Source organism: Haemaphysalis longicornis, unplaced genomic scaffold (assembly GCF_048455015.1).
Source record: "Haemaphysalis longicornis isolate Haplotype H1 unplaced genomic scaffold, Haemaphysalis longicornis Haplotype H1 scaffold_9, whole genome shotgun sequence".
Classification (NCBI taxonomy): domain Eukaryota; kingdom Metazoa; phylum Arthropoda; class Arachnida; order Ixodida; family Ixodidae; genus Haemaphysalis; species Haemaphysalis longicornis.
This window is the reverse complement of record NW_027526460.1, coordinates 147,434,725-147,578,903: the sequence shown is the minus strand read 5'-3', so window position 1 is coordinate 147,578,903 and position 144,179 is coordinate 147,434,725. Positions and strand designations below refer to the sequence as shown.

Sequence of the window (144,179 nt, the reverse complement as noted above, 5' to 3'; positions counted from 1 at the left end):
CGCGGTTGTCTTCGAGGAAAACACGTTTATTGGAGCGAACTTGTGATCCCCTAACAACTCAAAGAATACAGAGGCGGCGAAGCAGCAGTCAACAAAGTGACGTACGCATGCGAGCTACGGCGAGTCGAATACTGCGGCGTCTGCTCTGCAGGCTTTTAAATGCAGAGCATTTCTTTAACTCACGATGTAACCCGGCGTTCTCGGCGTGCCTCGGCGTCCGCAACAGCCGTTCTAGGTGCGCCCTCTCCCCCACTCCTCCTCTCCCGCCTCACACTACCCTCCTCCCTCTCAACAACAGGTCCGCATCCCTCCCCCTACACTAAATAAAAAAATAATAATTACCGGCGCCTGGTTTCGATCCCACGACCCTGCGGGCGGAACGCAAGGTACATGGTGCTCTACCCACTGCGCCACAGAGCCGACACATAATGGAAGGCTACGAACGCGCCTTATATCCTTGACTCATTCAAAGTACGTCAAGAAGCTGCTGATACAACGCATTCACTACCACCAACTCCCCAAACACTAAACGTTAACGCAATACACCCAACCCCTATGCGACGCATTTACTCGAGTCCCCCTCGCGGGGAGATGGGCCCTTTTTATCTTTCGGCGCGCGTGGTTCTCGAACCGTCGATTCACATCTAGAACATTGTAGATCCAAAGATTATTCTGGGCGGTTGATGTTAGATCGGAATGCTCTCCCTATCAGAACAGATAACACATGCGGCACAGAAAGAAAGAATGGAACACGCGCTTCCCTTGGCACAGAGATAACACAGACCGGCGCAGGCCGGCGGTAAAAGCAAAACACAAATAAACATAATGCATGGTTCGCGGCAATATTAGGTACGACAACGTTGGGCCCCACAATAAGTTGGTGGGTTCACTGGTAAAGACTGTAAAAGCAGGGTTACAGCATACAAAGACAGGAAACAGCGCTGCGGCCTGTCTTCCTCCTTTGTGTCTCTATTAATCTCACTTTTCGAAAAGTTGCGCCACTGAGTGATAGACTGTACGGCAGGGAGATCGGTTCTCAATGGTGGGGGCTCCCATTCCGAATAACTGGGTGGACTGTCACTTTAGGTAGCTGTTAGCAATTACAAACTAACCGCAATCCTGACTTCTGTACTATTCCTCACTGAGTGTAAGAAAGATACCTAGGACATTAACCATAGGAAGGAATACATAATTGAGAATAGTTAACTAGCAACTTGCAAGTTGTCTGCATAGGTACATTGTTGGAATCCTGTTACTAAATTCGTAAATTGAGGTTCCCCGCCGAGCAATTACGGAGCTGAAATACGGCGGCTGTTTTATATTCTGGCCTTTCCAACCATTCGCGCATGTTTCATGGCGATGTTTCTTTCCGGGGCTACACATTATTAGATTTGCGAAGCGTCACTGGTGCAGAAATAAATGGTCGTAATGTACAAAGCAAACGAAAAATTCCTGCAGCCAGGTACGATATTGCAGAGAAGCGCACTGAAGAGGTGTTTGTACCTTTTGTCCGTACCGGTGCCCCATATTATCTCACTTAAATAGCAATACAAGAGAACAGCCCAACGAGGGAAACAGGAACACAATGTCAACACTTACTTTTAAGAAAAAAAGTCTGTTTACTGTGATAACAGCTCAACCATTGAGGTGAAAGAAAGGTGTGTATGGCGATACAAGTCCGAGATTATGAGTGGTAATGTTGGTAATGTAACCTCAGTAAACTTACGCAAGATAAGGCAAGCAAAATCCGCCCCTGACGATCCGAGTACGATTATGCCTAAAAAATCTGTCGTTGAGAAAATTCCTTGGCGAATCAAAGCTCGGCAATCTCCTGGAATGAAGTCAATTCGCGAGCATCAGTCGATGTATATTCGGTGCTAATAGATCAAGGCTCTCTTTAAGACATCGACACCTTCATTTCAGCCTTCTTTAGCAAAAGTATTCTCTACTTGAAACATTGCTTAGTGAAAACCCTTGTTCATTATCAGTTCCAACTTTGCTTTAAATATCACTCCTGAAGCTGGTGTTCCGTGCCCCTGCCATGTTGACGTTGACAAAGCGCTTGGGGGCATGCAACCACGACCACACTCAAGCCTTGGAGAATGCCCATATTTTGAGTCGGTAGACCTCGTATTGATTCGGCAGGGCTTGGCTTTAACGAACTCCTTCTAGACAAGAGAGAGAGAGAGAGAAAGAGAGAGAGCCTCTGCACTCTCCCGCCTATAATTTCTTTTGATTGGGTGAGAAGGAATTTTGGTGGTTCGCTAGCGACTATTGTGTTGGCCAGTAGCGATCTCCGAAAGCAAGCCCTGAGTATTACTGTGGTGGCCCCTTGAACGGGCTTTCTTAGATTTAAGATGTTTCATGAGACGCCTTCTCCATGCTTGAACCTGCTAACCGTCGTGATGCGTCTTGTAGCAAGCTGTCATCGCACGCGACCTCACTCCTCGCATATTTTTGCACACATACATCTCAGAGTGGCGCCAGGGGAGCTTGTTGTACTAAAGCGACAGACCTAAACGCTATTTCTGGTCGGGCAGGCGTGCGGAAGAAAGGCGCTGCCAGTTCTTTTCGCCACGCCTTAGGAGCCTCTAATAAATAGTTTTCCGCTTAAGTCTCTTTTTAGAATTCTAAGCAAATAGCAAAAACAGAAGCAGGTTTTCCTAAAAACAAATACGGCTTATTTAAAGGGGTCGTGAAGAGAAAATGCATTTGTCTTTGATTAATTTTGTCTGCTTGAACGACCTTTTAAGAACATAAATCCCAAATATTTTCACAATTCATTGCTTCTGGAATTTAGGAGGCGCCGTTGAAATTCTCGTTTTGGGACGCATCGCAAGCGACTATGCGCGCACGGGCGGTCGGCAGCGCAACTAGAATGACGTCATGTGAAGTACATTCCAGAGTTCAACGCAGTTCAATGTTCTTTGTGTATAATATTCTGCAAATCTGCAAACCCAATATTTTAAAAATAATGCCTCCTTTATTCGTTGCCAAAAAACAGTTTTCTATCCACGTGAGCGGTGTCGTGACCGCTTCAGTTGTCTGGCAACCATTGCAGCAGAACTCAGACCTACTGGGTGTTTGTAGCCAGTTTACCTGCCGAATTTCACGTTCTTTTGCCGAATTCTCTTCGGAATTTTATCTTTTTGTATAAAATGGCCCAAGACCGCTCAAGGAAAAAAAAAAGTGCCCCGTGTGCGATTCGAACTTGCGGCCTCCAGGCCAGCCCAACGTTACGGCCAGCCTAGTCGGACACTTTATCCACTACACTATCACCGCGGGAAGCGCGCGCGCCGAAAAACTGCTGCATAAAAGCCTCTTCGCATTTGTAACCCAGAAGTCTGTCGTGTTTTCATAAATTCTAATCTACCCAGAGCTTTAACCGCCAACTTACTGTTGAGCGCTTCTGCAGTAAGCCAAAGCGGAGCGTATACAGTCAACAAAACAGCGTTAACAGCATTGTTTATTGCAGGAAACAGGAAAGCAATCCTCGAACTGCGTGATGTTGGGACTCGGCGACTCGGCGCTGTATCGTTCTCGCTAGTTATTTTTGCGCTTGATGAGTGAATAATGAGTGGGTTTTAAGTTCCGACAACTCGAAGTTCCTTCGATAAACGTGTTTATGTAATAAACTCTCATTTTAAGCGTTCGGTCATGTATCTCGTCAGGTCAGAAGTTTCACGTTCGCGCAACTCACATTACAGGCTACGTGAGACAGACGTCGGCAAACTTGTGCAAGAATATCGGCTAGCAAAACGACAGTTTAGACTCGTGGAAAGCAGCGTAAACAGTTTACGAATGCCCAGTTTAGATTAAACGTGGTTACTTCTGCCTGCGCCACTCGCCCGCATTGTTGACTGAAAGTTCGACCATGTTGATCAGTCGTATCAGAGATCAGACGTCTCCCGTTCAGTTGCAGGGCGAGTTTCATCATGGCGCCGATAGCTTTATCTGACCCTTTGCAAGCCCGCCCTATGCCGACATATTGTGCAGACTCTCTCTCTCTCTAAGTGGTTCGATGAAAAAGGAAAAGAAAATGGACTGGGGATATTATTGAGCCCATCTGGGGGCTCACCGGCATACAACCCAGTCCGGGGGGGTAGGGAATATAGAAGGGGATGAATAGAATAGGGTAGAGAAAAGGAGATAGGTAAAGAGAAAAGTTGAGGCGCCGCGAGGAAAAGAAGCGTTGCCACAGTCACTGGGGGCCACCGAGCGCAGTACACATCACAAACACAGGTCCTGGCGTCATGCTGCGTCCGGGAGAAGTTCTCGACGGGAGCGGTGGAGCGTAGAGGCGAGGCTGTGCTGCGAAGAGTCGTGCGCGGAGGTCCGAAGTGTGGGGAGCTTGCTGGGTGAAGTCCGAGGCAGACGAGCGGTTACTGGCGAGCGGGAGCAGGCGCTCGACGGCCCCACGCAGCAGAGCGCGCGCCGCCCAAACAAAACACCCATGGCTCGCGACGCGTGGCCGGCATAATCGCGATACCGCCCCGGCCGCGCAGGAGCGAACGAAAAACACGTCCGCACCCCACGACGACCGAGGCCAAACTCCATTGTGCAGACGAGGGAGAACTGTGATTGGCTGCTTACTGACTTACTGAAACGTCACTTCACGAGTTGAGGAGGAAAGCCTCGGTGAAACCGTAACTGCATTTATTTACCTATTTCCCGATATCGGACGACGAAACGGGTATGCATTGTTTGTTTATCAAGGTTCCACGGTTATAAGCGCACACACAACACAGTTTTTTTGAAAATCTCTTCACGACCCCTTTAACCATTTGTTACATGGGAACAGGGAAAGAGCTGCAGAAAGCCGCTTGACAGGTCCACCAGCCCGTTAGATACATGGCAACGGCCGTCAATAAAGCACGAACTGCAGTTTCACGCAAACGCTGCAACTTTGGTACATACGCTCCAAAGAAACAAATAGTTAGACTGCGGATACAGTTCAGGCATGAAGAAAAAATCCCCTCCCCCACTCAAGTGAGTAGCCTCTATAATAAACACTGCATAGGTTACTGATTTACCCCGGACACTTTTAAATCAACGGTTCTACGATCGATCATACTGTACTAATATTCTTGCGGTGGTCGCCATAAATTCACTGCAATTCCCCACTCACAATCTGCCGAAACTCGGTTATCAATAGCACACTATGGATAGTTTTGTGACTTTTGGTAGATCCAATGTGGTTCAACTACCCACAGTATCGAAGATAACATCGATTTGTTTGCACGGCTAGTCCGCAGCTACCTCGTTGCGTCACACGCCTGATGGCAGCAGGCGGCACTTGAATAACACTCGGCAAAACTCGTTTGCTGTCATCAGGCGAATGCGCGGACTACTTCCATTATTGTTTTCTAAATCCGTTAATTTCGCAATTATATATGGTTCGAATTCCGTGCTAGTGATAATCGTTCACTTTTGTCGCGCTAAGGCAGGACATCAAAATAGCGCCGCCAGTGGCGCATTCCGGCGATTATAAGATTGGTGCTGGAACGTCGGTAATCATTGGGCTGTCCGCATAATAAACCTGCAGCACTCTAACATTCTCGTCCTGATGACTCCTCGCGAGAATATTTTCCACTTCCAGCAGCGTACCCGGATGCGTAATTCGCCCGCCATTAGTTTCCAATCCCGCCCAGATAATTTAAGCCGTGCCACAACTTCACACATGGAACTAGCGCCACGACTTCTAAAATTCGAAAAAATGGGACGTGGTTTAGTGTACTCAACAAATCGAAGAAGCCTGCGCAATAATCAGGAACGGGGGCGAAGAAGCAGTTGACAGCTTGTACAAGTTAGTTAAGTCCTTAAAAGAAAACACCTCACCGTGCCTGACGAAACACATAAGAAGTTCCTTAATTCGACACTGGTGGGAGCGTCAAAAATTGTCGAATTATGCGATTGTCGAAATATCGAATGAACAACAAAAACACCAAACTCTCCCCATCATGACGTACCTTTTTTGCCAAAGGAGTTTGTAATCTTTTTCTGTTGTTTCGGGCGAATTTGAGCGGGGGCAATAATTCTAACAGCTGCCGATGCCGGACCATGCGTAATTTGCTCACAAAAGTCCTCAAGCACGAAAAACGCTTCTGTGGCTTTTTTTACGGTGCGTTTCGACGGTTGGACCAGTTGTTCACAATCCTCACCTTCCGAATAATCGTTGTTGTCGGCGCCTATCACATCCTGAAGTATTTCTTTCTCGGTAAGCTGCCCGGCAACTGCGACACTATCGTCAATGGATATGCAATCCTCGAGTCGCACGGCAGGAGGCAAGACGTCATCGAAACAGCGGTCATCTCTGTGGCTGCGGTTGCATCAGCTGTTTCTATTGGCAGTTCCTCTGAGCAGCAGTTCGGTCGCACAAACCCGCTATGCCGGAAGGAATTTGCGATAACAGCAGCGGGTGTTTCGGCCCATTGGGCCTCTGCGCATCGGCTTGGCGAGCTCGCAGGCTGCCATGCTAGGTCGAATTAACCGATGCGCTCTAAAATTTCGCACAATTAACGAGACTTCCGCTCCGTAGACTACTGTACATAATTGTATGGACCGTGGGTGCTGGTCGAATTAACCGGTCTTTTTATTTAACGGGGGTCCAATTAACGAGTTTTCACTTTAGTTTTCCCCACTAGTAGGGCTTCTAACATACAAAATCAAAGCTGGTTTCTTGAAGAAAAATTGTTGACCACGAAGCTTTCTCCAATGAAAATTGATCCAAGTTCAACGACCAAAGCCAGCGACCACGCAACGAAGTCGAGACATGCTGGGTGACACGATGCGATGTTTTGGTTCTGTTAGGGGTGATGGAAGTAAAATTGCTCTGAAAGGACAGGACGAACAGAGGAAGACTTACAATATGGCGCAGACTAACAGACTGAGTTGATTTCCACCCTGATATAAGTAGACACGTGGAAACAAGAAAATATTGAAATACAAAACTAAAAAAAAACAGACACATTCGCCATAACACACAAGCTGTCTCCAGCAGATTAGATCCCATAAAAAAAAGGATAGTGAAGCGACATAGATGCATACATCACCCGCACGCACAAATTCACGCGTTTGTGTTATTTCCCGGGTGTGGATTTCTAGGAGTGGATCCCTAGAGAAGGCAAGGGTTGCAGGGGGCGGCAGAAAGTTAAATGGGCAGATGAGATCAAGAAGTTTGCGGGGATAAATAGGTCGCAGTTAGCAAAGGACCAGAGTAATTGGAGAATAATGGGAGAGGCCTTTGCCCTTTAGTGGGCGTAGATAGGCTGGTGGTGGTGATGATGATTATTATTATTTCCCGCGTAAGGGAGGCACAACTCCTACCGTGTAGTTTTTTTTCATAAAATGGAGACAACTTACAATCACGGAAGTGGATGTCAATATGGCTGTTTATCGAGTTACTGGTGCTCACGAAGTCTATAAGCTATACATCTGCCAGTTTCGCCGGCTATTTTGCAGGGCAACGGAATCATGCAAACCACTCCTTTCGTACAGGTAACGAACTTATTTGGTGTTTCGCGCGGCACCCTTTCTTTTCTCTCCGTGCGAACTTGACCTGGTGACAAAGCTTTGGAGGCTTGTCGGGCACAGAAAAAACAACATTCGCCCCTGCACGCCAAGCGATACGCTTGAAGTTGTGGCTCAGCTGGTGGATGTAAGGAATCACCGTGATTTTTTGTTTGCATCTCGGTTCACACCACCTGCTTGGTTCGTAGTGCCTTGCTTTGCCAGCTTAGCCGCTTTAGGCATCTTTTCGGCTGCCGACTCAAGCAGGTGTGTGGGGTAGCCGGAATACGATAATCGCTCAGCTTGCTGAGCCAAGCTAGCTGTCATCATGTGCGGGCAGGATTTTCACAAGGCATTCCTGACGCACACGAAAGCGATTACTCTCTTTACTAGCTTCCAGTGGTAAGACCTAAAGGGACGAAGTGGTTTGTTCGCCCTAGGAGCGTAAGACCAGCACACTTGGTTGCTGGTGCTCATGAAATGTAGGTTTAGTAGCCGCCGCGGTGGCTGAGTGGCTAAGGCGTTGTGCTGCTGAGCCCGAGGTCTGCGGGCTCGATTCCCAGCCGTGCGGCCCCTTTTCTGATGGAGGCTAAAAGCAAAAACGCCTGTGTGTGCGAGATTTCGGCGCACGTTAAAGATCCCCAGATGGTCAAAATTAATCCGGAACCCTCCACTCATGGCGCGCCTCACCTCCTGCGTTGCGTCGGCGCGTTAAACCCCCACAATAAATCAACTGTAGGTTAGGTTCTAAAAACCTTGTGTGGACCTCGTACGGTAACTCACTAGTAATAAGCAAAGGCTTCAGGTGCTCGCTAAAACAGCGAAATGGCACCCTCTGTAGGGTTTCCAGGTTCTGGTCCACACAGTCTACAACAAGGTAATCCTCGACGATTGGTGGGCACGTCAGCTGGCCTCCCGTCAGCATCATGCCGAGATCATTTCTGTTTCTTCTGCAGATACTTCTGTCCGGCGTGAAAGCAAAGGCCAGCATATTGTCACGAAGACAAGGACGAAGCAGTTGTCTTGAATGAGAAACACGTTTATTGGAGCGAACTTGTGCTCCCCTAACAACTCAAAAGAATACAGAGGCGGCGAAGCAGCGGTCAACAAAGTGACTTGCACAGGCGAGTGTCGTCGAATCGAATGCCCCGGCGTCCGCACTGCAGGCTTTTTATCTTTCGGCGCGCGTGGTTCTCGAAACGTCGATTCGCATCGACAACATAGTAGATCCAAGAAGATTATTCTGGGCTGTTCACGTTAGATCGGAATGCTCTCCCTATCACAACAGATAACACATGGGGCACAGAAAGAAAGAATGGAACACGCGCTTCCCTTGGCGCAGAGATAACGCAGACCGGCGCAGCCGGGCGGTAAAAGCAAAACACAAATAAACAAACCCAATGTATGGTTCGCGGCATTACCCCCCCTCTAAGAGTGCATCGACCCGATGCTAACATAAGCGACAGTCCGAACAAATGAAAATAAAAGTTCGTCATCGTCCGTAGAAAGGTTTTAGGCGAACCACGTGGACGACTTCAGGCCGCGTGCATTGTCGTGATGTGCCGGAGTCACCACCAGGGATCACTTCGTAGGTAAGTTGGCCAACACGTCGTAGAATCTGGTAGGGTCCGAAATAGCGTCGCAGGAGCTTCTCACTGAGTCCGCGTCGTCGGATGGGAGTCCAAACCCACACACGATCCCCTGGTTGGTACTCGGCGTCTCGGCGTCGGAGGTTGTAGCGGCCCTCATTCACCAGCTGCTGGTCCGTTATACGAACTCGAGCGAGCTGGCGGGCCTCCTCCGCACGTTGAAGATATCCGTGGACGTCGGCGTTGAGGTCGTCGTCTTCTACGTGCGGAAGCATGGCGTCGAGCATCGTAGTCGGCCTTCTACCGTAGACAAGCTCGAACGGCGTCAGCTGCGTCGTCTCCTGGATAGCCGTGTTGTACGCAAACGTGACATACGGGAGCACTTCGTCCCAAGTCTAATGTTCAACGTCAACGTACATTGACAGCATATCTGCGATTGTCTTGTTCAGACGTTCTGTTAGTCCGTTCGTTTGGGGGTGGTACGCCGTCGTTCTTCGGTGATCCGTGTTGCTGTAGCGTAATACTCCTTGCATCAGCTCCGCAGTAAATGCCGTTCCGCGGTCTGTGATTAGGACTTCCGGGGCTCCATGTCGCAGCACAACTTGGCTTATAAAGAACTTTGCCACTTCTTGTGCAGTCCCCCTCGGAAGAGCGGGGGTCTCTGCGTAGCGCGTCATGTAGTCTGTCGCTACGACAATCCACTTGTTCTGTGATCGTGACGTAGGGAATGGGCCTAAAAGGTCCATTCCAATCTGTTTAAATGGTCTCGATGGGACGGCGATCGGTTGCAGAAGTCCGGCGGGTCTTGTCGGCGGCGTTTTTCGTCGCTGGCAGTCACGGCAGCTCCGGACGTAGTGGGTGACGTCAGAGGTAAGGCCGGGCCAGTAGTACCTCGCCTTGATTTTTTCAATAGTGCGGGCTGTGCCGAGATGTCCGGAAGATGGGTCGTCGTGGCACGCTTCCAAAATTTCGTCACGAAGGTCCGCGGGGATGACGAGAAGGTAATTCGCTCTTGTTCCGGGGCTGAAATTCTTCTTCACGAGGACGGAGTTTCTCAGGCTGAATGCTGGTAAGCTGCGTTTGAAGGTCCTAGGAACGGCAACGTTGCATCCCTCGAGGTACTCGATTATGACGCGTAAGTCGGGGTCGGCACGCTGCTGGGCGGCTAGGTCGCTCTCCGTCACGATCCCGAAGAACGCGCTGTCTCCATCAGAGTCTTGTGGTGGTGGGTCGACGGGGGCGCGGGACAGGCAGTCGGCGTCGGAGTGTTTCCTGCCGGATTTATAAACGACTGTAACGTCGAACTCCTGCAGGCGCAAGCTCCACCGCCCAAGACGGCCAGAGGGGTCCTTCAAATTGGCGAGCCAACACAGCGCATGGTGGTCTGTTACAACCTTGAATGGCCTTTTTTTTTTTATTGCGGAAATTTGCTAATCAGCATAAGGGGAAACTAAATGTACATATACACTCCGGATTCCCGAAGGAATCGGAGCAGGGGGCCATGATGTGGTCCTTGTATCCACGCCATGAAGTCTGGCGGACGTCCGGGGCGCGGGCCGCAGGTGGCGATGTGCACAGCGCGTAGGCTTCGCAGAGCAGGGCAACTCCACACCAGGTGCTCTGCTGTAGCCTGGTCAACTGGAGCGGGGCAAAAGGGGCAGGTGGAGTCGAACGGGGCATGGTATTGAGGAGGCCAGGACCTCGTCACAGCTGGCGTGAGGGCGACTCCCAGGCGAAGACGTTGAGCAGGACCTCATCTTGGCGAGACAACCCGCCAGGAAGATCTGTACCGCACGGGGGTATGAGAGCGCGCGCGGTGCGCCGTAGACGTTCTTTTGCACTGGCAAGGCGAACACCGTTTGACGAAGGTGCAAGAGGAGCTGGATAGTGCACACGCACGGGGTGTGTTCCGGCATCTGCAGCCTGCATTGCGGGGTGGCTATTCCGTTGGCGCCATGACACGCGCACACGACACGGATAAGTGTCCATTATGTCCTGGATTTCTAGAAGAAGTTCGTTTGACGTGAGAGTTTTACGAAGCTCTCGAACAGCTGCCGACGAATCAGTGTAAATTGTACACTGTGGTGAAGCGTGGTTGATTAGCAACGATGTGTGTAGCAGAGCATCCCGCACTGCAAGGAGTTCTGCCTGCGTTGACGGCCACTTCTCCGTTGTTATGTAAGTGCAGGTCATTGGATCGGGAGCCACAGTGGGGCAGAGTAGAGCCGTATGAAGTAAGGTATCGGAAGCACTGGCGTCGACAAACATCAGCGTAGACGAGGGGCTACCAATCTCCATAGAAGGCGGAATCGAAGCACCAACTGTCCGGGGATGAATACGGGCAACAGGTCGTGTATCCGTTAATTGGTGAAACTTCCATGGGGGCCGTATATTGGTGTTCGATAGTGGTGGGGCTGGTGTATGGCCTTCCATACACGTGTGGCCGAAATTTTGAAATCGCCCATATAATAGCCAGGCACTATTTCTCAGAGGCAGAATAGTTTTTCTCCTCCTTCGACAGACCACGGCTGGCATAGGCGATTACCCTTTCGCAGCCGCTTTGCTTTTGGACAAGGACGGCACCCAAGCCTATATCACTGGCGTCCGTGTGCATTTCCGTTTCGACATTTTCGTCGAAATGAGCGAGCACGGGCGGGCTTTGCAGGCGTTTTTGCAGCTCGCAGAATGCTTTTTCTTGGTCATTTTCCCAGCTGAAAGGGGTGCTATCTTTCGTCAAGCGCGTGAGTGGCTCTGCAATGCGTGCGAAGTTTGCAACGAAGCGCCGGTAGTATGCGCACAGCCCGAGAAATCTTCGCACGCCCTTCTTGTCTTTCGGCCTAGGGAAGTTCGCGATAGCTGAAGTTTTTGCCGGGTCAGGTAGGACTCCCGCGGCGTTGACGACGTGGCCCAAGAACTTGAGTTCCTCGTATGCGAAACGGCACTTTTCAGGCTTCAGCGTTAACCCCGACGTACGAATGGCCTCGAGTACAGACTCCAACCTTGCAAGGTGTTCATCGAAAGTCCGGGCGAATACCACTACGTCGTCGAGGTATACGAGGCAGGTGTGCCACTTAAGGCCAGCTAGCACAGTGTCCATGACTCTTTGAAACGTCGCTGGTGCTGTGCACAGCCCAAACGGCATCACCTTGAATTCGTATAGGCCGTCTGGGGTTATAAATGCAGTCTTCTCTCGGTCTCTCTCGTCCACTTCAATTTTCCAGTAGCCGGTCTTCAGGTCCATCGATAAGTACTTCGCGTGGCAGAGGTGGTCGTCGGGATGAGGGCATGTCGTGAATCCCTGTCTTTGGCGCGTCCTTGCGTCGTTGGAGGGTTTCCAGTATTTCGCCGTAGAGCAACTTCACCTCCAGAAGTTGCTGCTTTTAGTTTCCCCCGCGTGGGCTGGGGGACCTTCCACGTGCGAAATCAGCATTGCTACGGCGGTTAGGCGACTGGTATGGGTAGGGCGATGGCGATCGGTGTGAGCGGGCTGGTCCTCGGTGGGTGTTGGACAGGTATTCGTCGATCTCAGTAGGGCGCTGGCCGGGTCGGGGGCGTGGGGCGTCGACGGAGAAACCACGCAGTCCGAGTCTCCTGTACGGGCAGCGACGATAGATGTGATCGGCTTCGCCGCAATGGTAGCACAGCGGACGATGATCTGGCGTTCGCCAAACGTCAGTCTTCCTCGGCGTCTGGGTTTGGGCTGTGTACGGTGGTACGGTCGATGGCGGCGAGAGTGGGGACGGCGGCGAGAGTGGACGGCGGTACGGTGGAGCTTCTTGTAGACGGGTTGGAGCAGGGCGGGGTCGACGAACAGCCGCGGAATAGGTCATCGCCTGTGGCTCGCGGGGTGCCTCGGATGGCATAGAAGTGCCCAAAGCGTGTTGAACCTCTTCGCGGATGACGTCAGTCAGGGAAGCCACTTGAGGTTGCGGCGTCGTCGGAAAAAGCTTCCGAAGCTCCTCCCTGACCACTGCTCGGATGGTCTCACGCAGTGTGTCGGAGCTTGTAGCCCCGGCACCGATCGTCTCCGAAACCATCACGTTGACCGGGCGATCGTACTGCCTCGTTCGAACTTCCAGCGTCTTCTCCATCGCGGCCGCCTCAGACGCAAATTCGCCCACCGTCTTGGGAGGATTGCGGACAAGGCAAGCAAAAAGCTCCTGCTTTACCCCTCGCATGAGAAACCTTAGTTTCTTTTCTTCTGTCATCTCCGGATCCGCACGTCGAAACAACCTCTTCATCTCCTCAACAAAGATTACTACCCCTTCGTTGGGGTGCTGCGTTCTAGTTTCGAGTAAAAGCGCTGCGCGTTCTTTTCTGACCATGGTAGTGAAGGTCTTAGTGAACGCGCTTTTGAACTGAGCCCAGTTTGTCAAGGAGCTCTCGTGGTTCTCGAACCAAGTGCGAGCCGAATCTTCCAAGTAAAAGAAAACGTGCCGGAACGTTTCTGCGTCGTCCCACCTGTTGAATTTCCGGACGCGCTCCAGTTTTTCCAACCATTCTTCTGGGTCTTCTGCGGGGGCTCCTCAGAATGATGGCGGTTCCCGTGGCTGCTGCAGAACGACAGGAGGATTGGCTTGGTTGAGCATGGTGCTGGTTGCGACGTCTTTCTTCTTCGTCTTCTCCGGTAGTAGACCGAACTCGGGTGGTAAATCTTGCACGCGGAGGCTGGCTCTTGTTGGACTGGCTTGGCGGCTTCCAGAGGTTGTAGTGGGCATGAAGGGTGCGTACCCCGCACCTCCACCAGATGTCACGAAGACAAGGACGAAGCAGTTGTCTTGAATGAGAAACACGTTTATTGGAGCGAACTTGTGCTCCCCTAAAAACTCAAAAGAATACAGAGGCGGCGAAGCAGCGGTCAACAAAGTGACTTGCACAGGCGAGTGTCGTCGAATCGAATGCCCCGGCGTCCGCACTGCAGGCTTTTTATCTTTCGGCGCGCGTGGTTCTCGAAACGTCGATTCGCATCGAGAACATAGTAGATCCAAGAAGATTATTCTGGGCTGTTCACGTTAGATCGGAATGCTCTCCCTATCACAACAGATAACACATGGGGCACAGAAAGAAAGAATGGAACACGCGCTTCCCTTGGCGCAGAGATAACGCAGGCCGGCGCAGCCGGGCGGTAAAAGCAAAACACAAATAAACAAACCCAATGTATGGTTCGCGGCAATATCGCATCCAACAGCGTGCTTTATCGTTCCCGCGCTTGGTTCCTACGGCACCTGCGCGGACGAGCCACTACGACATGGCGATGACTGGGACTCGTGTTGCCCGGTCGGAGCAACATCGACAGCACCGCCTATAAAAGAACTGCAACCGGACCATCTCTTCAGTGGGCACGTCAGCTGGCCTCCCATTAGCATCATGCCGAGACCATTTCTGTTTCATCTGCAGGTCAGTAACTATACTTCAACCACTAAAACGAGCAATCCCTTCCTTATCCAGCTGACGTGCCCACATTCGATTTGTTCCTTCGTCGAAGATTTTGTATTGTCCTTGCTGATGATGTGTGGGCATGTTGAACCCAACCCAGGCCGTGAAATAGAAAAAATGTTGGAGGACCTTCTCAACGGTCAAAAAGAAATTCACAAAAGCCTAGGTAAAATTGAACTGAAACTGCTAACTGTCGAGGCGCTTGCATTAACGTTAAAAAGCTAAACTCCAAAGTGTCTAGTCTCGAAAAAAATGTCCGGAGCTTCGAAAGCAATTTGGTTGATTTAGGGGATCGCAGCCTACGTAACAACGTACTAGTGTTTGGAATTGCCGAGGAGCCTGGGGAAACACCTGATGATCTCATGCGAAGTGTAGTTGAAGGGGTGTTGAAAAACGTGCTGGGTGTTCAAGCATCGTCTAGTGAGCGCATACACAGGATTTGCAAGAAGCAAAACGGCAGATCACGACCTGTAGTGTTAAAACTTATACACTACCGCGAGAAAGACCTGATTTTCAAAAACTGTCCTAAACTTAAAGGCAGGACTATTTCGGTATCGGAAGACTTTTCAGCAGCTACCAGGCAAAAAAGAAAGAAATTATGGGACAGTGCAGCCGAGGAAAAGAAAGCGGGTGGAAAAGTAAGGCTTGCTTACGATAAGATCATGATTAATGACGTGCTATATCGGTGGGATGACGCTCGGAAGTGCAGTACAGTTGTGGGTGATCGCGACCACAACGAAAGCTCTAATCAATGAACTGAACTATCCTTCGTCGCGGCTGCAGTGAGCTCTCGCCGACATGCGCACACGCCGAATACTGATACGTCCATCTTGTTCACGAATATATGAAGTGTTGTTCGCAATCGGGATGACTTGCTAAGCGCCATCGATGCAACTTCCCCAGATATTGTTATTTTGACGGAGACGTGGTTGAACGATTCCGTTCGGGACAGCGAAATTTTCTACTCTCAAAAGGGCTATTCAGTGTTCAGATGTGACCGTGCTAGACGCCGTGGGGTGGGCTCTTGGTAGCTGTAGCGGACAACCATCAATGTTTTAGGTTAGATATAGCAGGAACCCTCCAGTTTATTTGTGTACATATGACAATTGCATTCCAGAACTTTTTGTTCTGCGTCTGTTATAGACCACCCTTGGCTCGCACTGGTTTCTGCACGGATCTGAGGGATGCTCTTAACACCGCGAATAACATGTTTCCTAATCTTCCAGTTTTTTTCTTTTTGGAGAATTTAATTTTCCTGAAATCGACTGGTCCAACCCGTCCTATGTCATAAATGACAAGCCGAGTGAGTCATGCGATTTTTTAGCAGTGTGTTCTGAATTTTCGTTAACAGAGCTCATAAGCGAACCAACTCGTGTAACACCATCCGCGTCCAGAATATTACATTTAGTGCTAACCCCATCACCCAATCTTGTTTCAAGTATAACCTACCTACCCGGAATTAGCGACCATTGCTTACTTAGCGTCACGGTTAGCTTACCTGCACGCACATCACCTAATTCAATAAAGACAATTCGTAATTATGCGAAAGCCAACTTTGATGCCATTGACAACCCACTGGAAAAATTTATTGGCCCATATCTGGCCCATTTTAATGAACGTTCGGTCGAACCGAACTGGTCTATTTACAAAAGGAAGCTCCATAGCTTAATTGACACACACATACCACGAAAAACCATCACCCCAAATCGACATTACCCGTGGTATAACCAAACGCTAAAAAGAATTGCAAGCGAGAAACGCCGGTTGTTTCAAAGAGCACGATCATCACGAAATCCTGAATCTTGGTCGAGGCTCCACGAGCACACCAGGTTGTTTAAACAAACTCTTAAATTAACCAAACGCAAGTTTCATGCCGTCAGTTTGCCGTCGATGCTAACAAATAATCCAAAAAATTTTGGAGCATAGTAAACAAGACCGACAAATCGACAATATCTTTACATGATTCTGGATTAACTACTGTGCCGCCCAGTCAGTGTGCCGACTTGCTTAACGAAACATTCAGGCAAGCTTTTTCTCCCATCAGTAATGAATGCTTACCAGAATACCCTTGCTAAACTATGCTTCCAATGGATCCGATCACTTTTGACTTTGATGGGATGGTTAAAATAATTGATTGCCTCACAATCTGTTCTTCTGCTGGACCGAATGATATTAACAGTAAAATACTAAAAAATACTAAAATTTACTCTGCTCTTATTTTGTACAAAATATTTCAACAATCCCTGGAGACTGGAATTGTACCCGACGACTGGTTGATAGGTAAGGTTGTTCCACTTCACAAATCTGGCGATAAGCTCGTAGCCATTAATTATCGACCAATATCTCTCACCAGTATTCCTTGCAAGATCATGGCGGACATCACAGTTTCACACTCAACGCGTTTTCTGGAATCATCGTATTTTTTCACACCAGCACAAAATGGATTTAGAAAGTTCTTTTCCTGTGAAACGCAGCTATTGACATTTACTCATGATGTATTATCCATTTTAGACAAAGGTTCCGAAGTAGACTGCGTTTATTTAGACTTTAGTAAAGCTTTTGATAAAGTGCCGCATAACGTGCTTCTAACCAAATTGAAAGCCTTGAATATTGACGCTAACATACTAACATGGATAGAATACTTCCTTACTAATCACTCCCATTATGTCTTTGCTAACGATCACTGTTCTTCTTGTTCTTCTTTCATATCTGTTACATCAGAAGTTCCCCAAGGATCGGTATTAGGACCTCTTCTGTTCCTAGTTTATATTAATGATTTACCTAATTCTATTCCCTCATCAATTAAACTTTTTGCTGATGGCTGCGTAATTTACCGAGAAGCCAAAACTACTAATCATGCCGTCTTACTACAGGCTGATCTCGACCAAATCTTGGATTGGTGCATTAAATGGAAAATGAGTCTTAACCCAATTAAATGCAAAGTTATGCGGTTTTCGCAACGAGCTGCGTCAGTTGCTCCCGCCTATAACATTCACAGCACCACACTATCGGTTGTTACCTACTACAAATATCTTGGTGTACTCTTAACTTCTAATCTTACCTGGAGTAAGCATGTAACGTACATTATATCAAATGCTAACCGCGTGTTAGGTTATCTGAAACGAAATTTCAAAGCTGCAACGCCGTCCGTGTAGCTTCTTCTGTATAATTCATTAGTCAGGTCTAACCTTGAGTATGCCGCACAAATTTGGGACCCACACACCAAATTACTAACGGAAGCACTTGAAGCGGTTCAGAACCATGCAGCTCGCTTTATTTCTGGTAATTATAAACGTCTAGCTAGCATCACCGCAATGAAAAATGCATCATCACTACCCAATCATGCATTGCGCCACAAGGTAGCACGTATTTCCCTATTCTTTAAAATTTATCATCAGAACGCAGACCTAAAAAATACACTCCTAAACGCTCCCACTTACATTTCACGACGCATTGATCATTCTCGCAAGGTTGGCATTCCGCGTTGCCACACTGCTGCATATTCCAATTCATTTATTCCCAACACAGCATCAGAGGGGAACCACCTACCAGCATCAATTGCGCTTATCAATGATTTTGATGAATTCAAAAGACGTTTGAATGACCTGTATTCTATCAGCTGCGTGAAGTATTTCATTCCATGTACAATTTTTCATACATTCCGCTTCTGCACTTTGTCTTGTAATTCTTTTTCATGGGTCATCTGTTCACAGTAGCATTTACACTTTGTCATTGTCATGTCGTATTTGTTTTTGGTACTTGTTTCATTACGAGTATGAACGAGATTTTTGGCTGTATTACTATCTTTTTTCCTTTGCCTTGTACACGCGTTGCCAAGGTGTCTTATGTTTGTCATTTTTTGTATATTTTGTACTGCTCATGTACCACTCCCCTCAGTAATTCCCCTGGGGCCATGAGGGTATCTTGAATAAATAAATAAATAAATAAATAAATAAATAAATAAATAAATAAATAAATAAATAACGGAAAAATTTTAACTCTTTCAAATCGTCCAGATAGTCGTTAATATTCCTGTCGAGTTTAGCGAGGTACAAGTCGCAAAGTACTGGCGCTATGCCTGATCGAATGCATATGCCATTCCTCTGAATGAAAGTCGTTTCGTCAAAACACACACAAGTAGACCTAAGGTACACGTATAGGTGCTCCAAAAACCTACCGGCAGACGTGTCTACGTTGTTTAAGAACGCAACACCAAGTTTGTCAATACATTCTTGCACGCAAATAAGCAGTTCGACGTCGGGTGGGGAGCAGAAAATGTCCTTTATGTTTATTAGCAAGTGACAAAGCTCCGGTCAGAATTTTCTTATGATAATCAGTAAAGGGGTTAGAGTTTTGAACCCGAAACGGGTCGTCGACAATTAACATTGCCAGTTTGTCTTGTAGGTGTTTGGCAACCAGTTTTTGGCAAGTGCCGATTTCTGACACGATCGCTCTTAACGGCTGGTCCCCTTTGTGCGGTTTGACGCTAAAAAATATATCAAGGTTAAGCTTCAAGGTCTAGTAAATGGGCAAGTTTTTCAAGTCTAATTGCGTTGCATAACTTCCCACTTCCAGATTTGACATTGGACAGTACATCCTTGTCACGCCGCTCAACACCGAATCCAACGCTACTCCGGCTTTTGCAAGGTACAACACTTTTGGCAAAACCCAAAAACCACCTTTTTTTGTGAGCGGGCAACAAAGAACAACAATTATCTGTAAGGAAGGCCCTTGCCCTGCACAACGAAAGATTCTTGGCTGACGGTTCACAGTGCCTTGACCCGTCAACACCTTCTGATACACATCTGTCCTTCTCGGAGTCCGGGGTAACGTTTGCAACGTGCCTAACCAGTGAAAGAAGCCCAGGCTTGTACTTTCGTCCTGTCCTTTTAGCGCAATTTTATTGCATCATGCCAGACCAACTAGCACGTAAGATTGCTTTGATGAATCTATTAGGGGATTTGTTTCCGGTGTTTCAGCTTTTGTTGGATTTCATGCACTTTAGACGAATCAGAGAACTACAGAAATCTCCGCTTTAAAAAGCAGCCGTCATTTACATGCACGATCATGGTGGGGAACTCGTTTTCATGCACACTGATCGATTCTGAAATATTTAATATTATCCTGTGTTAATATCACTGGTTCTTCGCATGCCAGATCTACTCGTATAGTTACACAAGAGCTGCTCTCAATATTGTACAGCAAAAAGTAAAAAATTCAGGCCTAGCTAACTGCATTTCGTCTGTAGGCTCGCATCTGCTTTCTCGTCGCGATATTTTGCAGTTTTCACCAGATCCGCCTGGGGGGTCCAGTAGCTAACACGTCATACCACTGAGCGGGTTGCTTTCCGTCCGGTGCAGCTGTTTGTGCGGTGGAGGCGATAAAAGGAAGCGTACGCGTGTGTCAACTTCAAGATTGCGGCGGACGTTAACTATCGTCAGGAATTGATCCGGAGCATTCCCTACGGCACACCTCATAGCCCAGGGGTAGTGTAGATGCGCCAAACCCCAAATTTTCGAGATTTGCGATCTAAGTGGTGCGAGTTACTTTTAGAATTTCAAGATAGCCTGTCAGTTTGTAGACAGGAATAATTTGGACTATATTGCTGCTAATCACACTGCCGTGCTCGTTGTGTCTCGGTGTACGTGAGTACTGCGCCTCCGGGTGGTACCAGCGTAAGTGTGCTTGGTATACGGGCTGCTGCCAACGGACTACCACCGCACTCGCCACTTTCCACGCGGCTCTGGATATGCGCAGGTCATGCCTGACATCGTGGCTGTTTTTGTGTCTTCTATGCAGTATAAAATGTTCGGCAGCCACGTGAGGTTACCAGGCCTCTCGCTGGCTGTGATGTAGCCGACGCCGACGCTGGCTTTTCCACTCGATCGGAACTGAGAATTAAAGGAGCATCCCACTGACTTGGTTGCGTGCTTGAGCGCCTGCAGGATGATATCTCAGGTGATTTCCCTTTCGCGGGTAGCTTTCAGATGTGCAGTATTTCGGGGATAACGTAGACGAAGGCGACAACGAAATTGTCTTTCATTGTATGGCCCGTTGATATCTTGTATGGCCCGTTGATAGACCGTTGTAACGCCATCTCACCGTTAATGGGGATACTGCAGCGAAAGATAAATTTAAGCTTAAATGAAACAATATTTTTCTTTGCCTGTCTCCTTCCAGCAGGTCTCATCTGTTTTTCCCAAACCCTCTCCACGTGGAGTGATTGCGGTGAGCGACTCCACCCGCGACAACAAGTGATGTGTGAAGGGGTGCACGGGGTCCATGATAGTAGCCGGGCGACGAGATATTTGTTTTGGCCAGACAGAGTCACGTGTGCCACGAGCGTTAGCGACTGATTGCATAGACGAAAGGTTCAGCTTGTCGCTGTCGTCAGTCGTGTCTTGGTAAATGCTGGTAATTTATTGTGACCTACGGAGGAAGGCCTACTTCAGCCACAGCCAGAAAAAACCTTGAATTACGTCAGTCCTTTCATCTCCTTTGTTTTAGGGCGCAGCCCTTTGGCGGCCATCTTGTCGCGTTGTCGGCGTAACCGAGCGAACGATAGCAAGACCGACAAGTGAAAGAAAAAGTGAACGATGAAAGAAAGCAAAGGAGGAGACTCTCGCGGAACTGGGATGGGCGGGCAGTTCGCCTTTTCGGCGCGTGCCAGCGCTCTCCGAAATTGTGTGGTGTGGGAGGGGAAGGGGCAGCATGCTGTGCCCGTACGAGCCGCTCGACGGCGCGACGCTTGGCGTTCGCTTAAGACGCAGTTCGCGGTCTTTTCCTGAGACGCACTTCGCGCCGCCGACGCAGAGGCTCATCGAGAACCCACGAATGAGTGCTGCCTCAGCGCACTCCTGCTGCGCCCAAATATCGCAGTAGGGAGTGTCGTAATCACCAGCTAATTTTTCTCTTTCTTATTTGTAATTGTTCCCATTCTGTCTCGCCCTACAGCGGACCTAAATAGGCTGATGATGGTGATGAGGACGATGGTGATTGACGATGATTCTAAACAACACGTGCGTCAAGATTTCAGTGCACGCTAAAAACACCCAGGTGTCCAAATTAATCCGAAGCCCTGCCCTACCGCGTGCCTCAACCCAGGGTTACTTCGGCGCGTATATATAGAACTCCCCAAATTATTTTAATTGAAATGACGTTCTCAACACATCTTGTCTCAAATACGGCCCCTAACCCAGTTTAAATGCCCACAGTGATCGCCATGCCTAGCTTTCTTTCTTTCTTGTTTCCCCGCACGGGGCACCTTGAGCAATCTTGGTGACGGTACTGGCGATACCACGGACCCCGAGCCCCCAAACATAAGCTGGATCCAACCGTGGCGATGTGTTTATAGGTGGAGGGTTAGAAACCACGAACGGTGGCCGTCGGAGCCCAGGTCAAGCTCCGGCGGATGGGCTCCCTGTCAGTTCACCAGGCAGGGAGCTCCGGGACCTCTTTGGCTACCAGGGTAAGGTCAAAGAAGAAAGTACCCCCGTCTCCCTGCTTTTTCCTATGCCATATGGATAAATCAAAACCCTCCCCCAGACGTGATCGGCCCCCTAAAAGGGGCCGCACCGAAGTATCTTTTCCTTCTTTGCCTTCTATCTTGCTCCCAAAGCCAGATAACTACCCTCGTTTTTTGATCATTGAATCTGTGGACAAATCGAAGCCGGTTTCCTCTCAATCTGTATTTCTTGTTTCTAAATACCTTGAAGGTATCATCGGCAAAACATATGACGCCAAAAAGCTCAGAACTGGTGAAGTGCTAGTTGAAGTTAAAACCCAGCAGCAATCCACAATCCTCCTGAAACAAATCCGCATGGCAGATCTGGAGATCAGGGTCACACCCCACCGCAGCCTCAACAGTTGTCAAGGTGTGATCTCTGAGGCAGATCTCCTAACAGAGACAGAGACTGGTCTGCTCGAAGGCCTAAAAGAACAAGGCGTGACAGCAGTAAGGCGCATCGTCATCAGGAGAGAGAACAAAGAAATTGCCACCAAACATCTGATCCTGACTTTCGACCGCTGCACACTGCCCGAGCATGTCAACGCAGGTTTCATCCGTTGTTCTGTCCGGCCTTACATCCCGAACCCGAGGCGCTGTTTCAAGTGCCAGAGGTTTGGGCATGGTACCAATTCCTGTCGAGGCAGAACAACGTGTGCCAAATGCGCCCAACACGATCATCTATCCGACAACTGCAGTGCAACCAACTTCACCTGCCCGAATTGCCAGGGTCCACACGCAGCATACTCTCGCGCTTGTGAAAAGTTTCATCTTGAAAAAAAAATCATTAACCTTAAGATAACCGAAAATATCACCTTCCCAGAGGCGCGAAAGAGGTTCGCCTCCTTCCCTCTGGGCAGGTACGCCGACGCAGCTCGCCGGGGGGGCGGAGCGGCGTTTGGTTTCGGCGGGGACCCAGTACCGCGAGTCGGACTTGGTCCCGCCCCCGCCCCCCCTCCCCCCCTGTGTTGCCTATGGCAGCCCAACCCGCCTCCGCACCACTCGCTCACCCAGCAGCGGCTGTGGTCATGCCGCTGCATCCACTGCTTCCTCACCACCGGCCCAAAGCACACGCAAGGGCACGGAGATGGAGACGGAGGCAGTCGCAGCGACCCCCTCTCCCGCCTCACTGCCTGTGCCACCTGTGGTGCTCCCCACGCCGTCGGCACTGGCAGCGCAGGCGAAGTTCACCCGAAAGGGTAGCACGTCAAGGGGGCCCAGTCCGCTGGGCACCCCCTTGCCTTCAGATGACGACATGGACGTCGAGCCCTTCCGGCTTTCATCGCAACGGAAGGAACGGGCCGCGACGTCCAGGTCAGTAGAGAAGGCAAAAAAGCCCCTCCCAAGAGTGCAAGCCCCGAAAGACCCTACATAAATAATCACACTCCAGTAGCTCTAACACATCATAATGGGAAGAGAAAACATAGTTCAATGGAACTGCAGAGGCCTTCTGAATAATCTTGACGACGTGCATGAGATTCTGCATGCCAACCAGCCAAGTTTAATGTGTGTCCAGGAAACACATCTGAATTCCTAACACACAAATTTCTTGAATAGTTACCTGGTATACAGGAAAGACAGGGATGGCTGCACACACTCTTCTGGCGGTGTGGCCATAATTGCCCGCAAATCCTTAGCATGCCACCCTGTCACCCTGAACACCGTCCTTGAGGCTGCTGCCGTCCGCACAATATTATTTAATAGGTTGATAACGGTATGCTCCATATACATTCCTCCTGATGTAGCACTTACGAGCTCTGACTTCGAGGCGCTGGTGGAATGAGGACTGTAGGCGGGCGTGAGAGGCCCAGAACAAGGCGTGTGGTATCCTTCGCCGGTACCCCACGTCGAGTAACCTCCTCTTGTTCAAACGGGCCAAGGCGTTCGGAAAACGTGTGCGCCGTGAGGCGAAACGAGAGAGTTGGCGTACATTCATAACATCAATTAACTCCTACACAGACACACGGAAAGTATGGACACGAATACGCAAACTCAAGGGACATCAAACACACAGCCTGCCTCTGGTCAGTACAACAGGGGACACACTCGAAGACCAGGCTGACACACTCGCACAACACTTCCAACACGTTTCCAGTTCAGCACACTACACAAACACCTTCATGAAACACAAACTCGTGGCCGAAAAGAAGCCTTTACATGATAATGACAGGTCAGCCACCTCTTATAACTCCGAGTTCACGCTTCATGAGCTGAGGGGTGCTCTGAGCACGTGTAAACCCTCAGCTCCAGGCCCAGACAACATTACATATACAATGATACAGAAATTACACACAGACACTCTTCTAACACTCTTACACCTATATAACAAGATTTGGCTTTCGGGGCACATTCCAAAGTCTTGGAGGGATGCCATAGTTGTAGCATTCTTGAAAGAAGGGAAGGACCCTTCTTCTCCAGCTAGCTATCGACCCATCGCCCTGACCAGCTGCCTCTGCAAGCTTCTCGAGAAGATGATAAACCGGAGGCTCGTATACTTTTTGGAGTATAACGGCCTTCTCGAGAGCTGCCAGGCAGGCTTCAGGGCGGGGCGATCCACGAATGATCAACTTGTGGCACTAGAGTCGTATATTAAGGATGCCTTCGTGCATAAACAGTTCTGTTTAACTGTGTTTTTCGACCTAGAAAAGGCCTATGACACCGCTTGGCGTTATGGGATCCTTACTGACCTGAAGTCATTCGGTGTTTCTGGTAATATGTTTAACACCCATGCTAGATATTTGTCGGAGAGAACCTTTCGCGTCAGAGTTGGTTCTGCACTGTCAAAGGTACACGTGCAAGAAAATGGCGTGCCGCAAGGCGGAGTTCTAAGCTGCACTCTCTTCCTAGTAAAAATGAACTCCCTTGGGAAGGCACTGCCGCCTACAATTTCTTACTCCATGTATGTAGATGACGTGCAGATATCTTTTAAATCATGTAATATGTCCATCTGCGAACGTCAAGTCCAGCTCAGCGTCAAGAAGCTTGCTGGCTGGGCAGACAAGAATGGTTTTAAAATTAATCCCGGAAAGAGCTCTTGTGTTGTATTCTCCAGGAAGCGCGGGGTCCACCCGGACCCAGACATCACTCTTGCGAATGTGCCAATTCCTGTGAACAAGGAGCACAAGTTTTTAGGCATTTTATTCGGTGAAAAACTTACATTCATTCCTCATGTCAAACAGCTCAAATGTAAATGCCTAAAGGCAATGAATATTCTTAAGGTTCTCTCACATCAATCTTATGGGGCTGACAAACAACTCCTGCTGCGCCTGTACACAGCGTTGGTGGGGTCCCGGCTCGACTACGGCAGTGTCTTGTATGGGTCGGCGACAAAGACCGCACTGAGAATGCTCGACCCAGTGCTGCATCTTGGCCTTCGCCTCTCATGCGGCGCTTTCCGCACTAGCCCTGTCGAAAGCCTTTATGTAGAGTGCGACAAGTGGTGTCTAGGGCATCAGCGGGAGTATGTTGACCTGTTGTATGCATCTAAGATTGTGTCCCTTACCAACCATCCTTTTAATCCCATCATGAACAATACATCAAACTTGCAACTCTTTTTCAACAGGCCATCTATTTCGTTACCTTTTTCTCTCAGAGTTAGGGAGGAGGCTTCTGCACTCACGGTCCCTCTTTCAGACACGCACAAGACACCCATCCATAATTTAATTCCACCATGGCATCTACATCCTATATCATGCGACCTATCATTCACATTAGTAGAAAAAAATAGGGTACCCAGGAGTGCAATTCTGCAGCACTTCCTGTTCCTGCAGGACAAGTACAGGGGCGCAGAATTCTATAGCGACGCGTCGAAAACTGGTTTTACTGTATCTTGTGCAGCGCACGGACCAAATTTTACCGTAACTAAGACAATGAATTTTCATAGCAGTATTTACACGGCAGAAGCCTATGGCATTTTTTCGTTTCAAACCACATCCTCGAACATAAGATTCCAAAGTCCATCGTCTACACAGATTCTCTAAGCGTTGTGCAGGCATTGTCATCAGGAAGGTCGTCAAAAAACTATGTAATCAATGTTCTTTTAAAGGTCATAATGACTGCATATGCTTCAGATTTAGAAATAACCATATGCTGGGTACCAGGTCACTGTGGGATCCCTGGCAATGAGACCGCTGATCAAATGGCTAGTGCTGCTGCTCTCATGACCGCAGTTGACATAACAACAGTACCTTACACCGACCTAAAGACACACATCAGACGACAGCTTCGTAACACATGGCAACTACACTGGAGTCAACAAACAGACAACAAACTACACGTAACAAAACCACAACTGGGACGCTACATAACTGACTCACACAACAGATACACTGAAGTTGCCCTGGCTAGGCTGCGGATAGGTCACACACATGCGACGCACTCCCACCTGCTCACTGGAACTTCGGGACCCACGTGTAGCAGGTGTGGAAAGCGCGTATCCGTAGTCCACATACTAATCACATGCAGAGCACTTGACACAAAAAGACACAAACATTTCCCTGAATTATACAGACGACACATTCCTTTGCACCCATCATATTTTTTAGCCGACGAACCAATGTTTTCTAGTCAGCGTGTTTTTAAGTTTTTAGCTGAGGTGAACTTTCTGCAGCTGTTGTCATATCATGTGTAATCATCCTGGCACTATACACCAGCCATCTCCATTCTCTTGTTTTGCATCATTTTATTGTCTTTTAGTCACATGTTCTAGTATTTACGGTCTCATCACAATTCAGTAACTTCTTTTTGGCGCTCTTTGCCCATATTCGGCCTTGCGCCAATAAAACCGAACTATCATCATCATCATCTTTCTTGTTTGCTTTCCTCCTTTCTTTCTTTGTTCTCTACCTCCCTCTATTTCACTTTGTTTCTTTCTTCCTTTATTTGCTTCTTTCTTCAACATGACAATTCGGATATTACAAGGGGATCACCAAGCTTGCGTTTCTCCGACACCTGCGTAGGCGGTCGCAGTGAACTGAGAAGTGTTACTAATAGTCTCCGTATTCTCGAACAGGTTAACCAATTTATTGTTAATTTTTTAGAAGGTTGCATTCTTATTGCTCATGACTGAAATGACTTGGACGTATAATCACGTTGCCCTCTAAAAGAAGGCTCTAAAAGAAGGCCTCCGCCTCAATTCGTACCGGCCAGAAAGCTTCTTTCCCAATACAACTCAGCATTTCCCCTGACGCCCTCACGTCATAACGGAAGAAACGACCACTACAACAAAACTGCCCGAGAAACAAAACAAAAATATGAGACGTTTACAGCCTCCGAACTGCTCATTATGTTCGTAAGATGCATAACTTCAACCAAAAACAAAGTGATGTTCATAATCCGCTGTACAAGTGTACGTTCACAGCGTAATATTTGTGTGCAGCCTGCGCGTTCTTCTCAGATATCTGACAGGCGGAAATGGTGCGCAGTTGAACGTATTTTAAGTTGCTACACTCCTCGTTGAGTATTATTGGGTAAGGATAGCTGTACGCGTACTTCAAAAATTTGGAATTTAGGAGAGAAGGACTGGTGAAACGTGGAATTCCGATCAGCATGACGTAGACTCTGGACTTCACACTCACATTTCTGACAACTAAAAGGATAAATTCATACGTTGTTGTTGCAAGTGGATAATCGAGCGTTCATAATTCAGGCGAATGCCGACAAAACACAATACGGCAAGTTAATTTCTATTGTTGCTCCTGTGGCCTATTGAACCGAAGGTAAAGTTTTGCAAACAAGAGCAACCATAGCTTGGACTGAAAAGGACGAAGACTGTGCAAACGAACGCTTCTGCATTCAATGACTACACCCAACTGCGAAACGTCTAAACCGCTCAAGCGGGGCAGAAACTCCTGTCAGGGTCATCGTTCTGAACTCTTGATGGAAAACACATGTGCTCTCATCACGGAGTCCCAACCGTGCGAAACGTCCCCTTTTGGCACGCTCTCTCGCACTTTGAATGATTGGGAATGTTTCCTCCATAAAGAGTAGATTTGCCCCTTCCGGCCTACCCTCTGCACTATTTCTCAGCCTTTGGATTTCTGCACATTTCATACGAGCTCCTGGTATCATCTCCGTCGGGGGGGGATCTCGAGTTGGTCGTAAAAGCTGTCACGAAAATATAGGCGCGGAAAACGTTTTACGACCGGAACCAGCGACGCCCGTCACTGATGTCTTTCCCACAGGCCGCAAATACAGGCGCCCGATTCATATTTTCGGAACTTTTTCGTTTTAATGGTAGAAAAATGTCCACCAGTGACTTTCTTGGTGTGTCCGATCCACCCTTTAACGTCCCAAAACCACACTGCAGAGGGTTGGTTCAATAACATTTTAGCGCGATTTGCACAGAAAGGTTGGTGTTTGGCTCTCTCGTACTACGGGATTCATCTCCGTGCACAAACTTGTTTCAACACCGAGTTAACAAAAAAAAGGAAGGCGACATGGCGAGTTTTCTTTCTGAGGCGAGGGAGGGGTCAGCTGCTATCAGTGTTGATGATGATGGTGGTGATAAGGAGGAGGACGAAGAGGACAGTCACCGAAATTTCGGAAAACCAGAAATGCAAACATAGAAAAAATCATCGAGTACACTTTCTACGACCTGAGGGGTTATCTTGGGAGTATAAATTCCGAAATTAAGGGTGGATTCAAGATATCCGGAACCCTCCTCTGGATCCACCAACGCTCACAACTATTCGTTTAATCAAAGGACATAGAAATGTATACTGACTACACCACGTCGGATGCGTTCATCTTACGCAAGATAAAAATCATGAGACCAATTTTCAAAGGTAATATATAAACAATCAGAGGCAAAGATGGAAGGTAGAGGAGGAGTGCGTCGAAGAAGCAAAAGCTACAAGATATCAAAAATCGGTAATCCCACAACGAGTGGCACAGATAAGAGTATTCCTTGCCAGTTATGACAATAGAGGAGTGTTAAAACCCCGATCGCGGGATCTCCTTTTCTGAAACGCTGGTCGTTTTGTCCCGATGTCTCGCTAAAACGGACGTATCACAAAAGATGGGTGAGCACCCATGCGTGCTACAATATCCCGATAAGCTGGAGATCTAGTTTGATTTTACAGAGTTTTGATGTTCCTGCAGTCGTACGTTTAGATATCGCCCATTTGACCTATGAAGTTCACCGTCATGCATAACATTTCCAAATGGGGTATTCGGGAGTGCTCAGATTAAAACCAATGTATACAAGAGAAGTATACTCACCAGGAAAATTTCAGCCATTACTTGCCACAAGTGAGACCGGTACGAATAATAAGGAAGGATCCGGGCTACACTTGTGCTGATCGCACACGTTTTAATTGGAAGATTATCCGGCTCCCAACAGCTTCTTTAAAAATATCTTTCGGCGCGTCCGTCAAATATCCGGATCTCTCACACGCTTCCAAGCCCCACATTAGAATTATGAGCAGTTTTCATATCCGTTCCAGGAGGCATTGTTTCAAGGAGGAAAACGGAATGTCATCATGGTGAGAGGATTTAAGAAAAGTGGGCGAGTCGGTATAGGACGTATGAGTATACGCCCGCCTACTACCCTTGACGTATACCCTGGGTTCTGACCTAGTTTTTGAGACAAAATATAACATAGAAGTTTTACGTCTTGTTCTCCTATCGGAAGGAGTCTGCAGCCCTTCAATGGAACTTTTTTGGAGCAAGCGAGAGCGATAGACCCCCTTGACCCCAATGCCGTATGCTTCGACGTGGGAAGTTCGCTTCAGCGCCCTCGTTGTTATACCACTGCGCTTCTGCACGTTCGGGCTCTCATAGGTTCCGTCCGTAACCTACATGCCCTTCTTCTTTATCGTGTTAGTGACCTCCTCCCCCAATTTTCGCTTATGGATCGGATACGCCCTTGGCTATTCTCCCCCCTCTCCCCCTTACCGCTGTCTTTCGCGTCAATGCAAACGCAGCAGTCTTTGACGTGTGGGTTCATGCCAACTGGGTTTTTCTTCAAACAGCAAAACTGTCCAAAGTCAGTGGCAGGGGCGGGCTGTCAGTGTGTCCGCTCGTTTGATTGCGTGTGTGCGTATTTTTAGGGCGGTTTTTCTCAAGTATGCACCTGGCAAAAAGATCATCGTCGTGCGTGAAAATAATGCCGGATGGAACTAAAGCAACGCTTCCTCTCGTCGGACGGAAACGAAACAGCGGCGATTTCCAACTGAATATCTCTTGCCGCGAGAGGTGTGTCGCCGCGACCAAGGGTCCTCGTATACACGGCGTAAATTGCGCGCCTAGAACAGAGCACCGCGAATCATCCGTCGTGCAGGATTACGGGTCGTGTCGGAGCACGGAACTCGACGCAACGCGTGGCAAGCTCAGCGCCGACAGTTCGGATGCGCGCACGCGGAGTGCCTGCTCACTGAAATACACAGTCTAGCGTGCACGGATGCGCCGAGACAGACGAGTGTACAGCGAAACTGTTGGCGGGTGTGTTTATCGCGAATGTGCATGTGGCTTCTAAACTAGTGATGCAAGAATATTAGTAAATGAATTGTATAGTCTATTGATCTTTTTATTTAAAATAATGTTATTGCGTATACAAAAACTATCGATAGTACTACCGATAGCGTAACAACAGAGAGATAACATTCGCCGGTCATGGAGCTATCGATCCTTATGGCAATGCCTCTCCACAATGTTTGTATAGCTCACTACACAGCCGTGTGTCAATTTTTTGGGGAATAAATAAACTATTAGCCTCTATTGTTGGTCCCAAGTATGGTAATCACTATGTTTGCATTAAAAACTAACCAATATTATAGCATAGCAATGGTATTACCAGCAGAGCTTTAGTGTTTTCGAGGGCCCAAATTCAATAGAATAAGTTCGCAGGGAACTTATACGCGCCGGTGCCAGCTGTCCTTCCACTAAAATCGAACAGTATTGTGTGCCAATCAAGAATTCTGGCAGACAGATAGAAAGATAAAAAGATGCCTTGTAATCAAGAATGCTGCATTGAACGATAATTCTAAAAAAACATGGAAAGCCACCAGCAGTGGTTAGAGGTGTTTTTTTGTTGTTGTTTCCACGGAGCGTTGATACTGTGAGGCCAATGTGTACACTTACAGCCTTTGTTGCCATGTACCTAACTTGGGTGTACGTGTCAACGCCTTTGTTTGTCGTTTCGTTAATGCATAAAAATAGGTGCGGACTTACTATACGTATTGACTGAACGGGTGTGCTGCGCGAAAAACAATTTCCGCGCAGCACATTATGATGACCTAATTTTTTTTATCAGTGATATTCAAGAACGTATACCGATAGATATCATTTGTGCGTATATCTGTGTTCTCTCTTTTTTTTTTAATACTCAGCTGTTGGTCAGCGGGGTGTGCTGTTTTTCTTGTTTTCCGTTTTTTTCTGCAATGTTCAAGCTGCTATCCACCAAGAAGTGTACAGATTCATTGACTATTTCCTGTTCAGTTAACGCACGAGTTTAGCGTCAGCATTTCCAGCTTTAAATAAATTCTACATCAAAAATAAGGTACTGTACGTCAATATATGTTACAAAGAAGGCCCGTGTGACCAGAGTTTGATTCTACCCAACAACACAGAGAGCCAACACTAGGCCCAGGAAGCGCGCACAGCTAGTATACAGTCGGGCAGGGTCATTTGGACTCTTTTTGGAACCCTACGTCCGCGCTAGATCTTCTTCGATCGTGATCTCAATAATTGATTTTGCAACGAGGAATGCAATAACGAGCACGACGTCGCGCGTTCGTGCTGGGAAACCAGGAGAAAAAAAGTCAGGGCGCCAGTAAAAACCCCAGTTCGGACTTTCCATCCTCATCAGAGCAATGGACAATCGGGGTGAAAATTTTCGCGCCAACTGAGCGATCGTTATGAGCGCACGGGGATTCACGGGGTAATGATCTCTCAAATTAACATCGATTTCTCGGCAGGAGATCAATACTCCCTCCGGGCCTCCGCTGCCATCTTTAATTTAATGATCAGCTCGTTTAGACCTGAGGCCGATTCATCTCTCGGCGTCTCCGTGGTGATTCATCGGAAAACCGCCAGTCCACGTCTAAGCCTGGTCCAATGCAGCGAAGTTTTAGACCATTATCTTCTGTAAAAAGCCATGTATACAACGCCTGTTTTGGTCTAAAGCTATACTGAAGTAGCTTAGAACTGAAGCACCAAATCCCTCCACCTCATAAGCATCCTACCATAAGAGAGCGTTGGAACCAAGTGAGTTTGCTTGGCATGCCAGAAATGTTGCCCGAAGCACATACGGAAGCACCGTGCTATTTACTTATATTTTTCTCCTCGGCGCACTCGCTGGTGAACGCAGCATTACGGTATTTAGCCGCCGACAAGCTGCACATGTTTCTGCGTACAACTACAAAGCGGCCTTTCCGCCGCCAAGTTCCGTGCAAATGGATCCAGCGCGGTCGCTCAGCGGCTAGGGCTTTGCGCGGCATGCAGACACGGGCTCGCGGGTTCGGTTCCCGGCTGAGGCTGCTCCTCAGTTCTTTAGGGAAGCGAGATGCCAAAGCGGGAAGCTTCACTAGATCGTTATGGGCACTTGCATAATCTGTCAGTCCGATCTTGGAATTAAGCCGCCGCCCTCCAGCACACCTGGCGTCCGTTGTAGCTGTACACACGCAACTAAAGCATCACTGCAATAGTGCGTGTGTGCGTGCGTGCGTATGCGCGGGTGACCTAAAGGGAGGGGGGGGGGGGGTTGTCAACTCCAGCAGTTGATTAGGCCAAGCTAGTATGTGATATTTTAGATAGTGAATTAGAGCTGCGAGCGCTGTGACGAAGAAATGGCCGCAGGTAGCTCACCAGGTAGCTACCAGTTACTGCGTGCCGTCACGATGCCTTCTGCTTCAATTGTGTCCGAGCAGACTTGCGGGCTCATACCACAGCGAGCAGTGTGTCCTACCAACCGCAGCCTATAGAGCAACGCGCGAAGCGCAGCCCTCACTCAACCATTACCGTGTCTACATCAGCGGCCTGCCCCTAAGGGAGAGATTTCAAATCTTTTTCCCCAGCACTAGCAACCACATCATAACACTAAACCTGTGGCTGCAAGAACGCCTGGCGGTTGCTGCTACAGTGTTGTTAGAAAGCGTGCGCGGCGCTTGCCTATGTAAGTGGCGTCGCACACGCTCGCGCACATTGTCGCTTGACTCTCAGTTTGAATGTATTTCACTCTCCGCCCGAGGACAACTCCGCGCTTCCCCGGGCCCCGAAAGCACTGGGCGGGTATACCCTGAGGACGCGTCCCGTTAAAACCACGTGTTCCCGGGCTTTTTACTCCGTGCAACTGTAACCTATAATGCCAAACTTACCTTTTGTGTGAAAAAAGCTGGCACTAATATCCCCGTATTTATGCCATTAGATCAAGGTTGTGCTATCAGTACGCGGAGGTTAATTAAAGGTACGCATGGGGCGCGTGTGGTAATTTCGCGCGCCTTTAAATTGTTTCGACTCCCCCTCCCTGATGGTTCCTCAACCTTACACGTTTTTTCTGTAGGAGAAAAGAATGGGGCACAGAGGGCACATTACTCTTTGGTGAAGCGCTTTATAATCAAGGAGAGCCGGTGTCGAAGCTTCTGAGCCTCGCATCTTTCCTTGCCGCCTGCAAATGTGGCTCCAGGCTCCGGTGTAGTCCGCAATTTGCTGCAATGCTATCTGCGCTTCCTCCGCGAACTTTACCGGCACGCTGAAATCCACTCGAGGCCTTCCCGCCGAGAGCGTGTGGCGCTACTGCATGCGGACATTCTTGTATCTTTTATCCCTTATTCCCCACCTCTAGAGCTCATGCGCTGGCGAATATGACGGCTAACCTCCCCGCCTCTCCGTGCCCCGGCGTTTCTCCACCCGACGACGCTGGCACGTGCGGTGCTTTTATTAACGCGTCCCGCTCGCCTCACGAGCAGAAAGAATGGAACGCGGCGGCGACGATAATTACCATTAGCACCCCACCTTCGGTATACGCTGCTCTCGTTTTCATATGCGCTGACGCTGCCCGCTACGCGCGCACCCTCCCTCTCGGAACGGCCCAGAGGGACGGCAGTTTGGGCCCGAACGCACTGGGCGGACTTTATTACACGACGGAGAGGGTAGCGGCGCTCCATGTATTCATATGCATATATTTACACCCCGGCACATTGTACTTGGCGCCTTTGTTCAGCGAGCGGGCATGCGCACCGGACAAAGTGATGGGAGGCGCCACGGAGGATCATCATCGTCATAACTGGGAGAGAAGAAAAGGAATTCAGGGAGAAATAGCTCCGGAGGCACGCACGTGGGCTTCGTAACACTTTCTCTTTCGTTTCCTGGGAACTAATTCCGGCGGAAGCTTCCGACGGAAACACTTCTGATCCCGAAACGAAGGTGGCGCATGTATTACACTCAACATGTCGGGGCGAGCTTTCTGCGCTGCTGCGTATACGAGGACGAAGATGTTTTTTTTCGCCGCCACCCAACATTTAAGCTCATCAAGTTGATTCACTTTATCTTTCTTTTTTTTTTTTTAGTACCTTTGACAAGTTATGCTGGTCCAGGTGCTTATTCTGGGTGCAGGAAAAAAGTGCGAGCTCCCTTGCGGAAAACAGAGTGCGCATGCGTGTGCACAGTTGCGGATTGCAGTCATGCAATGTTTATGAGCGCAAGACGTTCCATTTCGCCCACCAAACGTCCTGTATTGGGAAAGCATCATTTAAGCATGCTGTATGAAGGCTGCCATGATAGTAAATTCTAATAAAGAGTTACAATGAAACGGTAGAAATATGACAGGGACAGTCACTGATGACATCCATCCTTCCTTGTTACAGAGGCCACGGTTCGCTTCCTTGAATCAGTGATCAACTATCTAAGCATCTAAATGAGAAAACATCATGCGCAGGATGTTTTGTGAATGCGGAAAAATTCCCTTCCGTATAAAGCAATCAAAAGCCTCATTACATTCCGCGAGTTTTCTACTTTGGGATTGAAACCTTCGCAGTTTTATTAATGCCGCGTCGGGTTTATTACTCATCTCTCCATATTTGATCTCCAAATGGTAGAAGCACAGTCGATAGAATAGACAATTCAAATAACATACCACTTACAATTTTTGTGAGGAGGAGGCGAAAAACGAAATTTAGAGACACTTTTCTGCCCGTTCCCCCTCACCTCACCTGCCCTCAATTCGCTCTGACGACCCATTACCATGCTAAATGGCGCAGGTGCAGAGTGCCCCACCTATTTTCATTCAGAGTTTACATTAACGATGTCCTATTCAACTGTATTTTTGTGTCCGGACTCTGCCAGCAGCCTTCCCTTGTTCCTCGTTTTTAGCGTTTCTTGTTGGTCTTCTCCCTGCTGTACCCCTGATGTCCAACATTCACCACTCATCATTGTAGTCATCTTCCACCTGGCGTAGCAAGCCTTGCCACTAGCAGGGCTGACCTCACCAGTTCCCGTTAAAGAGCTCTCTCTCTCTCTCTCTCTCTCTCTCTCTCTCTCTCTCTCTCTCTCTCTCTCTCTCTCTCTCTCTCTCTCTCTCTCTGTTCCGCAACACTTCTTATGCACGAAGAAGGGCTGGACCGGCCATAATTATGTACAAGGAGAGACGGATTCGAGCTGACCAGACTAGGGTATAGAAGGGGCAAAGTTGAGAAAGGTTGTGAATACCTTGGACGAAGGGCGGTATGGGACATAGGGACTCGGTGTATATAGGTTTGGCAGACCTAATGCCGAAGACAATCTGTGCGCCTCCGGAATAAACCTCCCACACTTTGTGGCAGACTGGGAGCAGGAATCGATTAGGGCCGCGAGTCTTTATATAGGTACGCCATGATGCCACACATTCAGGTAGAAAAAAGGCAGTACATCCAAGTAGCAGACTCGGTTCTCTAAGATTACAAGATAACTCTTTTGCACAGGTTCGTAATGTGTGCTCTGGCTGGCAAGTATCGTTGATAAAACGGAGCTAGTTTCTTTTTCACTTCGTTGCAGTCCAGAGGACCGACATATATGGCAAAACGAACACACTTCTCGGTTTTTCTGTGTTAAGCTTTGCTGTTCGGAGGCTCTTCCGTCCCCGCCCCCCCCCCCCCCCAAAAAAAAAACAAAAAAAAACAGCGATATTGCTTTTTAACCTGATAAGAGTGTCCCATATTGGTTACAGATAATCATTATCCAAAGTGTCACGCAAAATTTGCTATTGCACTACGTACTTGACAATATAAAAAGCCTCATTGGAAGCCATGGCATTCATCCATACCACGGGTAGGCATCATTGCGGAAGTGGGGTTATAATAACGAATAAAGGACTTTATTCCTCGTAAAGCTTATGAAAATAGTATGAATGATTACTTGAGAAAAATTCGCATACAGGCAACCTGACCAGCCCAAGAACACAGCGGGCCGAACATAGAAAAAATTTATAACAAGCGACAAAAGGCAAAAAAAAATTATCTACCCCTTTGTTGAAATGACGATAGAGGAACGCGAAGTTTTCCGAATACAAATATATAATCAAGTCAACACCAAACGAACCAACGAAGAAGCCAGCGGCACCTATTTATTTATGATTTTGACCGTCGTCGTTGGACGGAGGGGTGCATTTTACAATTTTGAATCCAAACTGCTTTGGCCGTGCCGAAAATTCAGAATTGGATGGACGTCAGCTTCATAATGCGAAGGACCCAGGTTCGATTCCGACGATGGGAAGCGTTTTATTTCTCTTCACTTTACCCACGGCCATTGCCATCGTAAGAGGAAGTTGACTTTCAGCAAGTACTTTTTGGCTGGACTAAGACGACATCAGTGCCAGGCTGAAAGCTTCATTTAAAAAGAAAAAAAAGAAACCCGGCATGGTGATCACACAGCTAGCTGTTGGTCTACTTCTAACCTCCAGAGACGACGTTTTGGTCTTGGCGTCCGTCCAGGAGTCATTCGTGTACGCTGCCCGCTTTTTAACGTTTGACGTCAAATAAATTAAGCGCCGGACGTCAAAGGTTTGATGTCCAACGTCAAACGATTTACGCCAAATGTCGGACGTTTGACGTCAATCAATAAATCAACATTGATTAAACTGGTATTTAAATCAATTTAGCCATTATATTGCTCAAGATGAAGTCGAAAGGTTGTCAGCGCACTTTGTAGATGCGTTTATTCGAAAGCTGTATTATTGGGCTGATTGAAACGCTTCTTGGTCAGTAGCGGTCCCAGAGATTGGTTTTAGGGGGGGGCGATTTTTTTTTGGGGGGGGGGGCGATTTTTTTTTTTTTTTTTTTTTGTGGGGCGAATAAGAACCGCTCCTCTCCTTGCGCCAGTTCTGCGGAGGAGGTGATAACCATGCCGGCGTGTGCGTGTATGTTGTGTAACCCGCTTGCGCACAAATCACTTAGCGACACAGTGGTTTTTGACTCCCCGTAGGCGGTGCTACGGCTGACTCGAGCCCGCATTTCTGACGGTCGCAACACGTTTGCGACCTCACACAAGTGGGATTTAACCTCGCGCAAGTGGAATGCTTCGAAAAAAACCAAAAATATGAAGCTGAGGACCTTTTTTGGGGGGGCGATCGCCCCCTTCGCCCCCCCCCCCCCCCCCCTTGGGACCGCCACTGTTCTTGGTCCGCATGAAAAGGAGGTGAAAAATGTATGCCATCTAACCCATCCGAAACGAAAGCCTGACTTTTACAGCGGGATAAATCGCGCCTAGTTTATGTAGAAGTCACTAAATGTTATGACAGCAATTTGGCAGGTAAATCGTAACTGACGCTTACTTCTACGTTACTTCTCCGTAAAAACACACAAGTTTGCGTCTGTCTGGAAATGCATTTATTACACATCCGCGAGCATCCTACACACGCTACAGTACTTTCGTTACGACCTTCGACTGATAATGTGGTTACGAAAACCGGATATACTTAATCCGAGTGAAAATGTCTCAACCGTTTTTTGACCCGCTTGCTACTGAATTTATGCAGTAATGGGGTCCTTGTTTGAGTAGTGTAGCAATAAGAGAAGGAGGAGGAGTGTGCTGGATAGGGAAATAAAATCACTCGCCATCATAATTTCTTTTTCGTGTGAATGGTGCTTTGAAGTGAGGAAACGCCCTCCCCCGAGCAGCAGCAACAACAATTACTTTTAAAAAGTCCCTGGCTCTACCACTCTATTCAAGCACGTTTAACATGGTTCGTGAAAGCAGTATCAACAATTTCAATTCTTCCAGTACTTGCGATGGAGCCTCCCAGGTATCCAACTATAACCGGCGTTCTTTTGAAGATACTATGGTTCCCATTTTAGTACACCATTCTAGATTTAAACACTAGTAGGCGCCTAAATCCAAGCTGTGTTAAGGTGCCGTACGACGTCACTACAAGCCATCCGCTAAAGCGACGTCTGGTCGCGTTGTCTGGCCTAACGCCGCGTCTGGCCCCACTTAGCCCTCCCAAACGTTTTTAGATTGGCTAACCCATAACGTCACGCATGCCTTAACGTAACCTAACCGAACGTAACCCGACCTGACCAGCCACACGTAACCGGATCTAGCGTAACCTGACCTAACGTAACCTAACGCAATCTAACCTAATGTAATCTTGTCTAACCAACAGAACCGAGTATTTAAAACGCTTAAAAACTAACTGCTAAACTACACCAATGAAATAATTATCCAACAACCGCAGCCAAATAAAAACGAGAATTACACAACCACTAAACTTCTGCCCGATAGGTCACAAAGACCATACGCAACCCTACATCACTATGCACGACATGCCACACCCCGCCAACCCAGCCTCGAATGCAGTGGCGGTCCCAAGGGGGGGGGCGAAGGGGGCGGTCGCCCCCCCCAAAGAGGTCCTCAGTTTCTTATTTTTAGTTTTTTTTAAGCATTACACTTGCGCGAAGTTAAATCCCAGCGGGTTGCACTGCATACGCGCACACGCCTCCATGGTTATCACCACCTCCGCAGAATTGGCGCAAGGAGAGGAGCGATTCTTTATTCGCCTCGCCCGCCCCCCCCCCCCCCCCCTTCAAAAAAAAATCGCCCCCCCCCAAAACCAATCTCTGGGACCGCTACTGCTCGAATGCCATTTAGCCATGGCTACAACGCTGAGCTCTTGCGCCGTTAGGCGGCACTGTAGACTCCGTGTTAAATCAAAGTCATCAAAACTTCAAACAAACCAAGTTGAGCAGAATTTTTAGGAATAGATCATTAAATGTTTCTGTACTCAAAATAGCAAATTTCTACTGCCGAGAACCAGTATTTTTTTTTCGTAACAAAAGCACAACAACAATATTCATTACCCAGAAAAAGAACCTTGAATACCAGGCAACCCGAAAGCAGTGCTATTTGGCGTTGTAAGGATTGATTGATAAACATTAAATGAAGAAGTACAGAAGTGGGCGACTTTCATAGTCCAGAAAATCGCCATGCAGCGCATCGTAGTGCGCTGCCTCGCATTCTTATGCAAATGATAAGGCAAGAAGAAATATGTTATTTTCAAGCATGCATTCCACTTTTTCACAAGTTCGGCGGAGACCGTTTTGTTCTACCAAATGTTTAGATTACTGGGGCCCTAAAGTTCTTGGTTGAGGCATTTCTTGAGGAGAGAAATTAGGACAATAAGGTGGTGACACCAGGAGATGAGGGAAAGGTGGGAGGGGTGGAGGGGTGTCGCTGGGTTTACGTATGCACGTGTGGCTACGGTATTAATTCTTGTGTGTGCGTGTTTTTTATAATTTTCTTACATTTCAGCACTTTGGCTAGCAAAACCTCTAGCAAAGGTAGCTTGGTATTTTGGACCTCGCAAAAAAAAAAAACAGTGATGATGACGTATATCACTTCGGTGATCGAAACCCTCCAGTTAAATGAATTTTTCATCCAGTAACTCGGTCCGAGTGAGTCAGGTTGCAGAAGATTTACCTGGCGTAATCAAATCGTATCGTTAAGATAGTATCCGAGCGCATGCGCAGTCTCTTACTCCCCAGCCGTTCTCTTACTCCCAATTCGTTGGACCCGCCGCGGTGGCTCAGTGGCTAAGGCGTTGCGCTGCTGAGCACGAGGTCGCGGGTTCGATTCCCGGCCGCGGCGGCCGCTTTTCTGATGGAGGCGAAAAGCAAAAACGCCCGTGTGTACGAGATTTCGGCGCACGTTAAAGATCCCCAGGTGGTCAAAATTAATCCGGAGCCCTCCACTACGGCGCGCCTCATCGCCTTCGTTGCGTCGGCGCGTTAAACCCCACAATCAATCAATCAAATCAATTATTCGTTGGGGCGCTGTGTGACGAAGAAGTATCATTCCGTCGCAATGATACTTCTTGCGTCACAAAACCATTGCGTCGCAAAACCATTTGCATACAAAAGCCAAATTATGGCAGGGATACGCGGGCAAGCCGTGTAAATGGCGTGCCGTGGCATTTGTCGACAAGTGCTTCAGGACCACCAGTAAATACACAGTAAAAGTAAATCTATTCTTAAAATTTTCTAGGCCAAACCCAAGCCTACTGGACCACCAAGAAATAAAAAATATAAGCTTTACATTTAAATGTGACAAAATTATTTTATGAGAGTAAGAAAGAATAGTGTTTTGCCTAGCTTTCCGGCATAAAACGTTTCAGCCTATCTAGGGACGTAGGCTTTTTCATTGAACGTTTTGCGGCACGCGCACTTCAGGCTTGGCCCAAAAAATCTTGACAAAGACTGTACCCTTGTTTGAATTAAAGTTTTTTTTGCAGGTAGGGGTAAGCGGCAAGCTGCGCCGGCAAGCTGTTTTCTCCGCAGAGCGTGCGTGCCGTACAGCGTATATCGCGCCTCCCTCCAAGCGGGCGTCCAGCACTTCTATCCTCAAGCGCCGCATCAGAGATGAACGCCCCAGCATCTTCCACCTCTCTCGATCGCACAGCCACCACCTCCTAAGCGCTTACTCTTTCCCCGCAGCCTCCTATGGGGTAACGGCACGGGAGCTGACGTCAGACGCGAGCCGCGTTCCCGCCCACGTTGGCTCCTCCTCCCTGAGTTGCGAGGGCTGCCCGCAGCGGAGGCGTTTCGCTGCGAGCACGGCACAGCGCCTCCGAAGTGCTCCCTGAATACGCGGCGGTGTTCTCGGCGAGGTGGCAGGGGCGCATGCGGTAGCACGCTCCGGGAGACGACCACGTCGCTGTAGTGTCGGGCTGTCACCGCGGAAATCAGCAAACAAGCAGTGTTCGGCTGTGTGTGCGTGCGTGTATGTGTGCGATTGTGTTTCGGCGTGTCCTCGCCCGCCGAAATATCTCCTCTCCCCTTCAAACGCGCTGCCCACACTGTGTTCTCTAAGGGCAACCGCTGGTCGCTGTGATCACATGGTTCCACGTGAGTGTCGTTGCCATATCACTCATTGTCACTGAGCGGCTCGATGAAGCGGAAAGAGGACCTTTACGGCGGTAGCTTCCGTTCTGTTTCGAGAAGGAAGAACTGAAGTACTCCGGACAACTTGATTGTCTCTTGTGGACACGGAAGCGGAGATTTAGTCTTATACTGAACCGTAGCGTGTTTGGAGCGGCTACATGCACGGAGGTGACCACGCAGTCTTCGTACTCCAGTCGCGCAAGGGCTCGCCTCGAGCAGCGCCGTGACACCGCCGAGGGTCGTCGAGGCCGTCGCAGCCTGAGGCGGAGGTGTTCGGCGCTCCATCGTCGCCCACGGGTCCGAGCAGCAGCGTGGGTTGGTGGGAGTCCGATGCGACGGCGGCGGCGGCGGCCAGGATGAGCTGCACCGAGGTCATGTACCAGCCCTACTCGCCGTACTTTCCCTACCACCAGCGGGCGGCTGCCGCGGCCGCCGCCTCGTGTCCGGCCGGCGCTGCCTCCGCCGGCATAGCGGCCGCCCAGGCTGCCTGCCTCGACTACAAGGTGAGAGGCCGCATGTGCAAACCTTCGGGCAGCGCATACGCCACCTTATTTCAACTGATATTGGCTTGCCTCGTATTTGCCACAGCCAGAAATGGAATACTTTTTTTTTTTTTTTACGCGAACATCCTTTCCAGAGCTTTGAAAGCACTGTTCCCACCGCCACGTCAGAGGGTGGCCGGACGCAGCGGCACTTCGGATTCGGAATTCTATTCAACTCACGAAGTTTCTATAATGACCTGAACTCGGGCTTTTCATGTGCTACACAACTCATCGCATGGCATGTTGCAGTAGACACCGTCAGGCGCTTCCAAATGTAGCTTTACCTCTAGCAGTCGTTCTGTTTTTCTTAACTCGGCAACAAAGTTTGTCCCTCGAGTTGGGCCAAAGCTCGATTCGTTGCTTATTGTCGATTGGCGGAAATGCCTGTAATCGGATAACAAAAAATGTTGCAGCTGGAAATTCTAATGCTACATTTCCGACCTTGGATTTAGTACGCGCAGCAAAAATATTCATATAATGCGATTAAAAGATTGACCAGTTTTGCTGAACCATTAGGTATACACTTTACAGGTGCAAGAGTGCAAGGTAACAAAAATGCATGCGAGAAGTAGTGTAACTTTCCTCACTTCTTACCTTCCGAAAATGCCCTGATCCACTTTTGCTTCTGAGATCGGTGCCACGCAATGGGCTTGCCCAATGTCACCGACGCTCGTTTCATTTTTACAGCAGGCGCACATGGTCACTTCACGGGATCATTCTCGAGCGCTGTGGCGAGGCCGACCTACGGGAACTCCTTAGCTAGAGGGTGGAAAACCAACAAATTGACTCTGAACAGAAAATAAATGCATACAATTGCGTAAATGGAGGAGTTAGCTGACACAAAAACTTTCGCAGCTTCTTAGATACCTCTGGCCAGATGAAAGAAGTGAGGGGGCGCGAACACATTAACACTAGCCGCAGGCCGTAGGAATGCTGCACAATGGACAGAAGTTTCAGGTGCCGTCATAAGTAATTGCAACAATGATTTGGGAATATTACAAAATATCTGTCTCACTGGCTTTATGACAGCCATTACTGGTTTACAGGAAGCGTTTCCTATTAGGGAGGACTGCTTTAAACGCACACCAATACAGCCAGGAAGTTTCCAGAAGACGAAATTCCTGTAAATTTACAAGACCGTGTTTCAATTACTTTTGACGGCACCTGTACATTTTGCCTCAACGGTGAAAAGATAAAAGACCTGGTCAGCGTAACTTACACGTCTTGTAGAGGTTGTTGTGACATTGAACCTTCAATGTGAACAAAATATAGACGAAAAAAAAAACCGCGTTGAGGAACCCAGGCGCGGTTATAATACAACAATGAAAACTGACTAATGTGCGGCGCTTCGCATGATCTATAGTGAAGACTATATTACAAAATATGTATGATGCATTGATCAACCTGAATAACTGAAAATTACTAGGTACGGCCTTAACCATTGCAGCCCTCAATTTTTTATTTCAAGCGAAAATTGTTTTTCTGCGTGTTTTCGTTCAGCTTTGGACCTCAGAAGCATAGAAATGAGAAATTACGCTAATAGTGCAAGTATTTATTAATCTACAGGTGCTACAATTAATTACGCCCTTAGGCAATTAACACTTTTTTTCTTGTAATTTTTTGTAATCGTAAAAGATATGACACCCTAATCTTACAGAAAACATATAAAGCTGGTAATCTAAGTATTTGCAGATTTATAGACATTTCGACAAACCGGCCTTTCCGTTTTCTTACCCGCCCTGTAGTCATACTCTGTGTCCACTAGAGCTGCTTGTGTTTCATATCGTCCAGCCCCACGAAAACTCAGCAATGGTGATGTCTATCGCAACAGGCACCCTTGTACAACCCTCGCCGCGAAAACTAGCAGATTTCGTTTTGTTCTTCATTCGCTAAAAGTTATGCGTTGTGTCGTCAAATGATGACACAACGCCAATGCCGAAAGGGGTAAGAATGCGTACAACCGTCAAGATCCCCATGCTAAAATACGATATAAATTAACTCGGTGAGGTCCTTCTGCTCGTCACATGGCTGGAAAGCTAACTTAAATTGTCCCGCGCTTAAACTGTACCGCGAATTTCACGGCTATACGTTGCTTATTGAGACCCATCACTATTCTCTTTTCAATGGGAAAACAACATTTAACTATGTCGGTCGAAAAGCCAGTGTCCAAGGCACCCAAAATGACCAACCGATGGTACGCAAAATGGTAAGCAGCGCCAAGGTTAAAACACAGGTTAGTGAGCGCTTGGAATAAGGCATCAGCAAGCTTCTGTAAGCAAAGTACCTGTCATTCTGATGAAAAAGAATCCCGCAAATTTGGCGCCGGATTGGATTCGAACTAGGCTCCTCCGGAATGCGAAACGAGCAGGGAAATCGCGGACCACGCCAACGCGATGCTTATGGCTGACTAAAGAATCTACAGGGAAAGAGTTGGGGTCTGCGACTTAGAAACGTGTGATGCAGATGTGTACTCACTAGTTTTCAACAAATTGGAGCGTGGTGCTATTTACACAAGTAGCACTCAGGCGATTAGCAAAGCTCGTCTCCGCAGGGGCTCCGGAAGGGGGAGGGAAAGAGGGGGGGGTTATGGAGGCTCAAGTCCTCTCCTCCCCACCCCATGTTGTAACTCCGCTCTCCACTCATCTTGGCCCGATTGGAAAAATTATGGCTCTAAAATGACAAAAAGAAACTGACTGGAGAGGTGCGAAGAGCGAGGCTGGCTATAAAGTACCGCACGCCTGCCAAGGCTGATTCGTTCTTAATGCTCAATTCGCTTTGTTTCTGTTCTTCTCATCGCTGGTTACTGACGGACAATATACTGTCCAGACAGCTTTGCTGTTCCTCTGAGGCGGCGTCCATGATTTCCCTCCCCCAGTTACACTCCCCACGTCGCTTGTATCACGACACCAAGTGCCTGCAAGCGCTGAGTGAGTGCCGAAACGCCGGATGCGCGCACCGGATCGCTTCTCCCTAAGTAAACAAATAGTAACCTTAAGATTTGATGTGTAGGTTGTTTGCAGCGGAAAGAGCAGTTACGTATGACAAATTGTGTTTGATTCAAGATGCAGCTGAGAAAGCCAGGGCCGGCCTCTATGAAGCAGACAATCCATTACAGACAATGAAAAAACGCAGTGTGGTATCTAGCACAACGAAATCATCATCATCCTCATCGATTTTCTTGCATTGCACCCCACCTTCACAGCTCTTCGGAATCCTTTTTTGGTGCCTGGGAGGGAACGGACCCTTTCGTTCCTACACATCAGATGCAGCATCCCCGGAACTGGCTCCAAAAAGAGCGTGCCTGAAAGTGTGCTCCTCCAATTAACACTTCACCATATCAGCCGGCTGTACTGTGACGCAGGTCACATCTTCACAGATGGCTCCTGCGCACCTGAGCGCAGTTCCTCCGGAATATGTATTTCCTCTACTGGCCAGACGTTCTCCTACCGCCTCGAGCGTGCGACATCATCTATGACCGCCGAGCTTCACGCCATCAAGGAAGTTATGGTCTACATTTTACGCCAGTGGTCAAAGCAATGCACTGTTTTCACGGACTCGAAGGCGGCTCTCCGAAGCCTGCAACGCAGCGACCGCTTCACCATTCATGAACATGCCTCTCGTGACATCACATACCTGTACCACCTTGCCAACGACGCTGGACACCATATAGCGTTTCAGTGGCTTCCCGGTAACTGTGGTGTTCTATAAATTAGAAGGCGGATGAAGCTGCTCGCAAGGGCCTGGAAATGAGCAATCAGGAAGATTTTCTTCACTAAGCGTGATGCCACAACTATGGCGAAGGCGATCGTTTTAATGGAACGGAACCGTCTCTGGTCCCTTCCAGAGCACCACCATGCCTCCCTGCGCTACATAGACCCTGAAGTCAAGATCAGGCTTCCAGAGATGCTTCCGCGCCGATTAGAGACGCTATACCAAGGACTTCGCCTAAACGCAGCGATTACGAGGTCATACCCTTTTCGGCTTGGTATCACCAAAAACCCTTACTGCGACAACTGCGGATCGGTGGAAACCGTGGAGGATCTGCTTTTGGAATGCTCTGCATATATCAACGCAAGGTGCACTCGTGTGCAGGAACTGGAGCGCCTCAGCCCAGGACCAATTACCTTGAAAACACTCCTTGGTACATGGTCATCCCCACCAGCTCAACGCAAAGCACTGGCGGCGTTGTTCGCCTATATGGACAGGATTGGCGTCATTACAGTGATTTAGAGTTAAAAAAAAACAGACTTTTCAATCACACTACTGACACGAACTGAAAGTCATCTTTTTGTTATTTTACTCCCTTTTATTTCCTCTCTTCCTTCCTCTTTCTTCTGGCCTGTAATCTATCAGGCATTTTCTTTCTCCCTTTCCCCCTTTCCCCGCCGGGTAGCATGTCGGTGTCGAAATTTCGGCAAACATCTAGGCTTTGTCCGATAATAAAGAGCCTTCTCTCTCTCTCTCTCTTGGGAATCCTCAGTTCCCTCCAATAACGTACATGCACGGGAGATTGGCCAAGATTCTGAGTCATGGTAACGGAGAGGTACAGAAAACGTAGCAAAGGGAAAATGATAATGATGATAATAGCCATAAGCACATGCGTATTACTGGACTCGGGGCACTAGGCACAACGTCATTACCGTGAGCAGAGGGAAGACGCTTCTTCCACGTGACACCTGTAATATAAGTTTAATCGGTGAAGTCAACGCTGCCATGGATGGGCTGTGACGTCATCGTACTCACTCGAAGAAGCACTCTGCGGCGTTCCGTTGGACATTAATGCTTCCGCATTAGCAGTTCATAAGAGGAGCTTAGACGTCGCTGGAGTTGGTTTTGTCTTGTTCCACATCAGACACACAGGGGCAGAGCTTGCACGAGTCTCACTGCTGAAACTTACTTGGGGACGTGTGGATACCATTTTACCCATCAGTCCAAGCCACCGGTAAACGTCCAGGAACACTTTGGCTTCAATAAGATTTTAAAAATTAAACAAGCTAGACGCTCCCGGCCAGCGTTGACATGGGACAAAAAGTCTCGGGCCATCTCCACTAACCTGAAGCCTGGTGAGGGGCGAAGCACGCAGTGTGTAAGTGTATTCTTGGCGCCTTGACGTTTTTGCCCTCGGAGATGAAATCGTTGGGGGGTAGAGGTGAACAAATGAACTGAGGCGGGCTAGTTGGTGCATGATGCTACTTAGAAGAACAGCGCTAAAAACGATGCGACAGGGAGGCACCAGGAAGAAGGACGAAAGACAAATAGAGGAATGCAGCTTCGCCGTAAAAGTCGCGTGTCTTCGAAGCACGGAGCGTTCTAGAACGAGGCGCTTTTAATACGCGTTTTTGCCCACGTAGATGAAACGTTCTAGCGGAAGGCGTTGAAAAACGAGTGTCCCGGTGTTTTGGTACCGTGAATACGTGAAATGGCGACGACGACAGGAGACGCCGACAGCGCTAGCCCCCGAGCAGCTTCGCCTCTCAAACACTTGGCTCCTTCGGTGATGGCGCTGCGGACCCGACAGTGACGAACGTATACCACATGCACGGGATTTTTCCGAAGTTGAATATACTTTTGCGAGTTAGACTACGATAACGTCAAATCACTGCTCAGTTTTACAAAATGCTTCAGCAGAATCGACGGTTGTGCTAGTTGGTCTAGTTGGTTTGTACATCGTTATGTCGCGCTTGAGACAGGACGAAAGATGAGGAGGCATAAGACGGCCATAACGCGCAACTATTTTTTATTAAGCATAAACGCAAAAATATACTCTGAAAAAACGCGTGTCCCGGGACACTCCTCGATAGTGCGGTTCGATAAACGCACGATGACGATATTCGCATTCATACAAACAACCCACAACAGCCTTAGGTTGTTGGGAGTTGTTTGTATGAATGGGAATATCGTAATTTTGTGTTTATCGAACGCCCTATCGAGGGGTTGCCCTAGGCATGCGTTTGCTCTGAGTATGCAATTTGTGTTTATGTGTAATAACAAACAGTTGGGAGTTAGCGTTTGATTGATTGATTGTAAGATTGAACGCGCCACGCGGGCGATAAGCACGGCGTAGTGTGGGGCTCCGGATTAATTTTGGTCAACTGGGGATCTCTAACGTGCGACGAAATCTCGAACAGACGGACGTTTTTGTTTTTGGCATGCATCAGAAAAGCCTCCGCCGCGGCCGGGAATCGAACCCGCGTTCTTGTGCTCAGCAGCACCACACCATAGCCACTCAGCCACCGCAACGAGTGGCGAGTTACCGTCGTGTGACTCCTCATCTTTCGCCCTGTGTCTTACAAGCTTTCTGCAACCCGCAATATCTATTTTTACCCCAATGGCCTTGCCAAATCTTATCTGCATTCCAGTCATGCCTCCGCTTCCCGCAAACTTGTACTGAGATTGCGCGCTGTTTGAGCGACATATCCCCAGTCACAGGGTAATCGCACAAAGTACACGAGTTTTCTATTGGGCATGGAGCGAGCGATCCGCTTCGTTTTTCAGGCATGTCCGCTATAATCTTGTCTAAAACTTGTTGCGAACTCCTGGATAGCTTCCCTGCTCAGAAAGTATACGATTTTGATGTTAGCACGGGCTCCGATTTTCCTGTGGCGATCATAAAAGGATAAACAACCTATTTTTATCGAGTACATTTTCTCTCGATAATCTCTCGAAAAAAATCTACCACCAGTGCAAGGGCATCACTTAAAATACCTTGGACCAAAACGGTTTTTGCTGATAGGGCCCTAGAACTTTTGAAATCTGAATTTTTAGATCTACCAGCCATAAAGCCTGCCAACAGGAATGCTGGCAACCACTACAGTGAGCCGGGTGGCAACATACAAGAGAAAACATAGAACGTGGTATGAAAAAAGGTAGATAAAACCTTGTCCGAAGCTAAAACAGTATGTGCAGTATTTCAATTCTTTTTTGCCGTTTTCAAATCACGCATTGAAACCGACGCAGTTGTTTGGATACGTACGGTAGTGTCATGTCATGCGTGGGGCCACCTTTGAAACTTCAGAATGTCTAGTGCCAAATTAAAATCATTTCCGCCTGTTTGTTTAGAAGCTCCCCGTGGTTACCCTACTATACATAACGCTGGCTTTCATATAAGCTAAAGGATATGTACTTTACAACAATCGTTTGTCTGTCGTTCATTGTCGTCTGTCGTGGTTCTCAGATAATCCCGGTCCAGAACTGATTCAATACTCACTGTACATCGAGTACCAAAAGATCACTCTTAATAAAAAAGGTCGTAAAAAGGTAGTAACAGCCGTATTTACTAAGTCCTCACGAACCTTACTACCCCGCGGTTTTGTGCGTAGGCTCTGGCACTAACAACGGCATGGTTAGTAAATTAACTGAGTGTAGGAAGTGGTAGCGCTAGATTAAGGTCGGGCTTATGACTAGGTTGTGCATGGCCAGTTAGTAAACGCATGTAGCTCAGAAGAGTGCTATGATCCGACCTTTTTTTTAAGAGTGATGCCTTCGTGTTAGAATCTCTATGAACCAGGTATTTTTTTGACGCAATAGTTATCATTCGATTGATTGATCATGAGGTTGAACTCGCCGACGCTTCACAGACGATGAGGCGCGGCGTGATGGAGGGCTCCGGATTAATTTGACCACCTGCAGGGGATCTTTAACGTGCGCCGAAATGTCGAACACACGAGCGTTTGTGCTTTTTGCCTCCATCAGAAAAACGGCTGCCGGGGCCTGGACTCGAACTTGCGTGCTTCGGCTCAGCAGCACAGCTATTATTCGAACACGACTAGATTGTCTGAAGAGTGCGGTAAGAGGCTTCAGGAGAAGATTGGTGGAGGGGAAAGCGGATACGGTCTGTTTTGGCTTCGCGGATCGCTTTCATGGTTGATGTGCGAGCTGGGAGGCAAGTCCTTGGCCTTAACGTCTTTAAAATAGAACCGAGTACATCCGCCCGCAGTCATCGTTCTTAATGAACAGCGAGTACGTCCGGAAAGTCCATTTTTCGCCTCACTGTCTGATTTCAGTAAAGGCGCCTGTGAGAACAGTCTTTTCTTCTATCAGGCTGTCAGAACACTGCATCGTTTCCCTCGGAGGCTCTGCACGCAGGGAATGCTGGGTTGCAGCCTTTTGAAAGCGCTTGTCCAATTCCCATTTTACTGCAAAAACAGCGGCCTTTGGCGCGTGAAAAAAAAAAAGCAGTTTATGAAGTGTATCCTGACGCGATAGACGTTTGTTTCTTGGTGCCAGCGCCTGCGTTAATTTAATTTTGCGTGGTACGAGCCGAAGCTGCACCTGGGTGCGCCGTTGTGGAGGGCTCCGGATTAATTTTGACCACCTGCAGGGTATCCTTAACGTGCCGCAAAATATCGACTGGGCGTTTCCGGTTTTCGCCTCCAGTAGCCACCGCTTGCGATCAAACCCACGTCCTTGGGCTCAGCAGCAGAACACCTCAGCCACTGACCCACCGCCGCGGGTCAGTGACTGCAAATTAGTAATCAGACTTTTTAGCAAGAAGTAAAGTACCCCAGACAGTTCAAGCAAGTTTAAGGCTGAAGGCATTTACAGGGATTATTAGGGCTGAATGAATAATTGGCAGCTATACGTACCATCACTATTTTTTGACACGGTCATCCGGCACGGCGCCAGCAGATATCAATTTTTTGGGGGATTTTTTGCACTTCGGCTGCAGCTGAATGCTAGCGGAATAGTTGCGAAAACATGCGAAAAGGCCTTCACGGTTTCTGTGAGGACGAAGAGAATGCAAGAAAATAAAAGTTCTCGCCGAACCGAACGGCGGTTAAGCCGTCAAAAGCAAATAAAGCAAAACCGGTGATAAAAATGAACATATAAATGCGAGTCTTGATAGCACACAATATGCACTGCAAATGTTGTTCAACATAGTTTAATGGACGACTATCTCGTAGAAAGGGACCATAAAGTTTATACTAATATATATTAGAGGGAAATCTGGCTCCAGTAGACGAACCGCGTTTCAGCGAGTGTGCTACCATGTATGCCGGCAGGAACGTTCCATATATCCGTGGCATGGGTCACCAACAAGCTCAAAAGTTGCCTGTGGCCGCAAAACAACAGAATGATATTATTGCAAATGATTATTTAAAGCTGATAAAATAACATAGAAAATGATCGCCAGTAGCTTTTTTAGCAGGAATTAATTGGGAGCTTCACCATTTTTCGTTGAGTTTGACCTCAAGAGCAAAAATAAGCCATGTGGGTACCCAATCCAAGTAGGAGAGGAACGTTGCGACCTTGTATGACAGCGGCCACGTCGGCACGCTATTGCAGCGACAGATTTATCTCTAGTATATTATATTATCATGCAACTCTAGGGGGAGGGGTCAAGGGAAGTTTGAATTCGTATGAATCGGCGACGGCAATGAAGTGATAAGTTCTTCGATGTAATACGGCGTGTGTTGCTCACATCGATATCGCGCCTCGTTGATGGCGAGCGCTTGGCGAGAGGTGGTGGAGATACTTTTTTTCCACATGGAAGGCATGCTGCTTGAGCTTCTTCTGCATGATCGCAGATTCCCTTTATCACAATTTACCGCACTATTACAAGGATCCTTAGTTTATATCCTCCGGGTGCGTGCATGAACTGTCACGTGGGAATTACGCGATAAATTGGGGCATAGATAAATAAAGGTACCCGTGAACTCACAAAAATCAGAGTATTGACCCGCTGCTGCCCTTTCAGCTATCGCATCACTTTCTCAGCTGCTGCATTGAATATCTGCTCTGCATGATTGGAGTAAAAATACTGTAAAGCTAAATATTGCGCTGAGCAAGCCTATAACGACCGCAGAGAGCAACTTAATGGTGCAAAGAGAGGTACTCATGCATTTTGGTGCAAAGAGCAGGATGATAGTCTTGCAGATGATGACTTATTAATAATGATACGAGAAGGATGATGCTCCTGCAATTTGGCATTGCTAGGAGCGGGTTTGTTCTGATCTGACTCGAGGGCGTTAATGCGAACCACGTGATCAGTCTCATGGTATTATACTGAAGCCCATGAGGAGGACCAGTAGTATATGAAAATGCATGAAACTTGGAGTCAGTATTAGCAAGATGTATGAGACGTTCGAGCAGCCGAATTATTTAGATGCTTTTGCCGCTCTTTCATTAATGTTAGGGCCCCAGCTTAAATGAGAAGTGGAATAAATACGGAGGTGTGTAATCGATGACACTGTCTGCAGAGGGTCATTTTAATGCCACAACTCACGAGGACAGAGGGTGATTACACGTTTCGTGTTTTCGTGTTCACTTCCATCTGCCATTTTTTTGCGTGCACCATTCTGTCAAGTTATTTAAGTGAGTTGGAGCCGAGTAACATCATTCTAGCAGCTTGCCACTCGCTATTTTCCTGGAATTCAGTCACTCATTCGCGAATAGAAAATGAAGAGAAGGAGTTAAATGGTGTTGGGGTGTCAGCCGAGACGTAGCGTTGAATGGATGAACATATTTGACGCTCTACGTCAGTAGTGGAACTAAGGTATAACAGCGCGGTTGGAAAAATCGCCTGAGGGCTCCGGATGATACGTATTTCGTTTTGAAATGTTATAATTTGTTGGACCGGCCTGAATTGGTTTCCATAAAATTTTGTCTCACGTGTTCTTTTTCTTTCAAGTTCAAGATTGCTAACATACAGCAATACGCGTTTATTAGGCCCATGGTCAGGCGACCTGGGAACTCCGTGAAGATGATGTCCAGTAAAAGGGTGAGGTCAGTAACCTGCTCAGAAATTTAGGCTTGAAATGACTTTTTTAACGAAAGCATGTAATTGTTTTTAATCAAACTGTTTCTCTACGACTGAAACTGTCACCGGATTTTAAAGTGGTAAGATGGAGTTTTTGGTAAGCACCCTGAATCAAGTGATTGAGGAGGTATTACAGAGTGGTAATGATTTAGGAGTTTTTTAATCATGACATCAGGTACCAAGTGATCAGCCGAGCTCTGTTGTGGGCTAAAATTTTGATGGACGCGACGCTGTAAGCGTAGTTGACTGCAAGAGCCCGAGGCAATTGTTTAGAACTGGCCCAGTCGTGAAAACTTAGCCGAAGTGCAAGAAAATTCTTAAGCGCATTATTCTGAGGGTAGGACGGGGAGTACCCATCTTCATTACTTTGAATACTTAAAATGTTCTGTTTAAGGTAAAAATAATAAACACTCGTACGAATTTGTTGTTGAAGAAACGACAGATCTTCACACATATTTCCGTGACCAATGGTTCAACTTTTATTTACTGGGAAGTACATTTCGCAAAAGGCCGATTTCACAGCTATTGTTGTGAATCGGAAGCGTCATTGCGGCGCACGCAGTCCTCCTAACTCACCCCAGATGATTCCACGACAGCTTCCAAAAAGGAAGTATACTCATCTAACAAATTTCCCCCCGCAGTCAGAGGACACGAAGGCGGCCATGACACGAAGGCACCTGGCCTGCTCATATAGAGCCCGCGAGTAATGCACTTCCTCGGCGAGCCTTTAAACGTATGGGCGGATATACGCTTGACAAGCTCATAATAACTGCCGGTAGTCACTTATACCTCACATTCGGAGAAGCCAATATGTTTGCCAGCGGCAGGGCCCGGTGACCGTCTGTAGATACTGCGTAGTGCTCGGCGCAGGTAATAAAAGGACGCAGAAAGGAACGCATAATAAAGTAGCCGGCCCGCTGACCAATTCTGAGCCGGGCCGCCCCGACACAATAAGCAGGGCCGGGATGGCCGGCTATCTGGGAGGGCGATCTATTGCGCTCGGGGACGGTGGCGAAATGGCGGCGCCGCGCCGTCATGAAAGGTCGCCTCGAAGAGGAATCGGCCGAAGGAGGGTAGGCCCTGCTATAGAGAAGCAGCAGCATCTTCCTTGCCGCGGAGGCGACGGGCACTTTATTGCTGCGCTTTAGTGCCCGCCGCCATTTCGTGACTTCGGCATAAAGAGAACGGACGGGAAGAAAAGAAAGTGGATGTATATACGACGGCCCAATTCCACGCGGGCCGACGCGTCATGTGAGAACTTTGATGGCGCCTTAAACTGAACCACCGCCAGTAAAACGTGTTGAACGCATCCGCCCGCCAGGTATATAATAAAGATTGTACCCAATTATTCCACGCCTAGTTTTCACGCGTGAAGTTTGAAAACTGTCAAAATAATGCGCAATATGTTCAAATACATACTTAGTATCATAATGTACCAATGTGTTAAAACCTGATACCAACGACAATATTAAACCCAGAAACACCAACTACAATGGCACACGGTTCACCTCAAATAATAACTTTATTACCAAAAGCAAGGCTTCTCATTTTGTGGCAGTTTCATACTAAAACTTCCTCCCTAATGAAATTATAACGTTACCATGTATAAATTATTTCAAAAATGCACTTTTTTCCCTCATGGCGCGTAGGATTGATAAACACTTCTGACTACTTTTTCTTATTTTAACTTCGCTTCTTTAGCTCTGTTCCACTTGCATTCCCTTTTTGGGAAAGCAGCTCCTGTGACCTTTCTCGCCACTTGTGCATATACAGACTTACTGGAGGTCATTTTGAAGCCAATGATCTCGGACATCCTGTATATTAATCTATGTAATACATATCTGAACACAAAACACTTTTTTTATTCTTCTTCTTTCTCCTATGCTGTTCCGGCTACGTTGTGCACAAATTGCACTATTTTAACAATTGTGAAGATTGGTAATTAAGAAATTTATTGGCTGTTTTTCATGGGGTGCATACTGAATGAAGGTTACTGCGAAAATACGTTGTCTTTGTTTTAACAAACCACTGCAGTTTCCTTTCCTCATTAGCCGCAAGGGTTCATTTGGTGCAAAAAACGTTAAAGGACCGAGCAAAAGAGATGAAATGAACAGACAATTTCTTGCCTTGATTTTGTGTTTCTTTCTGCATTTTCTTGATCTTTTTAGAGGAAATACTTCTTGTCCTTATCTCCGACCCTAGGTGCAACATTGCTTTTCTCGTAGACTCTCCTATTTGTCCTTTTACTGAAGATACACGATATCACACAGCTGAGGTGTACTCATATATGAAGGCGCTGTATTCGTGACCATGCGGTGTCTACCGATATGGCTGCAAGATATAGGTCTAACAGCTGTCGGCATGGTGATATTTCTAAACAGATTACGTCTATTACTCAATTGCGCATATATTCGTGTTCGGGACAACATTTCTATACACCGTCCAATAAATCATTGCAACTGCTGCGCTTCCACTTCTTGGCGCGCAAGTTTGTTGGGCAACAATATTAACACTACGAAATGATCTAAACATGTGTTTGTGTTCTGGTTCAGCAGTGTTTATACTTGATACCGCATGACTACTGAGCAGAGCTAAACCTACATTCTATAAATCTGCCATTCAATGCAGTACGAACTCAGGCTATACTTTCGCTTTCAAGTAGATCTGTGTATTGCGCCAAGGACGTACGAGTCTCCAGTGCCCTAAATACTGCCGTTTATTACTCAAAAATTTGGCACTAATCATCCGAGGTGCATGGCTAGAGACGTTTTATTGTGGACCCTTATTTAGGCTCAAGGCATTTGTTGTACGCAGAAGTACTATTCTTGCCACAAGGTTCGCATAGAAAAAAGTGTTGCAGAACACCTGCTATAGATGTCAATAGAATCTGGCACCTCCTGTATAACTAAAATACGTTGTGTTTTCGTATTGCCCGTAATAATTCATAAAAACCATTTCCGGTTGTTGAAAATTTTACCCTGAAAGCCGGGCGGCTATAAGGGAGATGGAGTGGGTGAAAGAGGTCGCCCCGGGAACACCCGCCTGGCTATCTATAGGAGAAGGGGACTACGTCCTGCAATCAGAAAGTAAAGGGGCAGAAAAGAGACAAGAGAAGAAGTCTAAGGTTAACGTTCTGTCCCGCCGAAAGCATTCACGCAAGCGCTGGGACTTCGCAGAAACAAAATGAACAAAGCTGAGACGCGACACCAGGTCTCTGAGATTGTTTACTCACAATATCGCCGTAAAACCGACGGCCGTAACTCTTAAATTAGTTGTGCATGCAGTCGCTTTTACGATTGTTCTGGTATACAACATGTAACTGAATTTTTTTTCTTATGGGATGACGAACCCACGTGCGCGCTTTTTGGCCAATATTTTTTTTTGTGCGAACAGAAATCTGTGTGCACGCTGTTGAGACAACTAACAGTCACTTGCTTGACGCGTGATTATGACACTGTGATTACGAGTCGCTTCAGGGCGTGGTCGTTTGTTTCCGGCCGTCTTGTCAGAGCGTTCCTTTCTTCCGAGACAAACGGTGACCGCTGCCGTTCTGTACTGTTGCTTTGTGCCGTCTTCGTCAAAATCGGCATAGAAACAGCGAAGCGGGGCTAGCAACAGTCCCCCATTTCACGGGGCAAAGATCAGTCTTCGCTGATTGGACTGTTCCGATAGCAAGCGCTGTTTCTCCTCTGTGTAGCCAGGTCACCGAAATTTTCGCGTCTGATTTCTCAACATCAGTACGACAACTGTGACTCGACAAAGAATCCCGCGGTTCAAAGAACCCCTCTCGCGATTAGGTTTGCCTTTCTGCGTCTTTTCAGAGAAGAATGACCGGGTTTCTGCCCAAAGCGAGTTTTGGCGTCCATTGATGTCCATCCTTCAGGCGGCGAGTGAAAGCTATAGTTACTCGGGTTCCTGCTGCGGATGCGGAGTAGAGTTGTCCGAAATTTCGTCAGCATCACTAGCGGCATTTGAACGCTGTAAATTGCACTGCTCGCGACAGACGTCATAGAGTATAGTCGAACCTCGTTAATTCGAACTTGCTTAACTGCGGTCCCGGTAAATTTATCTGTATTTAAATAGTTTTCGTTAATTCAAACATAATTGGAACAAATTTTCGGGCCCATCCGAGTTCGAATTATTGAGGTTTAACCGTATTGCATCGGCAGACAGGACGCAAAGCAAGAAGAAAAATAGTCCCAGCTATCGGCATGCTTTGGCTGAAATTTGCATTGGCCTTACTCCTAATAGCGGTAACGGCTCCAAGGGGGGGAAAAACCACCGAAACATTCAGTGGCCGGAAAGCGTAGTTGGCGTCAATGTCCTCCGTTCATAATGACAGACTGGCGGTAAGCATCCACAGCCTGAAGCTCACCGTTTCTGGGCACTGTGTCATGAGGACCTCACTTTTGTCTTCCCGCCGAAAGGACACCGAGATGGAGATCGAGGCCTATAATTCTTGCTTACCAACGCACACGCGAGTGGCACAGAGCTCCTCTTCGAATACGTATACTCCATCGCAGGCCACGGACCACTGCGTCGATCTCAGTAGCCGATATCTCAGCGGGAAGGCATATCTTGATCGTAGGAGAAACCGCGCGAGGCTCGTCTGAATCGCCTTTCCGGTGCAACCGGCCCGGTATCGGCTGAGTGTCAGTGCCTTATGATCTGTGCGCGACCCGAAACAACTGAACCGCTGGGCCCATCTGTGTACACCGGAGTTGGCGGTCAGCAAGGAGACATGGGAACGGCGGCAGCCTTTGAGCGAAAAGCCTGCAAGTTACTCGCGACCGCCAAACAAGGCCGTGACCTTGCGTCGAGCCGCACGTAGCTTGCGATGGTAGGGAAAAAAAACGCAAAGCCAAGAGTATTGAGCTTTTGGGGAGGCCACCACGCGCGAACAAACACCTGCGCATGCAAGCGTGTCTCGGCTGCAGAGGCCGGTCCGCTTAGTTCCTACGTAACGTGTGTACGGTCGCGACACAAGCAAAGCCCCTGTTGGTGCGGTATTGTGCCCCTTCGTGTGCACTAGATTGGAAGGAAGTTCGATGTCACCATTAAGAAGAAGAAGAATAACATGTTTATTGACTTTTGCAAAAGATTCAATAATCTTGGCTATAGACAATTTATTACTTTGGCTATAGCGCTGGTCCCTTGAGCAGAAAGCCGAGTATTCTAAGCGTTGTACGAAAATATTGGGTAAATGAAAGTTCTTGAAAATGTAATAAATTGTACATTCAATATACGAGTTAAAAAACCGGCTTTTACGACTTTTTGTGATTTTCCTTAATGCGTGTTAAATAAAAAAAGGATAAAAACATGGGTGCGAAAGTTAAATCGGCCATGACGACAGTTTACAACTTTGTTCACTTAGAAATAAATGCCCTTTTGTAATTCCCCCTACTCTAACCACCCACGGGAGACCTTTTTTCACTAAAACAAAATTCGCGAATCGAACACATTTCTAATTTCGCTCTATACGGCGTCAGCAGGGACGCTATAGCAGGAAAAACTGCACCATAGTTATGAGTGTGTTACCGTGCAAATAAGATTCTGTGACGTCATATGGACATCGGCATAAAGTGTCTAGGTAGTGTACACTGCTGCATCTGTTTTCTTCAATATTATTAAGGTACCTAGGCGAGCAATGCTCCTGACTGGCGCATACTTTACACGAGCTCTGTCACGGCCGCCATGTGCATGCTATAGGTGCTTCGATTTCGTCTCCTTGTCAGCTTTACCATAAATTATGGGTCGTCCCATCTGTTATGCCGCCACGTGCCAATATCTAGATTATTTCTGGGAAGTTTGTGGTAAAACTGTTACAGGGAAAACCAGCCCTCTCATTGAACTATACTCATGGTTTCTCTTCCTGGCCCCTCGAGGCCACCTCTTTTATGTCACCATGTGGCCTCACAGGTGGCTTCACGGCCCCTAAGAAGTCCGCGAGGAATCCTTATGCATTCCCCGTTGGACTGGCAGAAGTGAACACAATTTTTCGAACACAATTGCTCCTTTCAAAAACGAAGCGCAAAATTCGACAAGAAAACGCACCATAACACGTTTTCTTGGCGTTTCATTTTTCTGTAACAATACTGGCAACACAAAAAGTGCGTAGGCAGCATTATTGTCGCATGCACACAAGGACTTCACTGCTCCAACTTCAGTACGTTTAAGCACAAGCTGCGGAAAATGCTATTGTCGTAGGTGTTGAGTAAAACGTGCTGAACGCAAGTTCCTTCGTGACTAACTTAATCCTATGCGCCATGATTCTTCCTTAACGTGTAATGTCCTGCTGAAATTTGTGTGGCAATAACGAGTGCTATCGCCCACGGCTCCAGTGTGGTTGTGTGTGCATGATGCGACGGGCGTGAAAGTGGCACCTCGTTAATCCGCACGGACTCCGGAGCTAATAACCCATAGCGGTCGCAATGTACACGTTACTTTCATTTGAGCAGTTAGGATAGGCGCATGCATACTGGAACAAACACGAACACTTCACAAAGAACATCTACACGGTATACCGCGGCAGGTATTGTTAAGGTTTGTTAGGGGCGAAGCTCCTCTTGCTCGGGTCCTGTCCCGTCCCTCGTTGCTGCTGTATGCGGCACGGCACATTATTGATGATTGTGGCAGGATCCCCTAGGGATTGGCCAACCAAAGATTGGCCGAAGAGGACAAAACATTCAACGCGTTCGTTGCTACCCAACAATGAGAAGAGGAAGAAGAGGTTGTCGTTCGTCGCCTGCGAGCCCAAGACACGTACCGGGGGTACACGACACAAGACGCTCTGCAGAAGGCGACGGCCAAGGTGGCTAAAATGTCACACACCGAATTCGCCAACTTACACATGCAGATTCTCACCGTCCAAAACAACCCCTACATAACCACCACAAACATCGACGTCGTCGACGGGCTTGTCAACGGAGCGTAGCAGTGGAAAGCTTGACGTGTACAGTCATTATATGATGTGCGGGCGAATGTGTTACGGCTTCACCGATCAGCATTTTTGCTTCGCCCCTCTCATCATCATTCACTTCGTGTAGATGGCGGATTTTTTTTTTTTTTTTGCGTGGATAACAGCCCGTTTTGGACCCGCCTCTAGCAAGAAGAAAAAATAATAAAAAAAGAAAGCATGTTGAACACCTTCACAGTTCCTTTGAAATTAACCTAAATGATTTTATGATATTTTTACAAACGGTGTTACTCTTTACGGACCATGCTACTTAGCGCGCAGGGGCCAAGAGTTTCCAATTTCGTGGAAGAAACAGGCGCACATTGGCACACAGGCATGCAGCCAGTCACTATGCGAATGTCCTCGGCTCCCGACGTATGGCTTAGCGGGCCGTGAGGAAAGAAAAGAGCTGCTCTTCCGCGACAACCGGAGGATAGCTGGCCCGATAGCGTGGCGCCGTTACCGCGATAACGCACTCCGCCTGTTGCTACTGCGGGTTGACGGCTGACGTCGTCAATACTCCCTTAAAAAGGGGCTGTTTCGAATCTCTAACGCTCTAACGAGTCCAAACCTTGGCGCAGCGACACGCCTCGCCGTAAAAAAGGGGCCACCAGCCAGCTTCCCACGAGGGTTTTATTGCGAGTATGTTTGTTGCACAACGCTACTGGCCGTCTAGAGAGCATTGTGAGTGCGCGACAATTCAAAGCTTGACTCCTGTATCGTCTTCTCCCTCCATCTCTCTCGCGCAGCGGTTCGTGAGCCCCAAAATGCAGGACCTTCTGGCAGGCGGCGCCGGCATGGCTGCCTCTCCGGCCTCACTTCCAGGACCGCTGCAGTCCTTGGGCCCTCAGCGGACTTCGTCGGCGTCGCACCACTCCTCCAGAAACCACCACCACCACCATAGCAATACCGCCAGCAGCAGCAGCAACAACAACGGGAACGGTGCCCCTCCCGGCAGCAGCGGCCGCTCCTCGTCTTCCTCGTCCTCGTGCGCCGTAGCGTCGTCGCCATCGACGCCGCTGGCCAGAAGCCCTGATCGAGACGACTCGGGCCAGCCCAACAAGGCCAGGGCCTCCGGAACGCCCGGGTCCTCGACGTCCGTTGCTGGAGGCCATGGCGCCGCCTCGGTGAGCAGCACGGGAGCTCCTTCGCCGTCGGCGGCTGCGTCGGCCTCTTCGGCGGGTGCCCGAGACACTCAGTTCTTGTCAGCGAACTGCGTGGTGTTCACGTACTATAGCGGTGACATCTCGGCAGTGGTTGACGAACACTTCTCCAGGGCCCTCAGTGAACCCAGCGCCTACGACGGAACGTCATCCTGCAAGGCTGGCGGAGCACAACTCAAAGGTACGGGATGCGCAGCACGATATTTTTTTATTTTCGCAGGCAAACCATCTCCGCAGATTCCGGGTCGCAGTAAGTTCAGAAGCTTTGCTCGTTCTAGCGACGTGTCTTTTAAATAATAAGCCTAAAAACAGGCTGGAATGACTACGATATTCTGGGACGAAATTCAAAGCAAATAACCGGAAGCTTCCTTTATTATGTCAATCATTGTGAGCAATTTTGCGATGTACTAAAAGGTTTACGAGTTCTTGGCGGAAGCGAGGATTTTATTGTCTTTGATCGGCTGCACTAAATAACTAGGGTTTGGACACATACGACTTTAGAGATATTCGCGAATAACGGTAAGGCGGTGTAAGGGCCACTGGAGTGGTTTCTGTGACACAGGTTACAGTAACAAAGAATACGTTGATTCGACATCGGGGAATTTCGGGCATTTTGCGGCGTACACAAAATCGATCCCAATGGTATGAGCTGACTTACGTTCCCGCTAATGAATCACATTTCTGTTTTGGATCCATTCGCCCCCAAACAAAACAATTTTTACGGGGCGACTTGATATCCAGCTCCTCTTAACTCCAGCCCTATGCTGCGGCCAACTAAGTGAAATAGAACGCGTGCACTTCAGAGCTCATTATCGTTCTTTGTAAAACATTTAGGGGCTACATTAGGATGCGGGCCCTGTGTGACTATCGCTGAGCATGCAGTTTGTCAAGATAATATTGTCGCTGGGTTAAGATTATCCGTCCGCAAGCGGCCTCTCACGGTTCCCTGACATACAACCTATCAAAGAAGAGTGACCTGGCGTTATGCCCGATGGTTCACTTAAAATGCCCCTTGAATACCCACCGCCGATGTATGGACGTGCAGTCTTTGTCAAAATTTTCTTGCTCAAGCCGGAAACGTGCATGCCGCAAGAAATACAACTTTACGTCGCGGGCGATGCTGAAACGTTTTAAAGGCGGAAGGCTGGAGAAAACATCTTTCTTTCTTATTCTCATAAACTATTTTGTCACATTTAAAGGTAAAACTTATTCTTTGAATTCTTTGTGGTCAAAAATGCTTAGGATTGGCCTAGACAATTTTGACAAAGAGTGCACATATTGTAACGTAGTATTTTTGGTTACATACTGCCGCTACTGTAGCATGAAGATCGGAAGGAAAAAGTCGAGACGTCGAAGAGGTTTTAAAGTTAACTTGTTTACTTTACAGATGACATTGGTGACATTTAGCACATATGAATTAGAATGAATACACTTGTTACATAGATGAGAAAGACAGTCAAAGATTAAGGGTACTTAGCGGGACATAGTTGGCGGGCGAATGGCTCCCGGCGGGAGGGCACGAGCAAGCGGCTCTCCTGGTGTTGCTCTCTCTCTCCCCCCAGAGGGGCCGCGTTATATTTGCTTTGGGGGGACGCATTGGGGGAAAAAGCGCATCCTAGCGTGTGCGGACTATCGGGAGCAAGTCTTAGGCACACCCGCAGCCAATCAGGAAGACGCTTCTAAGCTCCAATCAGACATGTCCCCGCCAAAGTGAAAAGGACCAAAAAAACAAGGTTTGGACTCGTAAACGCGCCCTTGGAGAATTTACGGGCGTAGAGCAAGTAGTTAGACAAAACGCACTAAAGTAAACAGGGGAAAAGGGAAGGTCGTCGGAAGAACACAGCGGCCCGCGTAGGCGCGCAACGGGGGGTCGGAGACGCCAGTGTGTGCGGTAACAGAAGCCGAGGCGAGGGTTCGCTTCCCCCAACAGCCGTCGTCTCCCGGTCGGCCGACGGGCAGACACACGCGCCGGAGCCGTTTCTCAGAAAAAAGGGCCAGGGCCCAGCCGCGTCCGAAGCGCTTTTACACACAACACTTTGGAGGAAAAGCCCTGGCTGCGGGCACAGAACGCAAAAACCGAACGAACAACATCAAGAGACCTCGGCTTCGCGACAATATATCCAAATAAAGCATTGTATTAGTAGTCACCTCCTTCGAGAATTTCGTCAAATGGATGTGTACTAGCTGAAAAATTGGAAGTAAAAAACCGCACGTGGTCGCCGCGGAGCGTTTCCTCCTCTCTTCACGATTCTCTTCGCTGTTGACGGTCCGCGAGTATTTCCTCCCATAATGCTTCGCTCCTCAGAGGCGACGCCTCCAACCATTTCCGGTTTTGTGCTCCGCTGACTGCACGTTGTGGTGGTTGCTATCGGTGGCACGTCAAAAAGATAGTTTAAAGCGGTGGAGAACTCGTGGTCACAGATGTACTGGTTAGGAATGCTTTATCATCGGCACGTTTAGGATCGTACGCGTCTTGTTCTCTTTAGCCCCGTTTACATTGACCCGACGAGGGTGCGTTGAGTCGAAATAAACAGGTTTTTTGGACTCGACCCCCCCATGTATAAGCGGACGGGGTGGGTAAGAGAGCCGTCGCGGCGAGTCCAGTCAACTCGGAGGCAGGGGTGGGTTAGCTCTCTCGTCGGGCTGAGTCGGCGGGCCGCGGGGAGCAGAATACCGTATCTGCGCGGTTCTAACGCGCCCCCAATCGTAACGCGCGGGTAACTTCGCGCAGGAAAATTCGAAAAAAAAAATGTGACACTGACGGTACTGCGCAGATGGAAAAGACATGACACCACGTACCTGGAAGAGGGAGATTTTATTTGGCGTATTCCGCTCTGGAAGCCAATAATCAATTGTGCTTCACAAGGTCGCTTATCCAGCTGCTGCTGGAAATAAAGTTATAGTGCGCAACACTGAAGCTGCCTGCGATTTCAAGTGCCTTGACCTTCATAATTCTAAGCGTTAGGGGCTAAGCAGAAGCACAAAAAAATGTGCAACAGCTGACCAGGGTATTCGGCATGCCATTGAGGAATCAGTGCGCCGAAATTCACTCACGTGGTGTTGACGGATTGTTTTTATTGGACTGAGTTGGATTTTGCGGGTACTTAGTGTCCGTTGCGCATGGGAATGCTGCTGGCCGCTTTAAAGCCTATTTCGGTTTTGAGCCCGATTGTAACGAGCACACAAATATTAAGCTACCTTTTAGCAAGAGAGGGTGCGCGTTAGAATCGTGAAAATACGGTAGCCCCTTTTCCGGGAACCCCGCCGCTCCCCTCACCTCGATTCTTTGAACGGGGTTCATATAAACTCGGACGCGTCGAGGTAAGCTGAACCCGCCACTCAACTCACCCCGCCCCCGTCGCGTCCATGTACACGGGGCTTTTCACGCTGCTCGCGTACCCCCTTATCCAAAAAGCGCCGTCTCGCATATCGCCAGCCGGTGCGGGTCCGTGTTTTGTGATGTTGCGGTAATTTTTGTCGGCGTCATGTCAAAGGCGTGTTAAAGCGGCAGAGAACACGCGCACGAACCGCTCCCGAGCTGCACCGCGTTGTTGTAACGAGAAGCGTATTGATAGAGTAAAAATGATAAGTACCTAGACGAACACGATAGCGTGTAAGCTTGCTTCTGGAAGCTCTCATTAAACAATTGTTCCGCCGCAAACCTCCGACGCTGAGCCGACGACGCTTCTTTTCGCCGTGAGTGCGAGATAGAAGCCGTCCATTAGCAGGACCTCTGGTTCGTGCCGCACATGGGAGAATCGATTACGTACATGCGTTTTATGGCGGTGTCCTAAAATACGCAGGAAAGGGCGGAAAGGGGGCGACAAACTTTGCAACGAAAGTGTCAGCTTCCCGCAGCACGTAAAAAAGTTGTACTTGGCACAGATGACGGAAACCATCTTACCTAACTACTGAACTCATTCATGTAGCGTGCTCAAAACGCCTTTGAGAACCCTTAACCGCGTTCGCCGAACTGAAGGACGTGTTGTATGCACCAATATTCTAATAGATTGGTTTTGGGCATGTTGTAATCCTGTCAAGTGGATGGTTTGAAAGCAAAGTGGTAATGACAAAAACGCATAGCAAAAAAAAAAAAGAATCAAAGTCTCTTCTTCAGAAAAACATGGTTAAAACGGCAAACTTTCTCCCACACAGCCCGAGTGAAAGTCTAAGTGAAAATCTAAAAGCTTCGACTGTCCGAATAGCGGAATCGGATAGACATCGGCTTCATAACGACAGGGACGCGTATTTCCAAACGCTTCGCTGCACAAAGCACCCACGTGACATGTCTGTTCGCGCGATGGAGAACGGTAATTCAACGTGGTTATTGGCTGTGCCCCAAGCCTAAAGCGGCCTAAAACATACCAAATCACCATTATTAACAAAAACGACGCGTAGATTTCAGTTCAGAAAAAAATGAAATGTAGAAATAAAATAGGCAATAAAAAAAAAAACAAGAGATAGACGTGCTGGGGCTCGAACCCAAGCCGCCAGCGCCAATACTCAGTGCTCTACGTCAAGGCTACAGAGCCAGAACGGCGGTTTCGTTTTAGCAGGTGCTCAAAAGTATAGCGCGCGCAGTGACATCACACGTGTCACGTGGGTGCTCTGTACAGCGAAGCGTTTGGAAACCCGCGACAGGGACTTAGGTTAGATTTCGACAGCGGGAAGCGTTTTTTTTTTATTTTTTTCGTGAGGCGTTTGTTTTTTCTTTGTGGAAATGCATTGTGTAAGGTGGCTTTTCTGCATTGTGATTTGGCAGTAACTTTTGGCAGTAATGATTTGGCAGTGTGATTTTCGATATTCGACTTCGATATTCGACTTTGAAGACATTGTCTTTAGACCAGAGAAAGCTTCGCGTTTCAGACATGTATCTTTCGCTTCACCCACGATCACCATGAACGTCTGAGAAAGTTGGCTCTGCTGCAGTGCGTTCTGCAGCAACATCGTCATCGGTCAGGAATAGAAAGCTTCGCTTTATAAAATCCGCCCAGTTGCACCCGGTGTGAAATCAGCCGAAGCTGTGGAGCTGTCGTTCGCTTGTGTCGGCTCGAATGTCAACGGGCGCTTTCTCGAGAACGGCAGCGCCTTCGCCGCGCAAATTATACGAGTCGCGCGAAGGAATCGGCAGCTAGACGTCAGCTGCAGGAGGCTCCTTCCCTTATCCCTTTCCTAGCGGGAGGTGGAGGAACCCTCCCTCTCGAGAGCAGTGCGCCCTCTATCGGTGGGCTTGGGAAACGGTTTCTCCGAGGCCGCCTGCGTGACACACGGCCTGCATCAGTCTTACGAAAACTCTGGACCCACCGCAGCTCCGTTGTTAAAAATTTCCCCGCATTTCCCCGAGGGGAAGAATGTGAAAGTGCGAATGCAGGAGTTGAATTTGCGCGGTTCGGTAATGTTCGCGAAAGAGAGATCACACACACACACACACAACTAAAAAGAGAGAAAGATGCATTTATTCACAGACACTTATTTGTGTTGTCGTTGTACTTGATTGCTAGAGCGGATCTCAGCTTTGAAATTTCGTGTCAGTACTCCTTTTAACGGGTGCATTAGCCCTTCTCACGCCCGATTCCTGGCCAATCCCCCACGTGGGTATGTGCCATGCACAGACACGAAGGCCTGGAAGGAAATGAGAGAGCCGACTCCCTAGCGAGGCAAATCAACAGCCGCAGGGAAACGGACCACTCTTACACCCTTCCTCCCTTCATGTCGCTTAATGAAAGGCTTTACACTCAAAGGCAAGCGAGAAAGACCATGCCCGCACCGCATCACATGTTAGATGCCGAAGACGCACGAAACATAAGAAAACTTCAAACCAACGTTTTCCCACACAAATCCAGACTGTCTCTCATGTTTCCAGAGAGATATAACGAAGAATGCCACAAATGCAAATTACGAGCAGACTTATTTCACACAGTCTGGAACTGCCCTATAATTTGGCAACAGAACACCTACCAAACCTCCAGAGAGTCCTGGGATTTGGCACTGTCCAGCTCGGACCTTTCGACACAGCGTGAGCTGCTAGAGAGAGCCAAGCTGGGAGCCTTTGCTACTGGAGTCCTGGAAATAGGACTTCACCCATAACTCTTTCCACATTCCCGTCTTCCTATTTTCAAATAAAGTTTACTCTCTCTCTCTCTCTCTCTCTTGTGTTGTCGTTGTACTTGATTGCTAGAGCGGATCTCAGCTTTGAAATTTCGTGTCAGTACTCCTTTAAGCGGGTGCATTAGCCCTTCTCACGCCCGATTCCTGGCCAATCCCCCACGTGGGTATGTGCCATGTCAGCGGCCAGGCAGCGCGCGCCCATCTCCCCCCGTTGCCAAGGAAGACGAGGAGATTCCTGGCCAATCCCCCACGGGGGTATGTGATGCGGACATCGCCGGTGGACGCAGGTTCAGGGTCGCTTAAGAAGTGCATTGCACTTAAAACACGGGAGGCGAATTAAAACCGGCAGCTTGATTCTGTGAGTGAGCGCTTTGTCCTTATGTATATATGATGAGTACCTATAAAAATCAACTTACTTTAAGTGCATTGCTGAAATTGAAGTTAACCTTAACGCCTAAAAGCAACAGCCGCCAGAACCATCAATGGTTAGTGACTTGCAGAGTTTTGTCTTTCTAATTTCTGCTATATGGTGTTACCGTCTGGAACGGAAAATCTAGAACGTTGTTTTACGTGAGTTAGTATATCGACACTTCTGGTAAGACAAGAGCGAAAGAGCTGAAATTCAAGTATTACCCACCAGAAAGGGACAATGTTTTTTTTTAGTAAGGTATCTCAGAGCTGTCGCAGCAGGGCATCTACGGTTAAAATATTTTGTCGCATGGAAATCATAAGTTTAGGATATATTTGACCTATGTCTCCTCAGCATTCCCTCCCCTTGCATCCACTGTCATTAAAACATACATATCCTGTTCTAGCGCAGACATCCCAGAATAATAAGTTAGACTCCTCGAATAAACGTAAAAATACCTTTCAGTAATGTCGACGTTACCTCGTATAAACTTACCGGTCACCGAAGACCACCATCTCACCCGCCATGGTGACTCAGTGGCTGAGGCGCTGTGCTGCTGAGCACAAGGACGCGGGGTCCGATTATATATATCTGCGCCCCAATCGTCACACCGTATCTCTCACCCATTGGCTTTATTGCAAGATAAAGCAGATGTTTCACACTCAGGAGCCATGGAAACATGTCTACGCTTAAGGGTGACCGGAACAAGTGTCATCTTCTAATCAAAACAAACGACGTTTACACCCAATTTTTTTGCTCTGTCCCTTTTATCGTTTTTTTTTTTGGTTGTTCGTTAAACAACATTTGTGTTCGAGGAACAGAGTTACTATAGGAAAACAACAGTCTGGCCAGTGCGTTTCCCTTCCGAGCCAAAGGAGTCGCGGGGCCGAAACATTGTCACTTTCCAACAAGCAAGAGAACGTGGGCATCGCGGAAAGGAAGGGGCATGTTGAACCCGCATGACACCCGAGAAGCACGGGACGTGTCAGCAGCGGAACGGCCGCCTGTCAGCTGCCTCCACGCTTCGGGCCGTTGCGTGTGGAACGAGCAGGAGCCGGTATACACCGAACACGGACACGGAGGGGGCTCGGTCCCGCTGCTGCGACAGGATACTGGAGGCTAGTGGGAGCCCGACGAGTTGACACCTTCGTGCGCCGATCCTGTCGTCTGAGTCTCCCGGTTTTATATATAGCCGGGAACAGCGCATCACACGCCCACGTTTCACTAATTGGCTGTGGCGCAACGAAAGCACAATGTGGACTACGACGAAAGCTGATACGCATGCCCATACCCTAGAGAGAGAAATTGTTGATTTTGCATGCGGTACAAACTAAACGATCTGTGGAACGAAAAGTAATACTCTGTGAAAAGGGCTCACACGGAAACAGCTTGGTGCGAATACCAACGCAGAAGCATTCGTCTCGTCAGTTGCTACACAACTGATAACCCGTCGCCACAAAAAGAAGTGGCGGGTCGTTACATAAATCTCGCCATTGCAGCACTACAACGACTGAAGCATTATCCGGTACATTCATACACATGGTTACATCCTTTACCGTAAAGGAGAGAAAAATAACGGGAGATTCCTTGTTGGGTTTTTAAACATGCGTGAATATCTCATCCCTCTCCCTCGCAAACTTGACGATCCCTATTGGCCCCTTTTGCTCTGGTTTTACTAGCTCGCAACACGGCGTTCCTCCCAAGCCCACCGCAGACCATGCCAGCATGCCGTGCGTCTCAGTCGTTTGCTAATGTTAGAAATGGAGTACCAACTCGCCAAAAAGTTGGTTTTAATGAGTTCCATAAGTTCCATCAGTTCATGTTCGCGCTCTCTGGAAGCGGCATTCGCTGCCTGTCACTCCTTTTGTTGTCCACCATGGTGCAGTATTGGAATATCACCACCGGCAGTCCCATTCCGGTCTATTTTCCCGTCTACTGGGCCCTGCACCCGCGTCACACAATTTTTACTTGCTCCATCCATAGCTCCATCGTGAGCATCCATTGCTCACGCGGTAATAATTTAGCTTAGTCCCCCTCCCCTTGCCCAAGAAAGTGGTCGCGCACCACTGCAGCCTCCCGCACAGAAGTATTGTTCTGATATTACTCGTGGTTGGTTTCTGCGTTCGTATTGGACTAACTTGGCTTCTGACCCTGCGTTCCATAAAAAAAGAATGCGCAGCACGGCACTCGCTGACAGCGTGGAAGCCACGCCACCTACGACGCTACTCAAACAGCGCCCGCCTCGGCGTGGTGTCGCAGCACATAAGAACATCGGAACCCACGACTATAAGAGGGACGGTGTCGTTTTGGCGTGCCTGGCTTCCCGTTGACTTCTGGCAGCCAGCCGACGCAAGGCGTGTTCGCAATACCCACGTCTGTGTAGGAAAGTGGAAGGGGGCGTGTGGGGATACAGTTTCTCTTTGTTTATGTTGCCGAGGAGGACGCGGGGAGAAGAAGCGAGGCCGGGCTGCTAGAAGTGATCTGGGAATGTGCCGTGCCGACACGCCTGCCCCGGAGGCAGGGCGCACGGCCGTCACTCAACGTGCCATCCTGGGCGGATATCTTCGGACCGAATGTCTCGGCTACCGGAAGAAATATATAGGGAGGGCGCCGGGGGAACTGGCGCCACTCGAAGCTTTTCTGTTTTCCGCTGCTCCTGTCATAGTCAGATGTGGGTACGTTGTGTGAGAGATTACTTCTTGTATCTAGGCTACGATTTGTAACGACCCTCACCATTGAGTTCTAGTTACGTAATGGACGGAAAAGGAATATTTTTTTTAGATATTAGCTGCCAGAGAATTCGCCGTGATACGGGAAGCACACAGATTGCGTGGCGTTGGGCCGACGGGAGGAACATCAGCACACTAAACTGGTGAAGAAAGAAAAACATAACGGGCCATTTTAACAGTTACAATTTTTTCAAAGCCCTCAAATGAAGCAAAGCCCACCCCGTGCACATGGCACATTTGAGTGGTAGAAACGGGCAAGAAGGATAGCTTCATAATATAGCGAGATCGCAGGCAGGCAGAGAGAAAAAAACGAGAAAGAGAAAAGGTCGCTTTTAGTCAAACTGATATGGGATGAACAATACCCAAAAGAAAATAACCAAGCCTGAATTTAGTTTTCATTGCTGAATACCCATTTTTAAAAGTGTGTGAAGGTTCCTTTAGAAATAATCACAGATATCTCGGTGTTTCTTTAAAAATGCACGAGATTGCACGAAGAAGAGACACGGCATTCCTCGCACGTACATGCGAGATACGCCGTGTTGCCGTCTCGCGCACTGCCGCCCTAACCGTGCTTCGAGTGTTAACCTTCTCAATGGTCACATTTTCCACTTTGGCTGCGCATTGGCTGCCTGCCACTCCTTTTGTGTCCGCCAGTATCAACATTTTGCCGCCGTTATTTCCATTACATCTTTTTTCTTCCCTCTTCGGCTCTGCACTCGCCGCGGACTCCATGCTCCAACGTACACATACGGTGGCAGGAAGCGTCAAGATGCCCTGCCACGGGCGCGTCTACCACCTCTTCGACTTCACATAACCAACGAGGTCGGCAGCGACGCGAAGGCAGCTCCACTGCAGCCGACGTACGGCTGGCGTCACCTCCGCACGTGATCTAGGGTCGTTGTTCTTCTGTCGCTCCGTGTCTGCGGATCGACGGCGTACATTTTTGTGCACTTTTCGTACCCATTGTATGTGCAATAGAAAAAAAGTTCTTCAGAACAGCAGCGTTACTTCCACGTAAATTTTCTGGACAATTCTCACCCCATTCTCACCCCGATGCAGCTGATCTGCCCCGTGCCCTGACCCCAAATTTTCAACGTTCATTCATTATCTTCACTGCACATGGCTGGACGTCCCGTCTGCATTGCCACTATTACCAAAAATGTCAATTTCAAGAGCGCCATTGAAAATACTTATCTACATTTAACCTCCTTTTATCTTTATTGCTCCCAAGCTGCTGTTGTAGATACCTATCATTCATGTTATAACCCTCCGGAGGCCTTGGAGGTATAAAATAAATAAATAAATAAATAAATAAATAAATAAATAAATAAATAAATAAATAAATAAATAAATAAACTTTATTACAGAAGGTGGACGCATCGGTCAGGATGGGGAAGAAAGGAAGGTGGCGGGGGGAGAGTTTAGAGATTACATTCGGCGGTCGACGCCTGAGCAGCGCGCGAAATCCCGCAGAGAAAGCAGCGTCTGTCGTGCAGTAAATAAATAAATAAATAAATAAATACGCAAAACGTTTCTCTAAAAGTAGCAGAGACGGGGCTGCAGTAATCATTGTGGAACAGTACTGACTGGAGTTTGAAATATTTCTGCGGCGGCATGCGGCTTATGTTCGCATATGAGAAGCTGACCAGCGTATAAGGGTTCTACATCACTTTATCCCCCTTGTCCAGTATTTCACCGGATCTAATATCAATAAGGAGTGGACGAACGGGTGTATTTAACGTAATATTTATTTATTATACTGAGCCTGTGTTTTCATGGGGTTTGACAATTCTGGATAGATTTTTCAAATATTATGCGGAGGGGGGGGGGGGGGGGGTTGCCGACAATACAACCACCACAACAAATTTGTTTACGTGGTACATTTTGGTTTGCGTGATCTCGACGGTCTTAAATTATTCACGCCAAGACTGCACGCTGTAGAAAATCCCGTGCGAGAGATGCGGCGACGTAGCAGCACTTGGCTTCCGCGGAAAGACAGCGGCTTCCTTCCGCGTAGCGCTGTTGACACCACATCTGGTGCCCTCTGTGGCCCCATTCAAAACGGGAAGCAAAGAGCAAGGAAACAGCCGCAATATCGGCGGGAGGGGGAGCAGAAAGAAGGCGGCCCCACACCCCACAACCATGTGTACTGGTTCCGTGCAGCGCCGTGCGGGCTGCACATTTGGCAGGGCTGTGTAGGCACTGCATGGCCTAGTTTGTAACCTCCTCCACAGGTACACTTTTGCCCGCAAATTTCTTAACGACAGCTAAAACTCCATATTTGAAGTCGCAATACGGTACTAAAAGAAGGTTGGATTCTAATCAACCGGTGTTGTTATCGTTGTTGTCCCCTACAGAAAATTGCCGCCGCTGCAAAGAACAAACAGAAAATACAGTTGAATTGACCCCTGGTTTCCAGAGTAGGAGCGAAGAGCGTTACCATCAAGCTACATGAGCACGTTGCCATAGGCCGAACAAGACAGCCTGGTGTCAGGTCAGGCAGGTCACACCAATTGGCAGGTCACACCACTTACAAGGGAGCGTGACGGCATGAGAGTAAAACAGGTCCCGCCAAGAAGCCGTGGCGCCAAGTTCCGCCCGCCTGCCTGTAATAGTAATTCGCGTGGAAAGACCAAGAAACCAAAGTGGAGATAGAGGCGTGATCACGATGTAGCAATTTGCATCCTATATATGGCTATTGGCAGCCTTTTTTTATATGTAGGTTTTTTTACAACTAATTTCCCGTGGGATTTTCTGGGCTTAGTCAGTATCATATCTGTTAAAACTGTTGCTGTGTGATGATATATTGGGTCATGTTCACACCGTTGTGCAAGGTGCTGCGAGTGTTTCTAAATTTATGCCTTGTATAGTCGGTTACGAATTGTAATGAATTTTTCTTTTGGCATCTTGTAACTTTGGGCTTCTGCTGATGTCTGTACAGGGAACTGATTTTGAAAGGGAACTGGTACAGTGAGGTACTTATCTACCTTTTGACCATGTACCCTTAGTTTTTCTTTGTGAAGAACTTTAACGTCTGGTTAGCACGGCAACTGGCAGCCGTAATTCGTGCACCTCCGAACCACGTGAGCATACTTAGGTGGCCCGATGAATTTTCGTTTCTTTTCTTTACGCAAGTGCTAAAGGTATACATTTGCTCATGGTTCACGCGACCTCTTTTGCCGTTTTTTTACGAAAGGTTTTAACATTTCACGCAGTGAAGTTTTCGGCTTGGCCGTTGCCTCTCACGAACGCCAGCAGGGACAGTACTTAATTAAAAAATGTCCTGGGGTGGTCAGGCCTCACTATTGGTGCTACCACTATGTACTGTGACCGCTACCTCTGCTTCCGTTAGGACACTAAACCATCTCGTTTAACTTTACATCGTGCTGAAACATTGCTAGTAGACATTACTGAAGCCACAGGTTACAGTTATAAAGCAATAACTTCGACGCATCAAGGCAACATCCGTAAATTTTGTTGGAAGTGGTTAAGCATTGCTATTATTTTGACAACATTACTGCTAGTACTATACTTCTCCAGAACTGCAGCTTCGATAACGTAATAAAACGCACAGGAGGGGAGAAAATATGTCACTGTGATGTTATCGGCCGGATATATGGACCTTCATGGTCCCGAGATGTCCGGGTGAGACGGACCACGGTAGAAATGCGTCAAAATGGCTCGTGCCACACGAAATTCAAGAAAGGGTTAAAAAAAATGGCAGTCTCACAGTCTCTTCGATAAAACCAGCGCGAACTCACACAAACACGAAGGAAGTGCCACACAAGGACAACCGCTGTCGAAGAGCATAGACTTGGTGGGTGACGTCAGCGGCGACCGCGAGCAAGCAGCAAAACTGCGGCGGAACAGCAGCAGCCGGTGACAGCGACGGTGCCGCAGCCGCATACGACGTGCAGAGATGGGGGACTAAATTGTTGCTCCATTCCCGCAGGCTGTACTTTGTGAATGGCAGTGGCGTAACACTCGCAGTCCGGTCGACTGCCGCAGCGTTCTCGTCCCTCGAACCGGGCGTCCGACGAGGAGCGGAATTCCACGACCGATCTTTTCTTTCTCCTCTTCAGTGCCTCTTTTCCTACGGCGCAATGTGCCATCTCGCGCATTCACCCACGTGGGAGATTGTCCATGTTCGGTCATCCCATGGTAGTCACTGTCATTCCGCGTCACATCAGCAACGTCATCGGGTATACTAGGACGTCATTCGTTCAGCAATCATCGCCGGATGGCTGGAAGCCCATGGGATCGCACGCGATGTATACCCGACGCACGCGCGGTGCTTGTTCGGGCAGAACTGACGACAGCGCTTGCTTGTCTGCCTTGCACAGAACTTCGGACGGAAGGGATGGGGGCTGCGCGGTGCGGCGAGAAATAATGGCAAAACACAAACACCCAGGACTTCCAAGCACCACGTGTCTTCCCGCAGAAAGAGGAAGAGGGCTCTCTGTCTCACTCTTGCAGGGTCGACCCCACTCATTTCCGGGGTCTTCCGCGCAAACTGGCCGGAGCGTCGCAAGTGCGCGTGTGAAGGTTTGTGAAGGAACCTCTACATAAAAAAAAGAAGAAGGTAGCGCCATTTTGAGGTGCAGAAGTGCGGAAGTAGCTAGCGCAAGTTTTGTTTTGTTCAGAGTTTTGAATATCACTCCGAGCAAAACCTCTTGAGCCGAAGTTAGCTGCGTACATCAGCAGAAAGATCATTACTCAGCCTCGTCTCTGGCTTGGCTAACAAATGACTTTTCTCTTTTTGCAACACCCACTGAGCCTTGTCACGTGGCCCATGAAGTGTTGACATAAGTGTCTCTTAGATGCTTCAGTTACTTATTTCGTCTAGCTGCAAGGTGAACGTCTAAAGTTTTTTGTCGCGTCGAAATTTTTTTTAGGTGTTGGACACAGCAATGTCAGCCTAATGTCGATTTCTATTCTGCGAGTTTGGTAGGTCGGCGAAACATGGCTAATGAACTGCATCCGAGTTCTTTCCGCTCAGACTTCTCCGGTTGTCAATTAGGACTAAACAACCACATACGTATGCTGCGTACTGTCAAACGTTCACATTGGGCATTTTTGTTAGATTTTTTTTATCAGTCTAATGTGACTGTAGCCATCACGGTGTCATTCTCAGGCCATTCGTATTGAGACCGGCTGGCTTGACAAAACGCCAAATGATGCAAAATGCATATTAAAAACAAATATTTACACCGTCACAAGAATTACCCATAACTATATTGTAATAAATTTCCAAAACAGAAAATGCAAAGTTTAAAAAATATTATACCGATTTATCATATATGAACCTGCTTTGCGTGCTAGCATTCGGAATATTGTCGCTTACATGTTCGGTTGACCTAAGGTGTTAGATTTTTACTTCGGCCACAAAAGCCTCGCAGGTTTGGATGCCGTAGTTCGGATGAAGAAACAAACAAACATTTCACATTAATGATTTCAAATAGTCTTTACCTTCGACAGCATAAATGTAGCTCTCGTATTGGTAGCGAATATGAAATTGAAAGCTGCATCTTCGAGTGAAGCATGGCGCAACGGCACCCCCAAATGACGCACTTCAATTTTGCCAAGAAAAACTGACTAAGCAGTTTTATAAACCGATGGGTCATTGCGGTAAACCCGACAACTGTTTGGGAGGATATCGTAGAGGACCAAGGTGCACGATCTGCGCGGTGAGACATGGCGTGTGCCTGACTCCAGCGAAACATTTTCCCTCAAAATTAAAGTAACACCCTTAACTCCACCTGCATTATGTTGCTCGCTTTGGGTTCTCTGAAGGGCAGTCTTCCTTAAAATTCCTTATCAAAACAAAATTGACTGTTTATGCATTTATGTTTGTACGTGCTTTTACGTGTGCGTGCGTGCGCGTGCGCGCGTGTGTGTGTGTGTTTGCGCGTGCGCGTGTGCGTGTGCGTGCACTTGTGTGTGTGTGTGTGTGTGTGTGTGTGTGTGTGTGTGTGTGTGTGTGTGTGTGCGTGCGTGCGCGCGTCTGTGTGTGTGTGGGGGGGGGTGTGTAAGGGGGAAGCTTGGTACCTAATAACACAAGCTTGGTGGCAGCCGAGTTTAGCGGCAGCGTTTTGTAGCACCGTTAGTTAGTGACAGGGCATGCTACGTTGATAGCTGAGATGACACTTCATTTCCGGTTGGTTTACCAGAAGCCATGTGGCGAAGGCAGCATATGGAATCCCGCGAAGAGGGAGCCACTCTCATTCAGTCCGTTTTGCGGGTCATTTTCTGGGTTAAAAGATTTTCCTCCTCGTCCCCCGGGTGATGTTTTCATCTTAAGACTATTGCCAACAAACTGCGCTATGTCAGTGCATTCATAAAGGGATATTTATCGTTTCTGGTTATTGCCAATAAGTTTCAATTTGTCTAACAAATTCACAGTCTTGAAAGTACGGGCTCTATATTAAACCTTAAAGGTCTTTCGCGCATGTGCTTTCACAGTACAGCTTGGCTTGCATGCTACTTGCGAAATTGAGAGGTTGTATGTGTCTTATGGTTACCACAGCACATAATATGTTCCTGATGAAGATGATTCATGGCCGCGTGTCGAATATTTATTGATCTGGTTAAGTTACAGAAAGCTGGATTGCCAGATTGCTGTTACGGTAGGTTTGTGAACAGGGAATTCATTACTGGTGGCGGCAAACAGAACCTATTCTAATGTCGGAGCAACTGACGGCTTCTGATTGTCAAAGTAGCAGGAAAGAGTTGCTTGATGGAAATAGAAAAAAAAACGAAGTCCGTATTTAAGGTGTTCTTGCAAACAATAGAGAGCTTTGTCCCCCAAAATACGAGGGTTCGTACACGACAAAGCGGACACCAGCTTTTCTCATGAGCTCGGTTTTTATTCCTTCTACTTTAAACGTTCGTCCTCTTCGTGCAGAGTAAGCGGTAATGGCGCGCGCTGTAGCAGTTGCGCTGACTTCCTTTGTGGCGTTGCTCGAGTGGTCGACATTCCTAGCCAGCTCGTTAATCTCGGGAACTTCTTCGCTGCCGAGAGTGAGCGAGCGAGGCCGCTGAGCCTGCACCGTTAACGCCCTGCCCCTTTGCCTTCGCTTGCCACGTTGCGCTTTACTTGTTGAGAACACTTCTTCTTTCAGCCTTCGCGCCCTTCTTTTGTTCCTGCCACGTATGCTTTTTGTGACTGCACGTTTCCCCTCGGGGCTTGCAGTCGAGCCGCGGTTGACAAAAAGCGCGGGTAAAGAAAGGATGTAGCCTTAAGTATGCTGCGAGCTTTCTCCGCTGGGCGCTAAGTTCACATCCCGAAGTTAACCATCTCATCACCCTCGAGGAAAAGCAGCAAAACTTCTCGAGGCCGGATGGACGGTTAGAGCTCTATCACCCCGACTCCTAATTGCTCTCCCGTTGCGCTTTCTTCGCTGTGTTCTTTCTTTCTTTTTCTTTACGCTCATTCATCACTTTTTTTTCCTCACCTTTGCTTTTCAGAGCGAGAATGCGGACTGCCGACCGACAAAGCTCAAATTTATTTATTTTTTCAAGTGAGGAAAGTCGCTTGGATGCTTTGAAGCGCCAGCATTCACGAAGGCGTTAGCAAAAGAAGAGCCCAGCACCCGCCAAATGTTCCTTGTGATTCACTGCCCTCTTGAGTTCTTTTTTCGGTCTTATTTCCTTTACGGTTGCATTGAAAAGCTTCGCGCACTGTCTCTCTAGCAGACCACATGCTCGATCCTTGTTGGTTTTGGAAAAAAATATTCAGCGGTACGGGTCAACCTCAGTCTGGTTGTGGTGAAGAGAGTAATGTGCCGTACAAATGGTGTCGGTGACGGGCGCTCAGCGTTGTTAGCGAATTGCAGACGCACTTTGCCAAGCCATGCTTCGTGCCTTCTGGGCAAGGAATGTTAGTGGACATTCCTCGCGCACTGGTCCCAGTTTTCGTTGTCTTTCTGCGGCGCATACCATGTGACCGAATGCGCAACTTTCAGGTTATCTTCCCAGCTTGAGAGCGGAGAATTAGTTCATCTCGGTGCTTACTTTTTGTTATTTTATGTGTGCCATTATTTTTCCGCTGGAGAACGCTAGGGGTCAGATATTTAGGTTTTCGTGACTGCTGCGGGCCTCTAGCACAACTGTATTCCTAACTCGTAAAAATTAGGAGTTAGAATGATATCATTTAAAGAATTATCCTTAAAAACACTTTTTAATGTTGTCCATCAAACACAGTTGGCTTATTATTTTGAATTTCATCGCATTTTTTGTTTAAAAGTAAGTATTTTACGACGAAAAAAAAGCAAAATTCAGTGAGCATGGCTGGTAACTCTGTAACCAATAGCAAAGTCGCAGTTGTGCTTAAATACATCCGCTTCGTGTTTTAACACAGTTCTACATTACATATTCATTACGGGTTACGGCAAGGATGTTTGTGCAACCAAGTAAGCAGCAAGTTGCGGACGGTGGTCATTTCCTAATGCGTTGACACATTGTGAACAAATAACCAAATACAAAATTTGTTCCTCATGATGATATGGTGCAAAAATTTTAGAAAGCTTTAAAAGCTGGAAAAATCAAATGCCCTTTCTGAAGAGAATATGGTTAGTACGCGGAGCTTTCTCCCATACAACCATGAGTCAAAGTCAAAGTCCGGAACCTATCACGACTGGAACTGCGCACAAACAACTGGACCAGAGAAGAGAACACACACAGCGCACAACCCTGGTGCAGTTTTTTCTGCGCAGTTCCAGTCATGAACCATTTTCAATTAGCCCGGCTCTCCACTCTGCTCCAAAACCTAAACTTCTTCAACCGCGTCCGAATGACGCAATCGGGTAGACGTCACCTTCTAACTCGAGGGACCCCTGTTCAATTCCGACCACGGGAAGAGTTAAAGCGCTTGATGTGCGTTCGCTCATCATCTTTTTGCAAAACCCATTGTGTAGAGTTGGCTTTCCAGCAGTGTGTTTTGGCGACGGGACTGTCGCCATCAGTGACGCATAGAAAGCTTCCGCTTAATATATCTCATGAGGTTGTATAACTATTGCCGTTCGAGCTTTGTAACTAACTTTCCGACCTCCCGGGTGGTCACTATTGGTGGGGTCGGCAATCTGTGGCTCAGTTAATTTACCTGATTTCATTTGATTATGAAGTCTAACGCGCTTACGCTATACAGACGATGAGACGCGCAATAGTGAAGGGCTTCGGAGAAATTTGCACCACCTGGGGATCTTTAGCGTGCACTGAAATCTCGAATACTTAGGCGTTTTCCCTTTTCGCCTCCACCCGAAAAGCGCTCACCGCGGCTGGGAATCGAGCCCGCGTCCTTAGGCTCAGCGGCACAACGCCTTAGCCACAACTGAACCACCACGGCGGGTAATTCACCTGACAGCATCAAAAACCAACCTAAATGAAAAAAATACCCGAAAACTTTCGTGTCACTTCGAAATCATATAAATACATTGTAGTACACACCAATTAACAGTGAGATATATTATGTGTCAGTTGCTTAGGGATTCCCGGAAATGTTTACGAAAGCATGAGCTATCTAAACAGAAGAGGTCATGTGTTTTGGGGAATTCGCGAAACATTGGCTTCAGCTACACGCTTATAATGATATGGGCAGCAGTGTAAGACTCTAGAAAGAACGCTTTCATCCCGCCTTTATTACTAATCTCTTGCCTGTAATAAAGTATAAATATTAAGAATGGACGTTAGATTTGAATGTTTTGAATCCGTACTGCCTTTTTATGCTTCCATGATTCAACTACTCTTTAGCATGCGTTTAGGCAGGACACAGACCACTGGCGTTGCCACAGCGAGTGTCCATGGCACGTCCGTGATCTCTGGGATATACTAACACGCTGAACGCCGCAAGTCATCCCGAGGACCAACACAGGCCAACCCTACCAAAGAAGTCCCTTAAGCATGAAGGCAAGCACACCAATGCCATCCATCATTATGCTGGGAAACTTTAAACGCGCTGCGCCGTTATTTAATGACTTCGAGACAATTTGGAGTGAAGTTCCATCTGTTAGGCCCGGCAAATACAGGTGGAACCTGTAAACAGCATAACGTGGTTGGTCCTTCCGATCTGTTCTTTTGTGTGTGCATTTAATATTTACAAAGGCGAAAATGAAATTACATCTGTCCCAAACAAATGTTTATCTCCACAATGCTAGAACAAACTCACAGGGTAGGGCACGTGAAAGTGAGCAGAGCGATAAGAAGGTATTTAATGTGTATGAGGCGCATAGTTTATGGACGATGTAATCAGCATTTTCGCCCCGGCTAAGGCACTGAAACGGAGAGTAAAGGGCGGCGTACAAACAAAAAGCAGCTTCATTTAAAGTCACCACCACCTTAATAGTCAAGTTTCAATTCGTAAAAGCTGGAGATTCCACAGTTGAATACGTCGTCCAAATCGTAACTTCCCGCGGATATTGCGGGTTTCAAGCATAACACTTGACAACGTGTGGTTATACAGAGACTTGTCTGCACTGTGCGAGTTATTTTCAGAGCTGGCACCCTGCAGTTAACCACACACAACGGCTCCACTGCAGTGCCGTGTCGACATGCGGGTATTTGTAAATACGCCATCCCACTTGTCTAGAACACAGCTCGTAATTCCGACCTGCTGCTGCATTGGCCCAAAGTTGGTTAGATGGAACAATTGCACGACTCTTGAGTGTGAGCTGACAGCGTTTGTCACCGCAATTTGTTTTTGGGTTTGCCTAGTCGGTCGCAGATTCCATCCCGGCCACGGTGGGTCCTTTTTTTATCGAAGCAAAACGCGAAAACGCCGGTGTTCAGAGATTTATGTGCACGTTATTGATCTGCAGGTTGCCAAAATTAATCCGGAGCCCTCCCCTACGGCACGCCTCCCAGCGCAGAGGTAGCTTCGGCGCGTAAAACCTCCCAATTTTAGAGTCCAAAGATTCGCGTCTACACTTTCAATGTATGAATAGTTGAAGAAGAACTCCTTCATTTGAGTTGTGTGCGCAGAATTTCTAGTGGCTCACTAATAGAATTAATTAAAAGGACAGCGGCTGTATGAAATCCCACACTGTTCCTGTGCTCTAAATGTGTGGGGTGTGCACCTTTCTCTGCGTGCAGTGCCTGTCCTGGAAGTGCAACCTAACGCAGTTTTTATTCACACGACTTTGTTTAAAACTCTCAAAATTCTAAATCTTAAATTTTAAACAGGACCGCGGATGCCAAAACAGAAAATGCACGAATCTCATGTTGCCCCCTCCGAGGAACGTAACAAAAAACTCCGAAATCCGATCATCGGGCAACATTATTGCACTAATATCGACATATCAATGAACGGGTAAGGGGTTATTTTGTCAAAATCACAGTGAAGATGTTTTATAAGAACCGTTACAAGTCAAGCAAACACAGATTATAAGCCAAGTTATAACGCCGTAAAACGTGGTCAGCCAGCCGGGTTCTTTTCGTGTGCTGTTTTGGAAACAACGGCTTATCGCTACACGCGAGCAAGGCTCTGAGCGGGTGCTTCAACAGCACGAAGCCTCCGCGTCACTTGTCCAGCGACGTCTTATGTCGTACGGTGTTGTCGAAGCCATTTAGCGTTCAGCTTCCATGTGTGAGGCGCGTTGTATTCTGGTGTGACGCCTCATGTTCGCGCCAGCGATTATTTTCCCGAAATACCGAAACGCGGGCTGTTTTCAGGATTCAGAGTCTCCTGGGATGTGCGGGCAGCGAGACAGCATGATTTCACTCTTTCTAAACCATCGACCTGAACGTGGCCCGTGGCGTTGCTCCATTCGACGGGTGATCTCCCTCCCGTCCACATCCAGGAAGCTACAGATACAGGAACAGTCTCCTTGGCGGCGGCAAATAGTCCTTAAAGCGTGTGGGCCTTCTCTCTACGGCATGCCAAGGAATGAGGCACACTGCGGTTGCGTGAAAGAACTCTTTACTTACATCCTCCACGCTGTCGCCCGTCCGGGCATACACACACACACACCATCACCAGAAACACTGTGTCCCGAGTTCCGAGTCCCCGCGCGCGGCTCTTCAGCACCACCGCCCGTTCCTACCCGTCCACTCGCGCCATCTCTCCGGCGACCGGGCCGCACGGTAGGCGAGGAGGGCGAGGGGCTCCGGGCGACACCCCCTAGGCCAGAAGGTGTCGGGCCAAGGCGCTCCCCACATCTCTCCCCCCCTCAAACACGGGATACGGGTCCATCATTGAAGATCGCCCTCGGGGTTCTAGTGCACGAGGAACCGCTGGTCGGCGCCTGGGGCCGCCCTGTGCGGCTGTGGGTGGGCTGGCACCCGCCGAAGTGTGGCAGCATGCCGCTCTGTCGCCATCGCCACCATGTAGGAGTCCGCGGGAGCGCATTCTCGGCTGCCCGGCGCAGGATTCCAGCGAACGGCCAGGCTCCTCTCGACAGCGTCCCGCTGTCCCGATCTCCGCTGCTCGGCGCCAGAACCGGAGGCGCCGCGATGAGCCCGGGGCAAACCCGGTTGACGGGCGCTCGTAGAGGCTCGAAGCCCCCGAACGAGCTGCAGGCTCTGCGCCCACCGGCGCCTCCACGCCAGGGATACAGCTCCGCGGGGAGCTCAGCAGGCCTCCAATCCATGGACACAACTCCACTGTCGACCAGGAGGCGCACCGCAACCGCCTCGCATCTCCGAAGGGCAGCAGGACCCCCGGGCCGTGGTAACAACTCCCGGGTCGAACCAGGAAGGCCCTCTGCTCGGCAGGCCCGGGCCGGACTCGCAACGCCCAGGCACGAACGTATCGCCCCGCACCACCAGGCCGGTGGCGCGAAGCTCCCGGGTCGCACCGGAAGGGCCAGCTGTCGGCAGGCCCAGGCTGGCATCGTAACGGCCATTGATTGATTGTAGTGTTTAACACGCCGACGCAACGCAGGCGATGAGGCGCGCCGTAGTGGAGGGCTCCGGATTAATTTTGACCACCTGGGGATCTTTAACGTGCGCCGAAATCTCGTACACACGGGCGTTTTTGCTTTTCGCCTCCATCAGAAAAGCGGCCGCCGCGGCCGGGAATCGAACCCGCGACCTTGTGCTCAGCAGCGCAACGCCTTAGCCACTGAGCCACCGCGGCGGGTCATCGTAACGGCCAGGCACAAAACCACGCCCCGCACCACCGCACAGGTGGCGCGATGAAACTTGAAGCGGTGACTGTGCTGCGGGTTGCTCCGTGGTAGAACCACGTGAGACCCGGACCCGTGGGGGGTAGACACTACCGCACCCTCAGGTCGTATCGATGGGTGCGAGCCCTATCGCCGGCCGTTCTGTCATTAGAAGCGGGACTCCCACCTTCTGGTTCCGCTACCACCTGTTCGTCATCGCCAGTGCGAACATGATAGGCCTTGAGATCGCTCACGTGCACAGGACCCACCAGCTCGTCGCTTTCAAGCGACTGCATCTCATACGTGAGCAGAGTCGTCTGCGCCGTAATTCTGTATGGCCCTTGCCATTTGTGTGCGAGCGCTGCAGTGAAACCGCGTGCAGCGTTGCTGAGTGGGTGCGTTTTCCTTAGCACTAGGTCACCGATGTTGTACACAAGGTGACGACGGCCTTTGTTATACTGCTCGGCTTGCTCCATGCGCGCCACGTCGAGGTTCTCCCGAGCCGTGCGTTGCGCTGCCAAAAGGCGTTCCCGGAGCCTAGCCGCGTACTGCGACAGAGAAGGGGCGTTACCCGCCGCCGCGTACTGCAGTGCATTTTCCATTGGAAAAGCGATCTCTCTACCGAAGTTTAGGTAACCTGGTGTCAAACCCGTTGACCTATTTACGGTAGTCCTAGTCGCGAAAGCCAGCTCAGGCAAACGCGCGTCCCAGTCCTTATGCTCCTTGGTTGTCGCAACCAGCATGCACTTCAGGTTCCTGTTCACCCTCTCAGTGATGTTGCTCTGAGCATGATAAGGACTCGTTTTCCTGTGCCGAATGTGCAGCGCTCGACAACAGTCTGAAAAGACTTTGCTTGTGAAATACGAAGCATTGTCAGTGATCAGGTCGGAGGGGAAGCCGAAACGAGTGAATGTCTCCACCAGCTTCTCTACGATCCGCTCCGACGCTAGCTTTCTAAGGGGAAACAACTCCACCCACTTAGAAAAGTGGTCCGTTACAACCAGGATGAACTGGTTTCCTCGCGCGGATCTTGGGAGGGGTCCCATTACGTCACACGCTACGATCTGCCACGGGTAGCTGCTTTCCACCGGCTTCCTGAAACCCACAGGCTTCCCAGCGCGCGGCTTCGCTACCTGACAAAGAGGGCAAGCGCGGGAATAGCTCATTACGTCTCTCCTCATGCCTGGCCAGGTCGCGACACGGCATAACTTGTCGTAAGTCTTACTGCCGCTGCCATGTCCTGCCAGCGCTGAGTCATGAAAGTACCGCATGAACCGTTTCCGCAACTTCCTCGGGACCACGACTCGAAAGGGGGATGAAACCGCCTCTTCGTCGTCCAGTTGGGGAAAGTAGCGAAGTAATAAGCCATCGTCGCCCAGCAGATACGCGTCAAACCCCTCAGCGTTACCGGTGCAAGCTACGCCTCCCGCTAGCCTTTTCAGCACCCGCTGGCACAGACCGTCTGCTTTCTGGGCCTCAATGAGCTCTTCCTTACTCACTACCTCCCACCAAGACAGATTCCTTTCTGCCTCTGTTCTCGGGGGGCGAGAAAGCGCAGCTGCGAGATGCCGCTCCGCTTTCCCTTTGCGGCCGGCCTCAACTCCTCCGTCCGGCCCTTTCCTCCCCCTCTCGGGGTGGCCCGCGCCGCCCATGAAACCACCGCACTCGGCGCGCGCGCTTCCGCCACCCCCTTCCGATAAGGGGAGCGAACTTTCCGCCAACATTCGGCGCTGATCATCGGATCCTGAAAAAGATGCGACGATCGCTTCTACATCAGTGCTCATCTTTCCTGACGCCTCTCCCTGGCCTTCCGCAGCGCAGTAGAGTCTATTTGCCCCGTGCGGTTGTAAACCGTGCATCGGCGCGTTCGCGAAAGGAAAGAAAGGGGGTTGCGGCCCGTACTGGTAGCCGTTCCTCCCCATGTCGAGCACAAGGCCGCGGGTTCGATTCCCGGCCGCGGCGGCCGCTTTTCTGATGGAGGCGAAAAGCAAAAACGCCCGTGTGTACGAGATTTCGGCGCACGTTAAAGATCCCCAGGTGGTCAAAATTAATCCGGAGCCCTCCACTACGGCGCGCCTCATCGCCTGCGTTGCGTCGGCGTGTTAAACACTACAATCAATCAATGGCCGTTACGATGCCAGCCTGGGCCTGCCGACAGCTGGCCCTTCCGGTGCGACCCGGGAGCTTCGCGCCACCGGCCTGGTGGTGCGGGGCGATACGTTCGTGCCTGGGCGTTGCGAGTCCGGCCCGGGCCTGCCGAGCAGAGGGCCTTCCTGGTTCGACCCGGGAGTTGTTACCACGGCCCGGGGGTCCTGCTGCCCTTCGGAGATGCGAGGCGGTTGCGGTGCGCCTCCTGGTCGACAGTGGAGTTGTGTCCATGGATTGGAGGCCTGCTGAGCTCCCCGATGAGAGAAACCGTCGAGCCCGTGTCGACCAGTGCAAAAAGTTCTTGACCGACTAATTGCACTCGCATGAATGGGGCAGACGAAGAGGGGTCTTCCTGCGCCCTGCATGCGAAGGGGGCCAGTTGCCCGTCGACGCCAGCTTCTGGGTGCCCTGGGGGCTCCCTCGCGCCCCCCCTGTCTGGCCCCCTCTTCTCGCTTCCCGCCGGCGACGACGAGCCACCGTCCTTCACCGTCGCCGGCGATCCGAGTTTCCCTGCGTGCTACGCATTTTCTCGGGGCATTGACGGGAGAAGTGGCGAGGCTTGCGACAAAACCAGCACAAGCGGGCTGCTTCGTCCTGCCTCCCTCTTCCGTCGCCTGCGTTGCTTCCGACCGAGGAGTTATCGTCTCCCCCTCCCGACCAGGCGCAACCCGGTTCGAGCGATCCTCGGGTCTCGGTGGCAACCTGTAGTGAAGCTCGGCGAGTAAATCAGCCTGAATTACTCGCGCTTCTTGTGCGAGGGCCTCAAGTTGCGAAAACTCCGGCCCCGCAGGTACGGTCTGAAACGCGGGTGGCATTGCCTGCACACGCGCGCTACCTTGACCGCGTCGGCTGCCTCGGGGTCGGCCCGTTCGTACAGCTCCTGCATAGCCCGCACGTACTCGAGAGACTCTCCTCAGGGTGCTGCGTGCGAAGAGTAAGCTCGTCCCTCATACGGAGTTCGTAATCGGGTGGCAGGAATTCAGCGCGAAGCGGTCCTTAAAATCTGCCATCGACTCGAAAGCCGGTTGCAGCGCCTCCAACGCGCAGCGCTTCCTACCAGTGCCACGGGCAGGACCCGCCTCAGCACGTCATCATCCGATGCGCCTACCGCAGTCTGATACGAATCCAGTTGCTGCAGGTATTCGCAAACGGATTTCACGTCTCCGTAGCCGGAATAGGAGGGAGCCTCGATATTCAAACGCGGCTTCGAGACTGGCACTACACGACCCGCGGTGGGAGCCGCTGTCGCCGAACCGAGCATTCGGGTCATCTCCGCGAACATCCCGGTCATCTGCCTCATCATTGAGGCGAGATCTGCGGGCTGCAACTGACCAGCAGCCTCCTGCGCAGCGGCCGCTGAGTCTCCCCCCGAGCCCTGCGGCTCCTCCTTCTCTCCCTTCTCTCTCCTTGTGGTAGGAGCCATTTCCAGCGAACTACCCAACAAAAAGCTGCTCAACCACGCCAAACTGTAGACGCGAAATACAGAGAAGCCGCGCTAACTACATACGCAACGCGACAAACACACTCCACACACAAATCTATAATGGAAGCAAAAAACGAACGTCAAGACAATACATTCGACCAACGGGGCTGAACTACAGCCACATTAAAATACAAAAAAAAACCACAGTAGGGCCACGTCAAAATACACAAGCGACTAATATCCCTACAAACGCTAAATACACTCGCAATGTAACCACTCAGGCCGTTACCCGAACAACAGAGAAAAAAAACGCAAGAAAAACTTCAGGCATCTACACCCATCGTAAACCTAAGCAAACTAAAACACTGCCTCAAAACTAATTTACAAACATGCATCTACACGGCTCAAAGCCCTGGTCTCCCACTGCCAAAATGGCGCTTCCTTCCCGGAACAGGAATGCCGTCCCAAGCCGCAGTGGGCCCCTTCCCGGCAGCCGCAGAGAGCAAATGTCCACGGATGGGCTTGACATTAGCCCACGTTCGGGCGCCAGATGTGGGCCTTCTCTCTACGGCATGCCAAGGAATGAGGCACACTGCGGTTGCGTGAAAGAACTCTTTACTTACATCCTCCACGCTGTCGCCCGTCCGGGCATACACACACACACACCATCACCAGAAAACACTGTGTCCCGAGTTCCGAGTCCCCGCGCGCGGCTCTTCAGCACCACCGCCCGTTCCTACCCGTCCACTCGCGCCATCTCTCCGGCGACCGGGCCGCACGGTAGGCGAGGAGGGCGAGGGGCTCCGGGCGACACCCCTAGGCCAGAAGGTGTCGGGCCAAGGCGCTCCCCACAAGCGACAGACAACCGATTTTGTCGAGTATATATTCTCTATCCCAACTGAAAGGACATCACCTAAAGGAGTACTGACACGAAATTTCGAAGCTGAGATAACTATGCAAAACGCTTCCTTTTTATCAAGAGATATCTCCTAACAAGTTCAACAGCAACCGTTCAGCGAAACATATTTAAAATCCATTTTAATCTTCGCCCGCACGAGAAAGCCCAGAGCGGGCCGACGTGACATTATCTGCTACGTGCCCCAAACTGCCGACGTCGGGGCTCCCGTGACGAAGCCGACGCGCTGGCTGTGGTTGGCGCGCGCCGCTTGGGCGTGTGTACACGTCATGGTTTTGGGACTGACGTCATGCTGCCCGGGCCTGCGGGGACGGCGAAGACCTCGGCCGGTCTGGGCCGCGCGCGTCCGCTCGCTCGCGCGCGCTTCCAGAGAGGCAGCGATACGCAAGAATGGTGACGCCATGTGATACATGCTGTCATGGCGGCCGCTCGGCGTTTTTTTCTCGAAACCGAAACTGGCACGAATAAACGACGCCGTAAATGAATGTTTACGCTGCGCTCGACCGTCTAATCTGTCATTCTATGATTAGTGGGCTGGTAGGCACGCATAGCAGCGAAAAAAACGTACATAAAAATTTCGTGTCAGTACTCCTTAAAGCACCTTGACGAGAAACGGTTTTGCTGATAGCGCCCTAGAACTTTGAAAATCGAAATTTTAGATCTACGAGTCGTATGTGTCCTCCCAAAAATATGCTGGCAACCATGACATAGAGTAGCTCGGGCAACATACCTTTGCCTGTATGCGAATGGAAAGCGATATTTTTAAGAACTTTTCCCCGGCTAAAAAAGTGTGAATCGCAGGCTTTGTTGTGCTTTTTTTAATTCACCAGTCTATTTTCTCGAAGGCGCCATTGCTGGGATGGACGATAGGTAGAATCTGGCTTCACGTTGGGGGGGGGGGGGGGTAGGAAGTTGAATTCTCCGCGGGCGTGTCTGTTTTCTTTTTTTAAAAAGCTGCCGTTGGCGTATTTGAAAACTGAAATATAATACTTCGGCAGAAGAACGCCCCTTACTCAGGCAGAATCGGCAAAGCTCCTTCACTGGGTCTGTTTGCTGAACGCTGACGTCGATTCTGGGCAAGGAGGCTCCGTTAGCCACACTGAGAGCAACCCAGCGGCGACGGGCGGCGCGTCTTAAGACTTTTCAAAATGGTGTTTAAAAGTACATATACAATTTAAACTTATACAAATACTTGGGGTAAAAGATTTTCGATAAGTGAATAATGTCTCAGCAGTTACAGTAGAAGCAATGGTTGCAGGTCACGTGACGGGGTCACATACTGCAGTGTCAAGATTCGACAGTACGCACCACCAGCCTTCTGATTTAAGAAAAGTTTGCTGCCAAATTAAAATTATTTCGGTGAATATGTTTATAAATTGCTTGTGGTTAGCAGGCTATATAAAACGCTGCTTTACTATGAGCTAGAGAACATATACGCGACAAAGATCGGTTTTCCGTCCCTTTACTTTCGCCAATTAAAACTCGCACCCGTTGCAAGTACCGCGCAATTAGGGAAACTCCGAAAGCGGGGGTGTGGGCTGACAATGTTTCATGTTCATGAGGATTAGCTTTAATGGAGAGAGAGACAGAGAGAGAGAGAGAGAGAGAGAGAGAGAGAAAGAGAGAGAGAGAGAGAGAGAGAGAGAGAGAGAGAGAGAGAGAGAGAGAGAGAGGAGAGAGAGAGAGAGAGAGAGAGAGAGAGAGAGAGAGAGAGATCGGATACACTGCAAGCGGGCTTTCACTGAAGCCCCACACTTCGATTCAAGCCATGTTGACTTCAGCGCCCTACAAAAACAGGGTTCAACACATCCCGTCGCCCTTGGTCGGGACCTGGGACCTTGGGTCACGAGCCGGAAGACACAATCGAGTCTATCGCTCTAGACAGGCGTGATAAAATCTGCCAGTCTTTCACTTACGAACGTGGAGGCTTGACGGTATTGAAGCACATTTCTCTCGGGGCCGCCATTAGGGAATCAGTTTTACTGCCAACAACGCAGTGTAGAACAGTCTGCCTTAAATCGTACGCCTTAACTGTATAAAAACCACAAAGTCCTTTCAGTACGGCGAATCGAGTGGCATCAAAATTCAGAGCGAAATTAGGGATAAAGTCGCACACAGAACAGTCTTCAGGCGAGCTCGGCGATGTCGACCAGATTAGAGGCCGTTTAAGCATCCTCTGCCACCGTCTTTTCCTGTGCTGCAGCGCAATTACCGTTATCTCGGAGGGGGGCCACCCATCGTCGTCCCATTTAGACGCGAAATGAGATAAGCGTCTTCTGCCTTCGCTGATTTGGCGGGTACCCTCAGCTCGCTCTAATTAGACAGCTGCCCTGCCGGAGTTTTTAGGGCAGATCTCTATGCATTCATAATTACGAAGTGTGTGTGTGTGTGTGGGGGGGGGGGGGAGGGGGGCGGGGGCTTGTTTTTTTAGCGTGAAACGCAGTTTCTTCTGCTTTCAAGTTACTGCTGCATCAGGTTGGGTGTTTTGTGGGCTTGTGTTCTGGGCAGCCGCAGAAGGCGATGAAATTTTATTGAGCCAATAATCTTGATATAAAATTGAACTATATTGGCGGCGGGTTGCACCGCAGAATATTCTCGTGAATGAAACAGGGTTATGACACAGGGCACGCTAGTGCACAGAAAAAAATGAAAACAGTTACTGAACATTGTGGTTTGTGTAATGACAGACCTACAATTAAGGTATTTTTATTTTTGTTTCTTATTGATGGGCTTCTGTATCGTACGTAATTGGCTTTCCCTCCTTGTGTGTGTTCTCAATACATCTTTCGCGTCCAAGGGGATTACGCCTTTTTCTAAAGCTCCTTGGTAAACTGTTTCCTTTTTTTTACGTAGGAGGGTGTAAACACACAAAAGAAAGCAAGCATTTGATTCGCCCAAACTTTGCATAGAGTGAAAACATCGAACATGTACATGTGAAACCTTTAGTACGGAAGATCGAAAGCTACTTTCTAAAACGAAAGCTACTTTGTAAAGAAAAGACAGCCCTGAGACATTCGGCTCTATTTTAAACCTTTCACAAGTGATTCTCTGGACACTGCGTCTCTCGCAAACAGCTACTAAACGCGGCACAATCTCCGCAGACTGCGAGCACCTTCCTTCAAAGGGCTCACCGTCGCGAAGCGGTCTCGTCGCTCCGTCATTTGCCAGCAAAGCGAGCGCATCGGCTTTCCCGCTGCCGAGCTCCCTCTCTACTGCCGTCGTACTCTGGTAATAGATGCACCGCGGGGGGAAGAAGCAACGAGCGTCGCGAGACATTCGTCGGCGGCGCCTTTATTTCGAGCCAAATGCAGGGAACCAAGCGCGAGGCCAAGGAGCTGCAGTTGGTGCACGGCGTCGTTAAAGAGGAGCACCGGGACGTCCTTTGAGATAAGAGGCCGCGGGAGTTGTGCAGTCATTAAGGCGAGCCGAACAACACATGTGGGCTTCACTTCGCCTGTCGTGCGAGGCTGTGTAGCTTTCCTAGACGCTGTCAGCGATTCGCGACGCCACTGACAGCGACAACCGTACGGCGCTTTCGTTCTGGACTGCAACGTGCCGCAGGAAGAGGTCTACGGTTCAAAGTTTATTTGCGCCTGTTAGGCCTCCGATGTGCGTCATCTTAAACAATGGCAAAAAAAAATTGCGCAGCTGGCACTATATGGTGCAAGGCTGGAGATACAACAGAGCTGGCGGCCCCTCTCCTTCGTCGGAGACCCAGCTGTCACACCTCACATAGACTTCCGAGCTTCCCGCTGAAAGTTCTCCATGACTGGCAGGCCGCGATAGTTCGTAATCAGGCTTTCACATGGCTCCTAATGTGGACCACCTTAGCACGCGCTATAACCGCGCAAACCGGCTTCCGAACTCGGCGTCTGTAGCGCGAGGTGTCCTCCTCTGCTCCGCACGTCACGCGGGCCGCGCGTGAACTGCTTTCTTGATTTTTGTGCAGCTCTCACCTGCGCAGGTTCACGCCCACGCCTAGACGCGCCGAACGTTTCCTCATGAGGCGCACGGTCACGTGCGCTGGTATTTTTCTTGCATTTTTTTTCGAATGTGAGCGGACCAAGCTCAAGCGTAAACAGCTCCGCTGTTAAAATTATTGTCGCTGTTTTTATCGCGCGGTTTCGTTGCAGCCCACAGAATATCGCGGAAATAGCATACATTCATGCTATAAAGCATTGCCCCATACTCCATTGCGGGCATGCTCTCATTGTGTGCGCCTCAGAGTCCGCATGCAGGATTCAGTGTAGGCGAAATCACGTTTTAGAAGTCTAAAACGTTTTAGACTCTAGTTTTAGAGCTTTCGCTCGACCCTGATATGCAGCACCACCTGACTACTTGCATGCCGCGCTCTGACGTCACCCTACTGTGTCAGGAGTTACCTTCACAAAGGTTTGCTCCTTCACTATCGGCGTGGCAGTATCCATGTTTGGATGTGGGTGACAATGAAGAAACAATTGAGCACCTCTTGTGCCACTGGGGCTGGTTTCAACGCAAGGTAGCACCTTTCAACCGTATACACCAGAACCTGAAACCATCCGTTTACATCGCAGGCCTATTTTGTGTCATATATAGAGTTGCCGCTGAAAGAGAGAGAGAGAGAGAAAGAGAGATAACATTTATTCAGAAAAAAGCTCCCCATATGGGAAACTACAAAAGCCTTACTTCGGTTTTTAAAGGGGGCTTCACTGGACAACTGCACGGTCATTGCAAGCGTGCACTGTACGTCATTCACCCGTCTTGTAAGTTTGCCTGTTTTTGTATTTTTTTTTCATTTTTATTACCCTAAAGGCCCTTCCTGGCATTACATAGGGGGGGAATAACAAAAGCACACGGTACACTCATGTGCCAAGAAAAAATACAGATGGTAAATATCTGTTTAGATTGAATTTAAACAAAATGTTACAATGGAACAGAAAACTCCGCGTGCAAATACAGTGCAGTTAAAAATAGCAGACCCCCATATACAAGCAAACAACACAAAGTTAACCACAAAAATAAGATTACATAGGTTCTACCAATATACCGCAGGCGCATACTACCATCTTTTTGTTACACTCACAAAAACAATTTTGTAAGTTCTTCGGCAAATTTTTCAGGGTTTGAGATGACAGCAATATGTTTTGGGAGGGCATTCCAGTCACTGATTGTTGAAGGCAGAAAGGAAAAGCGGAGTAGGTCAGAACGGGAAAATCCGGCTGCACTTTGTTGGGGTGGTCGATACGCAGAGATATGTTTTGTGCGGGTTTTATTCTTGAGATAGTAAAATGAGTAGGATTGTGATAAAGTTTATGGAAGAATATAAGCCGGGAAATTTTGCGCCCTTGTTTCCAGAAGTTGTAGGCCGAGGTTACTTTTATCAGTGTAATGCTTGAATGAGGTGTGTACTGACCTGATGTGAACCGAGCGCTCTTGTTTTGCAATGATTCAAGCTTTTTGGTCAAGTACGATTGATAAGGGTCCCAAATTATTGCGGAATATTCAACTTTTGATCTTACAATGGACGTATATGCGATCAGTTTAGTGTCCTTACTGCGTGGCGTAAAGAACGACGGAGAATACCAAGCCTTCGTTTTGTCCATGATTTTGTCTCTCTACTTACTTTACTTCTTTTAGTGCACACTCTGGCGGCCGCTACTGGGGTTTGGCGGCGGCAATGGCGGCGCTACGGCCCACGGTTACGGCGACAGTGTCATAACCGAGCGAGCGAAGGCAGCAAGAAAATGGCGGAAGAAAATGTGGCGAAGGGTGCGGGGGAGGGCAGCACGCTGAGCCCGCACAAGACGCTCGTCGGAACTTCTGGCGAAATTGTCAGGGCGAGGGCGGCACGCGTGACTATGGCGCCATCTGTCTCACTGCCTCCCACTCACACTTTCGGCAGACGCTACTACTCCGTGCGTAGCTCATTGGGACACGTGACATTTGCGCGGAAGGTTCAAAACACGATTTTCAACATCGGAGCCGGCGTCGGTGACACGCTGCGATATAACGGCACAGTAGCGATCGCCGCCGTGCGTTCGCGATCACGCGTCACTTCCTGAGACGCAGCAGATATGCGCGTGACAGAGAAGACAGCAGCTATGCTGCGCCCAAATTTCGCATCAGGGAGTGTAGTAATCGTCACTGCAATTTTTTTTTGCTCCTTATCCTCCCCTTTTATTTATGTACCCTTTCTTCTCTTTGACCTCCTTTCTCCTTTCTCATGCATCTAGGATAGACAACCGGACTCTGCGGTGGTTTACCTCCTGTCTTTCCGGCACCGTCTTTCCCTTCCTTCATTCCGAGTACGCGCACAAGTTTCTGTGGTCAACACTCCGGGTGCTCGCGTGTCATGTATTTATTTATTCAATGATTGCATGGTGCGTGCCCCTATAGCGTGCATGGTAACGTGCACTTCAGCAGCATACATTCTCGTTTTTAAACCGCCTGCCTACAATACACCTCCGCGGGTAGGTGACATCTTGTGGGTGTGTCACTTGGTACAATAACAGCAGTGAAATATCGTATACGTGTCCATCTGAGCACAAGAGCTTCAGCCTTATGTTTCGGTTTAAGATCTTACGGCGTCGACCGGTACTAGGTGAATAAAGTACATTGAGTACAATGCCATGAACGTAGTATCTATTGTACTTTGAGTAGCGGTTGACGACGCTGGCTGGTGGTCGAAGGGGGCCAAACGATCTGTTGTCAAGAACCTGTCGTGTTCAAAAAGCGGGGAGGGCGCATCCACCGTTATTCTTTGTGGCGGCATTTTTTTAACCACTCGTGCTCAGTATTTGCGCCCAATGTCTCGAAGTTATGTTGTTTCGGCGTTTATTCGGGTTGCAAACAAGCCCTTCTCCAAGGTGTACCAAATATGGCTTACGTGGCGACACATGGGGGATCAAGCGCACAAGATCTTCGCACATCTGTGGATGCCAATTTCATGCATTTCAAGACATTTCCAATGCCTATTTTCGTTAATGATTGCTTGTGAACTTAAACCGCTTACCTATACGAATGGGGGATGCGTTGTGCGGTGAAAGCATAATATTGTACTCATAAGGATTCCAGAGGATTGGTGTCGCCACACGTTGGGAGCGCACGTCAGGTGGTCTGGCTTGACTCACTGCCCGATGAGTTCTGATCGTTAATGATAGAGAGTTTGGAAATCAGTGTTCTGATTCTACCCACAACGGTAGTGGCTAAATCTTCCTTTTTCTCTAGGAAAAGGGAAAAGGAGCTATACAAACTGGCTCACGATCGTGTAGTAAAAGCGCGACAGAGGAGGGAGAGAGAGAGAGAGAGAGAGAGAGAGAGAGAGAGAGAGAGATGAGAGAGAGAGAGAGAGAGAGAGAGAGAGAGAGAGAGAGAGAGAGATGGATGGATGGATGGATGGGTGGGTGGGTGGGTGGATGGATGGATGGATGGATGTATGGATGTATGGATGGATGGATGGATGGATGGATGGATGGATGGATGGATGGATGGATGGATGGCTGGACTGATTTATTTGATCAGTCAAAACTATTTAGCTGATCACAAGTAAGGTGGTAAGGTGGGGGCCTCCTTATTCCACGAAGCCCTGGGTCTCGGCAGACTTCTCGCCCGGTCTACCAGATATTGATCATCCGATCATTCGACTGGTCATTCGACCCTCCCACTGCTCAAGGGAGGGGTCGTGAGTTGGGGCAAGAGTTGGTGTGTGTCGGCACTGCCTCACCCCGCGGTAGGGAGTGCACGGCTCTTGACAGAAGTTAAAATTGTAAATAATTTTATTGGAGGGCGCTGTGCTCGTTGGTCCGTCATAGTGTGGGATGTCAGTCCAGGTGCCCTTGGGTTTTGGCTGCACCATTGACCCGGCTAACTAGAGATACCTATGAGCGTGGCCGGGGCTGACACACAACACGAAGAATAAGCGTAAAGACCCCTTAAGAGTGCGGCAACCTGCTGTGAAGAAACAGAATACTCTTGTTTTCAAGGTGCGGGCTACACGCAAACTCCACACAAGTGCCCGGATGCGTTTGCGGAGCAAACGCCTACTGGGCGGGAATCACGTCGTTAGAGCCACTTCTATTGTCGCTTTGAGCACAACGAATCAAGTCGCTTGTTTCATACAACAGCTAGTCCGGCAATTTTGTTACCAGCATTTAGCTCGTGCTCAGGTATTGAGGAAGAGGTTTCTACAGCGGTAGCTTCTCTGTGCATCTGCTCCGCTCTGCCAGCCCCACTGCTTGTTATCTCGCGTTCTAAATTTCAGTGTGTTTACGCGCATGTTTTGCAAACCTTGCGCACTCACTGCGCGTATTCATGGCTTCAGCATCATGCTCAGTATTATGGCCTCCCGTATTTCGGGCTCTAGCGGCGCTTTCAAAGCTGGGCCCACCGCACGCAGACACAGCCGAGTCCAACTTCGAGGCCATGCACAGAAAGGAATCCCACACGCCGGGAGACAGGCGAGACAGGCGGATGTGTTTCCCCGCGTTTTCCATCCTTCGTCTTCATTCTCCACACAGCTTCAAGGAGGCGACGCCTGTGTAAAACGTCGCGCACTGCCTGGGACAAGCGACGACCTCCGAGCAGCTATTTCGGGAACGCTCGAGGCATGACAGCCCTCAGAACCGGGCTCTGCTGTATTATAGCTCCGCTGATTGCCTTCGTGAGCCCGTTGAGCGGACGTGCAAGCCAAGGCGACCTTGACTACACTGCTGCTATCTCCGTGCTAAGAACAGGCACGCTGAATGAATTTTTTACAAGATGCGTCACCAACACAGTCTTAACAAATTTATATTCTACTTCTATATGCATAGTATACATATTGGTTAGTTTTTACTCAGTTAGCGCTTGCTCAAGCCCCAATGGGAATGAATATGTGCACTTCAAATGCTTCCCGTTACCGTCGAGCATTTGCTGCGAATAAGCATGTTATCAAGCGACGTCGTTCACCTTCTTTAATTCCCACTAAATAAAGCCCCATCCTTTTTGCCTACAAAAAGCAAATTGACGCAGCTTGCAGTAGTGGTGCAAGGCTGGGGGAACACCAGAGCTGGCGGCCAGTCTCCCTTCGTCGTCGCAGACGCGGCTGTTGCACGTCACACGAATTTCCGAACGTGCCGCAGAAAGTTATCCGTTCCTAGCAGGCCCGGATCTCTCCCAAAGTGGACCGCGCTCTAGAACCCGCGGCAACCGGCTTCACGAACTCGGCATCTGTAGCCCCAGCTCGGCGTCTGTGCTGCTTACTTCAGGCGCGAACGTAACTCAACTGGCAAGGAGAGCAGCGCGCAAGAGATCACACCACGAATGCTGCTCGGCAGAGTGTTCTCGAAGGACGAGCTGGCCGACGCCGGTCACTCCACACAAGGTGCACGCTCACGTGCGCTCGGTATTTTTTATTGGTACCTTTGCGAGCTCCCCACGTGGCACAAACCCACGCGCATGTCTGAAGAGTGCCGGGTGCTCCTCACGGTGCGCATGCTCGCGTACGCTCGGCTGGGCTGAGTTTCCTGGAAGCGCTCGACGGTGGAGCTAAAAGCTTAAAGAGCTCTGCTCTTAAAATGCGTTGAGATTGGTTAATTGAACAGCGGTTCTTTCAAACCAGTGAGGGAGTGATATTACGGGCTTACCCTGTGGAAGGCGTACTTATTCCGGGATACCCTGGATTCTGCTGCCCCCCCCCCCCCTTGTCTTCCGGTTGGACAGGATGTCGGGATCCGGACTCACCAGGGATGCCCTCCACTGCTCGACAGAGGGGTTGGGCATTAAAGTGAGGCGTCGGGTTTTGGGTTTTAGAGCACCCTCCCACCAAGGTACCATATAGGGTGCCGGGTTGAGGACGATGGTTGCTGAGCGATGAGTAATGGGTAGGGAAAATAAACTTAAGGCGACTTGTGTAATGGTAGGTGTAAGGTTGCATTCTTCTTAGACTCGCAGATTCTTCTTCGTGGGGCGCCAATGGGTACGTGCGGAGGTTACGCCCGTAATGTGCCAGGATCCCGGCGTATGTTCCCAGACGCTGCATCGAGTCTTGGAAGTCGTCTATGATGAACAGAATCCTATTTTAATCTGGCAGAATATACTCGGCATGTACACCCGGGAGCAAAATAAGCCGGGACACGCGAGGGCGTGGCAAAAGGCATCGCCGCGACATCTGACGTTGCACTTATGGTGTCAAGACATCCATGTGCTCGCGATCTCGGCTTATTTTGCCACCGGATGTATGCATATACGGGGGATTCTTTTGTTGTACAGCAGCATACCATGTGGGCCTATATTTCCTCCGCCATCTATAGAGGTAAGAACTGATTGAAAACTCACTTCTGCAAGTTTATGGCAGCTATTACACTTGATTTCCGTGCCATGTTGTGATGAGACGCATATATATGAATTAAATTCTAGACTGTACCAACGAGCCCCTAAAGAAGCCTTTGTGAAGAGGATATTTATTGACACGAAAATGAGCCCGTTTCCTGCAACGGTATTCACCTGGCCAAGTTGTGTCGCGCTGACTAGATAAAGAGCTGAGCAGTAATTACTAATGACGGCTGTCCGTGGCGGACCAGTAGCTAAGGCATTGTGTTACTGTCATGGAGACCGTGGAAGCAGGTTTGATCCGTTCCGCGGCGACCGTTGTTTGGGTTGAGGCGATAAATAATATAAACCGTGTTTCGACACTTCAATGCGGTTCGCCCCTTTGATTTAGATGGCGTAAAGTCATCTGCAGCCCTCCCCTACGGTGTGCCTTAGCCTTAAAGGGACACTGAAGTGAATTTGTCAAGCTCCCGTTTTTGCTTGCACTGCGTAGACTGGCTCAAATTAGCACACTTTTCATCGTTTATCCGGTTGACAAATCGGTAATTATTTTACAAAGCGCGAAAGAAGGAAAACTACCATGCGCAGTTTCCGGCGGCCGCACCAACTAAAGCTGTGACGTTAGGAGGAGCGGGCACCGTGATTGGACGATGCCCAAGGTGCGCAACCAAACAACTTTCGGTTTCGGTTCTGTAAAACACAACCGGTGGCGTTGTTGGATGGGCATTCTCAATAACTCAGTAATCATCGGACCGCGCTTCTGCCATGTTGTCAGCTGTAAAAATGCATAAAGATAAGCCTCCCAGGACGGCTTGGAATCGTAGCATTCACTAGCCGAGACCTACGCAGTACATGAACGCCCTCCGCGTACCCGCAGACGCCCAAATGTCATGCGCTTTTCCACCATATTTCGAGCTTGCCTCCCTCATGCCTGTATCGTAAAAAGCTTGTTCGCACCAGGCCAAGGGTCTGTTCATTCTGGCCTGTGCCCACTGCCTGCAAGCAGTCGGTGCTTATGGCAACAGCACGCCAACGAGAACTCGCTAGCGCGCCAGTGCCAGCCTGCGCGCGTTCTGTGAACTAGTTCGTGGAGCCATGAACGTTGCAGCCCAAAAAAAGGTGAACTCAATGTAGAAAACATCGGCGGAAAACGAAAAAGTTGACTTACAAAAAAAAAAAAGCACGTACCCGCGGGGATTCGAACTCGTGACTTGCAAAATACTTGCGGTGACATACCCAGCACCCAAGGCCACTCGCCCACGAACCGGGCTCTTCTGGCCTTGGTAATATAGGGTATATATTGTACAACCAGTTTACACTTTTATTTAGTTTTGGCATTTCAAGCAGCTTAGGTGACTATTTGTTGTATTGCGCTCGTGCAGTAAGCGTCGCCCGAGTTTCCACAATAGCTCACGTCTAGCAATTGCATTTCGTAGACGGAAAAGCTTTCGCAGATGCGTAGTCGTGCTGCTGACCGCTGTGCTTGTTCGCCCAGCGCAATAAAGTGCTTCCCGCACCCTAGTTTTACGCTGTACGGTAAAAATATCAATTGATTTTATTTCCTTAGTACCTATATTGACTTCGCTGACTCTTCTCCCGCCTTCAAGAGGCCTTATATTTTCCTACTGGCGTACCAGTCAGCGAAGCGTCGCATGTGCGCTTGTGCAGCGCTTGTGTGAAGCGACCTTGACTTGGAGCTAGATACAGTGTACAAACTAACGAAGTAAAGCAAGGCACATTCTTCCATTCACAAACGTGTCCTGGCTTCGTTTCACCTGAGCCAACGAATTGCGAGGACCCGTCGGCGGCCGGCGGACGAAACGCTGGGCCGACTGACTCTGTCTGAAGGCCGGGGAGCCGTGCAGTAGCGCAGCCAATTGCGAGCTCGGCTCCTCGCGACGTCACACGAAAACGCCGCAGAAAATGGGCGAGCGTAAAGAGAGGAGGACAGCATTTTCGAATTAATTTTTCTACTAAATAAAATCGCGTAAACGCGCCCAGGGTGGTCGAAACATGGCCTGGGGACTCCGGACTACAATTTGCGCAAGTAATCCCGCAATGTTTACATATCACTTCAGTGTCCCTTTAAGGCCACAAAACCACAAATACGGCATTCTTGGGGCTAAAAATAATGGTTTTTGTTTTGGGCTGGACCCGAAGCTTAAACATTTGCAGAGAATTTAAATTTGTGCATAATTTTTTTAACCATGCCCAGAATATGACCCAGATGTGGGTCACATTCTTCGTTGTTACACTGAACGAAGGAATCATACAGCTGATCACTAGAAAATCATCAACGTTCAGTGACTCTCGAGGCAGCAGCGTAATGCAGCTTGCCCTATCGATCACCCTCGATCGCTTGAGCAGCGCAGTGCTTCTGCAACTAATGTCCAGTGATGCCCTCGGCACCCTTCAGGGTCCTATTCGTCAGACAGCCATGGAGTGGCCGATCAAGCAAAAGGAAGGTGCAGGGGCGATCAGTGCCCGGATGGATGGATGAAGCGAGGCGAGTAAGGGAAAAGAGCTCAGACGGGAACGTGTGCACGCCCTCATAACAAGTAGAAAAGTTCAGAAGGCTGCAGGCAGCCGCGAAAAACCCTACACAAGCCTAAACAATGGTACGGATGGCGAAATTGCGAATGAAGACTCCCACTCGGGCTAGCGGAACAAGGGGAAAGATGCGGCACAACGCGTGAGCTAACCTAGATCGTTCCACAGACACACCAGCACACGCCGAACGAGGTTGGGCCTGGAGAAGGGGCGAGAAAGATGCCCCTGGATCGATGAAAAATCAATACAGCCGGCCGCCCCAGCACGCGTGGCGTACATGTGCTTACGGGCGCAGCTCTCGGCCTCCTCCTCCAGCGAAGGGCAGAGAGGGGAAGAGCACTGACCAATGAGGGAACGCGAAGGGAAGAAAGGGGCGCTCACTGCATTTTGTTGTATTCTCGAACCTTAACTGGAGGAAAGTGAGCAGGAGTAAAAAGAACGAACAAAATGGGTAGCGGGGACAGACCGGCAGGCGGTCGCGGACCGTATATGCGTCGGTGGCGGTTGGATCCTCCATCAGGCTTCTGCCTTCTTCCCTAGACGCCTCCCGCTCTCGGACGTCCCCATCGATCTGCTTCGAAGCGAACAACGTCATGACGTCGCTTCAACCAAGCGCCTAACGCCCCACAGACGCCATTCAGACGAGATGGCCCGCCAACGCCTTGCTTGCGGCGGTTGTTCGTTTCTCTACCGAGTTTTCGGCTACGTCGAACGGAGCCTCGTGAAATTGTCTTTTTGCGGATCCTCCGGAGAACTCTTTTCGACAACCGTTACTTTAACTGATACGCAACACTTGGGCCCTGTTGGGCAGGGCGATAGCGTCGACGCCGGCCTTTCCTGCTGCCATCACAAGTGCCCGTCCGGTCTCCACCTCCTCCCTCTCTCTCTCCCCTGATATGCCTTGCGCAACGGGACGCCACGTCCGCCGTCGAATCCGCCATCCAGGCGACTCGCTCTGCTGTTACACTCTATTGGTCTGTTTTATGTTTTCTTTCTTGCTGCTTGCACCACTCTTAGTTGTTGGTTTTCTTTCGCGCACACTCAATGCGCTGCAACGTCGATAATGAAGCAGCTATGCTGAACAAGCAAATGTGCGCTACGTGCACGCGATGCTACGAATTGTGGCCTAAATAAAATTCACCTCAGTACACCGCAGATGAAACAGACGGGTGCGTTTCCCGGCTTTTCAGATGGAGGCGAAAAGCGAAAATGTCCGTCTGTCCGGCATTTTCGCGCATGTAAAGATCCCCAGGGGGCTGAAATTAATCCGTATAGTCCTCCACTACGGCTCGCCTCGTCGCCTTTGTAGCGACCGCACGTTAAACGTCATAATCAATCAAATCAGATGGAACACATGAAAATCAGGGGCAGCACAAGTGACGCAGTTTCTTACTTCTTGTATGCGCAGGTTTATTGCACATAGCAGGCATATTCACTTGTCCGTACGACATCTGGCATGGATAGAAACGAAACCCCGAAATAACGCAAACATGCTACTGCAGGCAAAAAGGGGGCTGCATGGCAACAATTGCAACTATTTGAGTCACGGACAAAAGTCGCTTCTGCACCGCATAGAGACATTGTTCTCAAACTTTCGTTTGTTTACCCTTGGTTGTTAACATTTATCTCTGCAATTAATGTAGAAATAAGTAATTTATCTGTCTTAAATTCCCTCTTCTCTTCCTCCTCCATAATTATCCATAATGTCTATCCTACAGTACAGGGCTTGCAGTGCCCCTTCTCCTACTCCGTGGACTGTATTATCTGCGCAGTGCTCTGTGAAAGATAAATTGATAACAACACCTTCGTAGTTCCTCGTTGATGAGTCGTGGTATATTATGCGGCAGTAATACATATTTGGACGCTGTTAGCCGCGCATAAGCCTTAAGGGGTAGCCACAAGCAGCGTATTTTCGTTTTTTTTTTCTTTTTTTGATTCGACGACGTCGTCCCGATTTGCATGGAGACACGCATGGAGACAAATGCACGGAGGCGAAATGCATGGAGGCGCGCGCTAACGCTCGTTGTGACCGTAGACGAGCTGACGCGCGTCTACGGTCGCAAAATGTCGGTGTTGACACTGCGTCACAAAGCATCCGAAAGTGGGCGGCACCTCCCGGGTTTCCTGCGCATGTCGTGGTTTAAGGTAATACTATTCAGCAGAAAAAAATCTATTTTATCTTGAGGCAATTGACTCTTTTGAGACCAATTATAAGCACTTTTTGTTCGAGAGAGCGCACTTCATTCGTGGCTCTAGCTTGCCTTTCACAGGGAGAATGTGGATCTGCGATAGCTTTTAGTCACTTAAGTAAGTAACCTGTGGCTACATCGCTTGTGGTATTAGTATTATGGGGCTTGTCTGCAAGATCCGTACGTTACAAAAAAGCGTTATCAATGCCAGAATTCTCGCAGCGCGTTACATTCCCTTCGTGGTTACGATGGCGTGCGTATGGGGGATCGTGGGTTTGCGACAGATTTTATTGAGCAAATAGGGGAGCTTTGGGTATAAATCGCTTATAGTACTAGCACAATTGGCCTCGTCTGCAAGACCGCTGCGTGAGAAACTAGCGTTATCACTGCCATGATTCTTGGAGGGCTGCGACAACTAGACCACACCCGACGATATTCGTTGATGACCTAGCTTAGTATACGGAATTCTTGGATGCATGCAGCCTCTTTTGAAATGACCGAGAGGTCCTCTGCTCAGCTGCTATTGTAAAAGGTCTATAGTTCGAATATTGGCAAAACCTGTTTGTTTGCTGCGAGAGTTTACCCAGCTTTTTTTAAAAAATCAAGATGCGTGCCTATTTCTTGCCTTTCAATTTACAAGGGATGTTCGAGTCTAACCTCCGTAGCAAATAAGGCAGCGCTGAACTTTGCTTCAGGATTTAAAATCACGAAGCAGTCGGTACATAACTTCAAGTTATAGTAGTAAAAAAATGTAGTTGTTCAAAGTGCGTCCTTGTTTATCATTCTCTCTTATTTTGTTAAGATTTAGCGGTGGTGACTTCAAATACACTTCGCCGTATTTAAAAATTGGGCCGCAAACATCCTTAGCAATGAATGAAGAAGCGCAAGCATGTTGTTATGGCGAAGCTAGGGTCCTGATAACTGCAGTTAAACAATAGAAAATAGCCGCTCACAAACGACGGAAAATAACTTGAAGAGGATGGTAGAGTCCATACAAACATGTCCAGCAACGCCCGTCGACGCAGCAGCTGGCATTTGAGTTCGCCGGTGTCATGTGGTTACTCCCCCTTCCACCTCCTTCTCTTCCCCCTCCCCCCCCCCCCCCCCCGTGTCGGTACGGGGCCGCTGAACGACGCCGACGCTCGCGCGACGCGGGCTTTCGTGTCCATGTGGTTGGGCCATTGCGTGAATTTATAGCCTAAGCGCAAGACATCACTAAACTTTGGTCCAACTGCATGTAAAGAACAGTACTTGTGATCGATAATGACATCACAGCGTGGAACCATGGTACCCACCATGCGATTATCTGTTTCGTGTAGATACTGATGCTTATAAATAACACATGAAGTGCTGCTGTTAGCTATCATCTCTCTCCTTGATTTAAAGGCTCCTGCTGCTTTATTTTAGATTGACCTGGAAATGTAAGTTCCTGTGGGCTGAGACTTCGGCGTACGTTAAAAATCACCAGGTGGTCTAAATTATTCGGTATCACTCCATTACGGCGCGCGCCTTACAGCCAAGAGGTTCATTCCGTCTCTAAAGCGCCATTTGAGACTCTTTGATTCGGTTAGCTCTGAGCCTGCGGGCTGTGCTCTCTTCAAGTATTTAAAGCGGAGGTGTGATAGGGACAACATTTCATGGAGAACATGGCTGCCATGTCTTATGAGCTCGTGTTCACGCGCAGCGCATTGCAAGACGTCATGTAGGTGTAGGTCACTAGCAAAAACTTATACGCAAGTGCAGCAGGTCTAGAGATGTGATTCGCCTGGTAAGATGTAGTTTGTCTTGTCGTTAAAGCACAGGACGGGCGCAGGAAACGCTAGCACGCACACACACATTACCGCTTCAACACCGATGGACGTTCGTAAACGCGCAGAAACACTGAAGACACGACACGTGGTTTAAGTGTCTTCTTAATCCATCCTCCTCACTGTGTTGCTTGGTCGAAACAAACAGCGATACAGTTGTGGCTCCTTACGTGCGTTATACACGAAAGCCTTGTAAGTGTGTTCACGCTTGCGACATTTAGCTAGCTTTTGGTTCGCGTTGTCCTAAGTATGCCCCTTGCTATGTACTGGTGGTTGTGGGTATAGCTGTATACGAGTGCCTCCTACCTGGCTCCTCCTGTGCCATCCTGGTGTTCCCTTCCTTCTTCCGGGGCGCACTTCCGTGGCCGTCTACATTCCAGGGAACTCAAACAACTGGGAACTCAAACTCAGTGGATGGTTGCCAGATTGCTGCTACACCAGCTGCTTGTCAAAATTATACCAGGTTTCAGCAGCAGTAAAATACGGCCGTTATAACTTATTCCTTGCTCCTGCATCTCTTCTGCTTATGCAGTTTACCCCAGCATAGTCTTTAAGATGGTGGTTTTGTTGCTTTTATTGCGAAGACTTTGATTGCAGAAAAATAGATTCGAGTCTGAAAAATTCTCCATTTCCTATCGGAATGCTCGCCCAGAAAGTTGCTCCGTATCAAATACAAGCCCGCTGTAATTTTTTCCTATTTTGATTTTAACCATAATACCCGGCTATGTATACGTTTCTGTGAAAATGATTTAGTGATCATTTAACATTTTACTGGTTAATGTACAATCAACATGTCACGTAAAACAAGTTAATGAGCGATATGTTAGGGAGGAAAGGCTAGCGGTTCTCCTCCATAAACAATTTTGAACAATGTTATTCAGTGGGGCTTCTTTGCTCAAATGTCACACTCGAGTTTTCATTTCTTTTGGGATGTGCTGCAAACCAAAAGTATACTTATCGAGCCCATAAAAGCATGCATGCGGTCCAGTAACGCGAGTTACTATTTATGTTTAAGAGATAGAAAGAATACCCTTCTGGGAAAGAAAACTAAGGTTGAAAGCATTAAGATACTTTTTTCCACACTTTTCACCAGATATTGTCTGATGTAGCCGCACCAGCACCTCAACGCCAGTAGCCCCCCAAATTTACCAGATTTTCAGTATCTACTGCCGACCCGCCGCGGTGGCTCAGTGGCTAAGGCGTTGTGCTGCTGAGCACGAGGTCGCGGGTTCGATTGCCGGCCGCGGCGGCCGCTTTTCTGATGGAGGCGAAAAGCAGAAACGCCCGTGTGTAGGAGATTTCGGCGCACGTTAAAGATCCCCAGGTGGTCAAAATTAATCCGGAGCCCTCCACTACGGCGCGCCTCATCTCCTGCGTTGCGTCGGCGCGTTAAACGCCACAATCAATCAATCAATCGAGTATCTACTACCGAGTTTCACCGCCTGGCAACGCTGACTCCATGTCAGAGTTGTCGACGTTCCATCGCTGCTGCCACTCTAGCTGACCAGCACAGGATGGTGAAATTGTTCTCGTTTAGCTACACCACTACCTTCACTGCAAAGGCCACCATACAGCAGCGCCACTAAAAAAAAAAAAAATCGGGGCGGCACTGTATACTATATTAAGCACTGCACGTGCTTACACGCCTCTGCGTACTGCTATATATATTCTTGTGCACTCAGACTTAACTCGCATACTGATTATGAAACTACGAGTGCTGACTCACGCTCGCACCAGTTAACAATCTACAATGAGTGCAGCTATTTTATAGCCACACTTTCCTGCATTTAAAAACTACTATCATCGCATCCACCAAACGACATCGTAAGCTTGCTTTGACAGCCTTGCTTTCTTATCATAACAATGAGCGACGTAGTTATCAGTTGACGGGTTTATGCTGACTGTGGTCGACTTTGTTTTATTGACGAAGAAAGCCAATGAGGCTGTTGCCGCCGATGATTATTGTTTTTGCCTTAAGTTGCAGTTTTTTTTTCAACGCACAATATCGGGTTCGTTCGTGATAGACCTTCGACATGGTAAACACTAGTGCCCGTCCAGTGTAAGTGTTCTTGCCTGTATCCCCATTTTTTACCACTTTTTACAATGTTGCAGTATCTATTCAGCCCCTAACAATGAAAAACTTGGTTTTCCCCCGGACCCAAAAATGATGTCTAAATTTCCCGTGGCAATGGTTTAATTTCAAGTGTTTTAATGGTATTAAATTGGGTTGGAAGCTTTGCCTCATTGACACTTAAAAAAGGGGTAAGGGACTCGCATTGCACGTTTTGTAGGTTTCTCGCCAATTTGGCTGCGAAGAATGATAAAAACAACAAGTTTTTGTTTATTATCTAGGCAGTACAAAATTTCACCACAGCTGTCTGTGTTAACAGGTGTACATTGATAGCTCCAACCAGAAGGCACCTTAAGTACACAGTGCTCTGGGTGTTTTCATTTTCTCGGCCCATGTGGGGGGCTTCCCTCAATGTGCTACCTTCGTGCTTCCATAATATGGGCGGCGTGCACGAATACAGTAGACACGAGAGAGTTAAGTGCGCGCTTCTTTTAAATATCAAATGCTGAAATATCAAATGCTCGGTGTATTTGGTTAAATATCAAATAGTTGATGGATTTGACGCTTAACTTTTTCTGGCCACTACTGCAGTACCCTCTGCCTCCGCGGTGTTATTAGTCCACTCACTTCTCTTGTTTTGCACGTCCTTGTTCTATGTCATATGCGACAGGTCTTCTGTTTGGAGTTTGTCTCCAATTTCTCAATAGTTGTAACCACACCTAATTAATGGTTCAGTTAATATTAAAAAGCATCGCTGCTTTTTAATATTAATTAGTAATTTTAATTTAATAATGTGGGTTGCTTCTTTAATGTTTCGGGCCTTTTGAGGCATCGCCGTTAATGATAAATATTCACCCAACTCACGGTCCTTCCAACTTAAGTGTGATTATATTGCTTGATTGATTGATTGCTTGTAGGGTTTAACGCGCCGACGCAACGCAGGCGATGAGGCGCGCTGTAGTGGAGGGCTCCGGATTAATTTTGACCACCTGGGGATCTTTAACGTGCGCCGAAATCTCGTACACACGGGCGTTTTTGCTTTTCGCCTCCATCAGAAAAGCGGCCGCCGCGGCCGGCAATCGAACCCGCGACATCGTGCTCAGCAGCGCAACGCCTAAGTGTGATTATAGCTCGTATGCATGCGAGGCTGAGCGTTCTATAAATGGAGACAATAATGCGAAGCAACTACGTCGCATTACTCAGTTGGTGGGGATAAAACAGACTAAACAGCATGCGCGTTCACTAACAAATTAGTAGTACAGTTAAACCGGGATGTCAGAAACCTCTATGCAACGAATTCCTGGATTTAACGAAATTTTTCAATTCCCTATTGCTACCCCAATTGAAGCTCATCTGTTTTCTACCACTGTGTAACGAAACGTTGCGGCGAACGAAAACGTAACGAAAACGTTAACCTTGATGTAACAAAGTCGGCAAGCTGATCAGTCATTGTTTTTCGCACTTTTATTCAGAAATCGGCTGGAGAAATGGACTAATTTAGCGAATAGTAGCACTACTTCAAGGAGCCAGCAGCAACGAAAACCTCTGGAATCGCCTAAAAACGAAATTAGTAATGATTATAGTGGTGAACGGAGCGGCTAGTGCTATTCCGTGCCTAACGTAGGCTCCACTTTTGGTTTTGCTTGTGTAGTGTGGCACCACTCGAGGTAGCGAGTATATACGCCTCGAGCGCTGCCTGTAGGGGCGCCACTGAAATCCCCCTAGCGGCCCGTTTCGAAAGCAGTCGCGGGAGTTACCGGCCCGCTCACCACTGTCGCCGTTGCTTTTTAGTCACGTTCGCGACTGATATTTTCCGTTTGTATGCGTTGGAAATGCATATTTATGTAGAGCAGTCACTCTGTTCGCAAACGTGGTGCATTTACGAGAGTGTAAATGCTTGTGACGCGATCTTAATCTGGTACATTCGGTCCGCGTAAGCGCCAGGTGTGTGTCACAAGCTGGCGCCACGAAACCGGCATATATGCATGGATCTGATTGTAATTACACGGCCCTGAAATTTACTAACAGTAACTCCGTAAGCAGCGTTCGTTCAGATGCTCATTGTACGGCTTCACACTGCGATGTAAATCGGTTTCGTGTGGTTTCATAATATAGCGGAGCACTGATACCTGACAGCCCGCTAGTTGCGCTTCATATCTCGGATATTGATCCCTGGCCTGAACAAACCAATGCGGCATAAATATCACGGTCATGCCGCGCAATAAGTAATATTAATAATGCAAAATTACATGCGGTAGTCAGCACCAAGAATTTACGGCGGGGTCGTCTTGTCGCGAGGTGAGCGTCCCCAAGAAGTCATCGGTTACATATATCCTCCGCTTAAATCCGCGGCCGTGACTAAACACTTTTTCGAAACATCATCATATGAAACAGGGAGCCTGCGGAATTTAGCACAAAAGTGAAATCAGGGGACCTCACTCAATCCAACGACACCTTTTATCGCTTCTGAACTTCCTTACCGTACTTCAAAAAATGTGTCCGCCGAATGATCCCCTGTTCGTTAAAGTCGAAAAACAAAATAAAGGTGAACGCGCAGCTTGTGTGTGATATTCTAAAACGGTCTTTCCTTGATTTCGCGGCGCATTTGTACACAACGATAGTTAAACGCCCCTTTTCCTCCTCCTTCCTCCCCCCCCCCCCCACCCCCCACCCCCGTCTTGGAAAACATCAGTACATATCGCATCTAGTTGGTCTAGTGAGTTCAACCTTGCTTGAGGCAGGTAAGACGAACGTCTCTAGGATTTGCGAAGCTGCACTGTTTTTTTTTTCATTCTCACACGAGCTAGTACATTGCTTCCAGACTAGGCAGACCATTTATTTTCCCGTGGTTTCATCATCTCCCCTCGGTCCGTTCTATGAGGCGGGAGTGGGCATATATTTAACGACCCATAGACTTAGAATATACTTAACATGTTCGCGTGGCCTCTATTTTTATAAAACGCACAAGTTATTGCCAGGTATATTAGGTAATCACCTCCCCTAATGATATTTTTGGATGACGTATACATTCAAAACAAGGCCGCATTCGTTGTCCGCGCTGCAAAACGAAACCTACCTCTCACTGTGCCAATATCAGTTCTAATCGAGGCGTCAATAGAATTCACTTGCGCCTGATATATTCGGAGGTGACAGTGGTGATACGCCGCTGCCGTCGCCGACGCCCGTAAGAGCGGCGAAGAAGTGCGCAGTACCACGGGTTAGCTCTTGTCGGCGTTCGAGCACTCTAACAACTCTAATCAAGACGCAGCTGTTTCTTAAAGTGCCCTAAACGTACTATTTGCTTGCAGACATCAAAATACCATGATGTTTAGGGCGCGGAAAGGCAAAAAGAAGCGAAAGAGAACCAGTACACTGCATGGGCCGCTATCAGCTGCGCTGCAGACATCCCGTAAGCGCCGCGGAGAAGCGGCGGCAGGCGGCGCAGCGATCGCGAAGCTCGAGGCGTATACCGTGCGTCTACACGGGTGAGTGCGGTTTCGGTTGGAGACTGAGTTCACCTTCACTGATGTCTAGCATTTTGGCTCCGTTTTTGCTTCATTCCCGCAAACCGCAACTCGAAGGCTGCATGTAACGAAAACCTGCGTGTAACGAAAAATTGCGAACTTTTGTCAACCTCGTTACATTCAGGTTTAGCTGTAGAGCAGATGACGTCATGCAATAAATACAGAAAATTATGCTACGCAACTACGTCGCGCTACTCAGTTGACGAAGATAAGGCATACTACAAAGTATGCGACGTTCGCTAGGCACGAGCGTATTCGTTTTACCGCGTCATCTGAGCAGCGCACATCTCATATCAACCTCGGGGAACAGTATCCAGTCTGCACTTTCCCCGCTAGGACCGCGCCGCGGTGCCTGGAATCCGGGCGACGCCGTTGTGGTGGCGCCTCTTCGCTGTCGCTGTCGCCTCTTCTCCCGGGGCGCCGGCAAGAAAAAAGATGGCGCTGGTCGAGGGCGAGCATTTATCGCGCTTCTGCTCCCGGTCCATTTGTCAACGGCCGGGCGTCGCGGCAAGTGCTGCTGCGGCGGGCTTCTGGGGAGGCGTTTTTATTTTGGCTCGGCCGTGGCCCCGCCGCTGCTGGGCCGCGCACCTGATGACGATGATGGAACACTGCGCCCTGTCCCAGAGCGGCAGCCAGAGCCCGCCCCGGGACTTTCTCGCACGGCGGAGCGGAACGGCAGACGCCGCTCGCTGCGTTGTTGTTGCCCGGACGAGCCCCGTGTCTACTGCTGCTGCTGCTGCTGCTGCTGCTGCTGCTGCTGCCTGACCGCGTTTTGGGGCTCTGCGTACCGCCGTCTCCGCTCTATTTCTACTCCTGCGTGTGAACTGTGCGCTCCAGAATTGTGCAGTTGGGGTGCGTAAGAGGCAGTTTGGTGCAACGTTGCTGATCTTGCAGCGTAATATGCAAGCACTCTCTGTCTAGTAGAACGACTGACCGTTTGAACCTCCTTCATGGTAGTAGGTGACTTTAGAAGATAGGTAACAAAAGTATGACCAGGGATAGTTGGTTGAACATAGCGAATAATTTGAGGCGCTCGATAATGGTGACCCAAAAACATAAAAGCGTCAAAACATAAAAAACGTTTTTCTGGTCCTTATTGTTTAGCGCCTCAAATTAATCAGTAGAAGACAAGGTAATTTCTGTGTACGGTCTTTCTTCCGGCCGAAATAACCGAATCGCGCTCAAAGCGTGCGTTGGTGGTATCGCCGTAGCTAGCATTTCAACTACGTTTCTGTCGGATAAGAGTACACGGCGAAAGGCACACTCGTCAGGAACTGGCTTCGAAGGTTATACAAGCTAATTGCAATTTACGCCTTTTTCCCCTGTTTTTCTCGCCCATATCCTCTTATTTTGTGAGCAGACGTACCACCGAGAACCTCTGTTTTCAGCGTTTCCGTCTTCTTTCGCGACAGTGAGTGCGCGGTGTCGGCCGTCTCATGGAACTCGCGGAATTTGGAGCTCGTCGTGCGCCCGCGGTGCGCGTATACGCGGCACGGAAGACTCGCGTGCTGTCACTTCTCGCGGCGTGAGTTATTCAAGAATCCCGCCGAGCAGAGGAGCTGCGTGGTACAACTACTCAGGGTTCCCCCGAACATCCCGCTTATAGAACCCGGTGGTGCCTCACGGAGACCCGCGTCTTGAGGACGAGTGATCCTCTGGCGTGTCTGCCGTACTTTTCTCGTCAAGGCTCTCCTGCGCACCGTGGCGTTGTTTGTGCGCTTGCTTGAAGCCTAGCGAGCCGACGACAACTATACTGGCTCCCGTCCGGAGAAGGCACCGCATCGCTTTCCCACTTGGCGTCCTCCATCGTCGCGTTATTGATTGCTGCGCGCGTGCGCTGCCGTGTCCTCGCGAGACGCTCAAGTCTGGCCTGTTCCTTCATCTTCCAGGATGGGCGCAGATGTCACGTGAATTGACGATGGTTTGTGCCGAAGGAGCGTGTCACCAGCTGCAAAGTTATAACGGGGTTGGGGTTCTTATTTCAATCAAGTGTTTAGTCTCAGTCCCTCCTTTCGAAATGGAAAAATAAGAATGTCTTGACCTATTGCCGCGTTTTCACCAGGGTGAGGTTGTAATTAATACCGCGCAGCGATTCTGAAGAGATTCTTGTATTACAGCGCACTACAAACAGGACACAGGGAAGGACGTCTGCGTCCTTCCCTGTGTCCTGTTTGTAATGCGCTGTAATACAAGAATGTCGAAATACCAACTCGCCCATCAGTCCACACTCTGAAGAGATATATTATCTTTGAAGGAAGTCAACTTTGCCCGACGAGCTCTGAAGTGCCTGCTGGCGTGCATCGACATCAACGTCATTTTTACTTCCCTGGCATTTATGGTGTACTGTATACTTTTTTCGTCAATTTTGGAAGGGAAACAGAGTAAGTGCGGCCTATGTTTACACACTCATTAGCCGCCTTGTTAGATGAACTTAAACTAGCCGCCATGGTGGCTCACCACCTACGTACGGAGCACATTAGAGTGCACTGGAAACATCCGAGTATATTATAGCATGGCGCTAAAAGTTCGCGGAAAAACCCCGTGGTCGAGCCGCCCTCCTTTGTGTAATAAAATTTGCTTATTCGTTTTGTTGAAAAATTTTACGACATTCTAAAGCATAATTACGAGGCTTGTAATTCTGTAAACTGGAAAACACTCTGAGGTGATTTCAGTCACTGATTCATTCCATTAGATACAAACACGCACGCACACAACAAAAAGCTTGATGTCGAAGTTTACCCTATATCTCTTGATATGCTTGGCAATGCTGGCAATATGCTGATGGCCGTATGTCGAGGAAAATGGGATTTTGTTCCTGGAATGAATTTTGCTCACAATTTGCACTTCCACCCTCTCACTTCATACTGACGGAGAGATTGACATGTACACGCGTGCAGTTTGGAGAAGAACAACTGACAGTTGACAAGAAGGGGGGCTTGCGTTTGGAGGTTCTGGAGAAGGAAAAACTTTATTGTGAGCCTGGTGATGTTGGAGTGGTTCCTCAGTCCAGGAGACCATGGGACGACCTTGCTGTGTAAGCCCTGGACACCAGGAGTTGCTGTGCATCCGAGCCGGGGCTGGTCGTCAGGTTCTCCCACAGCTCAGGGAGGGGAAGGGAAGTGGGTAAAGGTGGGAGGGCTGGGTTAAGTGTGCACCCCAAGATCATGTGTATGAGGTTACATGGATTAGGGCAGAATTTACATGTGGTAGGGTATTGGGTGGGGTTCATCCGATGTAGCCAAGTTGGGTGAGAAAAGGTGTTTGTTTGAAGCCTCCTGAGTTTTAGAAGCTGCGGGTGAGCAGGTGGAAAATGTCGATGTGCGGTAATGTTGGCTGATGTCTTGAAATGTGAGCAGGGGACCCTGTGGGCAGCAGCAGGCGCAGGGTGCGCATTTGTTTCACCCAACAAAACTAATTGGCAACTTCTCATCCGTTCAAGCGGCGGAAAACGTATTCGGGAATGTTCGCTCACAGCGACACGCTCGTGTATCAAGGCTGTCGCTTCATCTGCTTCCCCTTCGCTACGCAATCCTCCCTGACCCACTTCGTAGAACCTCCATAGCTCTCTTCAACTGCAGTGCGCGTTCCCATCCCGCAGCAACCAGATGCTTACAAACTGCCCATTGTTTATTTCCTTCCCTTCAGTAGACGAGGCCACTGAAGTTGCCATCGCCGGGACAAAATAAAACTGCTCGAGGTACCGAGGCTCAGAGATGTAAAGACCAGCAGCGCCACTAAGGAGAAATGAAAAAAAAGGGGCCTTGCTCTAGCTAGGTCTCCTTACCGGCAAACTTGTTTCTCTATCTTTAGCACGCCCTCTTCCCTTCGTACCAAGTGCGGCATCGGACACGGCCCTGTGAGCAGTCGCGCTCGCTCGCGCTCACCGTGACGTCGCGGCGATGCTAAATGCGCCGCAGAAACAAGGAGCCGCCGCTCTTCACGTAGAAATCGACCGCGACCATCTCCGAGAAGCAGAAGGAGCCCTGCTCGCCGCCAGCCAAGAGATCGAGAGGGAGGAGGAGGAGGAGGCAGAGGAAAAGAAGCAGAGTACGGGAGAGGCTGGAGAAGGGCGAGGCGATGTGCGGACAAAGATGTGCCGCCCAGTACGCGCAACGGCGGGAAAGTCGGCTGGCGTAATGCCTGCTCACTTCTCTGCCCTCTCACGTTAATTCGCCCTTTGGAGATGGCGATCTGCCGAACGAGACGCACTGGAGAGCGGCTTTTTCTCTTTTCGCGAGGGATACTAATCCGTTACTCGTCGCCGGCCGCCGTTTGTCACGAAGCTCACGAGCCCGGTGTCGGAGGCATCGCGGTGTAATCAGCCGCGACGCACGGGAAGGTCGCGCAGCAGTGTTTTAGCAGCAGCGATAAGATTTTGTTGGATTATGGCAAGTTTTGGACAAGAGAGGGCAGTTAAGCGGGTGGATGCACGAATAACTTGGACGGGGTTCAGAACAACAGCGGCGTAACATTTTTTCAGATTGGTTAGTTTCGCATTAAAAGGTTTTGCTATGGTGCATCTTCGGCAGTGCATCTTGCTTACGAGAGAGAGAGAGAAAATCAAAGCCCGAAATGTTTGCAGGGGTAGACAAAAGCGGGTCAAAGTAGAGTCAGAAAGAAGCACCTTTTTTCCTTCTCTTCATAACTGTTTCCATACTTGCGGTCCTTCCTTTATTTCACTGACACTTGGCACAGCGTGAACTGAGGCTTACGCCATTGAACCGTCATCGAGACCCACCGGGCCAATTTTAAACCGGTCGTCATGGTGGCCGAACCCCTCGGCGCAGCACGCATGGCTGTATTGTACTTGGAATTTTCCAATACACTGTCACACGCTGCTAAAAACTACGCGAAAGGTGCCAATCTAGTGTATGGCTTTGTTTCAGTACATCTGCAGTGTTGCTGAACGGAATGTTTCCGCCCGACAACTAAAAACAAAAGAAAATTTGAGGGGTAGCTCTAACACTGGGATAGCGGAGTGAACGGGAGGTACACACCTTTCACCGGACTCGCTGAACCCCTACAAAGTGTCGCCGCTACTGTTCACGTCATGCGGCCACATAAAGGCGGCTTGTGGGCTGATGTGAAAACATACAATCGCATGTAACTGAATCCACAAGTTGGGTGCACTCCGAGGAGCTTACACGGGTCCTAAAACGGAGCATCAAACCGCACGCGCATATTGGCTCTGCCGCTGGCTCTTGCCACAGCTGACGGGCATGGTGGATTCTGCATGGTTCCACAAGAACCACTTTATTTGGCGAGCTTTCTTGGTGAGCACGCAGTGGTTCAACGGTTTCCTATCTGTCATGTGAGCGGTTTGACCAAAGTGAAACGGAAGACTCACTTCAGGGGCGCAATTGTGAGTTGTGGCCGTTCCGAAAATGTCCATTCAGCGTTCATGTCAGTCGTGACGTGGTTCCACTTGCTAGGCCTGGAACCAACGAAATGCACAGACACCAGCATGGGGTACGAACATCCGGGTTGTCTACTTTCAGCCAGTCAGGGCTCGCTCGAAACGGACAGGAACTCGGCAAAATTGAGGGTGCGTTCCAGTTAAATTAGTTTCCGTCTTCGTGGACAGCCCGCAATGTTAACGGCCGGTCCAGAGACGGCAACGAAGCAGTCTAAAGGAAAATGGGAACGCACCCTGAGAATCCAGCCCCGTGCAGACGCACTCTTCGTGAACGCCCACCATACGACGCGACGCTATACTGTACATGCGTTAACCGGAACATTTCCCTATCCTCAGTCTACTTCGACCATAGAGTTTCTCAATGAGTTAGTGAGAAACTCTATGACTTCGACAGCGTCACCCGATCTTCTAGACGTCGCGGGTTACCAGACGCTCAGGTTATTTCTTCTGCCTCAAAGTGATGACACCTCCCTTCCGCACTGTTCGGCTATCAGTTGCTGTCGTGCATACGCGCCTCGTTTACCCTACGCCTAATATCTCCGGCTTCTTTTCGTACGCGCGCGCGCCCGCGGAAGTGCGGCGTGGCCGTGATAGCACGCGGGAATTCCGGCGGCTTACTCATGGTGAAGCGGGAACGAGCATTCCGGAGCCGCGAAACGAAGCCGGGAAAGACAAAGCAAGCGCCGCGCTACGCATTGTTGGCGTGGCAGACGAGACGCGGCCGTCAGCGGCCGATTCCCGTTTTCCCTCACCACCCGTATTTCGTCGTCTTCTCAGCCTTGCTCTTCTAGCTCGCGCATGCGCAATCTGTCTTTGTCCTTTATTCCAGTCATGTGTCACTTGCCTGGCGCATGTCGACAGAGACAGCGGTGAAAAGTGCGGGGTTTCTGTATTTGCAGTGTCCTGCGCTTGTGAAAATGCGCGAACTGTTCATGACAGATATAAGAAAAGGTTAGCACTTTGAGGTGGAGGGTAATCAGTGAATAATGTCTTCGTATTCCAATCGACGTCGTTTAGGAAACACGCTTCCTTGGAGGAAACCGACTTGTGGAGTGCTATTGGAATTTTGTAATGACTGGGTCTCTACATAATATTTGTTGTTAGCTATCAGAGAAATAAAAACGCGTGGTTGAGTGAACCTTGAGGTGCTGTATTCTGGTCTTCCCATGATTTGTTGAAAAGTTTGTCGTAATTGCTGCAACAATGCATTTGTGAATATATAAAGTGCAGGGGATTAAAGCAATATTGCCCTTTAATAATTTTGCCTAAAAGGAACAGGTGTTGGCACTTAGTCTTTTCTTTCAGTCTCTTCTTTTTAGCGTATTTGAGTAAGTGTTCGGGGGAAAAAAGCTAAAAAAATGTAAAAAGCTGTTTTCGGCAGTGGACAATAGGAAGTTTTAGTTTTACATTTCTCGCGGTCGGCTCTGTAGCCGGCGGGCCACTCAGCGTGAACGGAGTGTCCACAGCAGAAGTGTTTTAAGCCAAGCGATTGCCGGGTTTACTTCCGAATGTCCTAATGTCGTTAACATCGGCTATGGTATCGTTTTACAAAGCTAGAAAGTGAATTTCCGTAGATTGCTACATCTTCGCTATTTGTAATCGGGAGTAAGTAAACCAGCATAGACTGAAAACTGGGCATGCAATATAAAGCTTGTGCACTAAATTTAAACTCGTCTCATATGGGGTCGAATTCGGGCACAGTCAAGGTGCTGTCGCCACAAATTATCGCTGGAGCTCTCTTTCCGACATTTAGAGTAATACAGGAAGATCAGGCATCACGCAGTCAGGGGCCATTACACGGTGGGAATGCATAAAAAGGTAATTACTGATAATTACAAAATAAAATGTATAATTACTTTTGGCTGATATATTACGTAATCACATTCCCACTCCTGCTTGGGCCTAATCCTGGCCTGCAGTATTGTCTAAATGAAATAAAAAATCAATAAATACGGGCTGGCCATCGTAACAAATACCCGGAGTTTGTTTACAATGGGTCTAGTTGTGCTATAGTTGGTACATTTCTGGCGAAAAGCAGCTCGAACTTCAAATAAAACCGAAGACAAAAAAAAAAAAAAAAAAGACGGGACACGCCGCTGGCTAACAGCTGAAGTTGAACAAAAAGAATATACAGAAATACATAAACAATCTCCGAGTGGCAAAATGTTACTGTATGCCTTTGAAGTAAAGTCAAACCCGATTATAACGAACCCGTATAGAGCGAATTATGCTATATGTCGAACAAAACCAAATCCGTTAATAAAATGCATGCTAAACATATTCCTTATGACGAAGTTCGCGTCGGATATATCGAAATCGGCGCGCCTACAACTGCCACCGAAACGCATGGGGTCTCGGAGCGGCGATTCAGATGTTGAGATTCGCATGGAGCGACGTGATGCCAGACGCCTTCCGTAACTGTTTCCGACGCACGGGATTCACGACGCAGCCCATACAGTCAGCCAATATTGCTTCGATATTGAAGGATATAGTCTTGAAGTGGTGCTAACGATGTCTCCGCCAAAAAGAAAGTGAAAACGAAAACCACCACTCTTTTGCGAAGTAGGCAGTTAAGGCGGAAAGCAGATTTATTGCATGCAATACATGGATTGTTTTGTGTAATGTAATGACATACTTTATGTGTTCGTTTCTCCATGTGAGATTGGAAGCGGGGGTCCGTGTATTGCGAACTCGTATAAAAAAAATTCGTTATAAACGGGTTCGGCTATATCGAACTATTGGATATATCGAACTAATCGCGGCGCATGTTCGCTATAACCGGGTTTGACTGTATCGAATGCTTTTGAAGTGTGAGCGCGTTTACGTGGGCAAAATCGGCAGATGCCTAAATGAGAGGGATCGTGAGCACGCGGCGTCTCTCCGAGCCGCCACTACCTCTGGCCACCTGCCTTTACACAGTGTCGTGATTGCACGTGCGAAGCTAGCATGTATGACATTGTTGGGATAGGTAAGACGAACAGCAAAATCGGGCCTGGTATTGCCGAAGCCTTCGCGATCGACGTTGCTGGGGCGCCACGCATCGGCGTTCCGTCCGTGGTTTTATCGGACTATGAAAAGCAGTTTCTGTGCAGAACAATGTTATGATGCTTATCAGTAACCTTCGGCCGCTGGGAGGTTATTTATGTATATATCTGTGTTCTCGTTTCGTAAAAATTCAGTTGTTAGTCAGCGGCGTGTCTATATTTTCTTGGCTTCCCTTTCATGCGAAGTTCGAGCTGATTTTCGCAAGATGCGGCAGTTCACCACGTTAAAAGCACCTGTTTTGAAAAGGCCGCGATCAGCTGGGTAGAAACCGAGATATTCTCCGCCCAGTGGCGTCTCGAGCATAAGACGTCAGCACACCCTTGCTTTGCCTACTTATAGAAGGCGCTCGGAATTTCGGCACACAGGCTTGAAAAATTCTCCGGGCCCTTAAGTGTGCCTAAGTGATTTTGAAGGCGAAAGCATATATAGCCATACTTATCAGTTGGTTGCTTACTGATAAGTCGTATATTTGCGTGTCTGTGTTCGCATTCGTCTCCTCGTCTTTTGGTGCTACTTACTTCGACAGGCCGACTGGCTATAGTTCAAGCGACATCCAGAATCGCAGCTTTGCGGCTGCACCGTGCACTTGTTCCACTAGCGTGCCATCACCATCACCTGTCCAGCTGCGCGCAGGAGGCTAACGGTAGTTGCTTCAGGTGCTACGTACAAGGTTATATGCACTCGGCGTCTAACCTCGGCGCGTTGGTTTAATTACCACACCAACCCAAACGTGTATTTTTATTTTAATTTCGGCGCTTGGAGCTTCGGGGCACAGACACGATATATCTTCGGGTGGTGTGGCCTAATGCAGCTCCGCTGTAAAATGCTGCTGGAATTACCTCGGGGCCACTGGCCTTCTTTTCACGTAAATTAAGCAGCAACTGAAGTAAGCCCTGTCGGTGAGAAGGAGTAAGGTCCGACGAACCGCACTCAGGGACGTGGCACCACATCGGTAACGTCTTTGGTTGTGTCCTCAGTAATCGCATGTAAAAAAAAAAAAACTTCTTTAATTGATATGAAAAATCAGAGGACGTGGTATACGTAGACGCCGCTGATTACATTGCTCGCGACGCCATGGCCCTCGCAGTGGTCAATTTCCGTGGGGATTCAATTGCCTCATGCTCGGTCCGCACGACGGACACAGAGGTGGGTGAAGAGGCGGCCATCGCCCTGGCTATGACAGCTTCTCCAAAAATTAAATTCATTGTTTGCGACTCCAAGTCGGCTATTTTAAATTATTCGAGAGGGCGAATTTCACCCGAGGCGTCCCAAATCCTAAAATCTCGATCCCATGACGAGCGGAACGGGAAGATATACTTGATATGGGCACCGGCCCACTCGGGCCTGGCCGGAAACGAGTGTGCGCACGATGCGGCTCGAGACTTTACCGACCGAGCTGGCGTCGACACTTCTGACCCAGACGCTCACTCGCTCCGCTGGACGGGCAGAGACAGGCTTGTGTCTTACAGGGAGCTGACTACTCATTACCGGCTTGAACGAGCCCGCTACCCACCCGCTCATCCATCCCTCAGTAAAAGGCAATCTGTGGTTTGGCGGCTTCTTCAGACGAACTCGTACCCGAACCCCGTCGCGTATAGTCATTGTTATCCTGGACAGTTTTCAGATAAATGTCGGAGATGCAAGGAACGGGCCGATCTTGCACATATATTATGGGCATGTCCTCAGGCGACTCCTCAGAGCCGCAAAATTAGCAGTAATGAGCAGTGGGAGACCGTACTGCTCAGCTCAGACCCGGCGAATCAAGTCTGGGCCGTCCAGTTAGCCGAAGACGCTGCTAGGACCCAAGAGCTCCTGGCCGACGTCTAGGATGGAGGTCTAGCTCTCGTCCACAAACTGGACAAATAAAAGTTATTTCTCTCTCTCTCTCTTTAATCTCTCTATTATCACATTCGCGTCTGCCGGAAGCTGATTGTGAATTGTCAGTTTTTCATTTTATGTGTATATTTCCGCGCCAGTTAAAATTCAGCCGTGTAGTAGGACGTTATAGAACAATGACACTGTGCGTGCTTTTAACGCGATAGCGTTGTTGGGCTCATTTTTCGAATTCCATGTAACTGCTAGCCACCCGCTATCAGCCGTGCTCATCATGCGCCCGCTGAAATACGTCACCGCTGTCACCCGATAGCTACGTCTGAGGCAGAAGGATTCGAGGGCTCCTCTGAACCCGGCTGTAATAGTCGGTGGTAGCATACTCCACAGACAGGGTCGTCAGCCGTGCCCTTAGTTGACGCCATAATACGAAAGCGTCTTTCTACTGGAAGATACTGATGTGTAAATTTCCGGCAATTGATGTAGTGCAAAGCCCCGGAATAATTCCGACCACTTTGGGGGTCTTTAACATGCGCCGAAATGTGGACACACGGGCGTTTCCGTTTTCTGCTTCTGCCAGGAAAACGGTGCCGCGGCCCAGAATAGAACCCACGCCCTTGTGCTCAGCAGCGTAAATCCTTACCCACTAAGCCACCCCGGTGTTTTTTCCAGCAGAACTGATGCCGGTATTAAGACTTGGTCAGATAAGTGAAACAGGGGGCAAAGGATTAACGCCAGCCTTTCAGAAATCAAGGAACGCGTTGATTATCCCCAGAACGAACTACAATAAAACCCTCTATATAGTGTCTAGTCACACAAATTTTCAAACTCCTTTTCTATATTCCCGTGGTTTTGTCTCCGCTGCAAGTTCGCGTTTGGCAAACGACGGAGGGCGCCACGCGGCCAAGTTAAAAATCGCCCTCAAGCAGCACGGATGTCCTCTGAGACAACATTCCTGTAAGAATACTTGGCGTGGCGCTAGAGTCCTGATAGCCAACAAAGAGAAAATCTGTAACCAATTGCCCACACACTTTATTTATTTATTTATTTATTTATTTATTTATTTATTTATTTACTGATTTATTTATTTATTTATTTATTTATTTATTTATTTATTATTTATTTATTTATTTAAATAGCTTAAGAGCCCAGAAGGATTACTTAAGGGGGTATACAAACAGGAGATTACTACAGCATCAGTAAAACAGCATGTAAGGGAGTAATACTAGCAATCAAAGTGGCCAATAGCACAAGCAACATTACTAATAACCCAGTACGTAATAAACCCAGTAAGCAGACCGGCATAACAGGAAGCACATTTCAAGAAATAGCAATAAACATGCTCTACGCGTACATTGCACATTATATGTCAATGGTGGTTACAAATTATTGTCGACTTCTAATTAAGTTAGTAATGAAGATAAGAAAAGGGAAGGTTCGGTAATGGCGACGATGTTTGAAGGTAGTGCGTTCCACTCGTTTATGGATAGAGGTGAAAATCGATATTTCTCAGTGCGTGAGTGTATTGGATCGACCTTATGCGCGTGATCGACGCGAGCAGAAACATAGGGAGCCGGGTTAAGGAATGGTTGAAAAAAGAAAGGCGGGACAACTTCTTGCATTTGGCAAGGAATGGAAGGTACAGAGAATGCTTATGAAATGTTACACTTCGGTTTCCAGAATGACAGGAGGTGATAAACTGAGCTGCTTGATTTTGCACCGATTCTAGCATATCAGATAATATTGCCGTATGTGGATGCCATATGATTGACGCATACTATAGTGACGGCCTGATTACAGCTTTATATGCGTGAAGTTTAGTTTCCGAGTTTGCACACCTCATGAGGCGTTTCAAAGGACCGCGTTTTTTTAATGACTTGTGGGTGATACATTCGAAGTGACTGTTCCAGGTTAAGTTGGAACTAAAGAGAATGCCGCGGTGTTTTGTCGACGAAACGGTATCACTTGCGGTCTTGGTAACTGTATATCTGTCGGAGGAGGGGTTGGCTACGGAAGTAAATCTAATGTGTTTGGTCTTTTCAGCGTTGATGTCCATCTACCACAAGCCGCACGACTTTGTTAGTTTTAACAAATCTGACTGTGGGATTCTAATGTCATTCGGTCCGGTAATCTGTTTATATATAACGCAATCATCTGCGTGTAGGCGCAGTGAAAAAAACTATATTAGATCCAATGTCATTATTGTAAACCAAAAATAATAATGGTGCGAGCACGGATACCTGGGGGCTCCGGACTTTACCATGCACTTTCCGGAACTTATGTGGTTACGTTTGACAGACTTCGACCAGTTACAGAGGAACTCGAATTCATTGGGTTGTTTTCTGATCAAGCTGGAGGTTGCGGACTTTGGTTAGTAATCGATTATGTTGAACACGATCAAAACCCTTTGAAAGTTCGATAAGAATAGCATCCGTAGAAGCAGAGCCATGCATTGATTTATGCAAGTTTTTCAACAATTCAAATAGTTGGGTCTTGCAAGATCGTTTTCCCCGAAAACCGTGTTGATTTTGGATGATAATGTTGTTTCTGCAAATGGGAAATAACGTTCCAGTTAATCATTATAAAATGCCTAACCAAGAGAAGAGCAGGAAAGAAAGGAAGAAACGCTAAGACTCATTCAGCCACAGATATCGCAGAGTCAACCGTACCACAAGTTCCCCCGCTGCAAAGAAAAGCATAGCAACGCCATCATCACGATAGCATATAAGGCAGTCCCCAACCTTCCAATTTTGACCGTGAGACGAACTGACAACCGGTCGACCACAACGGTAACACAATGGACAGCCAGAGACGGGTCTAGAAGAAGGGAAAGCCCATTAACTCGATGGAGTGAGGACATGACTGCCGGAAGCAAAGAATGGGCTAGGACAGGAAAAGGACACCACAGCAAAGGACAGCACAGGAAAAGAGAAGGTCAATGGGAGAGGCCCTCAAATTTTGTCTTCATAACTCTCTTGAATAAATCAGAGAAATCACTCTCCCAGCTCCAACATAGCAGCTGGGAAAACCAAATCGGGACAAGCATCGTACGGAGACAGGCAGCCCCTCTGAAAAGAAAAAAAAAAAAAAAAACGACTGCACGCCATGGTAGACATGTCGCCGATCCACCGACTCTGAATAAAAATCCTCCTCATCCGGAAACATGGGTAGAGACGTACACAAGAACAGGCGCGACAACCAATAGGAAACCAAACTCACGTGCTGTGCTCCTTGCGACCACGACTACAACACTCCCCTCCAGGAACAACGCTCAGAATGTCTCCTTTTCCCACGCCTAGGAACACGAATTTTCCCTTTGCTACAAGGGGGCCTCAATGCTGAAGAATCGAAAACTCTGTGGACGATAAACCAACACAAGTATGTACAAATATATGTAGGCTAAGATGTTTGGTGGGGACATCACACATTAACTTAAAACTCCACTAAACTCGGGGAAACATCCACCCTATTCCACGCAGCCTAGCCATGTCCAGGGCAGTAGCGGTGCCAGAGAATGTTTTTTTTTTTTTTTGGGGGGGGGGGGGGGGGGGGCGAATGGGGAGGTTGGGGGGAGGTTGGGGGGCGGGGGTGAATAAAGAACCATTCCCATCCTTTCGACAATTCTGCGGAGTAGGTGACAACCACGCAGGCGTGTGCACGTATGCGGTGTAACCCGCCTGCGCACGAATCACTTACCGACGCAGTGGTTTTTGGTGCCCCTTAGGCGGTGCAACGGGCGGCTCGAGCCCGGTTTTCTGACGGTCGCAACACGTTTGCGGCCTCGCACAAGTGGAATGCTAGAAAACATAAGCTGAGGACCTCTATGAAAGGGGGTGGGGGGCGATCGCTCTCTTCGCCCCCTCCAGTCCCCCTCCACCGCCACTGGTCCAGTCGGGGAGAACAAAGGAGAACAACTTCTCAAAGGAGAACATCTAAAAGGAGAACAACTCAAAGGAGAACAACTTCTTTTCAATCGCGACGTGGAAGGCAGCTTTAACCTCCTCGTTACCACAAGATCAGCGCGGGCTGATAAGAGGGCAAGGGAAGGAGCTTCTGGCGCCCTAGACTTCAGGTTCCACCATTGTGCTCGCAACCATCTATTTACACCCTTTTACTAAACCCCAGCTATTTCTTCCTTAACAAAGATCTTCACTTTTTTTCTCTCTCTCTCTCTCTCTCTCTCTCTCTCTCTCTCTCTCTCTCTCTCTCTCTCTCTCTCTCTCTTCGCAAAAAGCAAAAATGTTCACTCCGGCTTAGATATTACAGAAAAACCACTTTTCAACACTGACACTGACACCTTCTCGCTCAAACTGGCCAACACCACGCATCCGCAAGCTTTCATGAACACATCTTATGCCTCTCCTGTGCCACGACGATTAAAAATCCTCACAGATAATCTTTCTCTCTTCTCTGACCTTCAGTGCTCGTGATGCATATAGCGTAAATTCAGCAGCTGCGTTCGAAAACGCTCCCTGGGAGTCGAAGTAACGCCATCGCGTCTCCCATCTTAGGACCCAAACGTAGATGTCACCTGCTACATTTTATTCGGGTCCTTTTAAATGTGATTCTGCAATATGTAGTACGTCTGAGTTCGTACACCGCTCTAAGTATCGTTTTCTTCGCGAGAGGGCATATCGACACACCCCGTAAACAAAATGATGCGTTATTACCATTACTTTTATCCAGGGTAGCAAATGCCTTGATGTGATCTCTCTTCCTGTCTATGCGAAAAGAAAACGAATAAATCGTTCAGTGTTGCCAGCCCTTCCCGGCGTTGTAACGGGACTTGTTGCCGAGGCACCATCAGCTCCGTGGCTACATGTCTGCCGCTTTCGCACGGGCGGCCAGAACACTGGCTCGATGCCAGCGGCTCAGTCATGTTCCAGCTCCAGTGCGGGCTCGCGAGGCCTGATTTATAGCTTGCCATCATGCCTGCCTGACTGCCTGACTGCTTCGCGAGGACGAAACGTTCCGCGGGGAAGCCGCGAGTTTAACGAGAGCAGAGGAGCCAGGAAACACTCGCGCCGCCCGTGCTGCCCACGCAGCGCCTCTTTGCGGAGGCCAGTAAATTACATTTAGCATGCGCCACCGGCGGCGAGCTAACCTGAGGTGGCTCGTCGAGGCGCTAAGCGGCTGCGCGAGCGAGTCCAGATGAATTGCACGTCGTCACTGACGTTTTCGCGTAAAGAGATAAAGACGGCGGCATACAGGCACGATGCACATTCCGAGCGGCACGTACGGAAATTCTCTGGGCTAGAAAACGGCGAATGGCTTAGGAAAACGACGGAGAATGGAGGTTATAGAAGGCCAAGAACTAAAAATCGTCGACACGGGAAAAGGCTTGTCTGCTTTTATCAGCCGGACCTCCGCCTTTCTAGAGCGAAATAATGCGACACCAACTGGTTAGTTAACTACTGAGTAAAGGTACACTATCGGTGTCTGCCTCCGTCCCTGACGGCGACACGAGGCACTGCGGGATAGTTTCCGTCGTTACGTATGCTCAACTATGCGCCTTATGTGTGACTTTTTACGCCTGTAGCGAACACTCCCTTTCACCGTGATGGTCGTCCAGATATAGCTGGAGGCTTCGTGCAACGCAGTCGCGCGAGAAATCTCTGACCAGTGCACGGCGAGAAATGAGAGTTTCGGTCCTTTTGTTGCTTGAGCAATACAGGAGGCATGCCAGCAATAGTTTCGCGCTACTCTGTTAATTTTCGCGTCGCTCTGTAATAAGAAAGAGCGATAGAAAAGCGGACAGCGACAGAGGGAACGCAAAGCCCGTGCAGCCTGCGGAGCGCTGCTATGGAGGCAAGAAGAAGTGCGATGTGACAGCTGCCGCTGCCTCTCCCGCGACCGTTAGGCTTTCAAGTTGAGTGTGCAGCTATAAAGCGTGTTGCAGTGAAAATGACGGCGAGGAAAGGCCGATTCTCGTAGCGATAAAAGAAGCGATAGGCGGCCGACGGAGTGGGTAAAGCGTGCAAACGTGACCGCTGACACCGTGAGCCGTAAGCAGAATTGGCACTGTGTACGAGGGACGGACGAGAAAGTTCGCGTTGTGGACTTCTGATTCGGAGCGAGGTGTGCGCTAGGGTCAGTCACTCCTCAAATTCGAGAGGGATGAGATGATCATGCATTTTTAAAGATCCACCAGTGGATCATCTTTCAATTTGGTTATCTTTCACATCGAGTGCGGCCGCACGTATTATAGGTGTTGGTTATACCTCGTAGAAAGTTTTCATCAACCTTGCAGGTCTTTTCAGACGCGATTACAAGAAGGTATATGCGGGTATGCCGTATTCTGGGCCCAGGGGTTTTGTTAATACCAAGAGTTTCGTAAACAAGCTTCGTAAGCAATTTCGTAAACACTGGCTCAGCAAAGCTTCAAAAGACCACCAGTATTTATTTTTCTCTCAGAAGTAAAGCATTAACCTTTCGCAGCTTCGACGTCTCCTCTTCTCTTACTGCGGCGACCATTAATTGGGCAGTGTTGTAAAAGAAATGATTACGTGGTTATCTATGTACGCGTCCACTGCATCACAAGGCTTCAATTTTCTCATTTTCATTGTTTATTTCTTCAAATTTGTTTTGCCTCACATTTACGTTCAGAATTTTTTCTTCATAAACCTTCAAACCGAGACCTTCACCATACCATAAAGCTTCACTTTAAAGCTACATTAGGAGCGGATTCTTTCAGTATGCGTTCGTTACACAACAGGCGCTTATGGTAAGAATGGTGTCCCTTCAGCACCCGTTTCCTTTATAGGCAACGCAAAATGGTAGCAAAATAAGAGCCCAGACTTCACGTGACTGCGAAAGTGGTTGCGAAAGCCACTGGGAAACTTTTAAGCAATTTCTGCGCATTACGACCGCAGTACTTGCCATATCACGACCGCCTGGTTGCTCGAGTCACGGCCGCTCCATCTCCCCCTGTTAGGGAGACGGAGCGGCCGTACTCGAGTATTCGTGACTACTTCGGTGCTTCTACCCTGTCCTCGTGCCTAACAAAAACCGCTAGAAGGCCCATTAGGAGGGCAGAGCACCTGCACTTTTAAGTTGACCCTTTTCCCCTCGCATTCCGCAGACGCTCCGCCGATGTCCCAGCGCAACTTCCCGGCCTCCTTCTGGAACTGCCACCAGTCGCCGACGGGCACGTCTCCCGGCCATGGCATGGGCGGCGGCGCGAGCGTGTCCATGTCCGGACCCGTGGACCTGTACACGGGAGGGGAGGCGCACCACCCGTACCACTCGCACCACGCCCACCACCACGCGTCGGCAGCGAACGCGGCCGCCCTGCACGCCAGCCTGCAGAGCGACCCCTGGCACTACGCGCTCACGGCGCCCCAAGCTGGACCCTACAGGTGGGCAGCGCTCGTTTCGCTCTTCGGAAACATAGCACAGGTTAATTACTATCACTGCACGGAGTCGCAGCATGAAGACTGGACAATGGACGCTCAGAACTTCCACGTGCTGGTTTTATTGCTGCGACAGATAAATTCGCATAAGCCAGAGATAAACAAAAATAATCGCATGCTAACACGATACATATGTCTTCCCCTTAAATTTGGCAAGTGGAGTTTCGTTAGGTCCAGACCGCGTCGGTCTTAAAGTTAACATATTTATTAAACACGAGGGGTCTGGAATTTTGTGCATAGCTCTAGACAGCCAGCTTATAGTAATCGCTTAGGTGCGTTGAGGGGCTGTGAAAGAAAACTTTCGCATCCGTTTGCAATGCAGCTAGACGGTAGAAAGAGAAGCTGCACAGCCTCTTAATAAAGGAGCAGCTGCAGAGGATTTCGTATCGGACCAGTACTAATATTTTTAAACTGGGAGGTGCGTGAGAAAGCCGCATTTTTCCTTACCGTTGCATTCTAGGGGGACGTGTAGCTGTATAGCTTTATTTACGACGCCTATACATGCGCAAAGAAAAGTGCTGAAAATTGCGTTGCGACTGCAAGCATTGTTCAGCATTGTTAAATAATCCCCCGAACATGAGCTTGCGCAACTACAGTGCGAACTTTCTGGGCAGCCGTAAATAAACACGGTTTTCCACACAGCAGCTATGTTAGGTCTAGCGCTAGTTTTATGTATTTTTGGCCAGAGTAGAAAGATGTCAGCGCAGATGAGACAACACAGATTAAGATTTCCATCGGCATGGTTGTTTCGAGGGCGGCGTTGGGGTGTATACAAGAACCCTCATGACTCGTTATTCTGTTGGTTTTTCGTTGTTGCGCTTCCATGAGAAAAAAGCGCCATTATGGACAGTAAGCGAACGGGCCACTTAGTGATTATCCATTTCTGGCCCTGACTGACTGCGGCAACTAGTCCGGGAGGGAAAACTAATTACGTAGCTGACCGATTTTTCGGACCTGGAGGGAAACAAAAATAGTCCGATAAAAGGGCAGTGAGAAAAATCTGCGAGTCTCAAAAATAAGACCGCAGAAGTCGCGAACGGTTAAGGACAAACTGATGAGGAGGTTACTTAGCGTCACCTGGTGCGTAAAGAAAGCGGTTTCTAAAAGACTTGCCACATATGACCCGTTTTCGGCTTTCGTGATTGCTTCCGCCGGAGACTACATGCAAAATTATGGCCTCCAAGATCAACGTCTGTTACTCCGGCACGAGTCAAGCCAATAGCCATGCAATCCGAAGCTAGCCAGCTGGCGTAGGATTCAGAATGGCGTCGTCCTGAGGTCGCACCATGGCTCTGTCGCACAAACGTTTCTGGAAAAAAAAAGAACTTTTGGCTTTATTTTTTCCAAAACATCCGTTGTTTCGGACATTACTCATATAGGGAAACTGGCGGTTCCTCCGGAAAGTCCGGAATATCCAGCAAGTCCGAATTTTTGGAGTCCGAAGAAGCAGTCAGCTACTGTATTCTCATCTCTAAAGTACTGCACACGTCAATTAGCCTGAAGAACTTACGACGTCACGGATTGCTTTTCATTGCGTTGAAGTGTCGTTGGCGCCATTTGGAATGCCCTGCTACAAGGTACTTCGCTGCGTTGCCAGGTCCACTGCGATGCACGAGCTGGCGTACTCGGCCGCCGGCGGGGCCGCGCACCGCTTCGGAGCTGCCGCGGCGGCGCAGCAGTACGGCTCGCTGCTCCTGCAGCCGCGCTCCTCCCGCCTCGGCTCCGTGAGCGCCACGTGCACGGCGCTCGACAAGAGCGACGCGTGGGCCGCGGCCTCGCCCGCGGCCCGCTACCACCACGACCAGCTGGCCGCCGCAGCTGGACACCACGTGGTGGACGCCTCCAGCTACCAGGCGGCCGCGCACCACTACGGGCCCATGGGCGCAGCCGCCGCCGCCGCCATGACAGGTACGGGCCAAGACTGATGCCTCTTTCGTCTGCGACATACTTGCGCATGCAACCTGTACCGTCAACACTATCTGGACAGGAGGCCAGGGCGACATGAAACGCTTTTGTTACTACCTGTTGTGTTGCTTGTTGACGTGGAATGTGCAGCAATTCGGAAGTTCAAAAGAGACCGAAGCGCAATATGCGTTCAAAACAATAGGCTGTATCGATTGTAGCACATAATCCGAAAAAAAAAATATAGCCAACGATTCGTACATGCGAATAAGCGACCATCTTCACAAATATTCCATCGCCACAAATGCTAAGGTGAGCCCAGAGTTGATGTTCTCTACGTGTTGGAAATATTTCGTTGCCCTCGTAATGTTTCAGGCGAATGCTGTACAAGTAAGTGTCCCGAACTTATCAAGAATTTTGGCTGTCAGCCGTGCCTGTACCTGAACAAAATTTACGGAAGCGTTTAAGGTCGAGTGTGAAATTCTGAACTGTCGGTAAATATCGACTCAAAAACTGTTGATGCCGTTCTATGTCTTTGTAGTTATGGAGGAAGTGGGACTTTTTAAGCTGACGGTGTCCCATAACGTGATACTTAAAAATGAAAGGATGTTAACGAGTTGCTCTTTGTCACAATTTTAATTTCAAGAGTTACCGCGGGTTCTGAGTGTCTTAAATTAGTGCGTTTGGTAGGGACTCTTTGAAGAACTTTCACAGAAGAAAAATTATGCGAGGATGCTGAAGGACATCTTTTATAGTCGCTGAAGGGCAATAGCCACAAGAAAAGCCTGGATGGGGGAATTACCAGCTTGAAGGGTTCTTTATGTGGAAATTTCAAAATAATTTCTTCAGCAACTCTGCGAAATCATTTGCCAAAGCGAAGAAAAGTTCTTTAACCCCGAAGCAGGATAATCGGGAATACTGTATTTGTTGTCCAATTTACCACGTTCTTTTCAAAATACCGCAGCAGATCTTTATATGTTTTTAATTTTTATAAGACTATTTCTGTGTACATACCGCAAGCACATTAACCCTTTGGTTAACCGGTAGTCTGTCTCTTCGTACGATTCGCGCTTTGCAAAAGCAGCCCGTGTGACACTGAAACCCTACCCGTGGCGTGATACTCAAAAACGTTGAACTTGACAACAGTCGTTGCAGGCAGATGTGTTGGTCTTACGTAATTTTTGAGATAAACCTTCATTTTGGCACGGAACCAGGCATTACAACTACGTTGAAGAGCGGTCGCTCTCCGATGACTTAACAGGCCTTCATTGGACCGACTCCAAAAGAGAAGCGATTTCTGCCATGCAAAAATATTCTTTTTCAAAACAAATGCAAGGATACTAAAGAAAGAAACAATGCTTTCTGGCGGATGAAAGTTTGCGTAAAAAAAGTTTATTCTATTAATGGGCAGAAACTTCTTTGGAGGATGAGGCGTTTCCGCATGCGTTTTCCGTATCCAGAAACCGGTCTGGCAGTGCCCAGAAACAGGCACGAAAGGACCGGTTTTGGAGAAAAAAAAAAGAAAAATAAAAACACGCGTGCGGTAACGTGTCACTCTCCATACATGTATTTGGCCCTTGATGTTCGTTCAAAAATCTTTGGGTATTTTGGCGCGGCCACATGGTGAACGAGTTGCGCAGAAAGTCGAGCAGAAGGTATACGCGCAAAGACAAACAGGGCCGCGGCAGGCTAGTTTCATGGCGAAGAAAGCTGCCAAGTTTTGCTGCATCGTCGTCGTCTGCTCACCACTGTCTCCAGATCCCAACAGCGGCGGCTACATGCTGGAGTTGTACAAGTTCCAGGCGATGCATGCGTACCGGTGAAAACGAAACGAGATCGAAAAACGAAACCACTGGCTGGTCAGCAGCCCGGGTCACGCCAAGTCGACAACAAGAGTACGTTCCTTCGATCGCTTTCGCTGGAGTCCCCCTGGACACCTTGGGCCGCCTGAGCCTCTCCCTGACTAAGAACAGACACGCCTTGCACGATGGCTTCTCGTTTTCCCTGCCGCAGGCGGGACTCCATTAACCCACGCTTTGGTTCGCTTCTTCATCGGTCTTGGTGGCGGGCAGCACCGTGGCGGCTTCACTGCTTGCTAACTCCCTTTCCTCTAGGCTGATGTTTCTCTGGGTGTCCTGATGGTTGCGAGAATGTGGACTTACCGGCTGGAGCCACCTAAAGCTGTTTTTAACGGTTCTGTGCTTAACCGCAATACAACAGCCCACAGCAACTCGTGTAAAATGTTGCTGATGGCATGCATCTTTAGTTGTTCTCTATTTGTTGTTACCAGTGCGTTTTGTGGTGTACTACATTGATGACTGTGCGAAGCGTGTACCACACTGGCTTTAGGCCTGAACATGTTGAACACTTCATGCAATAAAAGTTATTTAATGGCAGTAAATTTGTTATCGCATAAACGTTACATTCTCTTGGTTGTACGTGCAGAGAAGCGGCTGTTCCGGAGCGTTAGCTTCGTATAATCTTGTGTGCGCTTACGAAAAAGTGGCTGACGATAACTATGCTCCCCAAGGAGAATTTGTGCGCAGCGTGAAGTGCAGATTTCTCGGTCACGGAGCATAGTTGCTGCGTCTCAGGAAGTGATCGCATGATCAGCGAACGCAGGGCGGCGCGCGCTGCTCGGCCGTAATCTCGCAGCGCATCGCCGGCGCCGAGCATGTTGTTGCAAATCGTATTAAAACCTCCCGCGCAAACGTCACGTGGTTCGGATGAGACACGCAACGAGGAGGGCGCCGAAGGACCATGTGCAGCACGCAGCGCGGGCTGGGCTTCTGTTCGGGTGTGCCACCCCCCCCCCCCCTCACACCTTCGCCGCATTTTCCTCCTCCGTTTTCCCTCTGTCTTCGGCGTCGCCTTCGTTCGCTCGGTTACGAGGCCGCAGAGCCTCAGTAGCGGACGCTCAAGTGCTGCGCGCTAACATGTATTTACGGCTTGCCATAATTTATTGCCCGCTTTCCGAAAGGGCAAAACGAATCAAGTTGAACTTTTCCCAAAGTTGGCTATAGGTAAACCTACAGATGTTTGACTTGAGCGACAAGCATCGGTGACTGGATTCTTCTAAAGCGTTCTGGCTACTGCTTAGGAAAAGTGACCGCGTAAGCCAGCATATACAGTGGTGCGTCCAAACGATCTATCATGCGGGCTGGATGCCCGCTGCAACTGAGTTGGAATTGAAGCTAGAGCATGCGTTTGGTGGTGAAATCACGTCGCGAGCGTCGGCCGTTGGAGTATTTCGACTAGGTCACCCCTTAGCCATGTCTTGTTTTTAATGGTTTTTGCAACCAATCTCTCTGGGGCAAACCATCTTTTAGCGAGCCGAAAACCCTCCAAATCATGGCGTGCGCATGTACGAAGAACCCGTGTGCGAGGGGCACCAAACCACAGAGAAAGGGAACATCGGGGTCTCTTGCAGTGAAACGAGCCAAGACCACGTGTTTGTGATGTACATAAATGGCGAACAACAAAAGGAAAGCAAACACTTATGCAGCGGTTCACGCGTTGCACGAGCAACAACGCCACGAAAGCGGTGAGAATGCGGCCGTCACATCCGCGTGGCGCCCGCGGCGGTGAGAAAACGAGAGCGCGCCCGTGCCACCAAATCCGTCGCCGTCGGGGCGATCCGACGATCCAGGAAGCAGAACAGGGTCGCGACACCAAGTGAAAGACACGGCGTCGACACGGTGGTAACGTTGGGGCCAGAAAAAAAAATCTAGAATGGGATCTAAATGTAATACCGTAATACTGCCTCGTCGCCAAGGCATCTTCTCTTATCAGCCACTTTCGCAGAGTGGAATAGTCGGCATAATTTTTGTTAAGGGCGGAACGATTTCCCAAGTTTCTCTCTTTTCTTTCGTAGTACACGGCGGCTGGAAGAAAAAAAACGGGGGGCCTTTAAGCGTCGCCTTAAGCGTGGTATATAGCCATCGTGGGCACAACATGTTTACTCAAAACAGGTCGCACTCACACATCGCTTGTTCTATAAAACGGCCGATGGGGCTACTTACGAAAGCCACCTTTGTAAATTACGAAAGCCGCCATGTTCTGCGAGCATGTATTCAGTTGCCTGCTCTCTTGCTTTGAGCTAATCTCCACCATATGCTTAGTTTCTCCGGTTAGTTATGCGACCGGTTGCTCGTCGGCCAGGAGTCATGCACTTGATGTTGACGCTGATGACAATTATTTGGAAACGCGCGGGGGGGGGGGGGGGGGAGGAGGCGTTCGATACATAGGCTCTCTTAACGACAGAAATGCAGGACTACTTAAAAGTACCTCCAAACGCGGGTGTTGCACCTTCAAACGGGCAGCTGTGCAAACGGGCAGCAGGTGTCAGAAAACGTGTTAGGAGTTGCACGTGTGCACAGACATGCTTCGTCCATCTAAATCTTCGGAAGCCGTGCTGACAGGCAGGAAGCGCACGTAAAGCGCGACGGACCGGTTCCGACCACGGCTCACTAATTTACCGTGTGACGGGCTATAAAGCACCGCACCAGCGAAACCGTTCGTTCGTTCCTCCCCAGTACCCCTGATTTCGCACCCGTCGACATCGTGAGTCCCGGCTGTTGGGCCACCCGCGCACAGGGCCGTTTATAGCGGCCTCAATTAAATCGAGTACCCGCGCCGACCGCACCACGCCGCCGTCGTCGGAACTGCCCGCCGTCCGTAGCTCCTCCTCACGGCGTTTGATGAAACTACTGCCACGCCGAGTGCCCACCGCGCGAATGCCTCGTTGCGAGGAAGCACCGAGGCACGCAGCAACACCACCCGTCGTCCGCGGTAGAAGGATGGCTCTCCGCCATTGGCGGAAGTAAATAACGTTTCGCCGGCCAGGAGGAATCGCCAAATTCCTCGTTGCTGATTGGCCGGAAGACACGCTTGCTGGCCAGGTTCGCGATGGCGCGCAAGGAATGCTTTGAGGGAGAGGGAGTCGACAGGGGGAGCTGAGCGGCTGTATATAGTTTATACGCGGATATTGAGAGGGGGCGAGGGAAAGTGGTGTGTGGTAACAAATTTGCGGCACGTCGATCAGCGCTTTCAGAGGCGACAAGGGAAACGTGACTCACGCAATGAGTCGCTGAACGGAGGGGTCCGCTCTGATCCGAGTGTGACTCGTACGGCAATGGCACCCACAGCACCAGTTTCAATTTGCCCGACTGTTTTCGTTTTTCGCAGTTCAGACGTGTCTCCCCTAGACGGGGGGTTTCCCGAGCTCGGAATTTTTCAGGGTTGTCGGTGTTGTTGCGCTTTGCTGAACCGTCTACCCTCTGTTGTCAGAGACGGCATCGTGAGGAAAACAATTCCGAATCAGTAGCCGAATAACAGTTCAGTTTCGGTAGTTACAGGCGCACTTCGCGGTAGGAACACTGGCGCGTCTGCTTAAAAAGACATTTCGTCGGACGAAACGCTAGGCCTTATTGTGCATCCTTGCCTGCAATAAAGCGAGTTAAGAACATTCGTTTTTCCATTTGCCAGTCTTACATGAAAATGGACCATTGAAATAAGCGCGCTACTTCAGCTGGAATAAATAAACGCGCTGAAATGAACGCCCTACCTCAGCGCTAATTGAATGGTTGATATATTACAGAGTTTTAGCACTTCGTATACTCCATCTGTTCCGTGTTTACCCTCTCGACCTGGACCGGACTGCTCCTGCGCACGCGGGCACGGCGAGGGCCGGCCCGATGAACTAATCCCCCCTACCGGAACGAATGCGCAAGTTCCCAGTCGGGTTCCGGCACGGACGGTACACACGGAAAGGACGGAACAGACGGAATGCTAAAACCCTTTTTAACAGTCTTGTGTTCCGGAATTTCTTACGAATGTTGAATGCAGTATCTATGTGGACCACGCCTAGATGGTATTCAAACAGTAACGTCTGACGCTCCTTCGCTATTTTACGTATTGGCGTAACAGCTCCTATTTTCAGTATTGGCATAGCATGGGTTATATTCAGAAGTATCAGACATTTCATAGAAAATTCAGGACTGGTTAATCTGCGTTTCGCTCGAAGATAATGGTTTAATCTGTGCAACCTGGGCTGCTGATTTGGTGTTGAGGAAGTAGTTATGGTAAACGACTGCCGCATTGAGTAATTTTCTAGTACTTATTTGCACGGAACTAAATAGCCACCAAAAAGGAACTTGTTAACAGCCATATATGAGCCAATGATTTTCACCCGGAACTGTTACTGACAGACGCAGACAGTATAACCGCTTCACTACTGTCAGCTTTCTAGTTACTGTCTGTACCTCATTCTCCTATGTTTACAAAACTAACCTGCATTTTTCTGCTTTTTCTCCGAACCTGGTGTGCAGGACTTGATGGCCAAGTTCAAGAGTCTGGAAAAGACCTCTATTGGTTCTAAAGAGAACGCTTTCGTCAGCCTTTCCGGAAACACCAATACCTCTCCACAAGAAACTAACAGCGAAATCTCTACGATGACAAAATACTCCGCAAGAGGCCCGAGAAGAGTGCGGAAAGACAGATGCGACCAGAGTTGCCGCTGCATTTTACGAACAATTCGTGTTGGTGCATGCAGGATCACCGTCTTCAGAGGACTGTCTCTACGTGTGTCTGACGCACCGTGTATGCGTGTGGGTGTGTTACCAGCGGTTCTGTGCCGTAATGTAGCTTACGTCATAATCATTTGACGTTTCCTGTCGTAACAGGTAGCCCACCTGAAGGACCCTGCATGTTCTTGCAAATCTGCCTCATGCAGTGCGTTGGGCAGGCTTTCTTGCTTTTGGTTTTGTGGCAGATACAATGGTATTGCATAACATGCTCGTTGGAAGCAACCTCCATGGTGAGTTCTTAATCCTGCCTTAATCAAAGAAACTGAGCATTCACGCTCTCTCAATGTCATTGGGAAGTGGGAAGCGAAGGAGTGGGTTATGTATGGATGCTTTTTTTATTTTGTCGTATACCAAAACGTCAGAATAATATAAATGTGAACATTTTCCTGGCTTAAGTAAGCGAGAGAAGCTATGCAAGACGATAAAAGAAAAGTACGAATGTGAAGTAAACTTTCTGATCAGACAAACTTTATTCTTCTGATAACCTTCCTTAATTAACTGTTCGAAGTTTCACTGTGTTTTTGCGACGTTCTGCAAACGTTTACACCGTGTCTCGCCCCGGTGGAAGAACGCTGATTGTTTTTTCAGTGACGCAAAGGAAGCATTGTACCAGCTTGGCTTTAACACCTGTTTTTTTATTTCGTAGAACCAGAGCAGGCTGTGATCCTTTGCACTTCTTGGACCCATTATGTTGCACCCATTTGCACGACAAACGGTCGCAAAGCCCTGGAGAAGTAAGCTTTGTTCGTAATATCAGAAGTTGCGGGCTGCTGGGAAGCTACAACTGTTCTGAATCATAGAGTAAGCCTTACCACTGTTTTCGAACGTTGGACGGCGAATCTTCAGACATGGCAGAACTTCGATGGGTATTATCAGACTATTGCAAGCAATCAAAGCTTCACTTTGGCCTTGGCTTCTTCACCTTTACTGAAAAACACAGTAGGTCGATGTTTTGCAGCGTTTGTCGTACGAATAGGTGGAATTTTGAGAGTGGTATGCCCTTCAAACTCTTTACGATCCCCCGCCCCTGCTGTAGTCAGACGAGCTTCCAATCCTGCATAATTTAGCTAATTTTTTAACGTGCACCAAACAGCCCACTTGCTTACTATTAATAGATACTATATAATAGTGTACATTGGTATCACTTGGGCTGCTGCGCGGAGGGCATAGAGATCTCGCTACCTGGATTTTTTCAGAGTGATGAACGCACGCTCTCCGATGAGTTTCATGCATTTACAAGCTTTGCATTATTTACCTTATGTGAAGAACCATGCTAGTCTTGGCTAACGCACTGATGACGCAGGTTTGCGAAACCGACTTTCTTGACGCACGTAAGTGTCCAGTTTTGGCCGAGTGTTATTATTACCTGTGTGCGAAGACTCGGCACCATTCGTGTGTTGGCTCGGTCTAGCGGGCATTGGTTTTGTTCTATTCTACAGTGTTAATTTATTCCAGTCATTACAGGTGTGGCGAAATTGTGCATGGTTGGAGTCGCAGGGGTGTGCGAGCCAATTAGTCGGCACGCACCCGAGCCTGCACTACGTGACCCGGTGTGTTTGAAATTATTTATCGGTTGTGTAGCATACAGAGTATCAAATGAGATATTGGAGTCCTGCGCACATTATTATCCACACATGGAGATAACGAAAGACTACCATGGTCCCCCAAGAGCATGCGAACTGTCTGTGTATAATTCTCTCTCCCATTACTATTTGGAAGGAGACTGTACATATGAAGCGAGGAAATATATTCAGTTCTGTGACTAACTGTGGCGTTTGTTTTAATATTCGTGCGGCAATGATTGGTGTGCTAGAAGAATGGATAGTCTTATCGGCTGTCGCTGCTAAGCGGCTCACTAAAAGGAATTCTCCCTAGCGAAGCTTATGCTGCGCCGAGTCAGCGAAAGGTAAGTGGTCATCGCAAGTGTAAGTACGCGTCGGGGAGCGGATGCAGTAAGGAAGGCTTGTCGGTTCTGTTGAAATAAAAGCTCCGCGGAGGAGTGCAGCGATCGGAAAAGCAAACACAAAATTTCTCCCACCTGCCCTCGCGGGAACCCCTGTGTAGATGCGACGCATAGAGGGTTCCGTTGTTGTTTCCGTTAGGTTGATCCTCCCATCGCGTGAAACGTGCCGTGAACCCCCTGCCGCGGCTATGACGCAACGTGGGGCGGCTATGACGCAACACAATCCAACACAATCCACTTTAATCCAATCCCAATCCAATCTAATCCAATCCAAGCCAATCCAATCCAATCCAATCCAATGCCCCTCGCGAGAGAGTGTTCGCTATCGGAGAGGAGAGGGGGTGAGTGGCGGAGAGCGCAGCTCGCGCGGCGAGGAGAATGGGGGAGGGGTGTGGACGGACAACAACAACGCTGTATGGAGGGACAAGGCGAGTGAATGAGATGCAGTGGCATCTAAAACAAAGCTTAATGACGCCGTATGCACAAGAATCAGCCCGACGTTTCAGCAACAAACAGTTCTTTGAACAAACGTCGTAAGCCTGCTGGCGCCTGTGGAAGAGCCCAGGAAGAGATTTGCTGGCCGGTGAAATTGGGGGACGTCCTCGAACCAATGCAACGACATGGTTGTGGTGAACAGAACTGGAGCGTTTTTAAAGCGAAGCTTTCTGCGCCTCACTGATGGCGCCCAAAAACAGAAACGCACTGCAGAAAAGTAAACTTTAAGCAATATTGGTTTCACAAAACGATGTGATTATAGGCTAGAGCGCATCAAGCGCCTCAAAAAAACAAGCGGTTCCTGTGGTCGGAATCGAACGTGGTTCTCTCGCGTTATGAAGCTGACGTCTATCCGATCGCGCCTTTCCATCAATATCGAAGCAGTTCTGATTTTGAACTTTGACTTTGGCTTTAACGTTGTTTCTCTTAAGAAAGGGGCTTTGATTTTTGCACATGCCTTCACATTGTTGAGAAGTATGTATAGCGCGAATTCACAGAGGATGCCTTTTCTACCATGTAGTACTTGTGATTTACAAATCTTTGCCAAATTCCATCATTTTTAACGCTGGTAGTCAACAAAGGCAGATTTACCACGTGTGAAGTCCATTTTACCAGCAACCCCTTTCCATATGGGCAATTTCCCGCACAAGCCAGGTGAACTTCCACACAAGGATCGAGCGCCAAGCCGAGGAGTCAGTCGTATCTATTTTACAGGTGCCCGGCGCCAGCAATGCACATGACGACTTCATACCTGCCAGGTTTCAAGAATTTTACGGTTGACTCCCGAATCTTTGCACGATAATACGCCGAAACAAAAATCTCCGAATTCGCACCCGTGTTTATTTATTTATTTATTTATTTATCATTTATTTATCATGGTACCCACAGCGTCAGTTTGGCATCACAGTGGGAGGAAGAAGTACATATATATCATAGACAAAGAAAGCAGTTAATACTGAACACATGAAAATAACAATTACAGTTCAGAAAAAATCGCTGACACAAACCAAGAGCAAGAACCGCTAATGTATCCGCAATAACAACGACAACAAAGAAGATAAGCAAGACATAATCGTACATGTGCAAAGCAAAACATGGTTCTGATGGCGCAAGGAAAACGCTGAAAGAAAATGAAAACCCAAATACGAAAATGCAAATCTGAAGCAAATGCATCACTTGAAGACCGCGATACGACATCACTAGGCAACCTGTTCCACTCAGTGACCATCTTAGGGAAAAAAGACATCTTAAAAAGTTCTGTTCTACATCGATATTCTTTAATCTTCTATAATCTTTAATCTTAAGTGGGTGATCACGCCTTGCAGAAGTGTACTCTGGTGCCTTTATATAGCTATCACGATTGAGGCCGCTTCTATTATGATATATGCTGTGCAAAAATTTTAATCTGAATGTCTTTCTACGGTTTTGAAGGGTATGCCAGCCTAAGTTTTCTTTGGTTTGGGATGCGCGAAAATACCGAGTGTAATTTTGAACCACGAAACGTGCTGCTAAGCTTTGTACTCTTTCTATTTCATTATCTCGGCAACAGTCCAGGGGTCCCCGATGGTACAAGCATATTCCAGTATTGACCTTATGTTAGTCTTTTAAAGTAAATTTCTTGTTTCTAAAGGAACGCACTTCGCATTTCTACGCAACATACCAAGAACTCTACACGCCTTAGCAATTATATAGTCAACATGACGGTGCCAGCATAGTTGTTGGGTCAAGTAAACACCAAGGTATTTACATTCACACACTGATGCAAGATTTGTCCCGTTAAAGCTGTAGGTATATACAAGTGGCGACCTTTGTCTAGTAAAGCACACCTGCACCGTTTCGTCAAGAATTATACCCATGCCCCATTTATCACACCACTCTGCAACCTTGCCTAAATCTTTCTGTAGTTCATTTGTAATCATCGGGACCTTTTATAATACGATACAAAACTCAGTCATCTGCAAACAATCTGATACAAGATGATAAGCCAATGGAAATATCATTCATGTATAACAAAAACAAGAGCGGACCCAAAACTGAACCTTGAGGCACCCCCGAGAACACATCAACACCGTGTGACCGTTCAACGCCAACGACTACATGTTGCGTCCTACAACTTAAGTATTCTTTTATCCACTCAACAGCCGTTTTATTTATGTTGTACCACGACAACTTTCAAGCACCAAAGAATGAGGAACTACGTCAAAAGCCTTCCTTAAATCGAAAAAAATGCAATTTGCACAACCCCCTTTGTCAAGGGTTGATGCTAAGTCGCGTGTTAATTCTGTAAGTTGAGTAACACAAGAATAAGCACTTCGAAATCCATGTCGCTGAGGAATCAATAAGGAAAACCTGTTCAAGTGGCTCATGATGTTGGTAAAAAGTACATGCTCAAATATCTTGCAGAGGACACTAGTGAAGGACACAGGCCGATAATTGAACCCAAATTTTCGAGGTCCCGATTTCGGAATAGGAACAACATTGGCGATTTTGCAGTCTGCAGGCAATAAACCACATGTCAAGGACTTAGTAAAAAGCACACACAGGTATTTAGACAACGGGCGTGCACAAGGGGAGAGCAGAAAGTTCGGCAAGTCATCGGGCCCGCTGGCACTAGTGGTACTTAAACGCTCACGTTTCAGTTGAATGCCCCTCCTGTCCAACGCCGCCTGTATAAACATTGCCTAACGCGTGAGCAAAAAATGGCCAAACAGCCACTCTCCTGTTGCTCTCTCCTACCCTTCCCCGCTCCGTAGCCTTCCAGCGTGCTTTCGTGTCCGCCAGCCAGCGCCGCTTCTCGGAAGCTATGCAAAATAGTGGAAAGTTTGTTTAGCGTTCCCGAGGCGGCACTCCTACGCCTTCTTGTTTTTTACCATGCCTGTCTGTCTTGGTCTGTCACTGATAAAACTTCCTTTGTCACGAAGCAAAATCCCTTGCGCTGCCGCAGGCTGATGCCGGCTTTGCGCGCTTATCTACTCGGATCACAGGCCCTGAAATTTTCTGACTGGGGCATCCCACCTCTATCCCCTCCGCATTTAGGTATTGTTTTGACCCCGCTGTTCGCACTCCGCATCGGTACGCACTTCTAAAATTGAGGACTGTACTGTAGAAGCGCCCGGCCAGCGTGACGGGATCCCAGCAGCTTATCCTTTTGTTTCCTATAATTTTCTGAAGTTTACAAGCAGGTGATATTATTGGAAAGTAATCGTAAAAGTGATCGCCTGAACAAAAAACGTGCACGCATTTTTTTCTTCTCTAAACACTCCAGAAAGAAAAATATCAGTAAAATAATGGCTGCCCCATCCGAAAATATTATTTTTCTGTTAGCTATATGTCTACCCGACAATCAGTACGTTCTTACACTATTTCAGCCCGCCTCCGTCTTCATCTTTGGAAAAATGCAGCAAGTATGAAGCGAGCGACACGTTGAACAAGATCCTCGGTACGCCACAGAACTAGCGCCCCGTCGCGGCTAAGATGTAAGCGAAACGGCCCTTGAAGCCCAACAGGCAAGCTGACAGACACACGTCGTAGAAGTGGGTGCAGCGTTCGCGACTCGCGAGCAGTGACGTAAGGCGAGATGTCCGCCGGCACGCGCCACATAGCGGATCAGTGCCTGAACTAAGCGCCCCTACCCTTCCCATTGAAAAGCCCGCAACGCGTCAGGCAATGTTAATACAGGCGGCGTTGTCCTGTCAAAGAAGATGTCATTCATGGGTTCCCCTCCGATAAGACCGTAGTGAAACATTGGAACCGTGTTAGTTGCGCGCGCAGAAAAAACAGAGCTGAAGAAAGAGCTGAAACATTCTGCCTTATCGAGGCTTTCATGAACAAGAGACCCATTGCGTTCGAGCACAGGAATCGACACTTCGTCTTTTCTATTCCTCTTGATAAATTGCCAGGATTCGCTAGGGTTAGTTTTTAACCTAGAATGAAAAGAAGCATAAAAACACCTTTCGCGTGGGGTATTGCGGACTTCGCGGCATTTGAAGCGTGCTGCAATTGTTGCTTTTCCTGGGCCAAACCTGCTTCTTTGTCTGGCAACACTGCGCCAGAGGAACCTTACTATCCAAGATATTTGCGATCCGAAAAGGAGGAATATAGGAAGACTCCCACTTCTCTGACCTCTTTTTACCCAGTATTGGGCAAAAAAAGTATGATGATCATGATAACCACCACCACCACCACCATCATCATCATCATCATCATCATCCTTAGTGGATAGCCTAAAAAAGCATAGTCGGCCATGCGAACAAGCTGAACTGGTCAGTACCCCCGAATCGCCGAAAGAGGTTCAATAGAGTGACGAAAAATTCCACCCAGTTAGGAGCATCATGTCTGCCACGACCACCAGTGGCCTTCTGTTGGGAAAGTGTCACAGGAGCGAATATTGTTACGCTACACAGTATTTCCAGGACTTCCTGAACAGGGTCAGCCACGTCGAAGATTTAGCAAGTTACAAGTGGTGTATCTTCTTAGTAGTTTAAACAAAACATTTCAGTTCCCGCTCAGTCGCAACAAAATGAAAATGCATGTAAATTAATTCATTCCGTCGCTACTCGTTTTTCTATCTCTTTTGCTACTAATGTTTTTCTATTACCCGAGACATTTGACATAGGAGAAAGATACACCTACTATCCCTACTGACTTGTTGTTTTTACGCGCCCTGAGTCAACAGTTTTCAAATATGCACCATACCTTACCCTGCTCAGGCAAATCGTACGAGTGGCATGGCAGAAGGAATATCACAGCACACTGGCTGCCCCATAAACGTCTTAAGGGAGCTATTGACCTTGCAATTGCGGCATTGGCAGCAACCCGCCGAGCGAAGACAAGCAGATTCGACTCTTATAAATGAATCCCAAGTGGCATGTCGTGCGCACGCCTCCGACCTACAATGGGCACAACCACTAACATCCCCCAACCCCGTCTCAGAGGCGCATTTTCCCTCATGCGAATAACATGGAACCTCGGTTCTGCTCGTGCAGCTACGAACGCGGCCATACGCTCGCCCAAGATAGTGCGTGCTGGGGAGTTGGAACTAGGGGAAGCAGCCATCACAAGCAATCGGGAATTCACAGACAAAGCACTGGAAAAGACATTAACACCACCTCTTTCAGAACACACTCATACCCGAAGACTAAAGAAGCCAGAGAAGAACACTTCCCCGCACCGCACAAGTCCTTCAAGAAAGTGAACACCGCTGCCTGGCGCCAGCTTCAGAGCAACTCTTTGCTAACCGATACCACAACGACCTCGTCTTCCCCCCAATACCCTTGCTGCAGACATGCAGCGCTGCTACCCTTTTCTACTCAGTACGGAAATGCCCCGGCCCACCAGGGCATCAACCACCCATCCCCCACTCCCCTTTGTCCTACAGGGTGGCTGCTTTCTCCAGGTAATTCCAACAAGACCAACAACGGCGGAGAGCGACAGCGGATGGAGTCCTGGATGAAGGACAGTACCCAAA

The 144,179-nt window shown here is 48.7% G+C and overlaps 1 protein-coding gene across 2 annotated transcripts; it reads left to right on the top strand.

Moving 5' to 3' along the window:
- Positions 1-41,083: 41,083 nt before the first annotated feature.
- Positions 41,084-138,011, top strand: LOC144151433 (uncharacterized). Of its 2 annotated transcripts, XR_013318873.1 has the most exons (6): positions 41,084-41,887; positions 60,390-60,984; positions 127,435-127,711; positions 129,363-129,673; positions 131,426-131,562; positions 135,997-138,011. XR_013318873.1 is itself a non-coding variant. In XM_077682484.1 (5 exons), exons 1-5 carry the CDS (start codon positions 41,741-41,743, stop codon positions 136,044-136,046), a joined length of 1,380 nt encoding a protein of 459 aa, XP_077538610.1. In that variant the 5' UTR covers positions 41,084-41,740; the 3' UTR covers positions 136,047-138,011. The 2 variants fall into 2 exon arrangements, 1 of the variants encoding a protein (XP_077538610.1); XM_077682484.1 differs by lacking the exon at positions 131,426-131,562.
- The last annotated feature ends 6,168 nt before the right edge of the window (positions 138,012-144,179 follow it).

Excerpts from the sequence above, each read along its gene's own strand:
- LOC144151433 (XM_077682484.1), top strand. The coding sequence starts at position 41,741 with ATGAGCTGCACCGAGGTCATGTACCAGCCCTACTCGCCGTACTTTCCC. Across the intron at positions 127,712-129,362 it reads CCCCAAGCTGGACCCTACAG|GTCCACTGCGATGCACGAGC; the intron begins GTGGGCAGCGCT and ends CTGCGTTGCCAG. Across the intron at positions 129,674-135,996 it reads CGCCGCCGCCGCCATGACAG|GACTTGATGGCCAAGTTCAA; the intron begins GTACGGGCCAAG and ends CCTGGTGTGCAG.